Source organism: Trachinotus anak, unplaced genomic scaffold, assembly GCF_046630095.1.
Source record: "Trachinotus anak isolate AG129_WGS33_773 ecotype Australia unplaced genomic scaffold, CSIRO_AGI_Tana_v1 ptg000021l, whole genome shotgun sequence".
Lineage (NCBI taxonomy): Eukaryota > Metazoa > Chordata > Actinopteri > Carangiformes > Carangidae > Trachinotus > Trachinotus anak.
Window position 1 is genome coordinate 29,101,331 of NW_027273872.1, and position 142,124 is coordinate 29,243,454.

A 142,124-nucleotide genomic window follows, 5' to 3' on the forward strand; every position below is an offset into this window, starting at 1 on the left:
AGAGATTGAGGGAGGGGCGGGTGTCGAACAGCCGCATCGCCTCATGGATGATGGCACTACAAGGTTATGACATTGAAGTCAGATATGTCAAAAACAACAAGATGGTTCTGGGCCAGGACCTGGCCAAATGTCAGCATGGTAATTGTGAGGAACAACCAAGCTTGTCACCTCTTCCTGCCATCACTCCATCACTTCCCTCAAATCATGGATACCATGATGAGAATGTCTGCCAAAATCTTACAAAGATCTTTAGGGATGGGGGGTCATTCCACCACGCAAGCCAACCCCAGGCAGGAGTTGGTATTGTGTGTGTTGACCGCAGTGTTTATCAGCCCAACCATTATCAATCAGGCCCCAAGACTAGTCAATACACAGAGGTTGCTGCTGTCCTTATTGCTCCCCAGCAAGCTGCAAGGGTAGCTATAGTACAGTTAGCAATCTGCTCTGACTGTAACTACGCCCACGACTCACCTGTTGACGGTTACCATGGCTACAAAGCCATCCTCCAAACACTTCAGCAGGTTGCATGCTGGCCATCGAAGACCAGCGACACTAAACCTAATGTCCAAATGTGCCTTACCTGCTGTCAATTTCAGCCGACCCAACCCTTAAACCAAGCTCCACCTCAGTTTAGACTCCCTGCTCTGTGTCACACCACGCTCCAACACAAAACAAACACACTGATCCAAACCACTCCTTTCTCTCTCCTTTCCTGTCCACAATATTTGTTTTCATTTTTGTTTGGAATTATGATTTTAATGTGTTGTGTAAAACTATGTACTAGAATCAGCTAGTCTGTTATTTCTATTTAGATGTCTCTGCCCAGATTTTACCTCGGCTCTGCCCAGACATGATAGCCTCTATAAACTCTGAACTTGAACTGTTTAATCCACATTTGTCCACCAGACAGGACCAGTAGAACACTATAAGGATTCAATCACATGGACTATTCGACCCTAGAGTTGCTCTAAAGACTGTGGCCATCACCCCATTCTTCAGACCAAAGGGGGGGATGTTGGAATCTCAAGCCATGGGTTCTGAAAAAGAACAATGAATAGGCCTACGTGTCCCTCCAAAAGCCTGAGCCAGAGTTGGTCGACCGTTTGAACAACGGAGCCACAACCCCCCCACGATTCGCACCTAGGTGTGAATCAGAGTTTGAATGTAAACTCAGCATCAGCATTGGCCGAGGCCAGGCACTCTCAGAAGGGATCCCCGGCGATGTCACTCAGGTGATAAAAACCCTCCACCGTTGTTTATTTCCCGTGTACCAGTTACAGTAGAGAGCTACTCCAAGCTCTCTCCGCGACTCGGCTGCTGAAAGGGAACAATCTGCAAACATTTGACCTTTTTCCACAACTTCTTAAAGCCCAGGTCACAGTCTTCAACTCGCGGGCCGAGCACATAGACTGCTGTTGTTTGTTTTCCTTTTTCGTTTTTTTTCATCTTTCGGATCCGACGTAGATCGCTGTGTAATCAGCTGATTTTATGTTCTGTGAGGACGAGCACGCCGACTTTGTTAAGGACAAAACAAAGTTCACCATCCCTCATCTGTGATCTTCCCACTGCCGCCGAGGAACTCATCACATCGTCATCGCCAGTAGAGCGAGACATGAACCGCCAAGCTCCCAGCCAAGGACCGAGCTGTGGATAATCAGAGCAGACTTTCTTTTTCTAACTCTGAAGGATCAGAGCAAAGCAAAGTAAGAGGCTGATGTCTGGGCAGAGACACAGTTACTGTAGCGTGTTGTATTTTGCTATTTGACTTATAAGTGCTGCATATCTTGTTGTTTTAGATCGTTCACTATGATCAGCTTAATAAGCCAAATATCACTAGTTAAAGGACCAATAGCTGACTAGACGAACTCCGTTCGCTGGCTCTGTTATTGGGTAGTGATACTGTGGTGATTATTAACTGTGGTGACGATCTCTTGTGGACTCTTTCCTCTCTTCACCTCTATTCTTCCTCTTTTCTCCCAATCACACACCTCATCTACATCTCACTCACATTCAGGCTGCCCTAGGGTGTGATCGCGTCATACACGTAAAGCTCAAGGGCCCCTCCCTTTGTTCTCGTTGTTCACGCCATTCCATGGATGTATTATGAGACCTGGATACGGCGCCGCCGCTCAGCCTTGCAGCCAATTTTTTCCAGTGGCCACTAGTGGTATTGCAGCAAAAAATCCCCCTGTGGCCCAAGAAGCATTTTCCCCATAGACCGCAATAGTAAAAGAGAAGCCTGTAAAACTTTTAACAGGACACCTCCAGCTGTGCACACAGCCAAATATCAATCTTTCTATTCTACATTTTTAAGCCATGGGGTTGTGACGTCACCACTGTGTACGTGCACTCTATCCGCGGTCGTGCTGTGTCTCGGGAATGAGAATGGTTGCTAGGTTACTGCTAGCGTCATCAGGATGAGAACAAGTTAGTATGAAAAGTGAATAAACGGCACACAGGCGAGTTTTCTTCAACACAAACCAAGGTTCATTGATTTTGTGATTTTTTTGTCACATTTATTCATCACTTCTTACACTTTTTTTCAGGAATGTAATTGTTTTTAATTGATATATTAGCCGCATAACTGGATTCACTAAGACGATGATTTTTCTTAACTTCCTCCGTAACAGTTTTCTTCAGGGTATTTTAATTTCGTGAGTCATTGAGCTTCTATCTGATAGTTTCTGTGATCTGTGTGCCAGCAGTGTCTCATCCTGACTGCAGTTCACCAGCCTGTCATCCGATCACAACAACCACGTTATTAATTTAGATTATTTAATGACCTCCACTGTGTCAGCGGGTTAAAATGATAACTGACTCCGGCCTAGATGCAGCGTCCTCTGGGTCAGCAGCTGTGGCCTGAGGTGCTGCAGCCTGCTCCCCTTCTCCCTTCTGTCCCTGAGAACCATCCTGGACGTCCTCATCATCGTCTCTCTAACTCCCCACATCCTCAGTGTGTGCTCAGTATACAGTTTGCTAAATGTTCAGTGGCATTCATCATTTAAATTAAATCTTTATAAAAAATAATTTTGATATATTTTTCATTTTTAAACCTGTGCACAACAAGAGATGTGAGCTTGTTTCCTAGTTCCTGTCAGGATTTGTGCTGCTACATTTTGGATCAGTTGGAGGCTTTTCACTGAGTTACTGGGACATCCTGATAATAAAGAATTACAGTAGTCCAGTCTAGAAGTAACAGATACATGAACTAGTTCTTCAGCTTCCTTTAGAGACAGGATGGCTCTGATTCTCAGAACAATGGTCAGATGGAAGACAGCTGTCCTGGAGACTTGCTATATATGGGAAGTAAAGGACATGTCCTGGTCAAAACTGACCCCAAGGTTTCTGACAATAGCACTGGAGACCAAGGTGATGTCATCTAGAGTAAGTATATTATCAGATAATGCATTTCTGAGGTGTTTGGGGCCAAGTACAATAACTTCAGTTTGTCTGAATTTAAGATTAAAATTTATGCCCTTAAGATTCACTTGAAATTTGGCCACCTGGTAAGTCTCACCTGGCTTCATCGATAAGTACAGCTGGGTGTCATCTGCATAACACTGAAAATGTATCTGGTGCTTTCTGATAATATTTCCTAGAGTAAGCATATATAGAGTGAAAAGTATCGGTCCTAGCACAGAACTCCATGGCTGACTTTAGTGTTGATAGAAGAGTCATTATTAACATGAACAAACTGGAGTCTATCTGACAAATATGACTTAAACCAGCTTTGTGCGGTTCCTTTAATGCCAACCATATGCTCTAGTCTCTATAATAAAATCTTATGATCGAGGGTGTCAAATGCAGCACTAAGATCTAGTGGGGCAAGTATAGAGACAAGTCCATTGTCTGAGGCTATGAGGAGATCATTGGTGACCTCAACCAGAGCTGTTTCTGTGATGGATCTAAAACCTGACTGAAAATCTTCAAACAAACCATTCCTATGCAAATAATCACATAACTGATTTGCAACAACCTTCTCAAGGATTTTGGAAATAAAGGGGAGGTTGGATATAGATCTATAATTGGCTAAAACATCTGGATCAAGAGTAGGATTTTTAAGTAGAGGTTTAATTAATGCATCTCTAAAAGCCTGCAGTACATAACCTGTTTATAAAGATAAGTTAATCAGACTTAATATAGAGGTGTTGATTAAAGGAAAAACATCTTTGAACAGCCTTGTTGGAACAGGGTCTAGAAGACAAATCAATGGTTTAGATTAAGATACTTTCGAAGTGAGCTCAGAGACATCTACAGGAGAGATGCAGTCAAAATATAAACCAGTGACAGTGGATTCTGAGGCTGCTGAACTGGACAGTACATCTGAGTCGGCAGTGGGGAGGAGATGGTGAATTTTTTCTCTAATAGATATGATTTTATTTGTGAAGAAGCTCATGAAGTCATTACTACTGAGGGCTAAAGGAATCGATGGTTCAATAGAGTTATGGCTGTCTGTCAGCCTGGCTACAGTACTGAACAGAAACCTGGGATTATTCTTGTTTTATTCTATTAATGATGAGTAGGAGATTCTGGCTTTACAGAGGCTTTTTTATTTGTCGATAGACTGTCTTTCCAAGCCTTTAGAAATTCTTCCAGGTTAGTAGAGCTCCACTTCCTTTCTCGCCCCTTGAACTTTGCTGTAAAGCTCGTGTTTCTGAGTTGTACCATGGAGCTAGCCTCCTCTGACTCACTACCTTCTTTCTCAGAGGGGCCACAGTATCTAGTGTTGCACACAGTGAGGCTACAGTAGTATCAACAAGATCATCAACTTGTGTGGCTGTGAAGTTGAGACAGCTGTCCTCTATTATATTGATACATGGCACTGGACTAAATACCAATGGGATTCTTTCTTTAATTTTTGCTAACAGTATTGTCAGAAAGACATCTGTTGTGATGGATTTTTTTCCAAACGCTGAGTAGTCCATGACTGAAAACTGAATGTTAATAGAAAAAAACAGCTGACCCTTGAGTAGTGGACTCCTTTCCTGTCAGTTTATTTTGCAGATTCGATTCCCCCCCCCCCCCCCCCCCCCCCCCCCCCCCCCCCCCCCCCCCCACACACACACACACACACACACACACACACACACACACACACACACACACACACATTAGCTGAGGACGTGGTCTGGAACAGAGCCCCCGTGGCCGTGGAAGATGGGCCGACCTTGCTGTCCAAAAGTGGGCGGGGTCCAGGTGTTGCGGCGGGGCACAGTGGCGTCAGTGTCCGCTCGAACACAGCGATGGTGGAGCTGATGGAGAATAAGAAGAGCCAGGTAAGGTCTTCAAGTCCGACTGTGGTCTGGCTAGAGACACTAAAACCTGGTCTGGTTAGAAGCAGTAAAACCTGGTCTGGTTAGAAGCAGTAAAACCTGGTCTGGGTCAGTTCGGCACCAGCTGTGAAGCGCTAGGCTTTGCCCAACCGGATAGTTTGTATCGAGCGGTTTATAAACACACGCGGCTGCATCGGGTAAAAAGTCCTCGTTCTGTTTTTCAAGGTGACTTTGTCGCGCGGGCTTTTCAACTTTGTTTAGCTGTTATTTTTTCTTTGTTTTCCTGTGTCAGGTTTGGTTGAGCCCCACCTGCCGCTCATTTCGCTGATAAAACTCCCGCCACAGGGTTTGAAAAATGACATAGCCTGTAGCCGAACACACCTGAGCAGGTCAGAGGTGTAGAAAAAGTGTAAACCACATCAACAAACACCACAGTTAAACTCTGTGGGATTCTTTGTTAAACAGCAGATTGTTCCAATTGTAAACTGTGAAAATCAGTGAGTGAACACCTGCTGATGACGAAATGTACAGGTGTTTATCACCTGAGTTCTGCTGATACCTCTGCATGAAATGACAAAGCAAGCTATAAGCTGATGTGAGGAGATGATCACTGTCGTTGACTCAGGTTAAACTCAGTAAAACATGGATGATAGAGTCTCTTCATTTAAAGAAAAACCTCCATGTTGAAGCCTTAGTACTGAATAAGTTGCCTCTTAACCCGTTTAACTCAACAGTGGAACATGTAGCCAATTAGCAGCTAACGCTACACTATCATCCAGAAACCTGTTCTTCTTCTCTGCTAAGAACAGTAACAATACCTGTCAGTGGCTGCACAGCAACACTTCACATGCAGGTGACACAGTAAAGTTAATTAATAAACTGCATGGTATCAGATCCTTGCATAGACTCTGAGTTTACACAGTATCGCAGGTTTTTCTGACACATAATGATGTTTGAGGGAGAAGATGATAAAAAGAAAAACCAGGACACATCATCACTGGTTCACAGAGTGAGAAGAAAATATCTAATTAAAAATGGTAACTTTCTAATTACTGCTGTAACTGCTGATGATGTAATGTGGAGATATTCTGATACTATTTTTAATTTCCTAACCATTAAGTCAACATAATGAAATTAATCTGCAGCTTTTTGATAATTTATTAATCATTTCAGGAATGTCATAGATTTGATGTTTGCATATCCTCAAATGTTTTTTTCTTTTACAGTGAATTATATATACATACATTAAATGTGATGTGATGATGTCACTGTGTGCTCTAGGATATCGTTAAGGATCCTTGAGTTTTGTTTTATAGACCAACAATTAAATTTATCAGCAGATTGATTAGTGATTAGCAGCAGCCCTGTGTGCAGCTCATCTACAGAGTCTGGTAAATGTCCTCAAGTGATTTCACTTGAGTCAGCATCAGAAAGCTCAGAGCTCTGCAGGCCTCTCCTCATCTCTGCTGCAGGTTACGACAGTGTCCAGCACTAACATAAGACACCCTTACCCTGACTGAACTGGGTAGTCGAGTTGCATTGTGGGTAATGTAGGCAACAAATTTTAACTTCAGAGAAGAATGTGTGGGATAAAAAACATGATATCTGTAGTTCGGCTGTGTCAATTTGATCTTTTTTTCCACTGTCCATTATGATTCCAGCAGTGTTAAAGGAGTACAGTGTCATACTGAGGTCGATTTTATATATATTTATATCTGTCCTGTTAGTTGCAGAGCTGCTGTCACTGACGAATTACTCCACTTTGTTTTCCCGTCAGGTGCTGAACCTTGAGCGTGTACAGGCACTGGAAACCTGGCTGAAAACAACGAATATAAAACTGACTCAAGTGAATGGCCAGAGGAAATATGGAGGACCACCTGAAGGTGAGAGAGGCCGCACAGCTCCGACACACTGGGTCAGGATGAAGTTAGATCCTTAGAGAAACTCAGATACAGAAATTAGGACTGAGACTGAAGAGGAGTTTTTTCAGCTGTGAGTTGTATCAAAGGACCAGTGAGCAGGACTCAGAAGGATCTATCAGCAGACATGGGATATGATTTATCATTATGTTTTCATTAGTGCATAATCAGCTGAAACAAGAAGTGTTGTATTTTCATCAGCTCAGTATGACCCTCTCTAATCTTCAGAGTCATGTTGCACCTTCATCTAGCCAAACTAGTCGTACAGACCACTGAACCTTTTAACCTGAAGGTCACATAGCCTCTGCTACACATTGATTTTTTTGCTATTTAAATCAGGCAAAATGTCACTTTACTGTAGAGCTGCACATTGATTTAGGCTAATACACACTAATGTGACTAACACACCTGATACTAATAACCATTCATACACTGGAAATCCATGTGCCGGCGTAAAGAACTAATACTCTGCATTACTACAAACGAGAATCAGCAAAAACAGTCGGAGCATTAAAATGTAACTGAACAACAGCTGCGAGCAAAGACAACAGGACAACGAGGTCAGCAACAACCATTTTGTTCAAGCAGCAGCTGAAACTCATCAAATGAAATTTACAAGGACACAAAGTAAAGAGGAGCTGAGAACTGATCTCAGTCCTGCTAAGGGAAAATGGAATAAAACCAGTGAATTGCTGATCTCAGTGGTGATCATCCAAAACTACTTTTGACTCAGAGACTGTTTCCCTCCTTTAAAACATGACTCAATCCTCACCACACCCTAACCTCTCAGCTGAAAAGGTGGAGGCCATCAGCCTCCAAGCCTCTGAAGCTCTCAGAGACAACCAGTCTCAGTCTTTAGGACGCATCAGTCTCTCTGGGACCAGATAACAACCCTTCTCATGTCCTTCTCTGGTCCTGACCTCACCACCCCCCTCCCTCAGCCCTCCACCTGAGTGCAGGACTCTCCAGTCCTAGTCCTACCAGAGGTCCATCCTGGTCTCCTCAGACTGATGCTGCCTTCAGAGAGACTTCTGGGTCTGAACTCTAATCGAGCCGGATGCTGCAGATGCCACTGGGTTCCTCTAATGAATGTGGTCTGTCATCACCATCCCTGCACACAGTCTCACTCCAGACTGTTCTGGTCTGTGGTTCCCTGATGACAGAACCAGCTCCTGAAGCCTATCAGAGCAGGGGTGTCCCTCTCTATCTTCCAGTTCCTGTTGAAAACTCATCCATGAGCACCTCCTCTCCTAACACCTCTAACACCCTAACATGTCTAACTAGCTCTAACTCTGATTTTCAGTTCACTTCTTTACCTGATCTCCTTCACTTATTAAACATATCTAGAACTGAGTCCTGACACCAAGGTCTCTACTGACCTGAAGCTTCATTGATCAACCTCACTGAGAGTCTGAGGAGAAACAGTCTGAGTCAGTGTAAATGACTAAAACCTCCCGGTCTGTGGAACAACAGTGGCGTCTGCAGGCTTTGTGCCAACCAATACTTTCAAATAAAGAATCAAATAACAAACTATATATTAAATTCCTTTCATCACAGGGAACAAGAAAACCAACAGCACACAGTGCTGACGCAAAAAGCTCAACTGACTTATTTAAAGTTTCCATCTACAACTCCATTTCCAAAAAAGTTTGGAGACTGTGTAAAATGTAAATAAAAACAGAATGCGATGGTTTGCAAATCATGTAAACCCATTTTAACTGAAAATAAAACAAAGACAACATATCAAATGTTAAAACTTAGAAATGTTATTGCTTTTTTTAAAATATTTGCTCAATTTGAATTTGATGCCAGCAACATGTTTAAAAAAAGTTGGGACAGGGGCAACAAAGACTGGAAAAAAACACCTGGTTGAATATCTCACAACTAATGAGGTTAATTGGCAGCAGGTCAGTAAGATGACTGGGTATTAAAAGGAGGCTCCAGAGAGGCAGGGTGTCTGTGCAGTGAAGATGGGTAGAGGTTCACCACTCTGTGAAAGACTGCGTGGGCAAATAGTGCAACAGTTGAAGAATGTAAATGTAAAATTACAAAAAAATTGTAAATTTCAGTATGTATGGTTCATAATAGCATTGAAAGATTCAGAGAATCCAGAGAGATCTCTGTTGGCAAAGGGATAAGGCTGAAAACCAATATTGGATGGCTGTGATCTTCAGGTCCTCAGACAGCAATGCATTAAAAACAGACACAATTCTATAGTGGAAATCACTGCATGGGCTCAGGAACACTTCTGAAAACCATTGTCTGTGAACACAGTTCATCGCTTCATCCACAAATGCAGGTTGAAACTCTACCATGCAAAGAATATCTAAACATGATCCGGAAACGTCACCGACTTCTCTGGGCCTGAGCTCATTTAAGATGGTCTGAGGTGAAATAGAAAACTGTCCTGTGGCCTGACGAATCAAAATTTCAAATTGTTTTTGGAAATCATGGAAACCGCATCCTCAGCGCTACAGAGGAGAGGGACCATCCAGCTTGTTATCAGCGCACAGTTCAAAAGCCAGCATCCATGATGGTGTGTGTGTGTCGGGGGGGGGGGGGGGTAGCACATTGGGAAGGCTCAATTAATGCTGAATGGTATATACAAGTTTTGGAGCAACATATGCTGCCATCCAGACGTCTTTTTCAGAGAAGGCCTTGCATATTTCAGCAAGACAAAGCCAAACCACATTCTGAGCATATTACAACAGCATGGCCCCGTAGTAGAAGAGTCCGGACATTAAACTGGCCTGCCTGCAATCCAGACCTGTCACCCACTGAAAGAATTTGGCACAATTTGAGCTTATATTTTTCATAAAACAATAAAATTTCTCAGTTTCGACATTTGATATGTTGTCTTTCTTCTATTTTCAGTTAAATATGGGTTCACATGATTTACACATCATTGGATTCTGCTTTTATTTACATTTTACAGTGTCCCAACTTTTTTGGAAACTGGGTTGTAAATGATGTTGAAATATCACAAAATTATAAAAATACAAAATGAACACACAAAAAATAACATGACTATCGAAAAATGATTCAAAATATTTATAATAGAATTAACATCAACAATAATAATAATAATAATATCAAAATAAGAGCAGAAAATGTGAGAATGTGATGTGTATAAGTGTAAATCCAGTAGTAATAATACATGTACATTAATACATGGGGGGGAAAAAACATAATCAGCAGCTCAATGGTCTTTGAAGCATCTTTCATAACATTTTATAGAAGAGCAGTTCTTTGCTAAATGGAGACAGCTGTTCCATAATTCAATAACCTCTGAGTTTACTTTAAAACAAGTCTTGAAATGTTTGGTAATATTCCCTTAGATTGAAAATAACTTAAAAATAAAAACTCTTGAGGTCATAAATAGTGAGAATCTGTAGTTTCTGACACGGAGGAGCAGGTGATATGTGTGAATCTGATTGGGTTACAGTCCCAGAGGACAAAAAGTTCTCATCCAAACTACATTACAATGTGAAGGATAGGATAAATTAGACTATAATGAAGAGTACAGAGACAGTGTGTGGTCAGGAGTTGACGAAACCTCATATCAACTGATTTATTTGTTCCTTTGTTCTCATCAACACTAATTCTCAGAAATCTTTCAGTTGACACTTGAAGCATCTTATAATTTTGCATAAATCCTTAGAGTGTGATTGAAAATGTGATTTGAACATTTTTTTTATATTCACAGATAATTTATTCACTCTGAACCAGTTAGTTAAACCAACATTATCATCCTTAATGAGAGAGAGGACCAGAGTTGTGTCATCTGCAAACATTACTCTGAGACACAGGTCCAAGAACAAACCCTGAGGAACCCACAGAGTAACATTAGAACATCAACTCTGAACAAACTGTTTTCTGTCATAATTCTTTAACCATCTATACGTTGTATCATGAAAACTATATTTATACAGCTGTTCTAATTAAATATGATGATTAACTGTATCAGAAGCTTTTGAAAAGCTTTTGAAAAGTTACTGAAGACAATATAACTGCAGAGGAAACTTTGTTAATATATTAAACAGAGTCAGAAACATCAGTGATGTTTGTAAAGAATGATGATCATGATGATGAAGAATCCTTCTGTTCCTGATTTATCTAATATTTTATAAAAACATGGTCAAATAGATAAAGGACTGTAATTATTGAACAACATGAATCCTCAGCTTTAACCAGAGGAATGAATAGAGGACAGTGTTAGTGGTGTTGACCAGAGCTGTTCTCACTTTTGTTAGATTGTGTGTATCAGTGGGTTCACACCTGCTTGATGCAGGTAGATCATTCACTGATTCACCTTCTGTCTCTGGTCCTGTTCAGACCAGGTATCAACGTCCGTCCTCAGTGATCCCATCACAGGGGTTAACCCCTTATTTCAGGTTCTGAGGTGGTCTGAACCACACTGAAGGACACATTAAGACCCGGCCTGAACAGGGCCTGTGACTCTTTAATTCAGCTGCTGATTCTCCAGGTGTAACATAAATGTGATCACAGTCACACTGAGACACTGAGTAAACAAGTGTGTGATGTTACCACAGTGACAGACCTCAATATGATATATGTCTATAGAACTGAACCACGTAGATTTCCACTGACTGTGAGTAACAATCAGTGGCAGATAAACAATGCAAGTACATTCAAGGTAATCATCCTCAACACTATCTGTGGTTATTTGTTACGATATAGTAAACAACACCTTTCCTGATCAGGCCGACATGATAATTAAACTTTAACGGGGCAGGGCTAGTACCATTTATGAGACGAAACTTGAACACAAGGATGAAAGACTGATGGTCAAGGTCGTGATTGTTTTTGATTGGTCAGTGAACCACAGGCCTTTAACCCTGGCAGTTCTCAGTGATTGATAATAATTTTACCTCCATCAAACTTATCATTATTATTAATTAGCTGCAGCTCTTTGTGTGTTGACACCTGTGAGAAGAGATTAAAGATCAGTAACGAGAGTTTTCATGAGACGAACTGATCGTTAAATATTAAATACTGAGTAAACCGTCACCTGATTGGTCCTCACTGTACACCTCATATTAACTCAAGTCTCAGAGGTCATTACTGAAGCAAACAGATGTTTGTAATGTTTGCATTTCTTCTTCCTCTGACATAAACAACACAACTGGTGATAACTTCAATATCACTGCATTAAATTTCACATGTAAAAAAACTGTGTTTAAGAATGACACTAATGACACTCCAGTCAGGTTACTGGATTTTAGATGGTTGAACTTACACATGATTGAAATCCATCAGGTCATTGTCATCGTTGTGTCTTGTATGATCCAGATTCACTGTTGACTGTTTATGATTCACAGTAATTAAAAATTAACCTCATTCAAAATATGAACAGAACATTTTCAGAAGGTGTTTTTAGTCTTCATCATTTAAAATCTAATGTCTGTTCATTTTGTCTCATGTTGTGCAGTGTGAGTAGTGATGTAAATCAGTATCTGATTTTATCTCTAGTACAAAGATTTTTACTGATTGATCTGGTGACTTAAGAGATCTGTTAAAGTACTGGATGGATAAGAAGACCTCTCTGATTGATCCGGTGTTTTAACGAACTCTTCTCTGTACTTTTTGTTATTTTGTAAGATACAAACACAACAGGTACAACGAAGGATGACATACAACCAGACGCCTGATTGTGATGTTTCCACAGTTCAGTGTTTTTGCTGTTACTTGAAAACACTGAACCACACCTTTAATCTCTTCTCTCCACCAGCATCACAGAGAGCAGTGTCTGTGTGTTTGTGAGAGGGAGCTCAGTTTTTCCATCACTGAGAGCAGAACTAAAGATGTCTGACCTTTATAAGCTTTAATAAGTTTGAGATTTACAGTAGATAATTTGTTTTGAAAATGCACCAAAGTAGATGAAGAACTATTTTTGATAAAGAAAGTCAGTGGCACAGAGACAGATGCTCTCTCAGTGGTTGTTGGATTGATGTCAAGAATAAAAAGCAGCTGCTGTCTGATCCGTTCATGAGGATGTTTGACAACATAGCATAGCAAAGATTTTAAAGTTTTACCTGAGCTGATGAACCATGTGATCATAAGGTGACATTTCCTGTCTGTTCTGTTGTCAGTGTGGGACAGTCCCACCCCAGGAGCCCGCTGTGAGGTCTTCATCAGCCAGATCCCACGGGATGCCTACGAGGACCTGCTGATCCCCCTGTTCAGCTCCGTTGGTCCACTCTGGGAGTTTCGGCTCATGATGAACTTCAGCGGGCAGAATCGCGGCTTCGCATATGCCAAATACAGCTCGTCAAGTGTAGCTGCTGACGCAATCCGCCTGCTGCACGGCCACATGCTTGAGCCTGGCTTCCGCCTCAGTGTCCGCCACAGCACAGAGAAGAGACACCTGTGTGTTGGAGACCTGCCGGCTGCCACCAGGCCAGAGGACCTACTGCAGGTACAGTGGCACTATGACTGTGGCTGTGACAGACACACTGAACAGACAGATACCAATCAGGTGTAACACAACAGTCCTGCAATAACAAGGGAAGTAGTAATGTTCTAACTGAGGTCACAAAGAACCCCTGCTCTGATAGACTTCAGGAGCTGTTTCCACCATCAGTGAACCACAGACCAGAACAGTCTGGACTGAGACTATCTGTGTTCAGGGATCGGATGACAGACCACGTTAATTACAGGAACACAGTGGAGGAGAAGGAGCATCAGGCTGAATGGCTGAGTTCAGACCCAGATGTCTTTCTGAAGGCAGCATCAGATACTGGATCTGGTTCAGGATCAAGGGGAGTTAGTGGATTTGGATGAGGAGCAGAGTGATGTAGACCAGACTGGCTGCTGCTTCTGGACCATCTGTAAGGGGTTCACTGTGAGTGAAGGGAGGTCTGTCAGAAGAGAGAACCAGGACCTGGACCAGGATCTGGGTGGAGGACTGAGTCAGGTCAGACCTGATGTTTCTGATGTTGTACAGAACAAAGAGTCAGGACCTGGAGACAGAGACAACCGGGTCTGGGTAGGAGAGTTGGTCCTCAAACATGCCTCCAGGTTTCTCTGGACCTTGGCTGGGTCAGAGATGAAGAGGAGATGATGATGTTGATATGATGATGAAGAGACTGATGATGATGAAGGTCTTAGAGAGGTTCAGTTCCTTCATCCATGAGGACACGTCAGAGAGACAGACTGAGGTCCACAGGGACTGACTGAGGTTCAGTGGTGGGGGTTCGGTTCAGGTTGGTAGGAGGGGATTATTGTGAAAGACCACTGAACCCACCACCGGCACATGCACACAACACACTGTGATGTTCAGTGTGATTGACAGAAGTACAGAAAGGACCGGTGTTATAATGAGTTCTATCTGTCGGGACTGTAAAACATGCCTCAACTGGTTGAGAGGAGAGAGAAGAAAGAAAGGTTTGAAGGTTAAATTTGGTTTTAACATCAGTGCTGTCAGACTCTATCTTCAAACCCTTACTCCCCCTCCCCAATCACAAACCTCTCAGCTGAAAAGGTGGCAGCCATCAGGTCCGGTTCTCTGAACCTCTCAGGCAACCAGTCACCTCTCCTCATTGCTCTCATGTCCTCCTCTGCCTCCTCTGGTCAGGACCTCCCTCACTCAGCCCTCTAAGCCTCCAAAAGGTGTAACATGTGGTACAGACAGGTCTGGTCCTGATTCCACCAGGAGACCTGGTACAGGTCGTTGGTGACGAAGACCTGTAGGACCCTCTGAGGTCTACGAGCTGCTCCAGCCTCTGCTCACATATTCAGCCTTCAGAAAAACATCTGCTTCTCCTGTCTGAAACTTTGTTGTTGTGCAAAATAAGACGGACCAGTGGTAAAGGTCTCATCTCTCTTGGCCTCCACAAAGATTTTCTTTGCTCCACAGCTCTGGTCTGAAGCTCAGGGAAAGACAAGGCATGATTGTCTTTAAGTTCATGTTCAGTGTTTCTGTTTGAGGTGTCCTTACCTCAAACAGAAACACTGAATATGAACTTAAAGACAATCATGTCTTGTTTTTCTGTCTTCTGACCTATGATAACACCTGTTACTGCTTTGTGGATAAAGGTTGTGTGTGTCTGATGTTTGTTTCCAGGTCCTGCGTGCGCTGACGGAGGGGGTGGAGAGAGTGTCTCTGAAGGCAGGGGCTGGTATTGAGGGGGCGTCGGCTATAGTCACCTTCTCATCCCACCACTCTGCTTCTATGGCCAAGAAGATGCTGGTGGAAGGTGAGTGAGCTCCTGTTGATGCTGATGCCCTGATACATTAGTGTAATACTGTGAATATGGTCCCAACCTTTGACAAAAATGATAAAACATCAATTTCACATACCACTGTTGTGTAATTCTTACTGGACAATGGTAGTTGTAGTCAACAGTATAACACATCCTTGTGTTGACCAAAGAGGAGCTACAACAACTCAACAACCAACAACAGACACTAAGAAACAACAACACATGTAGCAGGAAGGCAAATGATGTTTTAAACCAACAGAGTAAATGTTCTTTGTTTTCAGAAGGAAATAAAATAATGTATTTTATTTCAAACTGAATTCATGTAAAGGAAAGAATTAATTGTAGAGACACAAATTACTCAAACTCAGACTTAAATATTAACTGATAAATTAATGAGCTATAGGACAATCTGAACTTCTCCAAGGTTCAGATATTGATGTAGGTTCAGACACTGATGTGGGTTCAGGTACTGGTGCAGGTTCAGATACTGTAGGTTCAGGTGCTGACATAGGTTCAGGTTTTGATGTAGGTTCAGACACTGATGTAGGTTTACACACTGACATAGGTTCAGGTTTTGTTGTGGGTTCAGACACTGATGTAGGTTCAGGTACTAACAGATTCAGATATTGATGTAGGTTCAGTTACTGACATAGGTTTAGATAATGTAGGTTCAGACACTGATGTAGGTTCAGACACAATAGGTTCAGACACTGATGTAGGTTCAGATACTGATGTAGGTTCAGAACAAAGACGAGTTAACCTTTGTCTGTGGGGATGAAATCATCTTCTTCATGTCAGGGATATTCTGTAACTCTGAATCTTTTCTTTTTATGTCTAGCATTCAAGAAGCAGTTTGCTCTGAGTGTCTCAATCAAGTGGCAGTCATCAGTAAACCCAAGTGCTGCTGAGCTGCCACCACAGAAACCTTCAAAGAGCCTCCCAACATCACTCCTGAAGCCACCGCACCTGAACTCTCCTCAGCCCTCAGCCCAGCCTCCTCGTCTCGCCCCTCGTCCACCCATCCCTCCGGATTTCTGCAGAGCAGTGGGAGGACCCGCTGTACCCCACCACCCCTCCTCCTCTTCCTCCTCTCAGAGGCCTTCGGATTCTGCAGTGTCCCCAGTGATGCTCCTACAGAAGGTGTGTGAGGTGGCAGGCGTTGGCCAGCCGCTCTATGAGATGCACTACAGCCATGCTGGACCAGATGGCTTCCTCTACTTCACCTACATGGTGTGTATCCCCGGGACAACTGGGCCCCTCAAAGGCCTGGTCATGATCTTGCCAAGACCCACTGCCACCACCACGCTGGAGGAAGCTCAGCAGGCTGCAGCCCAGCAGGTCCTGCAGAGGGTCTATAGGAACCAGATCACCCACTGACGACCTCACCTTGCAGCACTGTTGTGTCATTAATGATGTAATATCCAAAGAAGTGTTTGATCTTAACATGGTTATTTCTGCATGTTTTTACTACAGTTGACTTGTTTGTCTTGTTTGATCGTTGTGGTTTGTTTTATGCATGCTTTGTGTTGCTGTTGATCGGTTCCTCATTTTAATTAAATGAGAAATGAGAAATGAGAAATGCTGTGTGTGATAATGTATCTGGACTGAACCATTTCCACCACTAGAGGGGGTAAATGTGTCTTAGCATGACAAACAGAACATAAAGGTGAAAGTTGACTGTACACAACTGTGGTTACAGCATGTCCCCATTTACTAAACCACCAATTGTACCAGTTTGTGAAGACACAGAAATCCAGTTGCTGACAGGTGACAGGTGTTGATCACCTTGTCATGGAGGGTGTTTCTGATAATCTGAGCTGAAGTCATTAGAGACAAATATGGCATCTCCTCGGATCACGTGACCCGTCCTTCAGTTACCTGCACAAAACTACAGGTCAACCTTCTCTGACTTCATCAGTCAGGACCTCACTGCTGTGGGAGGAGTTTGGTGACATAATTGGCGAGCAGAGGAGTTGAGTCAGTGTTTGATGTGTTGAGTTAAGACTTTAAATCAACAATTATCACCTGAACATGTGGGGGAAAAATCATCTCACATCTCACCAGGTTATCAACAAACCATCAGTGACCTGTCAGTGGTAACATGGACACGCCCCCTGCAACACTTCTAAGACAACACCTAGCATGCACACAAACTCACATCACAGTGAACACATGAACCATGATGACATGAATGTGTTTATTTCAGACAGTGGACAGAAGAAACTTGTTTGATGAAGTCATGAGTCTTTAGTTTAAAGTCAGAAGCTGAAGTGCAGTTGCTCACCTGATGGTTCAGGTACAAAGGTGAAACACTTCAGGAACTGCATTCGAATTGACCTGATTAACTGACCTGCAGCAGCTGTGAGGAAATTAACTAACATCATTGATCTGAACTCAAACATTCACTGTAAACATCCGTGTCCTGATGACTTCCCTTTAAGAACCTGCTCTGTTACAGTGCCACCTGCTGCCTGTGAGAAATGAGACTGATGTGTTTCAGGGATCCAACATGCTCTAGAAGACAAGTTGACAAGTTTGTGATTGAACCAATCAGCTGATGGAGGCAGAGTCATAGACAGGAAGTCAGGCCTCAGAGGTCCTCCTCCTGATCTCACCCAGCAGGTCAGCTCTGTGGATGTCGAACTGAGGAGAGAGAACATGAAGAGTCTGTGACATTCTGATCTGGAACTCACACAAAGAACCTCTGTAGAACCTGACAAGGTGTAGGAGTGGCCATCAGGTGTTATGGATCAGTACTGATCTGGTTCGTGGTGGAACAGATTGAAACAGAAGTTTCTTTTGGTCCAATGAGCTCAAGGCTGTGGACTGATGTGTTCAGGGACCAGACTGAACAGTCTGTTACTGTCACTGCACAGTTTCTGTACTGTAAGTTATTGTCATCAGCACGTCACTGTGTGTTTTGTGTCTGTTGTGTGTCTGTGTGTACCTCCTCTCTGGTGGACACCACTCGTAGTTTGACCACTCCATCTTTCAGCTCCTGCTCTCCCAGTATGGCCACCAGGGGGATCCCCGCCTCCTCACAGTGCTGCAGCTGACTCAGCAGTTTGGGGTTTTTCTTGTACATCACCTCTGCCTGGACACACACAGACACACACACTGTAAACAAACCTACACTAGCAGAAAAATCACATTTAATGATTTTCAAGATCTCAAGATCTCATTTAAACTGTTAAAACCACGTCTGTCATAATTTTATAAAGTTGTTCTACTCTATCAACCTGTTTGGCTGGTATCAGACCTGATCTTGTTATTTGTTATGTACAGTGTTTGTTTACACGTGTTCTTGCCATGGTGACGCTGTAGTCTACTGTTAGGTCCATAGAGAAGAGGCAGGTGATTCATATGACTACAAAGTTTTTTTTTTGTTTTTTTTTAAATCACCATGGAAACATCAAGCTAATGCTGCCTTGCTACACACACAAAGCTAATGGGCTAGCTATAAGCTACCTAATGCTATAGCTAACTTCTAGAGAACTTCATGAGCAATTCATGATCTGCTGTCTGTAACAATGTTCTGGCATCTGTAACAATGTTCTAACAATGTTCAGCTGTCTGTAACAATGTTCTAATAATGTTCTATTGTCTGTAACAGTGTTCTGACAATGTTCTATTGTCTGTAACAATGCTCTGGTGTCTGTAATGATGTTCTGACAATCTTCTGTTGTCTATAACAATGTTCTAACAATGTTCTATTGTCTAATGATGTTTGTCTGTTATGATGTTCTGCTGTCTATAATGATGTTGTGGTTTCTGTAACGCTGCTCTGCTGTCTATTTCGATGTTCTGTTGTCAGTAACGCTGGTCTGGTGTCTGTAACAATGTTCTAACAATGCTCTCTTGTCTGTAACAATGTTCTGTTGTCTGTAACAATGTTCCGTTGTCTGTAACAACGTTCTGCTGTCTGTAACAATGTTTTAATGATGTTCTGCTGTCTGTAACAACGTTCTGCTGTCTGTAATGGTGCTCTAACGATGTTCTGCTGTCTGTAATTGTGCTCTAACGATGTTCTGCTGTATATAACGAAGTTCTGCTGTATGTAACAAAGTTCTAACGCTGTTCTGCTGTCTGTCATGATGTTCTGTAACAATGTTCTGCTGTCTAAAACGATATTCTGCTGTCTGTAATGATGTTCTGTTATCTGTAACGTTCTGTCTGTAATGATGTTCTGTTGTCAGTAACCATGTTCTGCTGTCTGTAACAACATTCTGTTGTCTGTAAAAATGTTCTAAAGATGTTCTGCTGTCTGTAACGATGTTCTAAGCATGTTCTGCTGTCTGTAACAATGTTCTAACAATGTTCTGCTGTTTGTAAGGACATTTTGTTGTCTGTCATGATGTTCTGTAACAATTTTCTGCTGTCTGTAACGGAGTTCTGTTGTCCATAACAATGCTCTGTAACAATGTTCTGCTGTCTGAAAGGATGTTCTGTTGTGTATAACAATGTTCTGCTGTCTGTAGAAAATGTTCTGTTGTCTGTAACAATGTTGAAATGATGTTCAGTTGTCTGTGACGAAGTTCTGCTGTCTGTCACGATGTTCTCTAAGACGTGTTGTCAGTGACCTGAGGTGTGTGTGGTGTTTTATTAATGTTGTGTTCATGTGTTTTCTGTTTGATCTCTTAATGGGGCTGATGTCTGTTTCTAATGCATACTGTCACTTTAATGTGATGTAAAGTGACAGTATGTTAACAGCATGTTGAGATGAGCAGCACCCGGGTCACCTGGAGATGAACATGTGACTAATGATGAGGAAGAATAAGATCATTTAAAAACAGAACTGTTAGCATGAAAACACTAGCTCAGACAATACTCAGAGAAGTTAGAACTGATGAGGGAATCGCATTTATTTCGACTGCTCTGAACACAGGTATTTTTCCAGGCCCAGAGAAGCATTGATCAGAGGTCAGTGGTCAGAGGAGAATGGACAGACTGGTTGGAGCTACAGTCATTCAGAAGACCACTCTTTACAACTGTGCTGAGCAGAAAAGCTTCTGAGTGAACAACAAGTTGACCTGGAGGTCAATGGACTACAACAGCAGAGACCACTTCAGGGTGTGTTCAGAACTTTGTGTGAACCAGGACCGAGTTTAACAAACAGAAGAGACGACACCTGACACTGTCAGTACACAACAGAAAACACTCACACACCTTGATCCCAGCATTCCAGAGCTCAGTGACCAGTTTGAGTCTCTCCTCCAGCAGGTTCTTCTGAGCCGACGCCACCATCACCTGAACCTCTGTGGTCCGGACCTTCTCCGCTGAAGCCTGAAAAACACACAAGTGTTCCAGTCTGACACATTTATTATCGACACCCTAACCCTAACCCTGAGACAAACACGAGTCAAACTGGCAGACAAAGATGATGATGTTACATCACCTCAGCCTTCTGCTCCATGATGGAGAAGATCCTCTCGATGCCGATGCTGACGCCCACACACGGCACTTTCCTGCCCTTTGGGTCAAACATGCCCACCAGGCCGTCATAGCGTCCCCCTCCAGCCACGCTGCCCACACTGACACTTTCCTCCGCAGGAGCCCCCCGTTGGGCTTCAGTGGCAACCGGGGCCACACCTGCCTGTGTCAGCACCGCCTCATAAATGACCCCTGTGTAGTAGTCCAGACCACGAGCCAGACTGAGGTCAAACACCACCTCGAGATAAAAGGTACCAGAGTGGAGCAGTCAGTTAGCAGCAGCACAGTACAGAGAGGAGGAAAGGGAGGGTATGATGGTGGAACAGCATTTCTCACCTTGTCTGTGACCTGGAAGAGCTGCAGGTAGCTGAAGAGCAGCTTGATGTCAGAGAGGCCAGCACAGGCCTGCTTACTCTGAGACATCTTCTGGTCCTGGAGGAGGCGTTCTGCCAAGTCCATCCCACCTACAACACCAACAGGTGCCTCTTTTCACATTCAGCAGGTGGAGTTGTGTTTGTGTTCACCTGATTACCAGATCTGTGTTGAACTCTTGTTTTATGTTTCTGACAAGTATCTTTATCTGCTAATTGCTCCGCTATGTTCATTAGCTTAATTTGCTAACTGTTCATTAGTTTTATCTGCTGAGTGTTCATCAAGTTCATCTACTAACTGCTCTGCTATTTCCATTAGCTTCATCTTCTAACTGCTCCTCTATGTTCATTAGCTTCATCTGCTAACTGCTCCTCTATGTTCATTAGCTTCATCTGCTAACTGCTCCGCTACTTCCATTAGCTTCATCTGCTAACTGCTCCTCTATTTCCATTAGCTTCATCTGCTAACTGCTCCACAATGTTCATTAGCTTCATCTGCTGTGGATAAGTAAAATGCACTCAGTGTCCAAATTAATAGGTAAACCTGTACAACCTAATGCACTACCGCAGCTCTGCCATGAAGTCAACTTTTATGATGTCTATAATGTCCAGCTGTTGACACAGAGGTCTTAATGACATCATGAGGTCACACTTAGTGATGTTGTACAGGACTGAATTATAGTCACAATGTGTTCCTAATATTCTAAGACCCTTAAACACCTCTCAGTATAATGTGGTCCAGTACAACACACTTGTACCAAATAAAGTGACCACTGAGCTCATTGTATCTACTGTATATAGTGTTATCCAAAGTGTTGTATTTTATTAACTGTTCATGTATTCTGTATGTTAAATCTTACAACAGCACAGTAACTGTAGCTGTCAGATTAAAAAGGTATTTCCCTCTGAGATGTAGAGGAACGGGTCTGACCAGAGCTGCTGAGAGAACCAACAGCTGGTGTCAGAGGTGGTATAACTAGAGATGGGAGTTGGTGTGAATTAAACAGGAACCACTAGCCTCTGACGTCTGTATCTGGTTTGAATCAGAGGGAGGTCTCACCCTGCATACTGACATACTCCCCAATCTGGTCAGCAGCCTCCTCCGACAGGCCCTTCTCATTCACCATCTCCTTCTTCACGTCCTCCCAGGCCATCTACAGGAGAACGGACACGGTCAACACGTTGACAGAGTATCATCTACGCATCCACAGAGACCTGTCTCTATAAATGAAGAAGTGCTCTGAAAGCTCAGTAAGTGTCTCCACACCTTGTCCAGTTTATCGACTGTGGAACAGATGGTACGGAACTTGTCATCTGGGACGCCACACACAGCAAACATCCCGTCAAGAATGCGTCTGTCATTGACCTGAAGATGAGGACGAGGTCACAGAGGTCACACCTACGGTCACAGTCTGTTCCTCTGAACATTCACCTGAGGTCACGTGACAAACCTTGATCCGGAAGTCTCCGAGGTCCAACTCACTGAGGATCTCATGGACGATCTTCAGACACTCAGCGTCAGGGATCATGGCGTCATACTGCCCAGCTATGTCAAAATCCTGACACACACACACACAGTTAATTAAACCAGGTGAGATTCCTTAACACCTGACTCATCAGTCAGTGACTCCACTCAAAGAGCTGACTATCACTCACACATTGGTAAAACTCTCGATAGCGTCCACGGGTCATAGCTGGGTTGTCACGGCGATAGACCTTAGCAATGTGGTAGCGCTTGATGTTGGTTATCTTGTTCATCGCCAGGTAACGGGCAAAGGGCACCTGAGAGACGGTAGGTCAAGGACAACACAGCAGAGCTTACTGCTCTGGAGGGATTAACATGGCAGAATTAATTTATATTAATTATATCAAAAACATTCACTGACAAGTTTTATTCAAAATTAACCTAAATAAAAAGTGAGTTTGATCATGGGAACTGTGATGAAACTGTAACATTTTTCATCAGAGATTCAAAACTAAATGATAAAGGACAAATTAAATAATTAGTGATAGTGAAAAGACTTATTGAACCACTGCATTTACTGACAGAATCACACTGCAGCTCCTGAACAGTAGAAAACTTTCCCCCACCACCCAAAGTCTCTCAGACTACCTCAAAGTATCTGAAACTACCTCAAAGTATCTCAAAGTTTCTTAAACCATCTGTTCAGACATTGATTTATATGTTTGACCTGTTTACATGGCCATGAAGAAGAAGCATCTCTATTTAGTAAGGTTGTGTCTCCAACACTGATGTTTTCTAACAGAAGCAGATTTATGAACTAAATTCATCTCTGATTCACTGAGAATTAGACAAGAGGCAACATGCAAACAGCGCGCTGACATTTATAAGAAGGTGGGCTAATTATCAACATTACAGGTATTTTCAGTTGGACATCTTTCATGTTGTTACAGAAGAATACAGTACAATTACATTTATGATTGATGTCACATTAGGTTCATCTGAAATGAAACCTGATCAGGATGTACAGTTATCTTTTGGAGTCTGGAGGACCTTTTATAAGGACCTACGTTATGATGGAGGTGGATTTGATGATGAACCAAAGTTCTTTTCCACAGTTTTGTGAGATTTATTTGTTTTCTTATGATATTTACTAATATACTGATGCTGACTTTTCATCACATGTATTACCACCTAAAGGCTGATGTACATATGTAACCAGGAACACGTGGGAATGGATCTTTGTGTGAATATTTATGATGTATGATGTAAGGTCACATTGAAGACTGTATGCCTGAAGTGTTCATTATTTATTAACCTAAGAATTTAATGGTGAACCTGTTAGTCGCTGATGGATTTTCTAATCTTCTAACTTTATATATGAAATCATAAACTGTTGATGGTCTGTTAATTGTTATTTTCTACTTCCTGTGGGGTGAGGCTCACAGCCACTCCTTGTTCAGGTGACTCCTCATTGTTGAAGACTGTTGGCCTGATGAAGGTCCAGTGCTACCACTTTCTGTACTGAACGAGTAGAAAGCTCAGAGACGTTACAGTGTGGCTGAAACATGAGGTGACAGGCTGATACAGGAGGTGAGTGTGGGACGATACATCAGTAACAACTGTGACTGTGTAAAAATAGAAAACATAACAATAATTTTTAGCCAATAAACCACGTGACAGAAAAATATGACATCTACCAGAACTATATCTCTGTGAAACAACGTGTTGATGATGAAGGATACAGTGAGGTCATATCTGAGGGAAAGCAGCTCTCCACCTTGGTCTTTGAGATCGTAGATGAGCTTGGAGTCTTCCCCGTACTTCCCCGTCAGTGTTTCCTGCAGACCAACAGGAAGATAATGAAACAGGCACAGGAGACACATCTACCTGACAATGGAGCTCAAACTGTACCTTTAGTTCAAACACAGGTGTGTCGATGGTCTCTGCTCCATGGCGTTTGAAGCACCTGATGATGGTGTTGAAGACCTTCTCTCTGATGGCCATCTGTTTGGGGTTGTAGTCCCTGGTTCCCTGACAGAGAAAGACATCAGCTGTGTTTTCATCTGTCCATTCATTTTACCCCCCAGGCACCACTTCCTCCTCTGGTCAACTGAAGGTGAAACTGTGACAGGTGAGGTGGGGGACTTGCATGTAGCCAGGGTTGACATGCTATTGCTTCCGCTGCAGGCTAATGGCTAGTATGTTAACACAGTATCTGTTGTTGTTCCCTCAGACATTTTGAACATAGGTGGTGGTAACTGTGTTATTGCAAGTTCACATTGAAGTCTTTATTTTGTGTGTCTCTAAGAATGAACTTTCAATGTGTAAAATGTTTGTGTTGTTAAATGAAGGACGAAGTTCTGCTGTATCAGAACTAACCAGAGACACAGCTCCGTGTCTTTAAAGGAGACAGATCAGCTGACCTCAGGCTTCACTTAGTCTGTTGAGGTGAGTGACAACAGGTTCAGAGGTAACATGTCACCTGCATGAAGACATCACAGTACATAGTCTGAGCCTTAACCATGATGCACCTGTGCTACTGTCCAGGAGATAACAGGAAGTGAAGTGAGATGAGATGACGTGTCAACATGCTGAGGGGACAGACACAGCTGATCACTGAGTTCTGTAGTGCACCTGTGTTTACCTGTTTCTCCTCATCCAGGTAAAATACTCAAACTCAGATCTCGCTTTAACAGATTCCTCTATTCAAACACTACCCTGTCTGTGCATATGTGCATCCGTGTGTGCGTACATACAGCAGCCTCACCTTTGCTGTCTTAAGGACAAACTGATGTTTGCCATCATCCCCTCCTAACTGAGCCTTCAGCTCCAGCAGTTTGGCCACTTCTTCATCAATCTGGAACAAACAAAAAAAACATACACACACACACAAACACAGCAGAGGATAAGAACACCTGCTGTAAACTAAAGTGATGTTTTATTACAGGACACCCTGTCCCATTCACTTGACTGGTACTGCACATGCTCCAGCAGCAGAGGCCTACCTGAGTCACAGTGATGCCAAGAAAGGAGTGCAGTGATTGGACACGTGTTGCAGTCCGAAGGCCCACGAGACCAGCAAAAGCACGAACACAGAGTGTGCCCAGCATGTTTGTCCCACAGCAGAGGGTCCCAAAAATATAACAGTGAAACAAGTCCAGAGATTGAACGAGAAAAAGTTCAGGAGGGCATCATGGGTACAGCATTATCCAATGGTATTGTCCCAGGCCGGACACAGCAGCCAATCACAGTAAGTAGAAGAAGAGTTGTGCAGTATCATCCAGGAGGGGGGGGGGGGTTCCAAGACAGAGGCGAAGGTGATGATGAGGAGCAGGTCATCCAAAGTCAGGCAGGAAGAACAGGAGAAAATTGGTAAGCAACCCTAGCACTAGGGGAGGGCGGGGCATGACGCATCATCATCATCACAGCATGGAGGATAGAACATGAGATGCACCAAGTCAATCAAAGCAGTAAGCCCAATACAGCCCTCTCACACACGCGCACGCACACACACACACACACACACACACACACACAGATGAAGCTGGACTGAGACAGAGACAGAGACAGCTGACTGTGGACAAGTCACTGACAAACAATGACCACAAGAGTAACTTCAGTTATTACATCATCATCTCATAAAACAACTTCACTTTTAATCATTCTCACAGTGTGGGCCTCCTCAATCCTCCACCTGCCTCCACCTGCAGTAACTTATTCTATGGTTTCTGACAGAAGCTCCACATCACACTACCTAATCCAAAACTCTACGCTGCATCTCAGTGCTGAGATAAAGACTGACACAGACCACTGGTCTCAGTGATACACTGTGAGCCTGCTGATGACTGAGCTGTCGGATATATTTAGGACATCCTGTCCCTATGAGACCTCAGATGTTGTGTAATAAAAGGGGGACACCTGAGGAAACCCGGTTAGCTTCGTACTGTCAGACACTGTGTGTGTTAATGAGCAGAGTTATTGCATCATCTGTCTGTTCACGTTTGACTGACAGGTTTAAGTTCAGTGTTCAGACAAATCGTGTCAGACTCCACCTTTACAGTCTGTTTGCTAACATCCGGTCACTTCTGTTCCACCGGGTTAGCATTAGCTAGCTAAGGCCGGTTAGCTTAGCTGTGCTGTACCATGGATGTATTATAAGACTGGGGTACCGGAGCTAAGTAGCTAGCTGTCCCTGTGTCAGATGAACATACTGTTCAAGCTGAGGACTCGTCTCATCATTAAAACCGGAATCAAGACTGACCTGGTCTTTGCTCGCCTTCTCTGACTTCAACTTCCGGACCACTTCACCCTGGATTTTAATGGCTTCTTGTATCTGTGTCTTGTCCTCCATGGTTTTACTATAACGTGTATTCCGCAGGTATGCCGATGTTCACACCTCCATCAACTCTGTGGCAATGATGTTCTGAAGAGAAAGGAAGGTGGCTGTCAAGAGGAGCGGAACCGGAAATATGTAACACTTCTTCTTCTTCTTCTTCTTCTTCTTCTTCTTCTTCTTCTTCTTCTTCTTCTTCTTTACTGCCATCTTCCGGAATCAGTCAGCTCCTACATTGTTCCGGCCACCAAACCGTTTCCGTTGGTCCTGTCGATGACCACCCACTGTTTACATACAGCCCGCTGCAGTGTGTGTCATTGCCTCCGTCTCTGAGGTGTATCTACTGCAGTGTCCTGCAGATATCTTCCTCCATCATGGCTTCCGTCTCTGTATTACAGTTACAGTTATTACAGTTGATTAAATATTCTACAGTTTCTGACAATCACAGAGACCCGTTATAAACTTCATGTCCTCATCATATGAAGAAAGCTGGCTGCTTGCCTCAGTCCGGACATGATTACCTCCTCTCTCCTCCTCTGTATCTTACGGTACACTTTATTTTGAATTCAATGCAAATGTCTCCTGATCCCACTGCTGCTGCCATACTTTGTTCCATATTTTCACAGTAAAAAACTTCCTGTCTGTTGACCTGGTCAAGGTGTAGAACTATTTTCAGTCACTGGATAAGCAGAGGAACTCTGAGTCTTAGGATGGAGTCTGTGTGTGTGTGTGTGTCTTATTTTCTTTAGTGTTTCAGTTGTGGGGACTGCAGATGACAATTAGCTTAAAACTAACTTTCATATAATAATTAAATGGTGACATCTAATTTTAGTATTAATGTTTAATATTGTTTGTGTTTTTGTACTAATTAATTAATGATCAAATAAAGATACGTGTACCTTTATGACCATGTGTACACAGTGACTCTTTACCAAACATTTACAGCACTGTTAAAAGTCAAACTGATGAAAATACTAACACTAAAGAATACGAAGGATACTTTGTCTTTTGTGTGCCACAAATGGTGGCAGCAATGAGACAATGTGACACAATGAGACAGTATGACATAATGTGACACAGTGGCACAATTAGAAGCAGTGTGATACAAAGACACACAATTAGACACAGTGAGATAATTTTAACAGTATCTGTGGAAGATTTGACTGAAACCTTTTATAGTAAAAACAGATGTTTAAAGACATCAAACTGCCAACATGGAGCCTCTGGAGCTTAAACAGTCTCAGATGAACAGGATGTACATGTACAGGACTTTAAACTCATCACCACACAAACAAACATCCTGTTCAAACAGTGAGACCAGAACCAAAGTCCACTTCAGTGCAGGGAGCAGAGAGCCATCATCAGCACGTCTCTGAGTGTCACTGTGTTACTGTTGTTAACAGTGAAGAATACAACATGATGTTGTCTGGAGGAAACAGTGTGAGGTGTTGACAGACTGTTGGATCTTCAGAGCAGTTTCTTCAGTGTGCTGTGGCAGGTAAAGACCGGTCATCATTTTATTTCAATTTATTTCAGCTTAAATCAGTTTCATTCAGTTTCATTTAGTTTAAATCAGTTTATTTCAGCTTAAATCAGCTTCATGTCTGGGGGCTCCTGACACTCGTCTGTCATCATGGAGACTGACCTCCATAAATCCACATCATACAGACTCTTTTTGTCCACAGGCCTCAGTCAGTATGGAGGTGTCCCCCCCTCCCTCAGGCCTGGAAGCAGAGTATGAGTCCCTTTTCACTGCTGACTCCCTCCTCTTCCTCCATGAGCTGATCTCTACCTTTGCTGAAGAAGTGGATGAGGTAAGACAGGTGAGAAAGCTCTTCCTCTGAACCAAGAACATTTTTAACTCAGGATGAGGCGTCCGCTCTCCTCTCATCCTCAGGTCCTGTGGCTGCGAGTGTCTAGAAAAGCCCACCTGGACCTTTCAGGTGGTTTGCCGAGCTTCTTGGAGCACACTGCACATATTAGGAGAGACGCAGCCTGGAGGGTGATGCCTGTCCCCCCAAGGCTCCAGAGGAGGCACGTGGATATTGGGGACCTGGCCCCCTGTAACACCCAGCACTTCATCAAAGCTCTCCAGTCCCCAGCACAAGGAATACAGGTACCGTTCACCTGTGACCATACCTGACTAGTAACTGTAGGATGTGTCACACACCTCAGCCGAGGTCATATTAATGTTAACTATGATATCCTTTAGTGAAGCATTAAGATAAATAATCTGAACCTGTCAGTATAATGAATTTAATTAATAACACACTGAAGAGCACAATGATAACAATATAATAATAATATAATAAAAAATTGTAGTTTGAGTCAACCCCCCTCAGAAATACACACTGATGCACCAGATGTGTGTTTATCCACAGCTGAGTGTGTGTTTTGGTCTTTTCATGAGATGTAAATATATAATGACACCAGCCTGATCCTTTAATCATCAACTCAGACTTTGAACCCTGTCTGTGTCTCCACAGGTCGACTTTGATGATGGAAACTGTCCCACATTTTACAACCAGGTCAAAGGGATTCACAATGTCCTGAGGGCAGTGTACAACCAGCTCCACAGTGAGTGGGTCTCTTTAGGTGACTAACAGCTACATTACACAGACAGAGGATTTATGTGGATCCAGATGGGTTAGTGTTCCAGATGTGGGTCAGTCACAGTGCAGTCTCCCTCTGTGTGTTAACAGATGTTCCTCACATATCTCAGGCTCCGGTGCTGATGCTGCGTCCCCGTGCGTGGAACATGGTGGAGCACAATATGATGGTAGTACCTTCAGTTCAGTTATAAGTCAGTGGTGACCACAGAACTCACTGTGTGTTATCAAGACTTTAAATCCAGATGTGATAAAAAACTCATCATCTCATTTCTCTACAAACACAAACTTTTACTTTGAAAGATGCTGTAATCAGTAAAAGGTCATGTTTAAATTCTATCATTAGATTACTCCTGGGCAGCACAATGATGCATTGTTTACCACTGTTGCCACACACAGGTCTGGGGCCTTTCTCTGTGTGGAGTTTGCATGTTCTCCCCGTGTCCGTGTGGAAGAACATGCACATTAGGTTGGTTAGCAACTCTAAACTGCCTGTAGGTGTTAGCGTGAATGGTTGTTTGTCTCTGTATGTCAGCCCTGTGATATACTGTCCTCTTGTCCAGGATGTACCCTGCCCTCACCCAATGATTGGCTCCAGCCCCCTCCCAAATAAAGGCTTCAACAGTTCTACCCCAGGAGCCACTGAAACAATGTTGATAGAATAAAATTAATTCTAGACGGAATAAAACACTTTCTGTTTATGAAAAATGAAAATATAAAACATTTTTTTGTCTTCCTGGAGGTTTGACCTGATGACCTGTTAGAGGTGACCTCAGCCCTGACCTCAGGCTGAAGAGAGAGATCACAGACATGTTCTTCAACAACTGATAAATAATCAATGACAATTCTAATTCATCATTAGTTTGATTAACATGAACATTTACTGGTTCTAGCTGCTCAGATGTTTCACTGCTGTTATTTTTCATATGACTGTAATTGAATTCCCTCTGATAAAATAACAGTTTTCCAGTAGGAGTTTGGTGCTTTGGTGACATGTCAAGTGACTATCTGTTGTTCAGGTGGAGGGAAGGGAGGCTCCTGGTCCTCTCTTTGACTTTGGACTCCTAATGTTTCACTGTGGAAGAACTTTGTTTGAAAACAAGAGTGGACCCTTCCTCTACCTGTCCAAGGTAACACACACACACACACACACACACACACACACACACACACAAACACACACACTCAGATGATGTGTGTAATGTATTGTTGTTCCTTAGGTGGAGAGCTTCATGGAGGCTAGACTGTGGAACAAGATATTTGTCTGGACTCAACAGAAGGTCGACATCAGTCCTTATCTGACAAAACCTGATGATTTTCATTTTAATTGAAATGCAGTTTTTATTTTGATTTTTATTTTGAAGTTTTAATATGTTGTCAAAATATTATCTTTAAAAAATTTTAATAGTACAGATGACAACAGATGAAGACAGGTGATGACAGGTGATGACATGTAATGACAGGTGACAGCAGATGAAGACATGTAATGACAGGAGACGACAGGTGAAGACAGCTGATGACTGGTGAGGACAGGTGACATCAGGTGATGACAGGTGACAAAAGGTAACGACAGGTGACGACTTGTAATGACAGGCAATGAAGGGTGATGACGGGTGACAACATGTAATGACAGGTGACTAATGAACCTCAGTCAGAAACACAAAGACATACAACACGTGGCATGAACATGTGATAAAACACATGTGACATGAACATGATAAAACACATGTACCTCTTATCTGTTCTTCGGCTCAGTCACAGCAGAGACATAGACTCAGACTCCACCTGCTATTTGTAACACCTACACAACAACCTTGAGGCCTCACCTGTACATTTACCCACACTTGGAGAATCAGAGCCAGTGGAAGTTTCCGCTTCTCTCACTTTGAGCAGTAATTTCATTTTAAATGGTCATTTCATGAAATCAGTTTCATAATTATTCTGTTTATATGAAATAATGTGGGATGTGTGAGCTCTCCCTCATGTAGTTGTGTGTAAGTGAATTAATGTGTCTGTGTTTGTGTGTGTGTAGCTCGGTCTGCCTCTGGGCAGCATTAAGGCGAGCGTGCTGATTGAAAACGTATTAACAGCCTTTGAGATGGAGGAGATCCTGTACGAGCTGCGGCACCATTCAGCTGGACTCAACTGTGGCCTGTGGGATTATTCAGCCTCCTTCGTCAGTAAATTTGGTGAGTGATGTGTTCTCCTCTGAGCCAGATCCAGAGTCACGTACTGTCAGAACCAATAAGAATCAGTGTGATGGACTGTGTGTCTCCTCCAGGACACCGTCAGGCCTTCCTGCTGCCTGACCGCAGGAAATATGTCAACATGGAGAAACGTTTCCTGCGCAGCTACATGGACCTGCTGGTTCAGACCTGTCATCGGAGGGGGGCTCTGGCCACAGGAGGGATGGCTGCTTTGCTGCTCCCCCAGGACCAGCTTCATGAATCCTACAAGACAGTGTTGGCTGCTGTCACCAGGCAGGAAGTGTTCACATGTGTTCATGAGAACTCATGTTCACAGCAGTGAATAAAACATGATCCTGATCTGAAGCCTCAAACAGTCCTGAAGAGCTCGACGAGGCACTAAGACAATAGAATTAAAAACCTCATTACCACTCATTACAGGCCACAATTAAAATACACACACACAAATACAAAATACACACACGCAGAAATACAAAATACACACACACAAATACAAAATACATACACACAAATACAAATATAAAATACATACACACACACACAATACAAAGTACATATACACAAATACAAAATACAAACATACAAATACAAAATACACACACACAAATACAAAAAACATACACACATATACAAATTACACACACACTGATCATTTCAATATTTCTGAAGTAAGCACAGTCGGGTTGAAAAAGAAGTTCAGTCTGCTGCTGAACAGAGACAGAAACAGAGACAGTATTCACTTCATACATTCTACTCCACTTAATTAATAAACACATTTATAAGTGTAACCTGTTGGTCAAGGTGAGGTCAGGTGGGTGAAAGATTAAAAAAAACTGGGTAGATAAGATTATTTTTATTCTTTTGAGGATATTCTTCTTTTCTCTGTAATTATGAAGGAATAATTCAGAAAATTATTCAGATAAAGCATTAACCTCTGCTGCTCTAAAATTACTCATTTATTGTGTAATTTAACTTGTTCTGCAAAATTATAGTTTCACTTTAAAGGAAGTACAAATTAAAAAATGTAGGAATATTTAACTTCTAATGGATCAAAGTGTTTCAAGGGAAAAAGTTTAATGAAAGGTGGAGGTGGTCACCAAAGAACACAAAACCTATAATTTCATATAAATAATGTCTATTCATTTTACTGATGATACTTCAGGTACTGATGATACTTCTTTACTTTTATTGAAGTGGGATTGTAAATGCGACATCTGCAGTAGTACTGCAGTATTTTTACATTGTTGTATTGGTAGCTTTAGTTAAGCTGGGGATCTGAATATTCACTGCACAGAGAAACATTAAATTCAACAGCAGAGGGCAGGAGTGTCTCTGTGTTGATGTCTGTCACACTGAGCTGGTGATGGGATGTCAAACTACAGTCACAATAACACTTATTACACCATGTTAATTAACCACATAGTACAGGGTATCATCAGCGTACATTCACACTGGTGTGGTCTACTCTCAAACATGTTCACAGTGTGTTTAACCTGAAGTGTGTTCACCTGTGACTCTGTCCTCTCCCTCCTCTCAGACTGAAGCTGCTGGAGATCAAGGCAGGTGTGGATGGTTTCATGGTGTACGACCTGGGCCTGATTGAGCCCATGCAGAAGGTGAGTAGTTTATTACACAACTGTGTTCCCAAAAAGAAGAACAAAGAAAACATATCAAATGTTGAAAGTGAGAAATTTTATTGTTTTATGAAAAATATTTGCCCAATTTCAATTTGATGCCAGCAACATGTTTCAAAAAAGTTGGGCAAGGGTCATGTTTTCCACTGTGTTCATCACCTCTTTTTCTAACAACACTCTGTAAATGTTTGGGAGCTGAGGAGATCAGTTGCTGGAGTTTGAAAGTGAAATGTTGTCCCATTCTTGCCTGGTATAGGATTTCAACTGCTCAACAGTTTAGGGTCTCCTTTGTCATATTTTTCGTTTCATGATGCACCAAATGTTTTCAGTGGGCGACAGGTCTGGGCTCCAGACAGGCCAGTTTAGGGTCTGGACTCTTCTACTACAGAGCCATGCTGCTGTAATATGCTCAGAATGGGGTTTGGCATTGTCTTGCTGAAATATACAAGGCCTTCTCTGAAAAAGACGTCTGGATGGCAGCATATGTTGCTCCAAAACCTGCATATGCCATTCAGCATTAATGGAACCTTCCCAGATGTGCAAGCTATCCAAGCCATGGGCACTAATGCACCCCCACACCATCACGGATGCTGGCTTTTGAACTGTGCGCTGATAACAAGCTGGATGGTCCCTCTCCTCTGGAGCCTGGAGGGCACGGCATCCATGATTTCCAAAAACAATTTGAAATTTTGATTCGTCACACCACAGGACAGATTTCCATTTCACCTCAGACCATTTTAAATGAGCTTAAATGAGGTCTAATGAGATATTCAACCAGGCATTATTTTTAGCATTAAACAACTTTTCCAGTCTTTCGTTGACCCTGTCCCAAGTTTTTTGAAAGGTGTTTCAAGAATCAAATTCAAATTGAACAAATATTTCTCATAAAACAATAAAATTTCTCAGTTTCAACATTTGTTTTATTTTCAGTTGAATATGGGTTTAGATGATTTACACGTCATCATATTCTGGTTATATTTACATTTTACACAGTGTCCCAACTTTTCTGGGAACAGGGTTGTAAATACAGAGCAGCCAGTGGTGACTAATGTTCTCTGATTAATTCTTTACCGCCTCCAGCTCTTCCAGCTCCACACTGATGGAGATAATCAACTTCACTGCCTTCGAAATGATGTCACTGTGACCCCTGAGGACCTCCTGTCCATGCCTTCGGTCAGTCAATCACCGGTCTCATAGCGGAGGTCTGAGTCAGTTTTAGTTCATGTCATGAAAGGAAATGAAAAAACCCCTCACACGTCATCCAGGTGGATGACATGTGAACCACCACAGATGATCCTGGTCCTGGTTTGTCCACCATGAGTCTCTGGTCCAGCGTCACTGCTCCTTGTCACAGGTTCAAGTCTCGGAACTGGACTGAAGGATTCACTCTGATGGTGGTGGAAAGAAAATATTCCATGGGGGTTAAATTGGGTTGAAAACTGGATTCAGGTTTTCACAGAGGAGAGGCTGTTTTGATAATAATGAAGTATAATTTGATGTGCTGTTTTCTCTCAGGGGGGGGTCACCCTCTACGGCTTAAAGTACAACATCACAGTTGGTGTCCTCTTCATTAATGCTTGGCTCTCAGGTAAGGCTCACAGGCACATATTGTTGTTCTCCCTGTCTTTGGTTGGGGACAGGATAAAGTGAGACAGGGCAGTACAGATGTGTCACTGACTGTTAAACCATGTCCTGTTTCCAAGGTAACGGCCTCTTCTTCTACAGAGGTCAGGTGGAAGATTCAGCCACAGCTGAGATCTCCAGGTCACAGGTGGGTTCAGTATCAAAAGATCCAAAAGTAGCATCACTCAAGTCTACACCACAGAGATTTACTTGTACATGTATCCAGATGTTAAAGATTACCTTAATGACATTGTTCTCTAACGAAAGAAAATTTCCATCATCAATCCTCTAAAGATCAGCTTTATTATAAATGTTCGAAATGATTTTATCTGCCTCTGGATCCACATATATGTCAGTTTACATGTGGTGAAGTGATTCTTATACATGGTGAAAAATAACATCACATCTCTTCTTCATTGAACTTTTTGTAGCCAGTGGTGGGCAGGGCCTGTTCACGTGGTCTTTGAACCTTTCACCCAGTGTTTGACTCTGCAGGGAGGTTGTGTTTTCATTGTGTTTGTTTGTCAGTAGGATTAAAAGTCCTGAACCCATCTGTACCAAACCTGCTGGAGTGATGGAAGAACCCATTAAAGTCAGGGTCAGATCCAGATCATTTCTCTGAGGTCTGGTCTCCGTTGTTGACACTGGTCTTGGTGGAGGTCTGTCCTGTCTGCTGTGGTTGCGGTAGTGAAGTCCTGGACTCACCTGTTCTGGGTCAGATGTGCCCTGTTAAACAAGGTCTACAGGAACCTTGAACTGTGTTACAAACTGAACTCAGAGCTGTGTGACAATGTTAACGTCAAGCATGTGTGTTCGCTGCTGAGACTGAGGATGTATTACACCAGTTAGTTTCTGATGGCACTGAGGCCACTCAGTACAACACACCTGCTGCAGCTTTACCTGCACTTCCTGTACATGTTGACCTACATCCTGTCTGTTGAGGAACAGAGAGGAGGGTTCTCCAGAGTCTTTCCAGCTCCACAGTCACAGTAGACTCAGGTCTGATCTTATTTGACCCTTTGCTCCAACAGGAGCATGTATCAGCAGTTTTTTTCAAACTCAGGTAAACTCTCTATAATTGACCTATTCACAGACAAATTTGTCATTCTGTTCACACTGAGGACACAGACACACAACTGCAGGGAGCGATGTCATCACTCGGCTGCAGCTCATTCTCAGGTGAGGGTGTAGCCATTGCAATTGTGGACAGGTGACAGGTGTGTTTACAGTGTTTGTGCTCTGAAAGACCTCACAGCACAGAGATGAGGTGAAAATGAGTGTGTTTACCTGGTTTCATGTTTACATCACTGCTGATTGGAGCAGTTAAATACCTGTGAATACTGCAGAGTCATATGACCAGGGAGTGAGTGCTGATTATACCCTTTCACACTGAACACAAAAGCCAGATGTTAACAGTTATTCGCAGGCGTTAGCAGATGTTAACAGGTATTAGCAGGTGTTAGCAGGTCATGGCACAACATACATACAAGCTACAATAATACACATGTAGTATCAAGTTAGTTCACAGTGAGTCATTAAAGACAACTCCACACCTGGATCACGTCAGAGTGTCCTGCCCCCCTCAAAGAAATACTGGTTCCATGTAGCAGTCCAGACCAGGGTTCACTGAGCAACATGGCCATGAAACTCACGTTCCAGATGAAGAATAACCTTCAAGTATGACATAATACTGTGCATGTGTATGTGTATGTGCATGTGTGTGTGTGTATATGTGTGCATGCATGCGTGTGGCAGGTGTGGCAGTGGATCCGTCATCAGATCCAACTGGAGGATGACAGCAGGGTGGTGAGCAGGCGGCTGGTGGCTGAGCTCACTGAGGAGGTGAAGGTGGAGCTCAGCTCTGTGTGTCCTTCTGTCAGGTAAGCAGACTCCACCTGCACCAACAGACACACCTGAGGAGTGATGGTGAAAAACTCAGAGAAGCAACATGAGGGTCAGAGGATGGTTTTTGGTGGCTGGTCCTGATCATCAGTAGATGTTGTTCTTAAATAATAATAATAATAATAACAATAATAATAATAATATAATCACTGATGAAGGTGAAGGAAAAATCTTATTTTGCTCACACACATTAAATCTGTCTGATCACTTCAGAACTCTGGGATAAATCAATAGTTGATGAGATCTGTTAGATCTTAGATGATTTGGCGGAGGACTCTCTCTTCACCTCCGCTGGACCTGTCCCCCCTCCTCCTAATAATCTGTCGTACCTTCTCTGTTGCTCAGGTGTTCAGGTCTTCAGTCTGTACTTCTGTCTTTCTCAGGGATAAACGGAACTTACCCACAGCAGCAGACATGTTCCTGGAGGTGGTCCTGAAGAGAGATTTCCCAGAGTTCATCACCACCTACCTGAATCAGGACCACACCTTTCTCAGCTCCCAGAGCACGGGACAGGTGGAGGCTCTGGACATACACATCCACCATCCCAAACTGTAAATGGACTGGTAAATGGACTGCTTATAGCGCTGTTCTAGTCTTATTGACCACTCAAAGCGCTTTACAGCATGAGCCGCGTTCACCCATTCACACACACAGACATACAGCACTTACATCTATAGTGGAGTGCTTTTAACATTCACACACACACTCATACGCTGATGGGACAGCCATCAGAGGGTTCAGTGCCTTGCCCAAGGCATGAAGCAGTGCAGGACACTTTGACATGTGGACCCGAGGAGCCGGGGATCGAACCACCGACCTTCTGATAAGCGGATGACTTCATGACTCTGTAGATGAAGACAGACTCTAAACACATCACAAACAGTGTGGTGAGGATGATGTCCATCTGCAGACCAAAGATATTTTATTCCATTCTCTGTTCAACTTTGGAGCAAACAAACTTGTGTTCTGTTTAAACAAATAAATACATGCCGTCCTGCCTGGTTTTCAGTTTGATTCCACTTAAATCCATTGATAGATTTACTGATCCCATGAGGGGATTGTTGTGTTACAGTAGACTCGGGAAAACACTTCAGTCAGACAATACAGTTCAACCAACAGTATCTGAGGTTCAGCACTCTGATGCATTTAAAGGCAGACTCTCTAGACACCTGTCTGCCCTGTAGATGAATACCAACCATACTCACCCACATGTTTGACTCTCTACAGCACCAGTTGGCACTGCTTCATGTCCATTGGACTGGACCTGACCAGCCTCTCAAATGAGCCTGGTCAGGTCTGCAAAGTTGGGAATGAACAGCCAGTAACTGCCTGCCAGCCCCATGACACCTCACCTCTTGTTTGGACTTGGCTCCCCCTCTTCCCTGGTCTTGAAGTCTCTGGGTGTTTTGAATGTGTTTTTGTTGATGACTGAAATAAGGCCTGTGGTTAACACAAGCTCAAGCCTTTTTTTAATCATTTCAATCATTTTACAGTACCCTCTTTTAGCCTGTTGGGAGGTACCGCAAGCAACTACTGGGTCCTGGCCATTTGAGCTTGGTGGCAGGCAGGTGAGGGGACCCCTTGATTTTCTCCAAGAGTCCTGGGTCAGCAATAAGGGCAGAAAAACAATCAGTGTTCTCACCTATGCCCTAAGGATGAGGGAGAAGATGGAGCAAACAATGAAGATGGTGAGGAAGCAGAAGGAGACAGGCCAGTTTGACCAACAAACCTGGTATGAAAAGGCTCCCAGACAGAGGTCTTTTGAACCAGGTCAGCAGGTACTTTTACATCTGCCAACAACTGAAAAAAAGGTTGCTGCAAAATGGCAGGGTCCTTACACCATTGTCAGGAAGTTCAGCTCCACCTGAGAGAAGAAACTCAAATCAGACATTTCACATCAATCAGCTGAAGGAGTGGAGGACCTAGGCATCCTCAGGCATCTCCACCCTGTCAGCAGTTTTTTTTGTCAGAGTTGAGAAAGAGGAAGATGTGGAGGGTGAGATTACACCTACTAGTCACTCTTCTTCCTCACTCAATCTCTTTCATCTGTCTCTCACTCAGCAGCAGGAGTTGGAGGCCACTTTCCCACCTGACCTTTTTCCAGGAGAAACCAGGGACAACTGATCTGGTGGACCATGACAGCCACTGAAAAGACAGCACCCCCATCCGGCAGGAGATCCTACTGGACCAGAGAGGATGGTACCTGTGCTGATTGCGGTCATACTGGAGCCTGGCATGATAGAGCCAGCCACCAGTGAATTGAGCAACCCGGTGGTCCTGGTAATCAAGAAGGATGGACACATTTGTTTATGCATTGACTTCAGAAAAATGCAAAATCTGAGCAAGTTGGCCAAGCATAGTTTATCAGCATACTGGATCAATGTAAAGAATACTGGCAGGTCCCCCTTTCTGATGCTTCTCACTGCCTTCAGGAAATTCCAAGGACTGTGGCAGTTAACTATTATGCCTTTTGGACTCCATGGTGCTCCACCCATATTTCAGAGGCTGATGAACAAGGTTTTCTCAGGTACTCTTGAACCAATCACAATGGCTGGAGTCAATGACAGACACGAACAGTCACATGACAAGATGCTTCCTACAGGTTCTCTATTCACTATGTTCCTGAGAAGCAGAACACGGTGGCTGACTTCCTGTACCGCAGTGTGAAAGGCAAACCTTCTGAAAGGGAGGGAAACGTATGGGAGCTGCAATCATCCTCTAACTAAACAGGTACACAGTTCCTACACCTACATTCCCAAACACAGTCTCACTCAGACATGTAAGTAAATATTAGTTTAGTAATTCTTTTTCATGTATTAATTGGTTGAAGATGGATCCTATGCAGTTGTAAATGTATTCTGTTCATTTCCAGAGGGTGTTTTTGTTTGCTGTTTTCTAGCTTTGTTTCTGATCACTCTCTCTCTCACTCTGAGATGATATCCAGGGATCAGTACTGTCATGGAGGCATAACCATGAGAAAGCTGTTGAACTGGGCACACTGTTCAAATACATTTGATAGTAAGACATTTAATCACCTTCACTCAGGAAAGAAATATAAAAGAATTCATCAACTGTCTTTCTACACATCATCTATATCGTGAAATGTACATGTGGTCTAATGTATGTCGACCAAACAATCTCAAACTGAGAGTCACTAAGCATAGATCTACAAAGATAAAAACATGGGTCAGCCACACAATTCAGTGGTGCTAAAAGAATATGCACCAATCAAAGAGTGGTTAATCTGATTAATCAGCTCTTAAGAAGGGAAGTTTTAGATTTATGAATGATGAACACAGATGAACTCTATGGACTTAATGAAACACAGGATTTAAGTTTTTCTCTGTGATGTGAATATACTCACTGATGTTTCTTTCCACAGGTCATTTGGACCCTTAGGGAGAGATGAGCTATTAAGGCCCCTGACATTCACCCTTATCATGTAATTATCAGGTAGTGATGCAGAGGGACAACTGTAGGACCCACAGTTTACCTCTATAAAGACATTTGACTTTTCTCATGCAGGCAGTTGTGTATATAGTATAGTTCCCTTATTCTTGTTAATACTGTTGTAACTCTAATATAAGTAATGCTGTGACTCTTGATGTGTAATTGTCATGTTTTTTGGAAAATGTTTACTTTTTGAAAGTGAAGTGGTCAGGTTTGATTTACATTTATATTAATATATATCGATCTGTTGGATTAGACTGCAGGAGTTTTAACTTGATGTTCCTGAAGTCTAGGGGCTCCCTTCACTGTGTGTGTGTGTGTGTGAACACTGAGTACAGATACTGACTCAGGTGTTCAGCTCCATCTTCCTCAGGGCTGAACATTGACACTCAGCAGCAGACATGTTCCTGGAGGTGGAGTTCATCACCACCTAGGTGAATCAGGACCACACCTTTTCTCAGGTGTAGGCTCTAGACACACACCCGCACCATCAAGCTGAAGACAGCTGGGGACCTTCACTGACTGACAACTGACGAGTTGGTCTAACAGCATCATGTTGTCAGGTCTGAGCACCTTCATGTGTATCTCAGTGGAGTCATCTCCTGCAGAAAAGCAGTTTCACTCCTTGGGTCTGATGAACATCTCAGGTTGACACTGACATAAATATGACAGTGATACACCTGAGGACCTGCAGACAAACAAACCTGCATCACAGAGCTGCAGCTCCCTCAGCCCTGAAGGTCCCTCACTGTCTTCCATTGTCTTCCCTCATGTGGCAGAGCAGAGAATAACAGGAGAACAGTGACATCACCACTGGCAAAGTTTTCATTGTTTTATTCATCTGTCAGTTTGTAAGATATAAATTACTTTAAAAATGTGAGCAGATGCACCTACAACAAACATGGCAGCATGGAAACACAGGAGTTATAGAAAACGTAGTCTGTGTTTACTGAAGCCATCTCAGCCGTGTCCACGTTTCCCAGAATCCTCTTCTGCCTCTCACACCATCTGTTTTCCCCGTCACAGAACAGGGCCTTTTCATTGGTTAAAAAAGTTAAATGGGCATCATCATGGTGTCGGTTCCCTCTCTTGTGGTGCCCAGTCCACATCAGTGCAGCGTAGGGGCGACTCACAGCAACCATGGCCCAGGTACTGAAGGGGATAGGGGGTGGACTAAGGCGTCTGGCGGTGCATTCGCACCTCCTCCTTGTTCTCCTCCTCTCCTCTTGTCCGAGCTCACATTTCGTTTGCCATGTCGTCATGCTCGCCAGCCGACAGGTCGCCATTGGCACTGATTGTGGTGCTGTTATCTTGGTAACCAGGAGGCATGAAGGCGAGGCAGTAGGGGTAGAACTTATGACAGGCGGCTCTGTAAGCCTCTGCAGCCTTCTGCTGACCCTCACCCAGCTGTCCGTCACGCAGAGCCTCAAGCACCTCAGTACAGATCTGCAGCGCGCACGCACACGCACACGCACACGCACACGCACACGCACAGTTTATTTATTGTTCTCTGTTACAGCGATTAGACATTTAATTCAGATTCTGCTCATCGGCTCTAAAACAAACTTCACTCGCACTAGTTTCAGTTTCAGTAACAGGACGTGGCTACAGGTGCGGCAGGTGACACAGGTACACCAACCACCAATCAAACCAACAGAAGAAGAAGAAACTCCTCCACTGCTGCTCTGTCTGGACTCTGCATGGTGAGACATCTTGTCTTTGTGTGTCAGAACCATTCACCATCAGGGACCTGAGCAGGTTAGTGCTACACCTGACAACAGGACAACACCTGAGGCAGACAATATCTGACGAGGACTACACCTGAGGAGGATAATACCTGAGGAGGACAAAACCTGAGAAGGACTACACCTGAGTAGGACAACACCTGAGGAGGATAATACTTGAAGTGGACAACACCTAAGGAGGATAACACCTGAAAGGACCACACCTGAGAAGGAGAATACCTGTGGAGGAAAACACCTGAGGAGGATAACACCTGAGAGGACAACACCTGAGAGGACAACACCTGAGAGGACAACACCTGAGGAAGACAACACCTGTCCACAGTGTATGAATCAAGAGTGTTTGGGGTTTGACGTGTTGTGGTGGTGTCCCTCTCCCTCACAGGCTGCGCCCTCCTCGGTGAGAATCTCGTCACAGCTGGAGAAGTGACAATTAAACATCATCTGTTGTGTTAACAGTGAGACAGGAAATGAGCTACACCTGATAAAATTAAATATTAAAATATGCAGGGTCAGGGTTTTAAATATGTTTTTTTCTGTGTGAACTGTTCTGACCCCGCCCCTCAAAGAGTCGAAGCCAAAACTCAACGAGAACCAGAACTGATGAGCAGAATCGGAATCCAAACGATCACCAAACCTAATCTGATGGTGCATCACCATGGTAACCATGGTAACCTATGCAGCATAGCTAACCTGCTTCAGAGAATCAGATTTGATGACCACTCAGACACATAATCATCAGAAAGACTCTGACATTATTTCATCTATATCACATGTTCTACATTTGCAGATAACAACTCCTGCACTTATTTAGATCCTGAGCTTTTTATTCTGTGCTGTTTTAGCTGATTATGTTCTCACTTCACCTTGTTGAACATCACTGTTTAATGTCACTACCAGGTGATAACCAGCTTCATGATACAGGTTATCCAGGACACCAATGTTCACCTCCAGAAGAGTCGGACTGAGCTGGACCTGCTTCACGACACAGGCCCCAGGTGTGTGATCACCAACCTGGATGCTTCTCCCGGACAATGACTCATCCAGGGACGTAGCTATCTCACAGGCCATCTTATTAGAGGAAGTCTCCAGATAGACCATCATCTTCGCAGCTGGGAACACACAAGAGACACTCAGACTAATGATGAGCTATTTCAACACAAAACCCACAATTGTGTAAATCTGATGGTAACTGTACGTGTTGGTCTCATGTCTGGCTTTGTGTACCTGCTGTATGCTAACATTAAAGGAGATTCTACCTCATATGTTACTTTTGGCTTATTGCACATTTTTCTTCTTCCTGGTTAAAAGCAATAGATGGGTACAGTGATTCAGGCGCATTATCCTAGTAGCTGCTGATCCTGGAGACTAACCACATCTCTGTTTCTGGAGAATCGGGATCCAGATATACCACTACTTATCATTACTATTTACCACTGTTATCTATCATTATTATTGATAACCCAATTACCTATACAGCTGTTCCTAGTCTCTCTCTCTTTTCTCCTTTCTCTTCCCCCCACCCCCTCTTTCTCCACTTAAACCCAACCGGTCGAGGCAGACGGCCGCCCACCCTGAGCCTGGTTCTGTTGGAGGTTTCTTCCTGTTAAAAGGGAGTTTTTCCTCCCCCTGTCACCAAGCGGTGATGACAAACCACATTCATTACAAGGGAGGTCTGTCAGAAGAGAGAACCAGGACCTGGACCAGGATCTGGGTGGGGGACTGAGTCAGGTCACACCTGATGTTTCTCATGTTGTACAGACCAGGACCTGGAGAAAAAGACAACCTGGTCTGAGAAGGAGATCTGGTCCTCAAACATGACTCCAGGTTTCTCTGGACCTTTGCTGGGGTCAGAGATGAAGAGGAGATGATGATGTTAATATGATGATGAAGAGACTGATGATGATGATGAGTACATTCTTTAGTACTGATCCCTTGTGGGGAGGGGGTGGGATATGACACACTGAGGCACTACTCAGTGAGACAGGATTCAAACCAAGATTTCTTTGGATTCAATTTCTTGAGGAAATTATCTGGGTACCACACTGCTCAGCTGCCTGGGGAGAGCCCATGTAAGGGTGCTGAGAAGGAGGCTCCAATCAACGAACCTTGTCTTCAAGAGGAGGAACAGTGGACCAACTGTTTACCCTGGCTAGCTGACTTTAAGGGGTCATGATAGTTTGATGTGGTTCTGCTGTCCTTGTCAGACTGAGACCTGCAGCATGCATAGGGGCGGTTTGCAACTAAGCATGAAGCAGTTGGAATGAGGGTCAGCGCCTCCAAGTCTGAGGCCTGGTTCTCTGCTGGAATACCTTGGACTGCTCTCCTTTTCAGGTTGGGATGGAGTTTCTGCCCCAAGTGAAGCAGTTTAAGTATCTTGGGGTCTTGTTCACCAGTGAGAATGAGAATGGAGCAGGACACAGACAGGTGGATTAGTGCCGCGTCACCAATAAGGAGGACGTTGTACTGGACTGCTGTGGTGAAGAGGGAGCTGAGCTGGAAGGCAAAGCTCTTGATTTAACCAGTCGATCTTTGTTCTGTCCTTCTCTTATGGTCATGAGCTCTGGGTAGTGACCGAAAGAATGAATAGTGGATACTGCAGCTGAAAGAAGTTACCCTTAGAGATGGGAGCCCTGACATCCAGAAGGAGCTCAGAGTAGATCTGCCTACTCCTTCATGTCAAAAGGAGCCAGTTGACATGGTTCAGGCATCTGGTTAAGATGCCTCCTGGGCACCTTCCAGTGGAGGTTTTCCAGTCATATCCAACAGGTAGGAGGCCTCAGGGTGGACCTAGAACGCACTGGAGAGATTATATATCTAATCTGGCCTGGGAACCCCCTGGAAGACCGCAGGAGGAGCTGGAATATGTTGCTTGGGAGAGGGACATCTGGACTACTTTGCTTTACCTGCTGCTACTGAGACCCAACCTCAAATAAGCAGAGGAAAATGGATGGATGGGTGGATCACCTCATAAAAGGTCTTTAAATGACAGCTCCTCCTTCTCCTTTAATACAAACTGAATCTATGAACAAGCAAATATTGTTTTACCACTGGACACAAGACACCTCCTCTGCACTGAGAAGTTTATTCACAGCTTTTGTCAAATGGAGGCTTCAAGTTTCTACATCATAGATGAGTCAGTTTCATTCTAGACCCTGACTGGCTTCAAACTCTGCAGGTAGGTCCCGTTGTTAGACTGAGGTTTAAAATGAATGTGAAATCAAACTGCTCAGAGAGGAGGGTGTGTATGCTGCATACCAGCCAGTCGGTGGGGGATGGAGTTGGAGTGTTGGCTGAGGTAGTTCTTGTTGAAGCTCTGAGGGTTACTCTCCCCAAACAATCTGGAGATCTCCTGCTTCAAGACCATCCTCACTGCCTCCGCCAGGTCCACACCATCACTCACTGCACACAGCAGAAACAGAACAAGTGAAGCTTTAAAAACTCAAACAGAGGCTGATAAACCTGCTGGAGGACGCCTACAGACTTATTAGTCAAAATCAGATGGACACTTGTGAAACAAGCAGCTTCACACTTCAATCACACAAGTAGAAGGTGTTTCATGATTCACAGTTACAGGTAGAACACCTGTCACTCTGAAGCTTCTCCTCAGTAACATGCAGCAGACGTCACCATGAAACATCAGTGTAGCTCATGTTCACCTCCTTTGAAGAAGCGCACTAGACACTGGTGCAGCCATGGGTTGGAGGGCTCTATGGCTACAGCTCTCTTTATTGACTGCAGCATCAAGAGGTACTTCTCTGGAGGAATGAGGGGGAACAAATACAACATTAGTTTGAATAAGGCTGCAAACATAATGTCTACCCATGAGCTACTGATATGAGAGGCAGTAAGTTGTACTACTGGCAGGATCTGTCTCACCTTTTCTGAAGTAGATCTCAAAGGCCAGGAGATGAGTCTCTATCTTGTTGCGCACCAGGTTCTTTAGAGGGATCAAAAACTTCACCGCCTCTTCAAGGGGACTCTCCGGCTGGTAAGAGAAGTTAACCATGTCCCATTAGCCATCTGTAATAAATGTACCAACCAGGCCAGATACTTAACCTTCTGTTGCGCTGATGTCAGAATCTGTTGAACTTTGTTGATGGCTGCTCTGCCTCCACCAATCACACATCACCACACATCACATTCACATGGAGGCTCCATTCACAGAGTCAAGTATCTGTCACTGTGAACCTCAGATCATTCATATTTGACTGACAATAAATTTTACATAAATACATACAGTTTGCCATAGTCTGACATGATTACTGCATTAGACTGAAGGTAACTACTGCTCTGTTTAGCAGAACTATGGGTCAAAGGTCATATCTGATCACCTGAGTCACTTTAAATATCTGTGATTAACTTCTGGTGATCTAAACTACTGTTCAAGACCATGAAATTGATTTTAGTACAGCTGAGCAGTGGACTTCATGTCCTCTCTGACCTGTGTTCAGAGGTTATCAGAGGAACATTTAAGACAACACTGTGAGCTCTTTGTCCACGAGACAGTTCTGACAGGCAGTAGGAGAAGAATCTGCTCAACTGTTCCTTTACTGACAAGTTTCCACATACTGATCCATTCCTGACGTGAACTCTCACTTCACGATCCTCCTCACCTCGGGAACATGCTTCAACATTAAGGTTTTTTTGATATTAATCAGCCAATCTTAATTGATAATAACTAATCATTCATTTAAATCAGCCATTGGCTCCAAGCTGTCTTTATTATATCAGCCTTTAAAAAGATCAGCTTCTATGGGGGAGGTGAGCCCACCTTGGCCAGTTTTTCTGGTATTAGCTCCTCCTTAGGCCCTCCTATCTCCTCATCATCATCCTCCTTCTTCTTCTTCTGGTTCTTTAGCTGCTTCTCCTTCTCTGCGTTCTTCTTCTCCTCCTCGAGCTGTGCCTTCTTCTGGGCTCGTCGCTGCTTGTTGCGAAGTTTCTTCAGCTCCTTGTCTGTCAGATTCTCTACAGAGAGAAAAACGGTGAATGGTATCTTCACTTCTAACAGTAGTTAGTGATGTTTTTACAATACTGTCACCAAACTGGTTATGTTTCTACAGTACTGTCACAAACCGGTTCTATTTCTACAGTACTGTCACCAAACCGGCTCTATTTCTACAGTACTGTCACCAAACCGGTTCTGTTTCTGCAGTACTGTCACAAACTAGTTCTGTTTCTACAGTACTGTCACAAGACCGGTTCTGTTTTTACAGTACTGTCATGAGCTGGTTCTGTTTCTACAGTACTGTCACAAACTGGTTCTATTTCTACAGTACTGTCACCGAACCAGTTCTATTTCTACAGTACTGTCACCGAACCAGTTCTGTTTCTACAGTACTGTCACTGAACCAGTTCTGTTACTACAGTACTGTCACAAACCGGTTCTGTTTCTACAGTACTGTCACCAAACCGGTTCTGTTTTTACAGTACTGTCCCAAACCGGTTCTGTTTCGACAGTACTGTCACTGAACCGGTTCTGTTACTACGGTACTGTCACAAACCGGTTCTGTTTCTACAGTACTGTCACCAAACCAGATCTGTTTTCACAGTACTGTCACCTAATTGGTTCTGTTTCTACAGTATTGTCACCAAACTGGTTCTGTTTTTGCAGTACTGTCACCAAACTGGTTCTGTTTTTACAGTATTGTCACCAAACTGCTTACAACTGGTCTGCTCCTTGAACTGTATGAATGAAGCTGAACCTGATCCACCACAGAATACAGAGTTTCTGAAATGTCAGTAAAACATAGTTTTTATAGTTTAATGTTTTATGTTGAAGGGTTTGTCTGCGGCAGGTTCATAGGTCTGTCCCCGTATGTGGTTTGAGGCCTGTCCCTGTACCTGGATGAGCACAGGTCAGTGTAACACCTGGCTGATCTGAATCTAAAGAAGACCATCACCAGCTGTTCTGAGCATAACTGGAACATTTAATGTATCGTTTGGCTGAAAACCAAACAATACATTAAATGTGACACACACAGACACACACACAGTCTGACCAGTGTCTGTGTGGCTCTCCTTGTTGTCGTCAGTCAGAGGTTTGTCGTGCAGGGCCAAGTAGATCTGGATCGCTGTTCGTGCTGCTTTGTAGTAGAAGGGATGCTGCCGCAGGACATCCTCCAGCTTCAGCAGGTCCACATAGGAATGCAGCGTCATCTTTCTCATGCAGTAGGTGTGGAAGTCAAACTGGTCATCTGTGATCTCCACAAAATGCTGATGAAGAGAAGGAAGAGGAGAGAAAGGAGTGAGAGGAAGGACTCTGTATTGAGATCTGCATGGGTTAGAAGAATTAATGGTAAAAAAAAAGGTAAAAAAAACACTTCTAAGGCTCTGAGTGTTCCCAGGAGAACACTGGAACCAGGACTCTTTTAGAGCCGATGTTCAGACTAACTGAGGGACCAGTAAGAAGGAGCTGGGTCAGGGAGGGGGTCCCTGTAACAGAGCTTCAGAGTCCTCTGCAGAGGTGGAGAACCTGCTGGAAGGACGAACATCTCAGCAGGACTCCATCAGTCAGGTTTTCATGGTGAGAGACTGGACAGAGACACTGAGTGAAAGACATGAGACAGTCCGGAGTCTGGAGTTTGGATACTGGATTCAGGGTCTGAGGACTAATTTTATCAATTTAAAATCACATCTACAACACAAAGTGACAGAGTCCGAATAGACACACACACACACACACACACACACACACACACACGTGTATATATACACACACACAGCTGTAGACACACACACACACACACACACACACACACACACACACACACACACACACTCGTACTTCTATCTTTGTGAAGGACACTCATTGACATAATGCATTCCCTAGCCCCTTACCGTAACCTTAACCATCACAACTGAATGCCTAACCCTAACGCTAACCTAAATCTAATTCTAACCATAACATAAAATACTTTTTTTGGTCCTTACTATGTAGCAAGTACATGTACACACATTTATACACACACACACAGCTGTGGACACACACACACACACGCACACGCACACGCACACACACACACACACAGCTGTAGACACTCACCCTCTCGATCTCATGGCACTTCTTCAGGGCTTCTCCAAAGCTGTTCATAGCCTTGTAGGCCAAAGCACATTCTGTCTGGAACCACATACACTGCATCTCATTCAGGTTCTCCACTGCAGACGTCCCCTCCTGAAATACACACACCCACCCACACACACCCACACCCACACACACACACACACAGTCACGTTGGGTCCAGTGTGTTTTCATGCAGTCTGACACACTGGTACATTACCTCATATTTTTACATTCTCATCGAACCGAACAGTTAGAGCCCATACCACATAGACTGACAGGCCCTGAGTGGCAAGTCCCTGGTTCAACTCCTGGCCGGCTGGACCATCTGCTGCATGTCTTTCTGCTACTCTGTCCCTGTACTTCCCGTCTGTCTCCACTTCATCTAATAAAGGCTGAAAAAAATCTGCTGATTTCAACCTGTGAACATCAGGCTCAGCCACATGATGTCACTGATGAGCAGGAGGTTTGTTTGAGGATTTTCAGTCAGGTTTTAGAGTCTATCATAGCACAGAAACAGCTCTGGTTAAGGTTACCAATGATGTCCTCATAGCCTCAGACAATGGACTTGTCTCTATAGTTGATCTACTGTCTCTCCTAGATCTTAGTGCTGCATTTGACACCATCGATAATAAGATTTTATTATACAGAGACCACAGAGACTACGGCATATGGTTGGCATTAAAGGAACTGCACTAAACTGGTTTATGTCATATTTGTCAGATAGATTCCAGTTTGTTCATGTTAATAATGACTCTTCAATCAACACTAAAGTCAGTCATGGAGTTCCACAAGGTTCTGTGCTAGGACCGATACTTTTCACTCTATATATGCTTCCTCTAGGAAATATTATTAGGAAGCACTAGATAAATTTCCATTGTTATACAGATGACACCTAGCTGTACTTATCCATGAAGCCAGGTGGGACTAACCAGGTAGCCAAGCTTCAGGTCTGTCTTAAGGACATAAAAACCTGGATGACCGGTCATTTTTTACTCTTAAATTCAGACAAAACTGAAGTTATTGTACTTTGCCCAAAACACCTCAGAGATACACTATGTGATACTATACTGACTCTGTATGACATCAACTTGGCCTCCAGACAGAAAGCTTTGTGTCATTTTTGACCAGGACTTATCCTTTACTTCACATATGAATCAAGTCTCTGGGACAGCCTTCTTCCACCTGCACAACATTGCAAAAATCAGACCCATCCTGTGTCGAGAGGATACTGAGAAGCTAGTTCATGCATTCGTTACCTCAAGACTGGACTACTGTAATTCTTTACTGTCAGGATGTCCCAAAAATTCAGTAAAAAGCCTCCAATTGATCCAAAATGCTGCAGCACAAGTAGTGACAGGAACTAGGACACTAGATCACATCTCTCCTGTGTTAGCATCTCTGCATTGGCTCCCCGTAAAAAAATCCAGAATAGAATTTAAAATCCTTCTCCTCACCTACAAAGCCATAAATGGTCAGGCACCATCGTACCTTAAAGAGCTTAGAGTTCCCTATTTTCCCAATAGGACACTTCGCTCTCTAAATGCAGGTCTACTTGTGGTTCCCAGGTTTCTAAGAGCAGAATGGGGGCAGAGCCTTAAGCTATCAGGCTCCTCTCCTCTGGAACCAGCTCCCAGTGTGGGTTCAGGAGGCAGACACCCTCTCTACATTTAAGATCAGGCTTAAACCTGTCCTCTTCAATAAAGCTTATAGTTAGAGCTGGCTCGGGTAGAGCTAGACTGCTGGGGGATTCCCGTGATGCATTGGGCTCTCTCTTTCTCTCTCTCTCAATACTTTATGCCAATAACGTTTTTTTTTCTCTCCCCCGTAGTTTGTGCTTCTCCTCTCTCTCCCTCTCTCTGTCCTCATTCTGCGGGTTTCTGTGTTTCTGGAGCAGCAGGATCCAGATTTACCACATCTCATCATTACTATTAACCACTGTTATCATGTCATTATTATTGATAACACAATTACCTATCCAGCTGTTCCTAGTCTCTCTCTCTTTTCTCCTTTCTCCTCCCCTCACCCCCTCTTTCTCCACTTAAACCCAACCGGTCGAGGCAGAGGGCCGCCCACCCTGAGCCCGGTTCTGTTGGAGGTTTCTTCCTGTTAAAAGGGAGTTTTTCCTCCCCCTGTCACCAAGCGCTTGTTCTTTGTGGGAACTGTTGGATTTTTCTCTCTAACAAAGTAAGGTCTCGGCCTTACCCTGTAAAGTGCCTTGAGATAATGTATATTATGATTTGGCGCTATACAAATAAAATTGAATTGAATTGAATTGAATTGAATTGAATTGAATTGAATTGAATTGAATTGAGAGGAGCCATTCACTAAACTCAACGTTTAGTTCATGTCACGGTTTCTGGTTTGGTTTGTTTCAGGGCGTTAACAAGTGTTTGACTCAACAAAGTTCTATCTGAGAACATGAGGAACATTCACACTTCTTCACTGTCAGATCTTAATTAAAAGAACAGGTTTTATAGTTCGTGCTAAGCAAAATTGTTAATTTGGTCTAAAGCAGTCACATGCTAGACTGACATCATCACCATAAACCAATCACTGCTGCAGACTCTCTCCTGTCAACAGACTGATGTCTTTGTGAGTGGTTCATCATACTGCAAGTTTGCTGCTACCATAAACCACACACATGACAGAGACCATCACACAATCACCATCAAATCCACGACTTGTTGTCATGGTAACAGTAAGTCTGAGACCATGCTAGTTGATCAGACTGGATCAGACTGACTGACAGCTGCAGCCCTCACTTCATCCCTGTTACTGAGTTTCAATGAGTTATTAGTACCACAATTACTTTATCTGAAGTTTTTTAAAAAGTTTTTTCAAATGAACATCACACACACGTGCTGAACAGTGAACCAAACAGTTTCAACCTGAACTCAAGAGGAAACAGAGCTAGAGGTCCAGTGTTTGAAAATCTAACACATTATTAGACTTACTCATTAGGGACTGAAGAGCTTTTAGTGCTGGTTCATCATGTATGAGGACAGAAATGAAAAGGACAAGTTTGATGTGAAGGTGGAAACATCTGGATGAAGGTTCCAGTGAATGGGACACACACAAACTGAAGAGAGTGTGTGTGCTGTCAATACTAAAATCACACACATCGGCCTCTCACCCGTGTGAATTTGGAGCACATCTCCTCTGCTTCTTTGATGAGGCCAGCCTTCAGCATGTACTTGGCACACTTGGAGTTGATGAAGCGGTCAGCGGTGTCCAGGGCCTGAGCCTCGTCCATCCATCGAGCAGCTTCCTTCATGTTTCCTGCGTGCTGCATGTGAGAGGACAGGGACGGGGTCAACACCTCAAACAGAGAGTGAATGCACGTCTCCATGTGGTGTGGAATTCATACTAAACCTTGTAGATCTTGGCCTTGATGAGGAAGAGTTCAATTAGTGTGGGCGTGCTGTCAATGGCCGTATTGATGTAGTCCAGAGCGAGGCCGGGCTGGCAGACGAAGTCAAAGTGCTGTGCCAGAAAATACTGCACCCACAACAGGGTGGTGGGGGGCTCCTCCCTCCCATTATCTGAACACATTTAACACAGGTCACAGTGACATGTACAACATGAATCCTCCCCTCATCTGTGACTCAGGAGTTTGGAGCAGCACTCACCGTTTTTACTAAACATTCGACAGCTTTTTAAACAGGTTTCATATCCAACCACTAACTCTTCAATGACTCTGACCTGCAGGAGAACACAACCAGTTAAACTGCTGCTGGAGTTAAGACCAGGACCAGACCAGGACTCATCATCCTGCTCACCTTTTCTATGTCAGTATAGAGGGACTTGAGGGTGGTGAAGACGGGGGGGCAGCCTTTACTGAAGTTCATCCTCAGGTAACTGTCCAGACATTCACGAAACTTCTCCCCTGGCCAGCACAACACAGAGTACAGCTGAAGTAAAGTGAGGTGGTTTGATCCAGTTAGAATAAAACACACCCATTCACTGCGACTTCACTGGGCCCAGTATAAAACATCAGACAGCTTTAATCAGCTATCGTCAGTTCAAGCCCAAACTTCACACAAGAGTCAGAACAATGACTGTGTTGTTGTCACAAAGTCCTGACAGCTCGTTATACAGTTTCTGTGTGTATTTATACAGAACCCAGATCTGCGGTGTAATAAACAAAGTGTGTGAGAGAGTAATGTAGCTATGGTGGTGAAGCTAAATGTGAGCTCTGATATCACAGAGGCTTCCTGTGGAGGATCCTGCCTTCTAGGTGTGAATTCAATTTGAAGTCAGTTGGACTCACGGTGAGGCAGGGGCAGCCATTCAAACTTTTTGCTATGTCATTATAGCGCCACCATGAGGCCGATTGAGATCATATTTTCATGAAGCATTTACATATCATTTCTAGTCATGTATTTGGCTCGTTCCAGCTCACTGGTCATTGAGCACAGGCTTAAGATGACAGGTATTGATTAAAGGCCACACCCACTTTCATCAATCAATGTGGGACTTCAGATTTTGGTTAATACTCACCCCCAGAACACGTTCACCAAATTCAGTGAAGTTCTGACACCAGGTTTAGAGGTTGACTCCCTCTCACAACCTGAAGACATCTACCAGGATCTATGATGATTTAACAAATCCTTAATGACTTGTGGCCAATTTTATCTAAGCCCCGCCTTTTGTGAAGATATTTTGGTTGATGGCAGCTGTGTTGTATTAGTTAAATCCTGGAGAAACTGATGAGTAACTGCTGTTTTTAGATTTAATGTGATTTAAAATTGAATTATGGTTCAGTGTTTATGTCCCTTTGGATAAATGTAACATTTTAAAATCAAAAACATCAAATGTTTGATATGAGAGTCACTGCTGGTCATCTGATGATGAAGATGATGATGATGATGTCACCTCGGGGCGCGGATGTTGTGACCAGCAGTTTTCATAGTCTTATGATGTTTTTATTGACGAGAAGATTCATGAAGAAAATAAAGTAAATTAGTTGGAGGTTAATCAGGTCAGAGGTCACCGCTATGGTTCAGCTTCCACATTTTCAACCTTGGACATAGAAGTTTGACACAAGAATATTAACCCAGGTTTTTCAGCTGTATGTCATTGACTGTAGTGCAGTGGTGTAAAGACATGTTCACTGAGGAAGCTCCGACTGCTGATGAAGACCACGAGGAAGACTGTGCAGCTGTAGGTTGTTTTACCTGTGAGGAAATTCAGAGGCAGCCGTCTGGGAACCAGACCTTTAGGAAACTTCACCCAGGAGTCCTCGTAAATCTTCTGACGCTCTTCTATACTGGCTGCGCACGTGCGCGCGCACACACACACACACACACGCACACGCACGCACGCACACACACACACACACACACACACACACACACACACACACAGTGTGAGGAGAAAACAGATGATCCCTCTGTAGTCCTGTAGGACTTTGAACAACCAGCACCAGAACTGAGTGATGAGTGGGTTGTTGGTGTTTTGGTGGAAACTGGATCCTGGACTCAGATCTCAGAACCCGGCCAGTTTCTGGACCAGAGTCCAAAGGTTTCATCAACAAACCAAATACAAATGTGCAGCAGGAACAGAATAAAGTTTAAACTGTAAATTAATTATTTCATTAATACAATAGTGATATAATTAAATTATCATCAAAAATGATGTTTAAAGTGTTTGAAGTATTTATCTAAATATCAATACGATTGATTCTATCTGGATTTATCTATATCTCAATACAATTGATTACATCTGTATTTATCTGCAGTGCTGTGTATTTAGCTAACTAAGTATTTGCCTCCCTACAGATACGTATTTTTTTGCACATTTGTCACACTTAACCACATTTTTTGGAAAGCTGAGTGCAATTTCACTAGCCCCACCCATGCCTGATTACTGTCAGACCTGTAGAATCAAGAAATCACTTAAATAGAACCTGTCTGACAACGTGAAGTAGGCTAAAAGAGCTCAAAAAGCAATACACCATGCCCCGATCTAAAGAAATTCAAGAACAGATGAGAAATAAAGTCATTGACATCTATCAGTCTGGAAAGGGTTACAAAGCCATTTCTAGGGCTTTGGGACTCCAGCGAACCACAGTGAGAGCCATAATCCACAAATGGAGAAAACATGGGACAGTGGTGAACCTTCCCAGGAGTGGCCGGCCTACCAAAATTACATCAAGAGCGCACCGACGACTCATCCAGGAGGTCACAAAAGAACCCAGAGCAACATCTAAAGCACTGCAGGCCTCACTTGCCTCAGTTAAGGTCAGTGTTCATGATTCAACAATAAGAAAGAGACTGGGCAAAAATGGCATCCATGGGAGAGTTCCAAGGCGAAAATCCCCGGCTGACCAAAAAGAACACAAAGGCCTGTCTCACATTTGCCAAAAAAACATCTTGATGATCCCCACGATTTTTGGGAAAATATTCTGTGGACTGACGAGATAAAAGTGGAACTTTTTGGAGGTGTGCGTCCCGTTACATCTGGCATAAAACTAACACAGCATTTCAGAAAAGGAACATCATACCGACAGTCAAACATGGTGGTGGTAGTGTGATGGTCTGGGGCTGCTTTGCTGCTTCAGGACCTGGATGACTTGCCGTAATTGATGGAACCATGAATTCTGCTCTCTACCAGAAAATCCTGAAGGAGAATGTCCAGCCATCAGTTCGTGACCTTAAGCTCAAGCGCACCTGGGTTATGCAGTAGGACAATGATCCGATGCACACCAGCAAGTCTACCTCTGAATGGCTCAAAAAAAACAAAATGAAGGTTTTGGAGTGGCCTAGTCAAAGTCCGGACTTAAATCCAATTGAGATGCTGTGGCATGACCTCAAACAGGCCGTTCATGCTCGAAAACCCTCCAATGTGGCTGAATTAAAACAATTCTGCAAAGAAGAGTTGGCCAAAATTCCTCCACAGCGATGTGAAAGACTCATTGCCAGTTATCGCAAATGGTTTGCGGTTTAGGGGGTAATTACTTTTTCACATAGGGCCAGGTTGGTTTGGATAGCTTTTTTCCCTTAATAAATGAAAACATTATTTAAAATCTGCATTTTGTATTTACTCAGGTTATCTTTGTCTGATACTAAAATTTGTTTGATGATCTGAAACATGTAAGTGTGACAAAAAAGCAAAAACAGAAGAAATCTGTAAGGGGGCAAATACTTTTTCACAGCACTGTATGTATCAATACAATTAATTCTATCTGTATTTATCTTTATATCAATACGATTGATTCTATCTGTATTTATCTATGTATCAATATGATGCATTATATCTGTATTTATCTATGTAGGAGCCATATTTAAGTGGGCATGATTTGTTGGTGTTTGTGTGTTTATTTTTGTGTTTAAGTGTGCACCCCCCACAGGTGGTGAGGGCACTATAAGTAGGCACAGGGCATGGGAAAGAGGGGGGGACAGCAACACAGTCATCGACCTCAGCCTTGGCCTCAGTTTGAATTACTTCTATCAGATGTAATTTATACTTCACAATATTGACAATAGAAGGCTGTGAGTAGGACAACTGCACCCCTCAAATAACAATGGCAAAAACTAGGAAGTGAGGGAGTTAGTGGAAAAACTCAGACCATGGATCTTTTGCCATGTATTTATTTCTATATCAATACGATTGATTATATCTGTATTTATCTACATATCAATATGATTGATTATATCTGTATTTATCTACATATCAATATGATTGATGATGTAACTATGTGCTATGTGATTTAAACCTGCAGGTGTTCATGTTTTATTCTGTTATCATATGATGTGAGCTTTAATAAAATATAAAATACAGTGGGATTATGACTGAAACAGTATTTGACTGATGTGATCATATTAACTGTTAATTAACCATAATTAATCACTCTCTGTCTCTGGCTGCAGATTTGTGATGTGTTGGGTTCACATTGTGCTGCTCTGCATTATCCACACAACATCATAATTTCTGTCCATGTCCCAAACAGCTGAAGACCTGCAGCTTTTCACTGTGTGTGTGTGTGTGTGTGTGCGCAAAGGTCAGCTGATCAATCATCAGCTCACTTCAGTTCTTCAGTCACTTCTGATGTTTTCACATCACTGATGATGAACCAGGTCTAAAGATGTTAGAGTAAAACCAGGGCAGAGCTGTGAGTCATGAATTGTATAAAAAAACAATTAATGATGTAGAGTATTTAAAATATATCAACAGAAAACAGTCAGTGAAACTGTAGAGGAAGCTAAGAGCTGTGGTCTGAGGAGAGACCTCACCTGGATTTAAGGCCTTTTCCAGACCCTGGTAGTAGGCCCAGTTCTCAGGGTTTCTCTCCTGGAGTCTCCTGTAGACCTCCAAAGCCTCCTCTGGTCTCTCCAGCCTCAGCAGCAGCTCTCCTACACACACACACACACACACACACACACACACACACACACACACACACACACACACACACACACACACACACACACACACACACACACACCCATAACTTCAGATGTTCTAGATGTACTGAATGTTGTAGATGTTCTGAATGTTCTGATTGCTCTGGATGTTCTGGATGGTGTGAATGTTCTGGATGCTCTGAATGTTCTCAGCGTTTGCGATGTTCTGTTCAGACAGAGCTGATGGAACACTCTTCAGATCTCCACACACACTGACTGAGCAGTGTCTCTGTTGGACAGCAGCAGCTCACCTCTCGTCTCCTCCACAGCCAGTTTGTCACAGATCTGTTTCTCATAGTTATTCAGGTGATCCAGAGCCTCCTTGTGCAGACTGGCCTCCCTCAGAACCTGGTTCTGATACAGCAACAGTTCACTGTACTCATAGTCCACCTTGTCTGGAGATGTCTGCACACACACAGACACACACACAGAACAGAGAGTTATGAAATAAAGTGTAATAGAGCAGGCTGCTGTGGACACGTAACGAGTTAGTGACACTGGCTGACTTATTGGCCCTGTTCAGTCCTGTTCAGACCTGGTATTAACATCAATCTCAGGTGATCCAGTCACAAGTGGACAGTTCTAAGTTCAGATGTGAACACACCAAAGACACATTCAGGACACATTTGAGATCTGATCACTCAGACCTTACAGATCTCTCTCACTCTCTCTCTCATGCACACACACAGAAGGACACTGACAACTGACTCATCAGTCTCAACACCAAATACCTGTGTGATCAGATTTAAGAGGATGCATGTTAATACCAGGTCTGAACAAGGTCTGTGTTACCTGTACGAGGTGTGAGTCATTGTGTTACGTGCAGGAGGTGTGAGCCTTGACTATGGATCAGTACCTCACACGAGAGAGCAGTGAGACAGACCCACAGAGAGCAGTGAGATAGACAGTGAGACACACAGTGAGACAGACCCACAGAGAGCAGTGAGACAGACTGACAGAGAGCAGTGAGAGAGATTCACAGAGTGCAGAGAGACAGACAGTGACAGAGAGCAGAGAGACAGACCCATAGTAAGCAGAGAGACAGACCCAAAGTGAGCAGTGAGACAGACCCGGTGAGCAGTGAGACAGACCATCAGAGAGCAGTGAGACAGACTCATAGTAAGGAGAGACAGACCCAAAATGAGCAGAGACAGACCCACAGAGAGCAGTGAGACAGACCCACAGTGAACAGTGAGACAGACCCACAGAGAGCAGTGAGACAGACAGTGAATCAGACCCACAGAAAGCAGTGAGACAGACAGTATACAAAACAGACAGTGAGACAGACTGAGCAGTTAGACATACAGATCCACAGTGAGCAGTGAGACAGACAGATCCACAGTGAGCAGTAAGACAGATAGTGAGCAGTGAGACAGACAGTGAGAGAGACAGTGAACAGTTGCTCTATCGTCTTCACCTGTTGCGTCTTGCGGAACTCCTCGACGATCTTGGCAGCCATCTCAAAGTCCTCTAACAGGTGATAGGCCACAGCGTATCCAATCCAGGAGGCACGCTGGGCTGGACGGAGCTGCAGGAGCTGGTACCGAGTCTCCTGGAGAGAGACAACCATCACAACACATGGCTGTCAGCAATTACTGATGTTTTATTATCTATTTGTCAGTCTCCGTCTTCACCCTCTCACCATGAGGTCTGACCCAGACAGTCATACACCCCCACCCCTCCACCCATTCTGAATACTGCCTCTCCTCTCTCTGTGTGACCCTCACCCTGTATCCCTCCAGGTCCCTCATCTGGATCTGGAGCAGGGAGAGGTCTCTGAGGATCTGCAGGTTGTCCCTGTCCCACTTCAGAGCATTACGGTAACACTTTATGGCCTCATCATACTTCTTGTCCGAGCGCTGTAGCAGGCCGTACACATGCCAGCCTGGGAGGGTACATGAGTTCAGGAAGAAACACAACACAACACACACACACACACACACTTTCCAGGAGAGATGAAGGAGTGATGGCATGATAAGGGACAGATGGAGAGATGAAGCAGTGATGAAGGAGAGATGATGGAGTGATGGTGTGATAAGGCACACATGGAGAGATGAAGGAGAGATGAAGGAGTGATGAAAGAGAGATGAAGGAGAGATGGAGAGATGAAGGAGTGATGAAGGAGGGATGTAGGAGTGATGGAGTGATGAAGGACAGATGAATGACAGATGGAAAGATGAGGAAGTGATGAAAGAGAGATGAAAGGATGAAGGAGTGATGGAGTGATGAAGGAGTGATAAAGGATACAGACATGGCTCCTGAGGTCGTTGCGCAGGCCTCGTCTCACCAGCTCATAGGCCTCCTCCTTCTTACCCAGACAATTGAGGGTTAACCCCTTCATGGCCAGTGTCTCTGCAAAGAGGGGAGTGAGAGTTACTGATGGTGGCTTTAGCTACAAACCAAGTCTAAACATCTTATCTGAAGGAATCACCTCTGTCCTGAAACAACAGTCACTATGTTCACATGAACCAGATTACAGTTTTTGTCCTTATTCCAAACAGACAATATTTCCACTGAGTTGTTTACATGGCTAATTAAAATTATTATTAATATAAGATAATATCCCTGCAGACTGTGATTATTATTTTTATTATTTATTATTTTATTATTATTATTGTGTGCACAGTCTCTACTCCAGACTTCAAACTCAGAGCTGACCATAAACAGGTGAGAGGCTGTGTGTCACAAACTGACTCCAACCGAAAAACTCAAACTAAATGTCAACACTTGTCCACAGAATGCTCCTAAAACATGGATCACAGCCAGACTTGTATCACAGTCAGACCTGGGTCACAATCAGTTCTCCAGTTCATTCCCAAAGATTGTAACATGAGGACACCCAGGTCCTTATGGACAGCTGTAGACACACACACACACACATACACACACACATACACACAGACAGACAGACAGACAGACAGACAGACAGACACACACACACACACACACACACACACAAGACCGATAGACACACAAACTCAGACAGACACACACACACAGACTAACAGACACACACACAAACACACACAGGCAGACACACACACACACACACACACACACACACACACACACACACACACACACACACACAGAAATACAGACAGACACACACACAGACTCCTGCCAAAGTACTCAAAACCACCTCTGTGTGATTAACTTCACACGTACAGTGGCCCTGAGAGCTCAACACTTCCAGAGGACACTAAAAAGTCATGAACTCACTATTGTTCAGTAACTTCAGAGTCACAAAGCATTAAACAACCAGTTTAGTCACAGTATTTGGCCTTCAGGGCCACCATACATCGCTCAACTACAGCAGCAACAACATGACAGTGGAGCCTGAGTCTCTGGACCAGTTTTATGTGAGGAAGCTGGTCAAGCAGCTGAACTCTTACCTCCATGCTCCGCAAACTTTGGGTTTCCCAGGATCTGTTTGCAGAACTTCAGGCCGTTCCTGTACTGCTTGTGCTCATAGCATCTCTGCAACAGAAGACAGAGCAGATCTGACACAGAGCGTCTGCAGCCATGTCTGTCCTTTATTCTCAGAGTTGGGTTACAAGACATCACTGAAGGTGTGCTGACTACAAACACTGCTCCAATGACCTCCACAGAAAACTGTCCATAAACGGCACACACAGGGAGGAGTGTGGCACTGACATAATGAAGGAGACAGCACCAGAGAAGAGCCTGTTAGGGCTGTTGAGGAGATGTAATCAACCACAGTATACTTTGAATTAGTCTTAAACATTTGACTGTCACGGTGTTTGTGTATTTGATGTTTAACGAATTTAAACGGGGCTTTTATAAACTGCTTTCAGACCATGTTGTGAAGAACCAGTTAGTTAACCGTTAGATTAGTGAAATGAATAACTACTGTGGTGGGATATACGTGACACATTAATTTAACTGACAGAGCAGCCGAGCTCTACCTGTTACCTGACTGTCCACCTGAGTTGTGTGTAGCTGTCATGTGTCACAGAGACTGGATGTGCTGTCAGGCCACAGATCAGGTAGGACGACACATGACAGTTTATCAAACAACTCCTGTTTTCTTCATAGCCTCGTCACCTGTGCTCATTAATTACACAGACATGATAATCACTGTGTGTTTGGTGTACTGAATATTTTCGATTAACTCATGAGCTACTTTCTCTGACTGACACAACTTGCTGTTTAGCTGACAAACTAGCATTAGCTCAGAAGCTAACGTTATCTCACGCATGTAGCCTACCAAAATCCTCTTAAAGAGCGCATTCTCCTTAGGCGGCAGAGTGATTGTGGGCATTGTGCTGGTTTCCTATGCCTCTGTCGGTTCACACATGGATGATATCCTCCTGGAGTCAGAGATCCCGGGCTGTTTCAGGCTCTTCAGGCTCCTCTCTCTCACGTGTTAAAGCCGAGGTCCCCTCTCGAGCAAAATGGCTGCTGTGTTTCGCCACCGGATCGGGCTGCTCTGAGACTGCGTGTCAGGGACTAAATCATATTTTTACAAGAATAACATGCCACAGTGTTTTATCAACGATACACCAAATAAAATAACACAACCTGTTTTATGTTAACATGTAGCGTGTCAGAGCGCTGCTGTGTCCACTGGTTGTATCGGTCTTGATCGCTCCTAACCAAAGTCCATTTACATTTCTATAAATTTAACCCTGCTTTGCTTTTCGGCAAATTATGGCACTTAGTGGAGTATGAGATATTTTATTAATTATTGGAAAATAAGTTGGTAAAACGGATGACTAACCAAGCAGCACTATACTTCGCAAAACCCTTTTTTTAAAGGTGGGATTCAATTCTTAATAAGGATACTGTGGTGTAGTCAGCCGTCAGTCACGTTATGGGGACATGAGATGGATAGAATTGTTTTAACAACAGACCGGATTTAAGAGTCCCTCATTGGGATTTAAAATGTTCTTACTACATGTGCTAATACGTGTGTATGTCTGCCGACAAGGTCTGGGTACGAACCGTCACGAACATACACTGAGCGGTCGTTCGACTTATCGGTGATCTTTGAACTATATAGTTAGTCCTGCCAGGAAGTTTAATCAACCGCGGATCGGCAGGATCGAAAATCGGACGTAGGGATCTGTTCTTTGGCTAAAATGATTTTCAACCGGGTTTTATTCAGAGCTGTTCTCCACAGCAAAGGTAAGATGACAGAAAAGTAATTCATTCATGCCTACGATTTTCAAGGGTATGTGTTTTATCTTGATTTTCACATCATGAACGCAGTGTTTATTTTGTAGCCTGACCTTAGCTTAGCATTCTCGTAGCACTGCAGTCACACTGGAGATTTTCTCCTCGTGAAGTTGTGGATTTTATGGCAGTTCTGCCCAACTGGGTGTTTTTGGGCAATGTTAACCCCTGTTAACACATTCTTATACTGTTTATTTAGTTTACTGTTTTTGCCCCCACCTAATACCACTCTGGAGCGTGGAGGGGTATTTATGGCTGCTCAGCTTGCTGGAAGACCCACGTTTGACTGAGGACTTGAAATAAATTGCTTTTGTTCTTCGGTCCCATGAACTCTAAATAAATACTCTGAGATACAGTATTGTTGACTTGGGACACGGCCGGTGACACGGGTTTGTAAACAGCCATCTTCTACAGGTTTACAATGACTGATCCTTCTCAGGTCATACTGATGTTATTTCCCTTCATGACTGTTTCTTGTACTGACTGTCAATGTACATCTCTCAGTAAAAACTGTGTGTGTCTTCATACTGGTGTTTCCTTAGTTGGATCCAGGTCTGTATTCACCAGCTCCAAACCTGACACTGTCAACCCCAACTGGTTTCGAGTTGGCCTCGCCTTTGGAACATCTGCTTTCCTCTGGGGCCTGGTAAATGACCTCATCATTTCATGCAGATCATTTTCAAATATCATTGATAGATTTGATCATTTGTTTAAGTTCAGTGTCTTATGTCCAGGTTTCTGTTTATACATCAGGCATGACATTTATATCATTACCACTTGTCCAACAACGTGTTCATGTCTTTTAACAAGACTCAAACCTTCTTTTCTGAACAATGAAATATTCAGGTTTGAGTGTAAAGTATCTGATCACCATGCAGCACAACAGTACCTCAGTGTGTCTGCCTTTGTCTCACCCAGGAGAGGGCAGCAGTGAGCAGCAAGAAATCCTCATTTCAAAAATATATATTAACTTTGTGATTTCAGTGACTTTCAGTGAAGGTCGGTGGATTATGCTGAATATTAAGCAGAACAACAAATGATCATATAGATGTTTGAATGGCTTTGGTCTGAGATTCTAGTCATTACAGTTCTAGGGTTTAGGGTCCCAGGTTTTCTTAGTTTTGTTTTAAAGGTTAGTCTTTAGGTACCAAGAAGAACATGGAACAATAAGAAGCTATAAAAAACAACAGAAAACTAAATTCTTAATTATTCTCACAAACTAAATTACCTAAATGAATCCTTCAGAAAGTCAAACACTCAATTATTGTAGCTGTGGAAGTCAGTTAATAATGTCAGATTTTGATGGGTGTAGTTTAATATGAGGAGTGTTCTAATTGAACCAGTGGGTACGTTTGAATGACCTGTGTTGTTGTTGTGCATCTGCAGCTCTTCAGGCAGCACAGCACAGATGTACATGAGTACAAAGTGAGGAATGGTTTGGAATAACCCACCATGCTGGTACGTTACTGCCTTTTCATTTTGATGATACTGAAATCTACTGCATATAGATCTGAAGTATTTTATACTATTTGTATTCTGTGATCTGATACTATGATACAGTCTGAACTAATGAAACATGACTCTTTCGTTCTCCTCCTGTGCAGGAGTCCTCAGGTTCTGTCTATGGGAAGCAACTGTTCCTCCACTTGTTTCTGTTCCACTGCTCCTGATTCCTCTCTGTGTGTAAAGTAAAATAAATCATGTGAAATAAACATGCGTCATGATCATTTCACAGCTGCTGTTACAGTAGGATTGACATGTTTGAGCTTTTCTGTAACTACAATACATTAATGAGGGTTAAATCTCATAATTTATGTTTTGAAAATCACAGAGCAGGAGAATCACCTTATCAAATTACTTCAGTGTCACAGTTAATTTGTTTATTTTTGTTAATTGTTGTACATAATGTGTTTTAAACACTTGCAGAACACACAAACAGACATGTCCTAACTGTAACCCAGTGCATACACAGAGAGAACATTGACAGAATTAAATGTTAAACTATGTGTGGAAAATGAATCTTAAAATCCTCAGGTTATGTTTCTGTTCATTTTAGTTGATGGACGTCTGTGATAGAAAAGAACACGACTGCTTCGTGACACCAAACAGTCACTGCTGTGTTTGTAGCGTCTGAATGTGGAGTGAGATTTTCAAAGAGCTGAAGAGAACTGTGAGGACAGACATTTTTCTAATTTATATAAATGAAAAGAGTATAAAAGTAACATAGTGGTCACATGTTGACCTTGACACCTGTGCTTGACATGACATTTCTGGTGAAACAGGTGGGGTGGGGGCTCAAAGTCAATTACCCTTCATATTTGTATGGGGGGTTATTAATGCCACCAAAAGAAGGAGTGGGAGAAAAAAATTTCATAAGCTGGCAACAAGGTAAGTGAAGTTGTAACTAGATTAAGCAGCTGGTGTAAAATTAAAAGGGTTTAAGAGGCCAGTTCACTCAGTGTTGCTGTATTTTTTTTTTAAATAAGTCAAAATGTCATATTTTATTTAGAACACATCTGTGAATATATCTGTTCAAGTGCCTTTATTCTTTTTCTCAAATAATGTATGTTTAAAAACAATACTGCCCATTAACAGAAAGTTGTGAGTGTGGGGTCAGGTAGAGCAGGGTGGATATGAAGGACAAAAAATGACAAGTATACGTAAATGAATAAATGTGGAAATGAATAATTTCAAAAAAAAATAGAATAAATACATTTTGGTATTGAAAAATACAATTTCTGTACTTTTTGATTTATTCATTTATAAGTTTATTCACTTAGTTATTTCTGCATTCATTTAATGGTTTACTTAAGTATTACTTTATTAATTTATTGTTTTTGCTTTTCAAGATTTATTTCTGTTTGTCTACATGTATATACATTTATTTATTTCTACATGCATTTATTTATTGTGTCCATATGTTAATTAGGTAGGTGGTGCTACCTCAGTCTAAAGCCTAATTGGTTATAGCAGTGTGATAGACTGGATGGATCATAGGTGATTTATCTTTCCAGTGTTAGCGACTTTGACACTAGAGTTTGTGACTCTTCTGACTCTTTAGTGACAGAACCAAACAACTAATGTAGAGGCTTTTAGGCCAAACCTTAGCTACACAGTGACAGTTCAGCCCAGTGAGAAGCACTGCTCTGCAACACTGACTAACCTTCTCTCTCAGTGATCATTTACATGTACATTTAGCCAGTAAACATGCGTTGCCGGGGTGTTAACCACTCCTCTGACATGTCTCCTTCCTGTTCCTTCCTGGCCTGTTGTCTTGGGGCATTAACCACCCCTCATACAAGGACAGCACGACAGTCTTGTGTAAGAGGGGGCGGGTCCGTCCTCCGCCTCCTCTCACGTTTCTGTGACCGGACCGGGGCCGCCATTCATCCAGTGTTTGCTGAAGCTGCAGCATTTCCATCGGAGCAGACGGAGAGCAGCGATGTTTTCCTGCAGAGCGGCCTGGCAGCGGTGTGGGCCTGTAGTGCGGAGAGCAGCCTACAGCTTTCCTCCGGAGGGTGAGTTTCCTCATCCAGGCTAAAGCGTTAAAACAGAACACATATGAACCTTTGTGCTTGAATGTACCTCTGTGGTCTGTGCCCCCCGTCCCTTCCTGATGAACCGCTGCAGCAGTACACCGTGTCCTCGTTCATCTCTCCACAACCGCATCATGGAGGATGGCAGAGTCTGTGCGTGTTACACGAAGGTCACGATGAATTTTTGGCTCAAGTTTGGCTGAAAGGATTTGTAGAGTATTTCTGTCCCTCATGTGGAAGTTGTGTAATTTGTTGGACCGCACACGTTAGTATTTGTCACAGAGCTGTAGTTTGACTCGGTGTTCATCACGACACTGAACACAGCAGCAGACTGGTCACATAACCAGTGTGACCACAACCAAACCACTGATACCAACGACACACACGTTCCTTGTCTCCTCTGTGGCGTCATGTATATAATATATAATGTGCATGTAAATGTCCCTGATGGTTTCAACAGTAAGGACCTGGTTTGTGTGTAAGTGACCTTCATTAGTCTGCAGCGAGCCTGGAAACGTGGTTGACCCTGTGAGTCACGTGGTGTTCGCGTGTGACGGTAGTCAAATGTAAAGAGAACAGAGTCTCGAGCCGTACCTCCACAGTTGTAAGTTGCGCCACGAGCCAGTCGGTGGAGCTGTTGTCTGCTGACGTCACATAACCACGAATGATTAGGGTCAATAATAGAAGCAATCACTGCTCTGACGATAAATCATCACCCGAGCTGTCTTTCAGTGTAGGGCATCTGTCAAGGTCTGTGTCCTCATCAGGATCCGTGACCCTGTTCACATCAGGGTCTGTGTCCTCACCAGGGTTTGGGGCTCTGTGCACATCAGGGTCTGGGACTCTGTTCACATCAGAGTCTGTGTAGTGTACTGTAGTCCACCATGTCCAGACTGCCTTAGGGAACACCTTTTGGCTCCCATGTCCTGGCAAACAGTTAGGTCCTGAAACGGACAGGGGCCCTCGGGGGGCTTTTTCCGTTGTCATGTTGCCAGGCTCTACTGGGCACCTCTGAAGAGATGACATCACAGGAATGACCACTCTTAGACCCAGAGTCCAAAGTCCATGACTTCCCCTCCCCAGTCCCACTTAACCAGAGGAGGGTAGCATGGTCTAATCCTGTGACATCCTGACCCCCCCCCCCCCCCCCCCACCCCCCTTTCGGAACCTGACTCCGCTTCAGGTTCATGTCCATGATGTGACAGAATCTGTTTCTGCTGCTGTTGGAGTTTTCACATGGTGTCCAGTCATGTAGTCGTAAGCAGAGTAAAACTGACTCGTTAGTGTTGTGTCTCACTGATCTGTCTCCTGCAGTTTTTGGCTCATACTTGATTTAGTTGCCAACCAAGTTATCTGTATGGAACAGGAGTGAACTATGTTGAGCTACGGTCTGTGTGTTTTTGGTGTTTAAAGCTGATGTCAGGTATCTTTTATTCAGAGGTGTTGACTCATGATTCAAAACTAAAACAAAGGTTCAAACAGAACTTCGTGTCTGCTCCAGGATGCGTTGACTATCACTTTCAGCATTAAATCGGCTTAACCTCACTTTGGTATTTCAAGGTCCTCACAACACAGGTTTTAGAACAGAAACCAGTACCCTGTACCCTTCTGTCTAAGGATGTGGGGTAAGAAGCATCACCTCGCAGATGTCAGACAAGTGTTGACAGGCTTATTTTTGGTGATCTAAATCTGCTGTGTTAAATCCAATCAGAGTGAGAGGCATTGTGAGCCTCGGGTTTCTTTCACACCTTCACACAGAGAGCTTCATATTATAAACTTGTGTAGCACATTCACCCTCCTGCAGGGTATCTTCAAAGCCAAGAGGATCTGCACACGGTTACTGATACATGGAGGCAGAACACTATATGAATGAAAGTTGCTCTGATTTAGTGCTCAAATCATCTACAATCTTCATTCTGTTCTCAGAAAATCCTCCAATACTTCAGGAGGTCAAAGTGAGAACTCTTACATGAGTCATCCAATAATCAATCAAAAATCACTAATCACAGGTTTGAGCAGAATCTAACATGTGACTTTAAACCACTTCCAGTTGTGCAGCGGCGGCAGATGTCCTCAGTTCCTGGTGGTTCAGGGGAGAATATAGTCTACGCCCTGCTTTGTGGTGGAGCCTTTGTTGGTGCTGTGTCATATGTAAGTTGATCTGTTTCACTTAATCATTTCACCTTCACAAATCACACACACAAGACCAACATACACTGACTAAATAAATAATACACTGAATAAATAAATTAAATACACCAAATAGATAATACACTGAATAAATAATTAATAATACAATGAATATATAATAGAATGAATAAATAAAACACTGAATAAATAACTAATAGTGCAGGGTATTATAAATGTATATTATAATATTAATACATAACTGATTATTATATATATATATATATATATATATATATATATATATATATATATATATATATATATATATATATATATATATATATATATATATATATATATATATATATATAGTATTATAGCTGTTATACATAATACAATAAATATCACTGAATGTCTTGATGTGAAATAACCAGAAATATTGTCCCTCTCCACAGGCATACATCACTGTGTCCACAGACAACGCCAGGTACAATGAGCATGTTGCACAAATCAAGGCCAGACCCAGGACAGAGTGGGTACCTAAACCATGGCCACCTAAGAGTAAGTATTCCTCACCTGCTACAACCTCTCTACCATGAGACTGATGCTGGTCAAAGACCAGATCCCTTCACTGATTGTAAAACATGACAGCATGAGCAGAGTAATCCTGGTTATGGTTTGGTTCGGATAGCCAGTTGTATTTTAGATCTGGTTCCAGGTTGGTCAAATATCCTAATCTGGATCTGCAGGGCTAACAAATCCCTCAGGAAACTTTCTTTCCTCGTTTTTGTTATGTTAAAGGTTGCAGACTGTTTTTTTAGTCGACCCTGACACACCACACAGACTGACATCAGCTGTAACTGGTGTAACTAAATTTACTAAAATGAAGTCAGTGTCTCTTCAGGGCCAAATATTACTATTCTATACTATATATTCAGTACTATACTATACATTCTATACTATACTATACATTCAGTACTATAGTCAAAGTCAGCTTTATTGTCAATTATGCTACACATACAGGACATACAGCACAATTGAAACTACGGTCCTCTCGGACCCACGGTGCAAATAAAAATATAAAATATAATGTAAACAAAAACTTTTACAAAAAGACAGTGCCATGATAGTGCAGTGATTCAGTGCAGGGGCAGGGGAGGGTTATGTGTGCAGTGGGGGGAGTTGAGTCTCCTGACAGCCTGGTGAATGAAGCTGTCCTTTAGCCTGCTGGTTTTGGCCTGGAGACTCCGCAGTCGTCTTCCTGATGTAAGCAGGCTGAAGAGGCAGTGGGATGGGTGGGTGGGGTCACCTGCAATCCGGAGGGCTTTGCAGGTGAGGCAGGTGTTGTAAATGTTGAGAATGGAGGGGAGTGAGGCACTGATGATCTTCTCAGGTGCTCTCACTATGCGCTGCAGGGTCTTGCCACAGGACACAGTGCAGGCACCTTACCACACAGTGATGCAGCTGACTCAATGGTGCCTCTGTAGAAGGTGTGCATTGATGGGGGCTGGGGCACCGGCTCTTTTTAGTTTGCGGAGGAAGTACAGGTGCTGTTGGGCTTTTTTGGCCAGTGATGCGGTGTTCTTGCTCCAAGTCAGATCTTCAGAGATGTGCACACCCAGGAACTTTTTGCTGCTCGTTCTCTCCACTGCAGCACTGTCGATAGATAGAAGAGCATGCTGGGTGTGCACAGTCTCCTGAAGTCCACAACAATCTCCTTTGTCTTCTCCACGTTCAGACAGAGATTGTTGTCCTTGCACCACGCGGCCAGTTGGCTCACCTCCTCCCTGTAGGTGGTCTCGTCATCGTTGCTGATGAGACCTACCACAGTTGCAAACTTGATGAAGATGTTGGAGCTCTCTTTCGGTGTGCAATCGTGGGTCAGCAGGGTGAAGAGTAGGGGGCTCAGCACACATCCTTGGGGGGGCCCCCCGTGTTCATAGTGATGGTGCTGGAGGTGTTGCTGCCAGCCCGTACAGACTGTGGTCTCCCTGTCAGGAAGTCCAGCAGCCAGTTGCACATCGAAGTATTCAGCCCCAGCTGGTCCAGTTTGTGAATGAGCTTTTCGGGGATGATTGTGTTGAATGCTGAGCTGAAGTCGATAACCAGCATTCTAATGTAAGAGTCTTTCGTCGCCAGGTGTGTGAGGCTGAGTGAAGGGCAGTGGAGATGGCATCATCGGTTCAGCAGTTGGACCGATATGCAAACTGGAAAGGGTCCAGGGAGGAGGGGAGGGCAGACTTGATGTGCTGCATGACTAGCTGCTCGAAGCACTTCATAAGGATGGGAGTGAGTGCGACCGGGCGGTAGTCATTGAAGCAGGAGGGAGACGACTTCTTCGGGACTGGGATGATGTTCGTGGCTTTGAGGCATGTGGGGACAACAGCCTGGCTCAGTGAGGTGTTAAGGACATGTCCAGGAATGTTGTCAGGACCCGGGGCTTTACTTGCATTGGTCCTTCTGAGGGATCTCGTCACACTGGCTGGGGAAAACGTGAACACCTGGTCGCCGGGAGGAGGTGGAGTCTTCTGTGCCGGGGTGCTGTTGTCTGCCTCAAAGTGAGCAAAGAAGTCCTTCAGCTGGTTTAGCAGGGAGGTGGAGTTGACACAGGTCTGCGGCGGGGGCTTGTAGTCCATGATGGTCTGAATACCCCGCCACAGGTTCCTAGTGTCTCTGCTGTCACTGAATTGGGTGGCTATCCTCATGGAGAACTGTCTCTTGGCCTTTCTGATGCGTCGTGACAGGTTGGCCCTTGCTGTCCTTAGGCCCACCTCGTCCCGTGCTCTAAAGGCGGCATTTCAAGCCCTCAGGAGGCTGAGAACCTCCCCAGTCAGCCATGGCTTCTGGTTGGCCCGAACAATGAAGGTTCTGGTGACCATGACGTCATCCATGCACTTCCTCATGTAGGCAGTTGACGGTCTCTGTGTACTCATGGAGGTTAGTGGTGTTGTTAGAGGTAGCTGCCTGTCTGAAAATGTTCCAGTCTGTGGTGGAGAAACAGTCCTGGAGTGCCTCAGTGGACCTCTCTGGCCACACACATACCTGCTTCCTTACTGGTTTGGTGAACCAGTGGTCTGACAGTGGAGTGGTCTGAGGCACCGAGGTGGGGGAGGGGGATGGCTTTGTAGGCACCTCTCTGTGTGGTGTAAACATTGTCTAGTATGTTGTTACCTTGTGTGGGAAGGTTGATGTGTCCGTGAAGTTTGGGAAATGCGCTCTTTGGGTTTGCATGGTTAAAGTCCCTGGCCAGGATAAGGAAAGTATCTGGGTGGGCTGTCAGCTGCTCACTGATGAGTTTGTAAAGTTCATTCAGTGCCTCACTCCTGTTGTTGGAGCCGGGAGGGATGTACATGGCTACCAGCAGTATGGCCGTAAATTCCCTCGGCATATAAAAAGGCCTGCACTTAACAACCATAAACTCCGCCAGTTTTGAGCAGTGTTTGCAGACCACAACAGCGTCGCGGCACCAAGCATTACTAATGTAAACACAGAGTCCACCGCCGCAAGTCTTACCTCCCTCGACGAGAGCTCTATCTGCCCAGTGGCATGTTAGCCGGTTGAGCTGAATGGCGCAGTCCGGAACGCTGTCGTTGAGCCATGTTTCCACAAACACAGCACTCTCTCACAATAACTAATACTAATACATTCAGTCCTATACTATACTATACATTCAGTACTATACTACAGTCACTCCTATACTATACTAAACATTCAGCCCTATACTATACTGTACTGTACCACACTACACTAAACTATACTATAAAGTACTATACTATTCATTCATAACTATACTATACTACACTTTAGTATACATTCAATCCAAAGACCACATATTTGAATGGCTGTTACAGGTACAGGTAAACGGAATCATCAGGTGTGGAGTCACTGCCTGATGCTCTGATGTCTTCACCTATTATCCCCAACACTGGTGGTAATAGTGGAATCTTATTTCTCCAGTGTAGTTTACTCTTCACACAGACAGTTGTAGACTGACTCACCTGAGGTTGTCAGTGTTAAAGTCGTTGATGAGACAGTAATTGTTGGTTTGATCACTGAGGATGAAACAGTTTGTTAGCTGATCTTTCCTTCAGCTGAGCTTCAGGAAAACTAAAGAAATTATTTTGATTTCAGAGTGCACCAGCATGTAGCTGTTAAAGGTGACTGTATTCAAGATGTAAATGAATATTAATATGTACGGACAGTAATTCAAGCATGTGCTATTTACAGGAAAGTTTGACAATGCTTAGACTTGCTTCTGCCCTACTTTCTGCTTCAATGTCTGTAGTTGATAAGAACAAACTCAGTAAAATCATTAATATCCAGAAAGATTGTGGGTTCCCATCAGGACGGAGCTATAGGGTCACTCCCTCATGGGCTTCCTGTGCCCAGACATCTTTTATACCAGCATAACCCCGTTAAACCAGTGCTCAAGGTCAGAGGGTCTTGCTTGTTCCCAGTTCCTGATGGTTAATGCTGCTGTGGAGCAGTTTATTGTGAAAGGTCTGTCTTCACTTGATGTCTTTTCTGTAGTGATTGTGTTAATCTGACAGTGTCCACAGACACAAACAGAGAGGATAATAAACTAAATTAATTGATCTAATCATATTCATCCTCCCCAGGGGATAAACCCTGTGTGATTTAAGGCAGATATTGTGACCAACCATATCCACACAGTGTTAAAAGGAAACATATTGGTTCAAATATGTATCAGATTGTTTTTAAGCTGTAACACAATGTAAACTGTAAACAACAAACAACAACTGATTGTAGATAATTGATTGATGTGAGGAAACTGTGATTCCTGTGACTAAACAGTGCACCACAACTTTTCCCACATATAATAAGTACATATATTTGAGTTCAATAGACCATAACTTAATGCTCATTGGCTGAGTGGGCTGTGACTCATTGTGGCTTCTGTCTCTGTGAAACTGACACACACTGTTTCTGTTTGTTTACAGGTAAAGATGATGAGGAGGGTAAGTTCTGTCATCAGACTTTATTGATCATCACTGCCTGACAACTGATCACTGATGCATGTTCCTCAGTGAGACTCATCATCACACTCACCGCTGTATGACTTCATCATAGTTCAGAGCTTTGACACAAACAGTGGGAAGGAGAAAAAAACAAAACACACACACACACACACACACACACACACACAGAAACCCAGAGACTGATAGTGGATTTTTAAAGGCTGATACAATAACCGTAGTTTGTAGCAGTAAAAAGCAGATAGCTGATTAATCAGCTGATATGATCAATATGGTCCTCCAGCTGCCAAAGTAATGTAATAAACAAGATAAAAACACATTGTCTTTTAATTCAGTATAATTTATAACTAAAAATTAGGGCTGTCAATCGATTAAAATATTTAATCGCGATTAATCGCATGAGTGATCATAGTTAATCATGATTAATCGCATATTTTTAATCTGTTCTAAATGTACCTTAAACTGATTGTAATACTCTTTTCAACATGAGAATAGACAAATGCTTGCTTTATGCAAAAAAATCATGTTTATTTATTGCTACAATGAGAAATACTCTCAGCTCAAGTAACTAACATGTGCAAACTGCATTGTAAAACAAGATGCTGAAATAAATATGGTTTGCTTCATGCGAGGAGGGGGCGCCGGGCTCTCTGCATCCGCTGTGTGCTTGGCCGACAGGTGGTATTTGAGACTAGACGTACTCCGGTGGTACGTAAATTCACCGCGACAATAAATACAAATTACTTTTGTCCTGTCAAGAGAGCCATCTGGCAAGACTTTGAAGCTGAACTTGCCATTCAAAATATCTTTTTTATCCATTACTGCTCACAACGGCATCGACCTCGGTGCATTGCTTCCTGATTTCCCGAGCTACGGAGTGGCCCGAGGTTCAAATGTCACAAGCGTTAATCACGTTAAAAAAAATTAATCCCGTTAAAGGCATGTTGCGTTAACACGTTAACTTTGACAGCCTTACTAAAAATATATGAAATATATAAAAATATAGTTATTGACCATATTTTAAATCTTGTGTATCGGTATCTATTAAGAAAAAAAGTTGTTTATCACTGTGTTGTCAGTTTGTCAGTTTGTGTATATTCCAGAGAAATAAACTGAACACAGTTCAGACTCTCAGACTATGATGACAAAGCTGGATTATATAAAGTTAACTGTCAGTTAAATATGAATGAATTAAATGTCCCTGTGTGATTGGTGGAGGCAGAGCAGCCATCAAAGTTCAGCAGATTGTGATTGTAAAGCATCACATCAGCACCGATTAATTTATTGACCTTTAATTTACCAAAAAACTACAGTTGGAGGCTGACAGATTCAGAATCAACAGCTCTGATGTGGAGTGATGAGGAGCCAAGAACACCTCTGAATAAGGCTTTAAACTGGTTGTTGTGTGCAGGCTCAGGCAAACACATGATGATGAGCACAGATTACAAATTGATAAAGCAGAAATCCAGAAGAAGAGCAGAGGTGTATAAAGGACAGCTTTATCCAGATGTGGTCCCAGACACTGCCAACAGTTTCCTCTGGCTTCTGTCTGGGTCTGTTGGGTAGGAGGGTGAGGGATTTCCTCAGTCCTGATCAGGGTTGAGTTCTGACCAGTGTTAGCAGAGCCTTGGAGATACTGGATTCTAATGTGCGTCATTACAAAGCTACATAAATAAAATCACACTCTAAATTAAGATCAAACTCCCTCTTCACTTGAACATGAAGTGCTGCAGCGTGATGTCTGTTTAGCTGTGCTCAGTGAGACACTGGATGATTTGTGTCTGACTCTGTGCATCAGTTTGAAGGAGGCCAAACGGTCATAAGAGCACAGGAGAAGTGTGGATTATTGTAATTGCTCCTCATCAGGCTGAGAGAGTCAAAAGTTCAAACACTCAAACATTAGACTGCGAGATGTCTGCAGCATCTTGTCTCTGTTCTCTGACATGAACAAGTCATTTGTATTGTGATTGTGACATTTTAAATGACAGTGAAGGTTTATTTAAAAAAAAAACTCATTTCAAAACATCAGCTTTGAGCTCATCATTTTTGGGGATTTGTTGCTCTTGGATGCTAAAATCAAAGCTGTCTAACTTATAATTGAGGTAGGAAGAGAAATACATAGATTCAACAATAACATATAAACACTGTGCAAATAATGAATTGACAGGATGCTGTAAATGACATCGGTCAGTCACTGGTCTGTTGCTCATATCAGTGACTGACCAGTAAAAGTTCAGAACTTCTTTAAATCTGCTCCGAAGTGTGACTTCATGTAGCAGGCTAACGTTGGTTAATGCGAGTTAGCCATGTAGCTAGCTGCATTTAGCTGAACAGCTCCAGTACCCTCTGAGCCTGTTTAAAGTTTAGTCGTTAACATAAAAACTGAAAATACATGAACATAACTAGTCCCTGCAGCCGTGTTGCTGTGTGACTCACTGCTCAGTGACTGTTCTGAGCTTATGCTAACACAGGCTAACATCACTTTTACTGTAGCTTTCTGATGTGGAGTGCTGTGGTTTTAACAGGCCATCGTTTCCTGCACAAAACTAAGAACAGACAAAATATTGTAAGTCCTGATGTTTCATAGTGTTGAGTTTTATTTAAACAGCTGCATTTCATCCTTGTCTAAATGTACAGATCTTCTCTATGTACAAACATGACTTGATCAGGCTTCAGTCTCTCCTGAATTTATCCCAAATCCTGTCATCAAACCATCAAACCTGTGTTGGTCCCTCTTTTCTCTCCCTCCCACTCTCCACTGTGTCCCTCAGACCTCCTGTCAGCTGAAGTGGATCAGTTCTGAGGCCTAAAATAAAAACTAAATCTTATATTTTCTTCCATATTTGATTCATCTGAAGATGTCTGTACCCTGAGACAAATATCATCTAAAGGCCAGTTTGTGGTTTCCACTCCCCTCAAAACAGTCCCACACGGCTGCAGCAGAAACCATGACGACCTCCGGACACTAAGAGGAAGACGCTGCTCACACAGACCTCCCTCACACCAACCTCCATCACACAGCCCTACATCACACAGACCTACATCACACAGACTTTACATCACACAGACCTACAGTGTGTGGATGTGGAAACCATGAATTGGCCTAAAAGCTTCCTCACCATTGACATCCATTGCATCTTACTAGCAGCCTGTATCTATGTTTAATGCTTAGCCTTTGTGGTTGACTTCAGATTGACAGTGACGTGCAAACTGAACGAAGCTTTTTGAAAAGTTTCTTCTTCCCGTTTCTCTAACTCTCTGTCTTTACTCTTTTCAGTGTAATGGTAAAGCTAAGGTCCTCTGTGGCCGCGTGGATATTCATCCTAGAACTGGACTCTTTGGATCTGAACAAGAAAACCAAAACCTTCCCTCCTCCTTCCCTCCTCTCCTGTACTCCTGAGACAGACTCCTCGTCTCGGCCTAGAACCAGTGGGCATTACTGTGAAGGACATTGATTCTCTTCTTCTGTGTTTTGCCTTGTGCTGCTAAATGTTAATGTAATAAAGGGACATTGTGAACACGGTTCTGGTCCTGAATGTCACAAAACTGACTTTGTTTTTGTCTGACATTTGCCAGTTGATGAGCAAGGCGAGCCAGGCTGAAATGTTACAGTGACTCTACTGTGGCTTTACTGTTATTTCGTTCAGCTCGGTTGACTCAACTGTGGCTCTACTGTGACTCTACTGTGACTGTACTGTTATTTAGTTCAGCTCAGTTGACTCTACTGTGACTCTGTTATTTAGTTCAGCCCAGTTGATTCTACTGTGGCTCTAATGTGACTCTACTGTGTTAGCACTGTTATTTAATTCAGCTCAGTTGACTCTACTGTGACTCTACTGTGACTCTTCTGTGGCTCTACTGTGATTGTACTGTTATTTAGTTCAGCCCAGTTAATTCAACTGTGGCTCTACTGTGACTCGACTGTTATTTAGTTCAGCTCAGTTGATTATACTGTGGCTCTATTGTGGCTCTACTGTTATTTAGTTCAGCTCAGTTGATTCTACTGTGACTCTACTGTGGCTTGACTGTGACTCTACTGTTATTTAGTTCAGCTCAGTTGGCCTTACTGTGGCTCTACTGTGACTCAACTATTATTTAGTTCAGCTCAGTTGGCCTTACTGTGGCTCTACTGTGACTCAACTATTATTTAGTTCAGCTCAGTTGATTATACTGTGGCTCTATTGTGGCTCTACTGTTATTTAGTTCGGCTCAGTTGATTCTACTGTGACTATTGTTATTTAGTTTAGCTCAGGTAATTCTTCTCTTGAGGATCACTGTTGAACTGTGGTTCAGTCACAGCTGGTTTCTGGTTGCAGTCTGTTGTTAATGATGGTTAAATGGGGACGAATGGTGGTGGGCTCTCAGGTAAAACCCCCCCCCCTCCCCCCAAGGCTGTTTAAGTGTCAGTGTCATTGCAGAGCTCCTGATAACTCATAGCTTGATAATTGGATGGTAAGAACCAAGATTTAACTCCCCCCCACCCTCCCACCACCACCACCACCTACCCAACCCCACCCCCCATCCCCCACCCCCCCACCCCCCAAGTCTTTGTCTTTCAGTTTGCATGCACTTTGTGTTGTGACTGTGTTGCCTCTGAGGGTGTTCAGATGAGGCAGTGGTATGCTTTAGAGAGGCATGCTATAAAAATACTAGTGAAGATACAGTGCTGTTTGAAGCTTTGTTTCCATCCAACTGTTTGTCTGGACACAGTTTGATCAGAGGTGATGTCCTAGCAGAGACCTGCACATCTCTAATGATGTACGATGATAAATAACAGTCAAACACAACAGCATCTACATTTTAGGGCTTAATAATGGGTTTAATTTGTTAATGAAGAGAACAACTGTTTTAATTGCTCATTAATAACACAACACAGACAGTACATCTTACCAATTGTACTTACATCACTTTGGTTGGTCGACGTTCAGTAGTTGATTTAATGACCAAATCAACTGACCAGTGTGTGAGTTTTATTTAAATGGTCAAATATTAAACTGTCCTCATGTTGTAATGTTTTAAATTTAGAATAAAATGTGACAGCCCAGTCTACGTTAAAAGATCATTTAGTAGGGATCAAACGCTTTGGATGGAAACTCAGCTACTGATAATATAATAATAAAAACCTAATGTTGCTTTTTGAATAATGATCATAATATATCACATTAGATGTTTATCTGTTTCCATGCAGTGTTTCACTGTATGAGCCTGTAGAAGGCTGCTCCAGTGTTAGTGATGAGGGTGGGGTTCAGGGGGGCTCTGTGGTTCAAAGTCTAAAACTCTCCTCCTTGTGTTCCAGGTGGAGAGGAGGAGGCAGTGGCTGAGGCTGATGGTGGGGAAGAGGAGGTTGCTGCCAGTGAGGCAGAGACGGTGGTGGAGGCGGTCGCCGAGGTAGTGAGTGAGGCTGCTGAGGTCGTTGCCCAGGCAGCAGAGGGTGTCGCTGAGGCTGCACAGGAGTTGGAGGAAGTTGCAGAAGAAATCGCCCAAGTGGCCGAAACTGTCGAGGAGGCTACCCAAGCTGTCGCAGAACCAGCAGTTGTTACTGCCGAGGACCCCGAATGCAATGGTACGACTTCTTCATCTGACGAGGAGGCAGCTGCCTCTGAGGCCTGAGGGTCTGCACATGCACCACAGGGAGAGACACACACTACCAGACACACACTTGACTATCTCTCACCACCATTGTTAAAAAGCCCTTTTCCTCTCTCAACACTGGGAACAGTTGAACTGGTAACTTACAGTCACTGGCTTTAGAACCACTAGAGGTTAGCTGCATCTCCTCAGGTGCTTAGGTTCACCTCGTATTTAACTTTGTCTTCCTAAAATGTTTTCTTTTGTATTTATTGGTGTGGGTACAAAGGGCAGAACTGTGTGCAAACTAAGCTTTGAGATGCTGTTGATGTGCAGCGTAGATCACAATGTGTGATGTCTACATTTGTTCCAGTTGTTCTGCAGCCTAGAGATGCTAAACCAGCAAGGCCACCTCCTCAGCAGGTTGATGATTGACAGCTGACAGCTAGACATTTCCAAAGTGGCAGTGAGGTCTTAATGCGACACTCATTTGCAGTTATGGGTGAAATAAATGTGATCACTCTGATTTTGCTCAGGTAACATGACTAAATACCTGCTTGTTATATCTGAAAATACCACAAGCTTTGTCTCAGGTTAAACCAAACACATGCAACTAAAACAAGCAGGAACAGTGTGAGATCATTGAATCTTTGTTCTGAAGTTCCTGATGCTATTTTCTGAAATTTGACATAACACTGTATTTCTTTGGTATAAACATCTGTAATGTTGTTCTACTTTGCCAGGTACCACAGAGCAGGTACACACCTGTTTGACATGAGATGCTCTGAGAATGTGTACAAACTCTGTAACTGCTGCAGTGTGTTCTTTTCCATAAGTGTAATGTGAACCTGTCAGAGGAATCAGACACTGTTAAAAACTCATTAGGATAAAAGTGATTCAAACAACCATATGTGATCATATCTTTACTTTGCTTATAACTGGATAATGAGCACTGTAAACAGTTTACGGTAATCCATAGAGCCAAACAATAAAGCTGTTATCAAACTGGAAAGGTTTACTCCGTCTTCAATTTGTCTGACTTCATCTTTTTACCAGTTTTTATTTGGACCTTTGAGGAAAGACAATACAACCCAGTCATCCCAGTTAAACACTTTAATTCCTCACAGATTTACTAATTCAGTGTCTAAAGATAATAGGAACAATTTGCTTTACCATCTCAGACCATATGTATGCGTATGTGAATATATTTTAATGAGGTCTGCGTCTGACTCGGCTGCACTGGGACTTCTTCAAGGCGGTGACCTGGGGTAACTGGATAGCTTTTTAAGTCTCAAACAGGACCTGACTGATAAATCTGTTTTGCTGGTGTATTGACCGATTGCCTCTCACAGATGATCTATATCGGTGCTGCTGTATATTTTGGCCACTGGTGCTGAAATACCAAAGATGATCTAGACTAGAGAATGAGGAGGTTTTTTCAACGATAAAATGTCTAAACCAGTACACACTGGGTCTTGACATCTTTGACTGTAAAGGTTTAAATCTTTTAAATTTGACATTAGAGTTCAGTCCAAACACCTCCCAAAATTACCTATTAATAGGTTTGTTTGTGTGTGGAACCTGAGATTTTTTCTGTACTTGTATGACAGTAATCTGATTGGTTTGCAGCAAAGTATCGTTAAACCTGCTGAATAACACACTTTCCTGGTAATCCTCTTGTTTCGTTTCAATTTCTTCAACCTCTATGGGTGGACCTTTCTGGCACTAAATCCTTTTTCACTAGAGGGATTTCACAAATGCCTAACAAGTTGCCTTGGTTAACCAACTCAAGTTGTGTGAGCTAAATGTGGGAAATATAACTTGAGCATCAGTGATGTTTGGATGGGATTTTGTGTTGCAGTGCTGCTGGCAGCTGCCTCTACCCTAGAGGTACCGAAGGAAGAGTTTGCACCCGCCAACATTAAAGTTGCCCCTAAGGAAGAGTCCCCAGCACCAGAAGAAGCAATGCCTGTGGAAGAAAATGCTCCAGAGGCTACTAACACACAAGAAGAGGCCCCTGCACCAGTTGAGGTTGCATCAGTTGTTCAGGAGGCTGCCCAAGTGATTGAAGAGGCCCCTGCACCAAAGGAGACTGCCCCAGTAATTGAAGAGGCCCCTGCACCAAAGGAGGCTGCAGCTGTGGTTGAAGAGGCCCCCACAGCAGTGGTTGAGGAGGCTGCCCCAGTCATTGAAGAGGCCCCTGCACCAGAGGAGGCTGACCCAGTGATTGAAGAGGCCACCGCAGCAGTGGTTGAGGAGGCTGCCCCAGTCATTGAAGAGGCCCCTGCACCAGAGGAGGCTGACCCAGTGATTGAAGAGGCCACTGCAGGAGTGGTTGAGGAGGCTGCCCCAGTGATTGAAGAGGCCCCCGCACCAGAGGAGGCTGACCCAGTGATTGAAGAGGCCTCTGCAGCAGTGGTTGAGGAGGCTGCCCCAGTGATTGAAGAGGCCCCCGTAGCAGTGGTTGAGGAGGCTGCCCCAGTGACTGAAGATGCCCCCGCACCAGAGGAGGCTGACCCAGTGATTGAAGAGGCCCCCGTAGCAGTGGTTGAGGAGACTGCCCTAGTGACTGAAGAGGCCCTCACACCAGTGATTGAGGAGGCTGCACCAGAGGTTGAAGAGGCCCCCGCACAAGTGGTTGAGGAGGCCACTGTACCACTAGAAGAGACACCTGCACCAGTTGTTGAGGCCTCAACACCAGTAGATGTTGCACAGGTGGTGGAAAAAGCAGGTGCAGCCACAGCGGAGTCCTTGGAGGAAGTTCCCAAGAGAGAGTACATCGTTGTTGTTCTGGAAGGAACACCTAAAGCAGAGAAGAAGCCTAAGGTTCTGGGAGTGGGGCCAATTACTGGTAGAATCATTCCCTCTCCAGATGAGGACAATGCTTCTGAGGTACCACATAACTTTTATTAGACTTACCAGTTGGGCTGATTAAATAATTCAAGTCCAGATGTTGTTGAATATAATATTTATTTCCCAGCCTTAGTTGTACAGTGTAACAAAGATGAAATGACTAGTTTTCATTATCAGGATGCTTCAGAATAACCACATATGAAATGAAATGCCCACTCAACCCACAGTCCACCCCAGTCTGAAAATTAACTCTAACATGATTTTTTATATTTTGCTACTCAGGGTAGGCGACGTCTTCTTAGGATGCAAATGCAGTAGTTCCAACTCAGGTACTGAGCCTCTGACTGTTTCTACAATGGCAGAGTAGACATGATTAAAATGAACAGTCCTACCCATCACATCTACATTGTTATACTTCAGGTTCTAATACACACTAGGGATGTAAAACAAACTGGGATGTATTCATGGAGACACATTGAACAGTCCTATTGACCTTTGTTTTTCTGTCCTCAACACAGTAAACAGCTCCTGAATGATGACTCTATATCCCAAGAAAGAAGAGGATGTGCCTTTCTCCAACACTTTTCCTTCCTTCGTTCACCCGAAACGCAACGGACTGATATGTAGTTTCACTGTGAAGACACTCATACAATAAAACTGTCATTAACTGTGTTAGCAGTGGCCCATATGGCCCATTCCTATGACACTCTGCACTGACTTACATGTCTGGACTCTGTAGACCCCGATGACCCTGGTCAGTGGATCTCTGCTTTATCTTTCAGTAGCTTCTGCTGTTGTAACTTCTGTGAATTATAATCTGTTTACACCTGTGAACAAAACTGAGCCATTCAGTCACCTGTTTTTACCTGTTACAGTTTACTCCCTCAAACATCTCTCCAGTGGAACAGTTAAACACTCACCATCACATCCCGTAAATCACTGCCCAGCCACTTGTGATGTGAACCTACAGTGTTATCTCTTGAAGTAGGGGTGTTAAATCACCAGCATTCTTTATATTACCCGACTTCAGGTCTTTCTTCTGTTTCTGTTGGTGTGAAAATGAACATCTGGAAACGCCTGCCCTAGAGCATGTGCTACCTCAGTTTTCCTCATGTTTCCAGTTTTTGACACTGCAACCTCTTTTTGGTGTGATTACAATCCGAAACAAACAGCACACGTTCTCAGCTTCTGTCTTCATCAAGCACATTCTTAATTTTCAGAAACAAATCATGTAAAACTAACCGCAGCCGCACAGCTCTCATTGGGTTAAAACACAGTTGTGACATCAGTAATTAAACACACTTTGAAGATTTCAGCCCATAAGAACATCACATACTTTTTGTAGATAATCTGATGAATACACAGTAAATATGTGGGAACAACCACCTCCCATTATGTAGAGAATGGCAGCATCATGTTTTGGCAGTCCTTGTTAATCTGCCCTTTCTAAGAACTTTTCTTGTGTTGTTCTAGCAGTCAGACCTGTGTGGATGTGTAATTTAGGGGCTTGCAGCAAGTATGAAAAGTCTTGTTGGTATGTCATGAAATCTGTGTGTGTTGGAATTGCAGTATGTCTAAAGAAAGACTCCAGTGTGAAGTGCTTTGACAGCTGTGTTGTAGTTCTTTGGTTTCCCATTTCACATTTTCTCACCCCGCTATTGAATTTCTAATTCTTAGTTTGACGTACAATGTTTGAAAGAGATCTGAGATCATTGAAGTAAGCATTGAACTTTAGTGTTGGTATGCTGCATATTAAGAAAATTGTAATTAGATATAGAAAGTTACACTTTGTCTATTTCTTCTACAGCTGGACGTGAGTAGATCCCTTTCACTGAGCGTGGGGAAGCAAACTGTGATTGAGACATTACTGTTTTTCTTGTTTTGCAAAATAAAGAGGGATTAAAGATTTGATTTTGTCTGTTTGTCTGTCATTTATCCCAGGAAAACTTGACCACTGGATTTAACCTAATGTGACATACTGCAATATTTACATTTACATATGCTACAGGCAAGGGTATACACCAGGCAGGACAAACCAGGACTAGCTGGTTAGCAGTGACTGAACTTTGAAATCAAGCTATCACTTCATATATCACTTCATTAATAAATGACAGCTCTATCCAAGCAAATACTCAATATAAAGTAAGTAAAAAGTGTGATTGGTTGAGTCATGATTGTGGGTAAAGAGCTGAGAGGGGTCTCCCTTCAGACTGTAACTAGGGGGTGTAACTAAGTTCTGCAACCTGCAGACAGATCTAGTTTTTCTGATTCCAAGAACATGTGGACAAACTGGCAAACAACTGCTATATCTTCCAGAAAGCAACAACAACTACACATTTTTTCACCTACATACTTAAATTCCCACGAGCTACAGTTCCTACATTACAGCAGTGCTCTCTGGTGGACTAACTTTTAATACACTCCATTCCACATTAATATATCCCTCACCCCTTAAGCGGGGTCCAACAGAAACATTACAATAGTTATTTTTTTTCTTTTTGATGTTACCAACACTATTACCTTAGTTTAGTTGAAAGTCTGTAAGGTAATGGGGTGACTTAGTTACTCTTTTTGACTGTCACCTTAGTATCATGATGTCTCATTTGTCTTTTCCTGCACTTTCCTGCTAAGATCTCAGTACATTAAATCCAATGTGCAGCGTAGATTCCTCCCTAAAAGCAGTTCAGCTGTTGTGATATTTTCCTTATTTGTACACTATTGTGTATTCACAGTCTCTCAAATTTAACAGCCCATCTCTGGATCCTCAGAGATGCTATTTCTGGTACTGCTCACATCTCACTTAAAAGTGAATACAAAAGTGAATGCCTTTGGTCTGGGGGGGCGCTGTTACTGCAGCCCCCACATGAATTACCCACCACATCCAATGACAAATCGCTACACACTTGCATACACACATGAACACATACACATACATACACACACACCTACCTAGCCCTTCCCTCCAACACACACACAGACAGATTCACACACACACACACACACACATATACATATATACACAAATACACATACGGAGCATCTAATGGTAAAGAACTATAGAGTGACCATAAATGTGGATATTATTAGCTATTGTTATTGTTACTGTGGTTGTTTCTCTGTTGTTGTGTTATCGTTGTTGTTTTTCCCCGTCTCCCCACTCCCATTTTCCTTTTCCCCATATATTCTCTCTGTTTTCCTCTTCCTGTCCACTCTCATTCCTGATGCGGTCCGGTTGTCTTAATAAAGTTAAAATATGCGATAGGAGGAGTATCCCACACTGCTCCTTCGCAGAGTAAATCTGCCCCAACAACACAAGGCATCCAGACCACTCATACTGCTTGCCAATGATATTGGGACAGGACAATAAATAAATAAATAAATAAAAATAAAAGTGAATACAAGGTGATCTGTCACTATGGTGAACTTACATACATAAATGTACTTGTGATAATTTGTGTCATAGTTTGTTCTGATGGACACTTTATGTTTGAATTTAAGGGCTCTGCATGTGGTTTTGCCCTCCTGGTCTAAGTCTATTCTATGATGTCTGTTTTGTTGTTGCCTCCTATGGGTGACTGAGGGTTAAATGTTCCCTGTGTACAAACTGAAAACATCCTGTCTGAGGAGATGTGAATGTTGGACAGGAAACTGTACTTGAACTGTCGGCCAACAGCACTGAGTTTGTCACTGTACTGATCATCCATGTGTTATTAATAAAGTTAGTTTAAAAAAAATCCTAGTGTAAGTGCAGCACAGTTGTCTTTTCCTAAGTCCTTATGACCTCTCCTTCACATCTGCCTTGACCTCCTAATGTTTTCCATCGAGGTCGAGGAGTTGTGGTTATTTTAACTTTTTGTCTGCTGTCACTGCCAAGGGACTACAGATGAAAATTAGCTTTAAACTCTGATACATCAAATGGTGACATTTATATTTAATTACTGAACACAGATTAAACATATACATTTTTAGAGCTCTAAGCAAATTAAACCAAAGCTACCTGTGTGGTTAAGAATATCACATTTTTGTAGTTAAGTGACTTGACCCTGTACAATTCATTAGTGTGATGTGAGGCTTAATCTTTGTTTTAGCTTGTGTATGGACATTTTTATGTCCGTCTTGATTTAGACCTCAAATATGGTTTGAACAGTCAGACTTATCCCCATGAAGAAAAAATTATTTTCAGAAAACTGTTCACCCATGACCCATATCATGTAATGGACAACACAGTCATGTCCTTTAATAAAAAGCCTTCGTTGTGATTTGCTTGGTGTTACTATAACTCACTTCCTCTTCTTCTTCTTTTGTGTAAAATCAGGTCATTAAAATCAATTATTATTTCTGAGCAAAAAGTAAAACCCATTGCAAACAATATTCTTTGGTAAAAATGTTAATTTTTCATAAACTTTCATGCTTAACTAATATGACAATAAACTTATTTTCTTATGTTCTGAAAATATTTGATTTGCCAGTCGACCAACTCTCTGTTCATTGTATACAGTCTTCCTGTGCTGGATTACTACCTGTGACCAGGTTTGCTGTGTGGTTATTTGATGTAACACATTAATTTAGTAATATGCACCTTAATAAGTAGGCCTAAATACAGTATCAGTTGAAAATATTGTTTGAAAAAACGGATTTCGACTCAGGAACTCGTATGAAGATGAGGCCCAGATCAGACCAGACAGCTGAAGCCTCACAAGGACTTCAGATAAACTGTGTTGCAGGTATTTTGTCTGGCCTGTGTTGTAATGAGGGGACCTCTTAATGACCAGTATGAACAGGAGGAATGATCACAGCAGAGCTCAGTGAGACTTGATAAACAGATTTACTGTGATCAGAGAAGTAAAACTGTATTGACTAAATTCATATTCATATATGTGTCTGTTCGTTGGTTCGGCTGTTGATGGGTTAATCTGTGATTTAGACATGAGAGTAGTTACGAGTTTACATCGTACTAGAAAGTACATATGAGGTTATTTGTTGTTGACGGGGCGGGGGGGGTTGGGGGGGGTTGGGGGGGGTTGGCCTCGTGACGTCACGGCGGTCTGTGCTTTGACCCGCTGGATCAGTTGTAGCGAAGAGGCGGCGCGCCGGAAAGCTACAGGATAGCAAGAAACTAGCAGTTATCAAAACACGAGTTCAGGACCTGCACCCGTGTTCACCCTTCACACTTCAACGCAGGACGTCGATAGGTGTCTGTAGAGTGATTCCCGGGGGGCGTAGCGGTTGCAAACACTTGTTTGTGCGAGAGAATTAAGCGTTTTGGCCTCGTCAACTTGGCTAACATTAGCTAACATTAGGCCCAGCTAGTGTTAGCCGTGGAGCTTACCTTTCGCTATCAAAAGCAAAACAAGGTAAGGGGAGGAAACTCGGTGCATCGACACATCAGCAGGCTCTGATAGAGCACAATTCCCAGTGCAGATGTCAGAATTAGCTCCATTCATGCCAGTGTCAGTGTATTCCTTCATTTAAGACGGCGTATATGTTTGCTACCCGCCTGCTAACCGATTGGAGCTCAATAACTAACCTTAACGATAGCCATTGCCAAGTTATTGGGCTGTGGGAGATTTCCCCATTAAGGGAGAAGGTAGTGTTTATTTATTTTTATCGTACTGAATATGCGACAGTACTTAACAAAGACAGTGTAATAACTAAGTTGATGAAGTCTTGTTAACTAAGTAGGAGAAACATTAGCTAACTAGTTAGCAGTAGAGTTTGGAGCTGCAGACTGAGCACAGAGACGCTCAGAAAGTAAACATTAGCCTATGGAGAGACAGGTCGATGTTTGACATCTCTGAACAGATTGGTGTTGTCTCACATCATGGACACCGCCGGTCACTCTTCCCTGTTTTAATAAGAGGACCTGGCATGTAGCCAACGGCTCGGTTTCCCTCTATGTATCCGGAGCTCTGTCCAGGATTGTTGCTGTGTTTACGGATGAACTGTCAGAAGAAGTCCCTCCTAATACTACTGTACTCTTAGCCGTGTAGTTTCTGTATAGGAACAATATGACAGTGTTTACTAAGCCTACCACACATACTTGGAGCAGTGTTCATATCATATACTCGTGAGTTCAGTGTCGATGAACTATAAGGCTCAGTCTATTACAGTATATCACAGAAGACAACTGTGAAGCATCTTCATAAAATTTATTCTCACTGAAACATAAGTGTTAACCAATGAACACCAGGTAGACAGGTGTGTAGGAAAATCTGCAATCATGCAAACATGTCATTAACTCTCACACACTGTCAGCCCTATGGGAATCCACCACACATCTTTATCAGGCATCAAATTCAGATCATCTTCATACAGAAGACAGTTATTGTTGTTGATGGTTTGGTTGTTTCAGGTGTCAGTGCTTTAGCTACTTTGTTGGTTGCTGTAGTCTATGGCTCTTGTATAAAGATGTGGTTGTTTCTTAACGTGAATTTGATGCTTGATGAATAATAAGTTGCATTCTCAGTAATTTTAGTTACAGTGTTCTTGAAATAAAATGCCTGTTGTTAGATCGCTTAGTAGCTGAATTTAACATAAGACTGAAAGTACCAGAAGATGTTTTTGACTGGATCTTTCCTCACAACAAAGACCACAATATTACTGGGACTAAGTCATGAGGGACGCTGGTGCCCATGGGGCTTTCACATGACCCCACCTCTTGCTCACATACACACAAACATACTACAAAACTGTATTTAAATTATATTATAAAATCATACTGTAAATCCTTAAGATGTGTTATGTTAGCATACTCTCTCAATCCCAACCTGCTTTTATTTTTTACTTTGATAGGAATGAGTGATGACTTCTGTGGTAGTGTCAGACGGTGGAGGGAACATAGTGGAGTATGTCACCGTGGTGGAGGAACCCCAGCAGGTAAGCCTTTATAACCCTGAGAGGCATTTGGGTCTTGTCAGTACTAAGCCTCTCATATAGGCATTAGAAACATCAGGTTATTTTCCACAGAATAGTCTCTTAGTCTGTTAATGAAGATGATTTTAAACTTTCTGTTCCTTCCTTAAATGTAACATGAAACCTTTTATATTTATATAAACCTGGAGGCAGAGTGACAGTCAACAGCTTACTGGAAAGATTTGAAGACAAAATGTTAGAAGACAAAATGCTACAACCATGACTTTCCAAAATACCTGCAGCTAACAGTTGATTGATCTGCCCATTATTTTCCAAGTGATTATTTTGTCAGTGAAACATCATAAAGTTGTAAAAACTGCCTGTTAATATTAATGTATTCAAACTTCTTGTTTTATGTGACTTGTGCTCTAAAACCCTCAGATGTTTAGTTTGTTATATGTGAAAAACATCAAATCCTCACATTTGAGTTTTAAGCATTTTTGTTTGATAAATTACAGAAACAATGAATTAATTATGTAAATAGTTTCCAATTAGTTTTCTGTTGATTGATTAATACACTAATTGATTAATGTTTCAGCTCTAGTTATTAAGTCAGGACAAGTATCTGCATCTGCATCATAGCAGCATAGGTGCATTAAACTGAGGACAGGTATTCAATACATACTACCTCTACACACTACATCCTCCCTCCACACACTATGTCCTACCTCCATACATCCTAGCTCCACACACTCCATCCTATCTCTACACACTACATCCTACCTCTTACATTACAACCTGTAAAACCTTCATGAAGGAGGATTTATAACAGGACTGTTGTATTAGACGACATCACAACTAATAAACTGACAGCTGAGTCTATATCAGTTGTATCACAGGCAGCAAAGAGTCTGAACTGAATTAACTGGCTGCTGTTCTCACCTTATTGTTATTATCACCATATAAGTAGTTTGACCCCTCCCCCTCCTATTTTAAAATGTAACGCAGTAACATGTTCATTTAGAGACAGTTTAACTTTGTACCTTTACCTGAGAACACGTTTACTCAGTAATTTTACTTTACATTTAGTAATTTGACTTGCACTGTAGTAAAGTGTGTTTTCAATAACAGCAGAGAGGTTGTTGCCCTGATGTCAGAGGTCAGTGTCTCCATTTTGTTCAACATTCATGATTTCAAGCTATTAGAAAACTATCAGAAACAGAAGAGAGGGATAAACTTGGTTCTTTGTAAGACCAGAACCAGGTCCAGAACCATGTCTCGATATAGAGTGAAATGTTTCATTGTGTCCATCATGTCTGACTGTTGTGACACTGTTCAGCATGAGCAGCATCCTGCTGAGGAGGAGGAGGAGGAGGAAGAGGTGGTTCAGCAGGAGGTGGAGGCGGTGATCATGGAGGGCGGCGAGGAGATGGAGGAAGATGTGGAAGAAGAGGAGGGTATGGTGCTGCAGGAGGAGGGCTGTCCAGCTGTAATCGTGGAGGAGGTCCCCAGCACCCAGGTGGAGGAGTGCTATTCAGCCCAGGTCCTGGTGTATGATGACGAGACATATCTGATGCAGGATGTGGCTGAGGAGCAGGAGGTGGTCACAGAGGTGGCTGAGACCGGTGAGGCTGAATATCAGGTCTGTCTTATCAATAGATTTATAGATAACTGTGAAAACAGTCCTGTGTGGGGTTGGAGTGAGATTCATCTTTAATACTACAGATACTTTTCAGTAACTGGTTCAGAGCACAGCTTCAGTTGATTATTCAGAGAACTGTTACTGCTGGTCGAGGTCATTCAGAGTCAACAACCTTGTTATTAAGTCAGGACAAGTATCTGCATCTGCATCACAGCAGCATAGGTGCATTAAACTGAGGACAGGTATTCAATACATACTACCTCTACACACTACATCCTCCCTCCACACACTATGTCCTATCTCTACACACTACATCCTACCTCTTACATTACAACCTGAATATAAAACCTTCAATCAACATCAATCTGATGCTGAGCTGTAGAGCCACACTCCTCTGTCTGTTCACCTTTAAATCCAGATCAGTCTTAATTGTCACAGAATCGTCTGACCTTCAGTTAGTGGGGTCAAGCACTGGATCCATGACATCATCAACACTCCGATTATTGATTGATTGAATTATTTTATTAAATGGTTCAGTCAGAGTGCGTGTAAACATGACTTTATTGATAACAGAGGATGTAAACACAACTTAATTGAAAATAGGATGTAAACATAACTTAATTGATAACTGGATGTAAACATTACTTTTTTGATTACTGGATGTAAGCATGACTTTATTGATAACAGGATGTAAACATGACTTTATCGATGACAGGGTGTAAATATGACTTTATTGATAACAGAATGTAAACCAACCTTATTTGATGACAGAGGATGTAAACATGACTGTATCGATAACAGAGGATGTAAACATAACTTAATTGATAACTTTTTTAAATTTATTATTTATTACTACTTAATAATCAAAGTTTTCATGAGCCCAGATCAGTGTTAAATTCCATATAACTTGGTGTCATTACACTGGTCTACACTTTTTTCAGCGGTACAGTTAGAGAGAAATGCTGTGTATGATTACAGCAGACTGTCCCCTGCTGGCAGGAACAGTGTTTAACTGTTAGACCAGATTACAGGAAACAGGAAGGGAGGACCGGACCGCCTCTACAAACCTCAAACAAGGAAGTTAACATTTCAAAACAGCTGAGGTTACAGCACTGTCTTGGTGTGAGTGTTGGTTGTCTCTTTGTGTTGTCATCGTGTCCTCTGTGACATGTATGCTGACAGAGTTTTGTCTGTTACTCTTCTCAGTCGAGATGTCGGGTCATGACATGGTGTGTTTTGACAAAACGTTTGAAGCAGCTGAAGCTCTTCTGCACATGGAGTCCCCTGGAGGACTGCACAGTGAACGCAGCACAGGTAAACACACTTCCTCCTCTGTATGATAGATTCAGTGAGTCGTACGGACAGCTGTGTTTCAGGTGGTGGTTACAGCAGTCAGCTGCTGCTTTTATTGTTGATGAGGTTTAGATATCAGGTGAAGTCCAGGCTCTGATTTGATTTGATTACATCAGTTAGTGAGGTTGAAGCTGCTCAGGTCCTGAAGCCTTCAATGAATAGATAATAGTGATGAAATTGTCTGTGTGGAACAGTCAGTTTGCCTGGAGGTCAATGTAATGTTCTGATTTTTCTGATGATACTGTAAGAATAAATATTTCTTTGGTTCTTCTGAGGAATACCTGGTCCTGCGGTGATTCTGATCAGATTACTTGTAAATATTCATTAATATAATGCTGCAGGTAAAAGTGTAACTATGTTGGGACATTTGAGCAACACACACACACACACACACACTGTTATAGAATTGTGTAGTGAAACTGATAACTGTGACCATTAATGAGTTTAATCTATTACATATTAATACAACACAGACTGAATATTAGTGTGTTCATCTGAGTGTGGCTCAGTTTTGTTACTTTGTGTGTCTCTGTGGGTCTGCACAGACCAACACTCATGATGTGCGGACACCTCCGTGTCTGTGTGGTGGAGTAGATCTGGACCTGGTCTCTTCAGTCCATCAGAGACTAGAGTCCAGGTGACTGTGGTCCAGCAGGAGAACAGTGTGAACGTTGTTGTGTTTGACTCCAGCAGAAGATGTGATGATGGAGACAGTGGTGGAGGTGTCTACAGAGTGTGGGCCCATAGAGGAGGAGTCCTTCCCCATCCCTCCAGACTGTGAACCTGCAGTCAAGAAGAAGAGAGGAGGTCAGTATCTACACTGACACTAGGGGGCTCTGTGGAGCTCAGTGTGGAACCTGCTTCATTTAGAGAGAACACACACAGGTGTGTATCTCAACTGTAGACTGAGCACATCCTCCATTAACACATCCAACCACAGAAGAGTCAGTGAAGAGGAAATCACTACAAGGCCAAGAAGAAGAACATGGAGCATGTTTGAAAATAATACTGAGACAATGCAGGGAGTATCTGCTGGTTATTCAACCGGTTGAGAATTCTTAGTGTGACGAGCGGCACTGACCTGACACATTCATCCGTCAGAGATTTGACCTGCTCTCTGTGTGTGTGTGTGTGTGTTTATTTCAGGAGGACGAAAGCCCAAGTCACACCAGCCTGCTTCCAACGGATCCTTTGACCTGGGGATCAAGAAGAGGCAGAGGGAGGGGAAAGGTTTGTATCAGAGTTTTATCATGAGCTCTGATTTCACCTCTGATCAGAGTCTGCTCTGAAAAACTAAAGAAATAAACGAATGTGTGAGGGGATCTGAATATCACTAACATGATTTATAGAGTCTGAATATCACTAATGTGATTTATAGAGTCTGAATGTTACTAACACATTATTTATAGAGTCTGAATATCACTGCGCACATGATGTATAGAGCCTGAATATCACTAACACATGATTTATAGAGTCTGAATATCACTGCACATATGATTTATAGAGACTGAATATCACTAACATGATGATTTATAGAGTCTGAATATCACTGCGTACATGAGGCTGAATATCACTAAATATCACTAACATGATGATTTATAGAGTCTGAATATCACTAACATGATGATTTAAATTTTCCTCTGGTCCAGCGTCAGCTGGATTAGCTCCCTGTGACATGTGATAGATGGCAAGTGATAGCTGATGGATGACAGGTGACAGATGACAGGTGACGGATGACAGGTGACAGGTGATGGATGACAGGTGACAAATGATGTATGATAGATGACAGGTGATGTATGATAGATGACAGGTGATGGATGCCTGGTGACAGGTCACAGCTGAGTCACTGCTCTCTGATGTTTCCTCATTGCGACTGGCCCAAGCTGATTTGTACTATTGATATTGGTAACTAACTGTTTGGACAATCGAGGTATTGATCCATCATTGTAAAGATAACTATATAACCTGCTGTGCTGCTGTGCGTCCTCCAGGTAACACCACCTACCTGTGGGAGTTCCTGCTAGAGCTGCTGCAGGACAAGAACACCTGTCCCCGTTACATCAAGTGGATGCAGAGAGAGAAGGGCATCTTCAAGCTGGTCGACTCCAAGGCCGTGTCCAAACTGTGGGGAAAACACAAGAACAAGCCCGATATGAACTATGAGACCATGGGCCGAGCACTGAGGTCAGCCCATCCTCCCCACTCTGATAGTCCAGACCGGCTTGTCTTTGTCACAACACAGTTCTGACGATCCTCTTTGTGTGCAGGTATTACTACCAGCGTGGGATCCTGGCCAAGGTGGAGGGTCAGCGACTGGCCTACCAATTTAAAGACATGCCCAAGAACATTCGCGTCATTGATGAGGATGAGGAGGGCGTGGAGGTGGAAGACACTGAGTGCGTGGTGTCCAGCCAACACCCGGTTCACCAGCAGGGCCCCGCCAGCCTGGGCACCAACCCCTCTTCTGCCACCCAGCCTCAGCAGACTTATGTCACCGTCATCCCCAGCAACGCCGCCACCAGGTCTGAGTCTGCTTTGATATTTATATGTGATAATGAACGGGTCTTCAGAGGTGGCTTCAGGGATCTGGTCTGATCTGATCTAACATGGTCTAATATGGTCTGATCTGGTCCAACATGATGTGAATCAACATCCTCTCCTCCTGTCTTCTCCAGGCCCATCAGAGCCATGCCAGTGGTCATGACCAACTCTCTAGGTCAGGTGACGTTAAATTCCTCGCCCATCCTCACCACCACCGCAGGGGTGCCAGTAACGGTAGCTAACGCCTCTGCCGGTGCCCCCCCCAAACTGGTGATCCAGGCTCTGCCCACTGTGCTGCCCACTGGTTCCAAAGCAGGAGAGAAAATCACCATCATTACCATCCCAGCCAACCAGCTGGCCACGCTCATGCAGGCCAACCCGACAGGCCAGGTGACGCAGCTCATCCAGGCCAAACCTGTTGCTACACAGCTGACTGCTGCTAAACCTGCAGCCGGCAATGCGCCCACAGCCCAGCTTACAGGGGGCCGGTCGGCGCCGCAGCTCATCTTGGCGAAACCGGCAGCGGTGGCTCAGCCACTGCCTCAGTTCCAGGTGAGCCAGCCTCACCCCACCCTGCCCAAAATCCCCACCCAGTCCCCAAAGCCCTCCAGCTTTCAGCCTGAGGCAACACAGTCAGAAGTAGCAGCAGAGGCTCCACCCCCCTCCAGCCCACTAGCAGCATCAGCAGAAACCCCATCATCCTGAGAGCCCTGCCATGAACCAGGGCCACCGAGGGGAGGGAAGGGGGGGTGGGGGGTACAGGAAGTGACTGTGGACACTGCTGCAGAAGTGCAGGACACCCCCACCCCCCAACCCAGAGCAAAGCTCCTCTCTCATTGGCTCAGACTGTCAGCCTAATGTTAGTCTCCAGGGTCACTGAAGCCCTACAAAGGATTAAAGGGACTGTTGCGCGCGCGCGCACACAAACACACACACACACACACACACACACACACACACACACACAAATCCTTCAGAGCTCAGTCTTAGATTGTACATGGAAAACTCCTTTTTCTAATCAAACCTAATATAAAGACTGAGAAAACTTTGTTGTAAGCAGCTGTACAAATGTTTTTGATACTCAGCGGGTGTGTCTCCATACAGAGGTGTGTGTCCATACAGGTGTGTGTGTCCATACAGATGTGTGTTCATACAGATGTAGTGCGGTTCCCTCCTCTGTTTCAGTCTTTACTCCACAGCTCCATCACCTTCCATCTTTTTCTACCGTTCATAAAAAGGGAGTAAAAGGATGTCTGCGTCGAGATAAAGGCCCGAATGCTCCACATTTGAACTATGATATACTATTTTTTCTTGTACTATCAGTGTATTGAAGTAGATTTTACGGAAATATGTATTATAAAAAAGACAAATGTGAATTAAAACTGTCTAAAGTTGTTTTATTCACCTGTCTGAAAAATGAAATGTTAAACAAGTATTAAGTGACATGCTTTGTGCCTTTTAAAGATGTTATGTTAACACAGAGTAGAGAGTGCTGGTCTGGCCACAGAGGAGCCCTGTGCTGCTGCTAATGAGCCTCATTTCACTTCTTTGCAAGCTCAGTGTCAGAGTCCAGTATTTCAGACTTATTCATTGGGAGATGATAATGACTGTTCACATCACTGTTATATCGTTGTAACTTTGCAAAAGCAGATACAAGCAAAAGTCACCTCAAATATTTAAATACATTTACTATCAACTCCACGGCATCAGACTATGTCACCTCCCCAAACCCGGTCCCCAGGTCCCTATGCCTTTTTATGTCAAAGATTAATGTGTTGAGCAACTGTTATTTTCCATGAAAGTGGGATATGAATTTTTTATTGTGATAAAACTGCAACGAAATTGCAACAGAAGCTTTTGGCTGAGATTCATGAAGATTTATTTTATTGGTGAAATGTCTGATTCGCACAAAGTGGTTAGATGGTGTTCCATATTTGGCTTTGAGTTGATCAAATGATTCCTGAGCCCCTTCCTCTAAAGCAGTCATACCGCCTTCGAGTACAAGGTGAACATACAGAAGAACAGAAGGACCACAAGAAAGTGAAGAAACCATCAATATTAAAAGAACTCACGCTCACTGGGTGAGTCTATAGTGCCCTAATGGTAAGAGTACTGAATGCTGGCCAATGACTGTAACTGCTTCTCTGGTCTGAAGGATGTTGTGGAGAGGATGGTTGGTTTTGTCCAACATGGCTGCATCTTACAGAGCATGTGTCTCTCCACAACAGTCTTGAGTGAGTCCAGACTCCTTCAGTCACAGACCCAGCTTTTTGAACCAGCTCATCCAGTCTCCTTGTGTTCTGGTCTGACCGGCTGCTGCCCCAGCAGACCACAGCAGAGAAGAGAACACGCTGATAAAATGTGCAGCATTCACTGCAAAGCACGTCAAAGCACCTGAGGAAGAATAGCTGCCCCCCCCTTCCTGTAGATGGCATCTGTGTTCAGGGACCAGTCCAGTTTACTGTCCAGGTGCACACCTAGGTATTTATAGGTGATAGATCCACCCCATCCCTTCTAGCTTGTTTTTGAGAATGGGGGGGGGGGGGGGTCAGATGGTGTTAAATGCACTTGAAAAATCAAAGAACAAAATCATCACACAACTACCTTGCTCATTCAAGTAAGAATGAGTCTGATGGAACACATAGAGGACAGATCATCTACTCCACCATGTTCCTGTTACAAACTGTAGGGGATCTAGTGCTGTTCAACCTGTGACCTCAGAAGGTGGAGAAGCAGCTACTTCTTCAGGGTCTTCATGATTTGTCATGTGAGGCCCTCACAGTGGCCCACTGCTCTATAGTCATTTATCTCAGCTGGGCGTTATACTTTAGGTACCGAAACAAGACATGATGTTTTCTACAGGACCAGGACCCTCCCTTGACTTGACCCCAGTGTGGAGAAACTTGCAGCTGCAGTGTCAGGGTTGCAGCAGTGTGAAGGAGATGTTGTAGGAGAAGCAGCTGAAGTGGTGGGAGAGAGAACAGGTGAGGCTGTGTCACACCTGAACTCATTGGCTGTTCTTCTCTTTATAGCCAGTTATGGTTCTGTAATCTGTGGTTGAGTCAATCATCTGTCAAAATCAGTGTCCTTGCTGTTTTCATTTTCCTGTGACTCCAACAGTACATTCAGATCTGTGAACTCAAAACAGTCCCCTACAGACTCTCTGGTCTCTGGGATCCAGGTTCTGAATGAGCTGGTGGTTGCAGCCTGCCTCACTACACAGGATTAGTAGGAAGACTGAAAACCAGAGAAAACCACATTATGGTCTGACCTGTGGTGGTAGAGCTGAAGCAGTGTGAGCCTCTGTGACTCACACAACAGATCAAACAGATCAAGAGTCTTATTTTCTCATAATGTACATGATCTCAAGGATCTTTACAGGGTCAGGTCAGACCCTGATTTTCAGAATAATGGTCACATGGAAGACAGCTGTCCTAGAGACATGCTTTATATGTGAAGTAAAGGACATGTCCTGGTCAAAAAAAGACACCAAGGTTTCTGACTGTAGCACTGGAGGCCAAGGTGATGTCATCCAGAGTCAGTATATCATCAGATCATGTCTCTCTGAAGTGTTTAGGGCCAAGTACAATAACTTCAGTTTGTCTGAATTTAAGAGTAAAAAATTGCTGCTCTTCCAGGTTTTTTATGTACTTAAGACTCACCTGAAGTTTGACCACCTGACTTCATAGCTAAGTATAGCTGGTTGTCATCTGTGTAACAATGGCCATTTATCTGGTGCTTCCTGATGTTTCCTAAAAGAGCATATATAGGGTGAAAAGTATTGGATTAAATATCAGGAACTGTGAATAACTGTGTTTAAACGTCTTTGGCTAAGGTGTATGTGAAATTCTGACTTCAACTGTAGATGTTATTTGCATTTAACCAATTCCAGTGAAACGGTTCAAGTCAGACATGTTTGCTCAGAAATGTGTAATGCCACCAGTGAAACCTAAATCAGGAGATATGATGAATTTACTCTTTTGGAAAACAACTAAGCAAACATTGCTAAGAGCAGTGTTACTTGGGAATAGGAACATCATTACCTGTCATCGTCTGCCTTGAAGGGACTTTCCTTTGGACTTTGGTTTGGAGTTGAATTAAATAATGTACACAATTTACAATCGACCGTAACAAAAACGAATAAAAACAAAATACATGTGTGGATCAAGGTGAAGGTGAACTTCACTGTCACAAGTTTGTATAATAAAAAGAGGTAGCTGAATCTCCAGTGAAACATAATTTTTAGTAATAAATTCAATTAAAAAATAAAAATAAAACAGTAGATGTCAGACATGAGAAACAGCAATATAAAAATAATACTTCATATCATATGGTGGGCGGCCTGATGATGCAGTGATTAGCGCTGTCACCTCACGGCAAGAAGGTTCTGGGGCCTTTCCGTGTGGAGTTTGCATGTTCTCCCCCGTGTCTGCACATTTATGGAAAATGTTGAGAAGCATAATTAGAAAGTTACAGAGGTATGCTTGTCTGAGTTTCAAAGAGTGTGTGCGTGTATGTGTGCGCAGCGTGTGTGGGTGTATGCCAGCGAGTATGAGAAAAATAAATGTTTACGAATAAAAATATTAAATGAAATGATTAAATGTGCTGTACTTGCTCTGTTCAATGTTTTAAAGCTGTATGTGTGAGTGTGTGTGTCAGCTGTCACTGATGCAGTGATGCAGAGAAGAGGGCATACACAAATAAGCTCACACAATATTTTATTAGTGAGGGTAACAGTAGAGTGGGTAAGTCTATTATTTTAGGAAAATACTTTAACAGATTTGTTGTTGTCACTGACAGCTGATATCAATGTTCTGTGCACTTTAAACCTTAATATTGCTGAAATCCTGTGCCTTTTTTGGAAAGGTTACATAGAACACTAAAAACAGTTGCAACTGCTTTTATAAATTAATTTGTTCTTGCAATATTCTAGAAAAAACAGCCTCAAAACATCACAACTTTCACCGCAACTTTTTGAAAAGTCTGCCGCAAAATCAGGCATTTGAGGCCGCAACAATCACAAAAAAGCCAGCAAAATCCTGGAGGGACTTTGTATAAAAGTAAAAGAATTTTACAATCAATTCTAAAAGACACAGGAAGCCAAGTACAGGAATAATGTGTAATGTGTTCTCTTGTCCTTGTTTTTGTTAAAAGTCTAGCGGCAGAGTTCTGAATTAGCTGTAATTTCTCAATCAACTGTTTTGGAAGACCAGTGAGAAGTGCATTACAGTAGTCCAATCTACTTGAGATAAAAGCATGAATGCGCTTCTCAGCGTCTTGTTGAGTTAAAAACAGGCAAGCTCTGGCAATATTTCTGAGGTGGAAGAAAGCTGTTTTGGTTACCTTACTTATGTGGGATTTGAAAGAGTCCAAAATTACACCCAGACTTGTTACTTCTATTTTGTTGTATTGTTTGAGGTTTCCAAGCCTGGTAGAAAAATTATCTCTTTTGGCTTTGGGGCCAACCAACTGTATTTCTATCCTCGTTTAGCTTTAAGAAATTACTGCTTATCCACTGAGTGGCCAGCATAGCCAGGGAGTGTAGTGCCATATCATTTGGACTGAGGGAAATATATAGTTGTGTATCATCAGCGTAGCTATGAAAGTTAATATTGTGCTCCCTGATGATCTTAACCAATGGTAGCATATATAGTGAAAAAAGGTGGGGCCAAGACAGCTTCCTTGTGCAACCCCAAAGGGGTTCTTAGATACATGATCTCCAATACTAACAAAGAATTGTCTCTCTTTAATGTATGTTTGGAACCAGTTAAGAGCATACTCAGAGAGATCAACCCAGTTTTCTAGACGATTGATGAGAATGTTGTGGTCAATTGTATCAAATACAATAATGCTTGAGTCTAGTAGAATAAGGATTGAGACCTTTTTTGCAGCAGCGCTAAATCTGAGACCATTAACTATTTTATAAAACAGTTTCTGTATTGTGATTAGATCTAAAACCTGACTGAATCTTCTCTAGAATACTGTTTGCATTTAGAAACTTGTTTAACTGTTTAAAAACTACTTTCTCAAGTATTTTGCTTATGAAGGGGAAGCTGGATATAGGTCTGTAGTTGCTTAGCACATTGTAAATGTGTTTAGCTTACACACAGTAACTTCAGATACAATAACATAAATTCTTATATATGTGACATTTTCAAGTCTCTAGGACAGCCTTCTTTCAGCTGCGTAACATTGCAAAAATCAGACCCATCCTGTGTCTAAAGGATGTTGAAAAACTGGTTCATGGAATTGTTACCTCAAGACTAGACTACTGTAATTCTTTATTGTCAGGATGTCCCAATAATTCAGTGAAAAGCCTCCAATTGATCCAAAATGCCACAGCATGTGAACATATATGTAATTAGCTTCAAATATTAGTTTAACACTTAGCTATAAAGTTTACCTTGAGTTATGAAGCTAACTGTGTTAGCAGCGTCTTTGTATGGTGCATCCAGGAGCCTGTTGCGGTCAGGTAGCCAGTCTACCTGAAAAGGTCAGTGGTCACAGGTCAGACTCCACCATTGAGGTTTCAGAAAGGAATTCACAAACCAAACACTGCAGAGCAGCCATCGACAGATCACTCCCCTTAAAGTCAACTGGACCTGCTACACAGGTGACAACATCCAGAGTGTCCAGTGCCAACATGAAACTGAACCAGTCTCTAGGCTGAAAGGAAGAAACAGCTTATACTCAATCTACTGACACTGTTCTGTCTTGGACGTTCATAATAACCTGCTTTAACAGTGAACTGTCTTTGTACATCTTTATTAGTCTCAGTGTGGACTGACAGAAGACAGTTAACTGTACTAGTAAGGAAGTCAAACAGGAAACAATATGAGTAAAATTAATTTCTTTATTTAGATTTTATATATTAACATTTCTCCTCATGTTCATTGTAGTCAAAGCAACAACACGTCATAATGACCAATGTCAAACTGAAGAACCACCTTGGATTGCTTCAGTGAAAAAATAATTAACTTAGAGACACCATAGGAAAACTTATTATGGTAAAAACAACTGATAAAAAGTATAAAGAATAATTTAATAAAATCAAGTTACAACAGTCTTATATGTGTACAGGAAATAATAAAGTTCAGTTAAAGGTCTCAGAAACACTGAAAGGTCCAGTGTGACTCCAAAAACACCAACTTGTCCCAAAATCTCTTTGTCACTATCTAGTCATAGTGTGAAATTTAATGTCTGAACTGTTTTAAGTTCTTTGTTATGACAATCTTTAAAATAAAAATTACAGAATGTGACACATGGGTGTGTGTGTGTGTGTGTGTGTGTGTGTGTGTGTGTGCGTGTGTGTGCGTGTCAATCTGAAATCTGGTTCCACCTGCTCCACCATGACTCCACCTCAAAATCAGCCAACGCGCTTCAAACTCTCCTCACTGTGACGTACAGAATAAGTTCTCCTCATTCAGTCCTCCTATTGGTCCAGAGCTCCTGTGATTGAAGCCTACATTAACCTATGAGGTTCCTCCCTGAAACTGATGTCACAGAGCAGTGATAAATGGTCAGAGGGGTAGTGGTAGGAGGGGAGGCGGTCTGGACCTATCTGCTCTTCAGTGGGAATGTCCAAAAGACAGTCCACACTCAAAGCATCATGGGTATACCAGATATAGTCCAGCGTGCTGCAGCTCTCCCCAGAGGGGCGGATCTTCCACGTAGTGTAGGCTGGCTCCGTCTGTCCGTCAGAGCTCAACAACTTGTACGCAGAGTTCAGGCCAAGGGGGGAGGAGCTGAAGCGTCTGTAAACGTCCTCCGAGGGCTCTGCGTTAAAGTCCCCACAAACTACTAAAGGAACGATGGCTGACACCACCTCGCTCTGACTGCCACCCCGGGATGTTATGCTGCGTAATCTCTGCAGCAGGTCAGCACCCTGCGCGCTCCGTAGCCTCTCCCAGCCATTACGAGCTTTCAGATGGGTAACAGCCATGCACAGTTGCCGGCCTGTTACCCGACAGTTCAGCATCTGTACAATGGCTACCTGGTTGGTGGGCAGCATCATGGCTGACAGCCGCAGATGAGCTGTGGCCTGGAGGGAGAAGCGTGAGTGGCGATAAAACAGAGCGCAGCCATCAGGACCATTATTCTGCTCTACATCCAGACAGGGAGACCAGGGTTTTGGCAGGAAGCTGCCATGGTAACCCAGGCTGGCCATGATTGGCTGAAAAGTGTCGTAGTAGTGGTCCACTTCCTGTAGACACAGGATATCGGGCTGGTAGGTGAGGATCTCCTCCAGGATCAAGTACTTCCTTTCCTGCCATTTAAGAGCATCCAGTGGACAGCGGACAAACCCGTCCTTCCCCTCACCGAGAGCTAGTTATAGAGACAGAGAGACACATTAACTTTCATACCAAAACTAAAGAGTCTACAGACACAGAGGTGCCTTGAGCTAAATACTAATACATCTTTGCTTAATGATTTAGCATTTGTTAGCATGCTAACATTTGCTAACTAGCACTTAAGACAGCATACAGCTGAGGCGGATGGGTAGGATTCATTTTCTGAACAAAATCATCTTAATATATATCCAGTACAGAGATTTCAGTCTGGACTAAAGTGTTGGGCTGATGCTGACAGACATTAGCTGCTAGTGAGGCTAAAAATCTCCCATTGAATTTGAATATAATTTCCAATTTTCTATATTTCACTGTAGTCCACATAAATCTACAGTTGTACGGTTCATCCACAATTCTCTACCTTGGGCCAGAATATTCCACTGCATGACCCGTATGGAGGGGTTGTGCTTATGGTGACAGGGTGCTGTGCCACTGGGATAGACCAGATCCCGGTGTGGCCGCGCTGGTCGCCTCTGCAGGGCATCCTCACACTCTCTAAGCAGCTGGTCTGGGTCTACCTCGACCAGGTCCTGGTCTGGGCTCTCCTCCAGGTAGGGGTCTGGTTGGGCCACGGAGGAGCTGTTCAGCGACTGGGCCAACGAACCAAACACTCTGCTGCTGCTGCCACCCATTGGACAAACTGATGAAAGGAAACAAGGGAGAGAAATGTGTGGTCATTGAAGATGTTTTGTGCCTTGTAATTTTTGCTAACATTAGCCACCATAAGCTACTGGTCAAACCAAGACCAAGGCCAGACCAAGAAAGTATTAGCAATACCCCCCTAGTGTACTCACTCTTAACAACATGTTTTTGTGTCTTTAGCTTCACCACATGAACCTCATGAGAGTAAAGAATGACCTTTGACAGTTTAAGGTAGCATGGCTTTCTTCTGCTGTGCCTACCACCCAATGAACTGACAGACTGTATCCTCACTGCCAACGTAAACATAGGCATACACTACTGTAGACAGGAACAGGTTTTGATGCTCTTTTGGTTGTTTTGGCCTTTACAAGTTTCTGAATACACTGACTAAACATTTGCTTATGTCAAATGAGAAAACAAACAGTGCAACATCTGTAAACTGTCCGATGTTTGTACATAGACTGCTGTACCTGTATCTGTACTGATCTACTGAAACATATCATTACATCAGTTTAGGAAAGGTAGTTTCAGTGCTAATGTCCTGGTAAAACTGCTTGAAATTCCTGAATGGTAGGACAACAGTCATGCTTTTTGTTCTTCTGTTGTACCAATTTGTGGTTTGAGTCTTGTCCTCCAGTCTGCTGACAGGGTCCATATAGATTTACTGAGACAGAGATATAGAGACTCACTCAGACTAAACAAATTAACCACCCACATCATTCCTGCACAAATCAACCTAAACCAAACCACGTCCAAGCAATCATTAATAATTTCTTTAAGTCCAGCCTTCCTATCACACTCAGCCCCCGCTAGTTTGCTTAGTGCCCCAATGAGTCCCCTTGGGGACATCTGGTCTGGACTCACTAGTCAGTCCAGCTACAACTCCAGCTACAACTCCAGCACCCCCAAATTGAGTACCTGTATTCTCCAGGGCTGTGTAGTCCACCAATATACTGCATCTTTCAGCTCCAGCCACACATCTTGTGCTGATGACTCAACAGTAATGATGAAACAGCTTACAGATACGAGGTGGACCTACTAGCAGTGTGGTGTAAGACCAACAACCTTTTTCTAAACACCAGGGAAACAAAAGGTTATCATCAACATGTGCTGATCACACAACGCTGACCTTTGACACATGAGAGCACAAAGTTCCTTAGAGAGAAGATCACAGAAGTCCTCTCATGGACCTCACATGTGACAGAACCCTCCTCAAGACTTCCTGTGTCACCTGAAAAAGATGAGCCTCCCTCCACCTGTTCTCCACTCATTCTACAGAGGCTCTGAGCTCTGCAGAACCTCTCTGAACTCTGACCTTATGACTTGTGAGGATCCTCAACAGTTGAAGGACCCAGGCCAACATCCTCACCCACTACAACCCCCTGGCCGATCAGCCCTCCCTACACACTCTATAGGTGTCTGTGGTACAGATGTGTTGTATATGTAGAAGTGTATGAATGGGTGAGTGTGACTCGTAGCTTTGATGGTTGCTCAGGAGATATTGACATTAACCATCTGTGCCTACACCGTATGGACTCATAAACTTGAGTTGTCATGTATTTACAGTAATGTTTACATCTTCTGCACCTCATTTACAAGTAAATAGTTGTTGCTCACTCTTTCTGTTAAGATTGTGTGGTGTTTGTACCTGTTCTGTTACTTGTGTTTTTTCACATACTGTCTTTAAATGTCTCTTCTAACTCACCTTGTGGTCCATGATGAACAACATTACACACATATGAACTACACAACTATAATACTTCAACAAAACCATTTCTAATTTTTTTTTGGTCAAGCTAATATTTACATTGATTCAGAAACTCAGCACTGAGGTTTGACATGCAGCACAGTTGATGATGGGAGATTTTAATTCTTTTTAAAAGGTATTCTTCATTTGAATTTAATAAACCAGATGTGTAATTATGGTCCAGTAAAAGAAAATGACCATGTCAGCTCAAAGGACGTCCTGTCTATTCTCCCTACAGCCCAGCAGCCCACCTCCTCTGCCTTTGTTGTCACCTCTCATCCTCTTCCATTAATCTCTGTCTGTCTGTGACTCATCCTTTATCTGTTTCATCCTCCATCTCACCCCCTCTCTTTGAATCATCAGTTCCCGCCCCTCCCTCATCCTCTCACTGGGTGACAGAATGACCTCTATAGAAGGGGGGGGGGTGAGGGTGAGACAGAAAGAGAGAGAGAGACAGACATAGAGAGACACAGAGAGAGAAAGACAGAGAGACAGAGAAAGAGAGAGAGACCTATGTTGACTGAAGAACAGGAAGCATCTTTAGAGGTGGAGGGAGAAACAAAGAGACAGGAAGTAGTAAGTGGGTGGGGTTTTGATAAGAATGGGCATGTTGTCTGACAGGTGGGGATGGCAGGACTCAAACACAGACTCTCTCTCTCACTCTCACTCTCTCACTCTCACTCTCTCACTCTCACTCTCTCACACACACACACACACACACACACACACACACACACACACACACACACACACACACACACACACACACACACACACACACACACACACACACACACACACACACACACAGGACATGTGTTCTCTGATTAACTGAGGACAGAAGAGGGAAGAGGAAGAGTGTGTGGGTTGTTCTCTGTCATGTCACCATGGCGCTAACATGGAGCTAATTCACTAATCTGATTTTGACTCATTATTTCCTGAGTCTGGGACAAAAACATATGCTGACATGCTAAAATGCAAACATGCTCATGACAGTGCTAATGTCTTGATACAGTTCTCCTTGTTTAGCTTCTTAGTTTAGTGTGCTAAAATGCTAACATATTAAGTTTTGGTAATTCGCACTAAACACAGCTCAGATAAACATCACAGGTGTGGTACAGGTTTGTGGTAAATTATTCTTAAAATCAAGTTTGGGGTCAAGTTTTTGAACCGTATGTTCATAATAAAACAGTCTCTCTCTCTCTCTCTCTGAATAATAATAATTATTGATTACTGGTGTGAGTTGCAGCAGTAGTTCAGCAGGTCATGCTGGTTCTGGCTTTTTGTCGTTCCTTAGTTTGGCCTTTTACAAACTATGAACTTTGTGTCTTCCTCACACTGATGGCAGGTTGTGTCTGTGTGTAGCTGTGTCTGTGCTGTTATGGGTGTGATGTAAACCATTGTGTCTGTGACCAGCACAGAATCAGATATCTGACACTGAACACCAGCTGATCGATCGGTGCATCTCTACTGATGATGGTCCTGGATGAAAAGTTTTTAGATTACATGAACCACAAATGTCTGTATGAAACTGCAGCCTCCAATCAGCTGATGAAATTAAAATGTCATCTTAAAAGCCACACCACCAGCATGAGTAAAAACCACTCAATAGAAATGACATTAAAATCAACGCAACCACGAACTTCAGCCTCTGTGAGGACATGGCTCCATCACTGTACTGTGCAAGTGAAGACTGAAGGACGAGCTGCAGAGTCAATAGAAGAAGAGTCTGAAGCAGACTGAAGTCTACTCACTACCCTGTCACACAAACATAAACATTTATACTCACATGGAACAAAATGATGAAGGAAACTCACACATGAACACACAGTCTGAGGTTCATCCACCTACACTCTCCAGTCCTTCAGTAGGAGGGACAGAGTCTCAGAGGCTAACTGACCCATTTAAAAAGGCCCACCCCACCCCACCCCCACCCCCACCCCCTGCTCGCTCTCTCTCTGTCTCTCTCTCTCACACACACACACACAATAACAAAATGAGAACTGTGACGCGTAGACAATCCATAGAGGAACCTCAGTGAAGTGGAATGTCAGTCAGGGGGCGGTGTTTAGCTCAGTTGGTGGAGCACCCGCCCCATGTGTTGAGGCTATAGTCCTCACTGCAGGCGGCCCCGGTTTGAATCCCGTGCCGGGCGGCCCTCTCCTGCGTGTCATTCCCCCTCTCTCTGCCTCCACATTTCCTGTCTCTCTCAACTGCCCTATCCAATAAAGGCATGAAAAAGCCAAAAAAGTGTGTGTCTGCAGTCACTATATTAACCATTTGTCCCAGGACGTTCATCCAGCAGCAGGTAAGAAGACACAATATCAGAAGGGTTACGGTTAACCCTAAGGCTAACCCTAACACTGTCCATAACAAAGGAAAACACAGCGATGACTAATTAAGATTATTTTCAATATCTTTAGCAGCATCTCCAAAATCTTAAAGTTGTCAACAGATTTATAATCAGGGGTAAGTATTAATACAAAGAAGCTGTTTTTAATTTTATCTCCACGTTCGTGAAACATCATCTCCTCATACAAATTAATCACACACAAACCAGTCCAATCATTCATGGTCTGTCTCAGTCTGTTGTTAGTTACAACAACTTCTCCATGTAATGACTCTGATCTACCCCCTCAGCCCCTTTAATGACTCAGTTTTACCCCTTCAACCCCTTTAATGACTCAGTTTTACCCCTTCAGCCTCTTTAAAGACTCAGTTTTACCTCTTCAGCCCCTTTGATGACTCAGTTCATGGTTTGCGTTCAGTGTCAGTTACCTGGTTGCTTCTTGTATTTCACAGTGAGAACAAACAGATCAGAAACCAGTGACGATGTCTCTTGTTCATCAGTGGTAATGAGAACAGAAAGCAGATGTGTGGTACTGACAGTGACACTACAGGAGGAGTCCTGTGGTACGGTACATGGTGACATTAATTACCTTAATGGTGGATAAACTCCTGCTGCTGGTGAACTGAGGCTGATAAAAGCTGCTTTATGTCAGTATTTTAGTTTCAAACATTTAACAATGAACTAAATTATCAACACAATCAAGACTTTGATGTTATGCATATATGAAGTTAGCGTGCTAACCAACCAGCCAGCCCCACCCCTTCGTGTAATACCACTGTGTACCTGAAGAGGAAACAGTGAGTCACTGTAGTCTGAGGGGATGAAGAAGCAGCTGCCCAGAGGGCAAGAGACCATATTGGGCTGCACAGACTGAGCTAAAGCAAGACTTAACACTGGCATCTACTTCCAGGAAGTTTGAGGCTGAACTTGCAACGTTTCTTCTACACTGGTCAGTAAAATACTTTCACATAGCACCTTTAATGTTTTTAGTTCCACCTGTGCTCTAAAGGCCTGCTGGTAAAGCCTAGTTTGTCATTTTCTGGACTGAAGGTCCTCCTTAAGTCTGCACTGTCTGAGGGGTAACATAATAACAGAAGGATGCAGTACTGAAGGTTCCCTCTGGGTCCACAGTGTGTTTGGTGTCATCGCTCTTAAACACACCTGTTCTACACATGTTCTGTTTACTGTACACTGTAAACTGTAAACTGTAAGTTTAACTGAATCTAATGTCATCCAACACATGGTGTTCATTTTCATGCCTATGTATTTATACCTTTTTATTGAAGTGTGGTGAAACCTGCAGATATTAGTAGCAGCATTATCTGCTCAATGAAATATGAACCACACCTGTACCATTAGACAAACTAACGTGGCCGTTTATCTTTCTTATGTTTAAAACAATAAAACCTGCCTTGATATGTGGAAGATGGTTGACCAGGTAAGGTAAGACCTGTTAGTCCCTGATTAAGTGACAGCTCAGCAGTGGCACACAGTCATTTCCAACACAGGACAAAATTTCTACATCTTCACTCAAGCAGTTTTTTGTGCCAAAGAAAATAGCTTGTTGTCCAGGTCCAGGTCTAGGTCCAGTGAAGCTGCTGGCTACAGACAGATCTGATTCCAGTTCATCTCCTCTGCTGTGGGGAACCACAAGCCAATGAAGTGAGTTACTTGTGTGACAGATGAGGTGGAGCAGGGTGAAGTGAATGAAATGTTGTTGTGTATGAATGTGATGTTTATTAGTGAGACTCAGACACTGAGAACCACCGTGTGACCTGAACCTCCACCAGCCTCTAAAATAACAAAGATCAACCATTTATAATTTTTGCTTACAAATGTAACTGACCTGAATTTATAATTGTACAACTTCCTCACAACCGTTGTAGCTTTAAGTGGAAGCTAACACAGTCCTGACAGACTGATTTAACTGGTGTGGACTCTCTCTTGACCCAGGTCGTCTTTAGTTTGTGGTTATGTAACTCAGCCTGACCAATCCCATTACAGACGGAGGCCAGTAAAGATCTGGATAAAGAGTTTTAGCCTCCAGAGGACTCAAACACAGACACCATCACAGCTGCTGATTTAAGGCGCTGTTACAAAGCGGACCCAGGCCTGACCTGTTTCCTCTGACAATACTTAAAATAGACAAACATTCAACCTGCTTCAAGACTTTGACCCACAAGCTGGTTCTTGACTGGCTCACGTTGAACCAGTTTGAGTTTCTGAAGTTTCTGACATTTCTTTACAATCCAGACAGAGGAATTAAAGTACTGTATTCCAATAAAGTCAACAGAATACTGGCATAATTATGGTTGGGTTTCTGAGCTTCACAACCTAATAGATCTGAGACAGGAGCTCTGATCACTATTCACTCCAAACACTATTTCCTCACAAAGGGACAAAGTACTTGTATATATATTTCAACATTTATATGTTTTTTAAAAGCTCATGGCCCAGGAGCTGGGGTGAGCTGGGGTTCTTCCTTGATTTGGCCTCACACGTCAGCAACATAACCCTACTGCTGCAGCCTAACAGTGCAGATGAGGGCTGATCTAAACACAGAAAAGATCCATTATTGAGAATCATTCATCAATTTATCATTGTTGTTGTTCAGAGTTCAGTTTTATCCTCATAACTTGAGTTACTTGCAAAAGTCAGTTGGATTGAATAAAACCCTGTGAAACCAGTCTATCAGTTACCTTGTGTTATCCAGGTGCACTGACCTGCAGGAGTCTTTTCTTACATTTAAAGTCACCAGGTAAATCCTGTTCAACATCTCAGCACCAAGTTCAGCTCTTTGTCCACACAGACCTATCACCCATTCAGGTGTTTAGCATTAATGCTGCAAGACTGGAAGTGTCATGGTTCAGTGACAAGAAGGAAACGGAGGCTGGAACAGATTACCAGAGAGAAGCACCTACTTAAAGGGATAGTTCAGGTTATTTGACCTGGTTGTGTAAAGTCATCATTAACAGTCAGTGATTTACCTGCAGTGGATTTGGATCAGCATGCTGCCAGTTATTAACCTGAACTATCACTTTAAGACCTACAGGAGAGAACATCAAGAACACCAAGACCATCAAGATATCAACAACACCAAGAACATCGGGAACACCAAGAACATCTAGAACATCAAGAACATCAGGAACACCAAGAACATCAGGAACACCAAGAACATCAGGAACACCAAGAACATCTAGAACACCAAGAACATCATGTTCCACAGTTTTAGAGACAGAATAAATAGAACTGGTTCCTTGGTAGTGTTAGCCTCCATGGTTGAGCAGATAAAGAACTGATAATTGATGTAATAATTGATTAATTGATATAATTAGTAAATACATTCACAACTTCAACCACTTTCTATACACCAAATACACCAAAAGGTTTTGGACTGTTTCAGACCTAAACAAAGGCAAATCAAAGAAATACAGTTATTAAAATGCCAAACAACTGTCCTTTACTGTATGATTTTAATTTTATTATTACAGTGGGTCCTACTGTCCAAGGCGGCCTCAGACTTTAGGATCAAGGTCACAAAGTCCCATTTTGGGAGAGTGGTTTGTTTTGTTCAGTCATTAACGTTTAAAGTTTAATGTTTAGTAATTTCAAATATATTCTACAGATGTAAACCTCCTCACTTTCTATAAACTGAACATTAGACTGGAAAAAAAAAGTTGCAGCCCCATGGTGCAAGTGAAATACCAGGTGGCTTGTGGTTCGAGGGAAGCTTCCCCTGCTGAAAAAACTTCTATCATGTGTTTGATTCAACATCCTAGGCAGAAATGCAGATTTGAGTTCATACTAACGTTGAGTAGAGGACAAATATTCTCATGTGACCTGGAAGGAGCTGTCTGCGAACATGTCCTGGTTGTTTCAGGGCTTGATATAACACATCATTTTAAAGCTCACCACATTTCTTCTACCTGGCAGTCTTTTAGTCGACCCCATGTGTATGAGGTAGGCCTGTTACACCATCCGGTTGACATTGACCATAAGCACTTGTGTGTCTGCCCTGTATAGTATTTAGTATACAGATAGTATTTAGTGTATAGACAATTTTGCATCTAAGGTGAAAACCTCTGAATGGAAATCTTTAGCGACTTTTCTGATTATAAAAAATCTTGAATGAAAATATTGTCTCTGTCAAAAAACGTGACAGAAATTATTATGGTTCATTAGTATGTGTGGTCAAACAGACTACTAGTAGGGACAGTCTACTGGAGACAGTCTACAGTCTATTGGGGACAGTCTACTGGAGACAGTTTAATACCATCCATTCAAACCAGTTTGGTTTTAACACGTCACACACTGATGAGTTAGCGCGTTTTAAATGTCCACATGTTTTGAAAGGACACCGGTAGAGAGACAGGTTAACAGTGGGCCTACCTGATGCTGCCCCGGTGGTGGAGGTTCCACTTGGCTTCAGCTGGGAACAAGTCCAGGTGACTCCTCTTCCTCCCCCGCCGGAGTCGCGTGGTCCCGCCAGGGTTACGACTGTTCGCCTGGCCATCGGTCCATTCCGTGAGGACACGCACAGCTGGTTCAATAAAGTCGAACAGCGACGGCCCGGATTCATCATTTCCTGTCCCGACTCCAACCGAAAGAAGCTCTAAGTTACAGCGTCTCTGTCACTTCACCTAAACCACCCACTCCGAGACACGGACTCAACATAAGCCGGAGAATGTTCCTCCAACACAGGTCATCAGGAAACTGTGAGCCGGCAACAGTTGCATCATTTTCCTGGTGAGTCACGGAACACCGGCTACCCAGGGGTGGGCCAAAGATGGGCTGGTCCGTGACTTTTTTTTAGGAGGAAGCCAAACACTTTGTAGTCGACTATATAATATACAAAGTTTAGATCATTAAAAGTGTACGTGACTGTTTTATTTTCCTACGCAAATGGATAAAAGTGTAAATCTAAAAAAGCTACGTTCATCACACCCCTGGTGTCAACAGTGGCTCGAGCCATACGGCACCGCCGCTAAAGAAGCGAGAAGAGGGCGTTAACTTTTCATAAACAAGCCAATCAGCGTTCAGTACGTTTATGACACAGGTATGACGGCTCTTACGTAAACAGAACGCCCCTCCACTCAGCTTCCTACGCGATTTACATAGTGTTTTCTTAAATTATATAACAGCCTCAGTACCGCCAACCTCTAAGAGCAAAGTTTAACGAGAGCAAGATCAATTCATCATTTTTCTTTCTTTCTTTCTTTCTTTCTGCACAGAGGTTTTCTTTGTTTTTCGTGAGAGATGTCAGTTTTGACAGTCATGGACTTGCTTTTTGAATCATTATCAAAAATCAAACTTACAATATTTCAGAGAAATCAGAAACTTTTTACCACAAAATCAGTAAGTAAGTTTTTTGACAAATGAAAAAAGGTGAGTTACAGAACATCTGAGAGTGTGGAGGCCACAGTGTTTGGCCAACCTTTTCCTGGTATAAGAACTGAATAATACATACACTGTCAGGTGAACCTAAAATTGTCTAAAATTTGCATTGTTTAGTAGCTGCAGAAAAATAAAACTTCTGGCCCAACATGTGCCTGAGTCTGGTCCATATACCTCCACATCTGGGCAGATTACTGTTGTTACTGGCTGACTGCCGGAAAAAAATTGTACCAGAATTGGTTAAAATCTTGAAATAGCATCTGACAATCATGCTGTATATGGGCCAGATTCAGACCAGGTGTATACTGGGCCAGAAATACTAAATAGTCTTTTCTTTTTTTTTCTGTTCTGATCTGTATCAGTGGAGTTAAACTAACGTTCAGACATGACATAACTGGAGGAAGGTTAAGTTTGTCTGTCAATGATTCATTAACTTAAGCACAAAACAATGCTCTCAGGGTTGTGTGGGTTGTTCCAGGGTTGTTTTCAAAGACTGTGTTATCTAAAGTCATTGCTACATGTATGGTTTTAAGACGTCATAACACTGAAAAACAGAAGCAAAGAAAACAAACTAAGCAGTGTGAAACAACAAGTTGTAAGACTCACCAGGCTGAAGATGTTGGGCCAAAAGAAGCAAGACCACTATTGATGGTGTGATAGGAAAAGAAATTGCATCCATGGTGCATAAGCTTCTGAAATACATCATGTATTCAGAATGGACAATTATAATAATAATTTATTTTATATAAAGAATTCTTATACAGTATTTAATTGTCATGCCTGACAAATGAAAGCAGTGACGGATAACTTTTTTCTTTTCCTGTATTTTGTGTCACATATTTATTATGTATCAGTAACACCATGCTGGAGAGGACAGGACACAGTGTTTTTCTGACATTGATAACTAATCCAGTCTTTATAGAATAAATAACAAATGATTTTACCATCAGGCTGTCTAACACCACAGCCCTGTTATTTGAGTTTGTGCTCCTCCACATATTTTTTCCTCTGACAGTTTATTAACTCCTCACATCTGTTCAGTTAAGAAATCTGTTTGGATGGGATTCTACACTGTATTTGACTATCTACCAAAGTATTTTACAGTGCAGTGGTTAATATACATTTACCATGCGTAACATATTTGTTCAAACACAAGTACCTGCTTCAGTAGTTTAATAATAAACTGTTTACACAGCAGTGTCTAGTTTGTGACCATCAGGGATTTAACAGTGTCTTATTATGCCAATTCATAGCATCTGCATCCCCGTGTTCACAGGAGTACACAAGGGTCCCTGTTACGTAAATGTTGATTTCTGCCCAAGTCCATGAGGGTCACTTTGGATGCCCATTTGTACATCGCTGTGCAGCCCAAAATTTGTGACTGCAGACTGTATGGATAGCAATTTAAGTCAAGTCAGTTTTTATTTTAAAAAACTCAGCCAAATCACAGCAAAAGTTATCTCAAGGCTGACTGCAGAAACAAATTGTGTTGTTTTGAAGAGATTTGTGTGAGGAGACCTGGCCACACATTTATGTGAAATCTCTTGAAACATTGCAAACACAGCCAAATGTCCTGGATCTATTCTGCTATTCTCATTAAGCATATGAACATTAAATTTTTCTCTTTTTCTGCTGCTTGATTTTTCTAACATGTGAACTACTTAATATTAGATTACTCTGATCTAAATCCCTACAAGTCAATGTAGGGAGGCTGTTGCCTCAAATTTATTAAAAATAAAAAACAAAAATATAACATGTACATAAGTATTCACAGCCTTTGCTCAATGCTTTGTTGAAGCACCTTTGGCAGCAATTATAGCCTCAAGTCTTTTTGAGTATGATGCTACAACCTTGGCACACCTATTTTTGTGCAGTTTCTCCCATTCTTCTTTGCAGAACCTCTCAAGCTCCATCAGGTTGGATGGGGAGCGTCGGTGCACAGTCATTTTCAGATCTCTCCAGAGATGTTAAATCGGGTTCAAGTCTGGGCTCTGGCTGGGCCACTCCAGGACATTCACAGAGTTGTCCTGAAGCCACTCCTTTGTTATCATGGCTGTGTGCTTGGGGTCGTTGTCCTGTTGGAAGATGAACCTTTGCCCCAGTCTGAGGTCCAGAGCGCTCTGGAGCAGGTTATCATCAAGGATGTCTCTGTACATTGCTGCATTCATCCTTCCCTCAACCCTGACTAGTCTCCCAGTTCCTGCTGCCGTAAAACATCCCCACAGCATGATGCTGCCGCCACCATGCTTCACTGTAGGGATGGTATTGGCCAGGTGATGAGTGGTGCCTGGTTTCCTCCGGACATGATGCTTGGCATTCAGGCCAAAGAGTTCAAGCTTTGTTTCATCAGACCAGAAAATTTTGTTTCTCATGGTCTGAGAGTCCTTCAGGTGCCTTTTGGCAAACTCCAGATAGGCTGTCATGTGCCTTTTACTGAGTGGCTTCCGTCTGGCCACTCTAAAATATTGGTGGACTTCTGCAGAAATGGTTGTCCTTCTGGAAGGTTCTCCTCTCTCCACAGAGCAATGCTGGAGCACTGTCAGAGTGACCATTGGGTTCTTGGTCACCTGCCGGACTAAGGCCCTTCTGCCTCGATTGCTCAGATTGGCCGGGCAGCCAGCTCTGGGAAGAGTCCTGGTGGTTCCAAACTTCTTCCATTTACGGATAACTGAGGCCACTGTGCTCATTGGGACCTTCAATACTGCAGAAATTTTTCTGTACCCTTCCCCAGATCTGTGCCTCGATACAATCCTGTCTCAGAGGTCTACAGACAATTCCTTGGACTTCATGGCTTGGTTTGTGCTCTGACATGCACTGTCAACTATGGGACCTTATATAGAAAGGTGTGTGCCTTCCCAAATCATGTCCAATCAACTGAATTTACCACAGGTGGACTCCAATCAAGTTGTAGAAACATCTGAAGGATTATCAGTGGAAACAGGATGCATATGAGCTCAATTTTGAGTGTCATGGCAAAGGCTGTGAAAAGCTTATGTACATGTGATTTTTTTTGTTTTTTATTTTTAATATATTTGCAAAAATTTCAAGCAAACTTTTTTCACTTTGTCATTATGGGATATTGTGTGTAGAATTTTGAAGTAAAAAAATGTATTTAATCCACTTTGGAATAAGGCTGTAACATAACAAAATGTGGAAAAAGTGAAGCCCTGAGAATACTTTCTGGATGCACTGTATGTCACATAGCCTAACGTTAGTTTGGCCCATTCCTCGGATCACCGATTGCGTGGCAAGTCAACTGACCTTTGAACAATAATTGAAAATGTAATACATAACTGTTACAGTCAGCTTCACGGCTTCAAATTTTTACAACTAAATGGTTTATGTAAAAAGTTACAGCCGCTTGTTTTCAGTCATACCCACTAGACAAATTAGCTATCTAGCTTTTTCTAGATACTGCTGGAGGTACTTAGCCTACATCTGGGCTATAGCTGATGTTACAGTGATGTTTATGGTACTTGAATTTACTTTGATACCACAGAACTAGCTATTGGTAACTTAACTGATGAAGTAGGCCAACTAGCAACTATTGCATCAGCTGTTAACGTTATAAATTAAGTGTTACACATTGGCCATAACGTTAGCAGTGGGACCGTATGGGACACAGACAGCAAGCCTAACCTTAGCCAATGTACCTACTAACAAGAACAAATTTCGAATTAACATAAAGTTAACAACTCACCATTCAGAAACATTCCGATGAGGCCTTAACTCTGGAACTTGTTTAGGAGCCTCTTCATTTTCAGGGTCTGACTCTGGCTCAAAATGCCAAAGTTGCTATGACAATGTAAGGCAGTGCCACACTTGTTGCAAAAAATAAATAGATTAAAAAAAATTGGCACCACCCTGTGGAAAAGGGGGTGGGGTAAACAGTGGCTCATTAGCATTTCTACATCAACCCTTAAACTGGCCCTCAAACAGACCACTGTGAACAGGGCTCCCTAGACAGGGTTGAAATACAGCTGTAGTTTTTTATCTGTTTGGTATTTTGGCCAAAATATGTCACATATACTTTACTGAAACATCAAGGAACTCTGTCAAATTGTGCAAAAATGGGCATGCAAAAATATATGCTGCTTTAAAGGCTAAGCAGCATATATTTATATGAATATATGGAAGCCCTTCATTAATTATGGTAAAGACTTAGATTTAACAAAAGATCAAGTAAGTTTCTTTCTTTCTTCTTCTAAACACTTGCTGTATTTTCTATCAGTATAACTAATATGCCCTTTTTGTGTAGATTGCCAATTGTTACAACAAGAAGAGCATTTTTTTGTTTTTTATTTATTTTTTTCATTCCTCCTTATGTTCTGAGTGAATGCAGGTATTATATGCTGAAGTATACAATATATTATCAAATGCTGGATGCTGTTTTTTTATGATGTTAAAATTTGAATTAAAAATATTGTGAAAAAAATCCAAATACTAACATGCTAGTTAGATAGCTTGACAGTAGTGATTACCAGCAATAGTCATGTTTGTCGTGTACATTCATTGTGGTAGTCTTAGTTGTTTTTTTTAACCTGTGAATGGGCCATTCCATATTTGGATATCACAATGAGGGTGAGGTTTCTCCCCTAAGCTCACTTGCTCGTCAGCTCCAGCAGTGCATATTTGTGTATTTTGGGGGAGTGGTTTTTGAAGGATGCCTGAAGGGAAGGGTTGGGTTTCATCAGTGGGATAGTTTAAAATTTTAGCTAACTCATGCCAGCATCTCCAGGATTACATACATCATTTTAAGTGTTGTTTCTGTAATGTGTGATGTTTAGTTTGTTGCATACTTCATATGTTAGGTTCTGAAACAAACAGAAAAACTTTTTTACTATTTTCAGTGAAATAAAAAACTGGAGAAAAAAATTTGAAGTGTTTTATTGTGCAAGGGTCCCAATAATTTCATCTACAAATGTATGTGGATATATTGAAATATTTGTGAGGTGAAAACATTTGTGTAATGAACTTTTACACAGATTACAACAGCTGAAACATCACTTTTAACTACTGAGGAGGATCTTGCTAGATTGTCAGTTAGACAGTAAATTCATCCCTTCATCTGGATTACTGCTAATATGATAATCATTCATATGACCATCAATCAAATATCAGTTTATCTTTCTGTATTATATGAATATATGATTTTATACTTTAAGCAGTTCATGTGTCAAATTAAAGAGGTCAAAAAGGTCACTACAAGGTGACAGATCACCATCTTAATGGATGATTCAAGTTTACTGATCTTGTATTTGGCCCAGAACATGCAAAGAAACAAACACTAAATATATCCCATTACATCAGATTTCATTTATCCAAGTAAAGGCATGCAAGTGTGTGTTTGTTTTCTCTTTCCACTACTGGCCTCATTTCATCACAGCAGTACTGCTATTAGTTACCTTAACGCATCTCATGAATCTCATAACATGAAAAAAATTCTATGATGCAGTAACAACATAACAAACAAACTACATCACACCAATCAGTAGTAACCATCATCTAAACTCTTCTTGGTGTCAGCCAGTTCTTTCAGTTTATTGTGGTTCATCCTCATGTCCCACATCAGGCTCTTGATGCCTTCTGTGTGCAGCAGCTCATCTCCAGTGATGTTGCCAAGTGCTGCTGTCATTTCCTCCATCACCTTCACAACAGGCCCCAGTTGGATCATTTGTCGGGTGTGCAGCTCTGCTGCCCTCCCCCTCCCATACAGCAGCCCCAACTGATGGACAGCTCGTCTCATTTTATCCTGAACATCAGCAACATCCCTTCGCTTCACAGACATATCCCATAGTTTGGCCTGTGTCTGGCTAATCTTTTTGTCAACCTTCCGGATGTCATGCTTAGCTTGATGGATCAAAGACTTGTAGTCAGACACTTTGTTAGAGTATGATCTCACCTGAGATTCACAGCTCTCTATCTCCTGCTTAGCTCTGTCTACAGCATCGGAGGCCTGGTCCATCTCCACTTCACCAACAATAGCCATAGCTGCCCCTGAGATTAATGTAGATAAATAAAGGCAAAACATGTTGGTAATGTGAACTGTCAAAGAGAAATCTTAATTTCTTCAGTGATCAGCAGTCCCTTGTTTACTTTAGTCGGCTATATAATCACTTGATTACATAATTATGTTTAAAATAACAAGTATGGTTATAACCTGCAGCGTTACTTACCAGGAATCCATCCCACAATTGGGATAAACATGAGACCAATTCCAACATTCCTCACTGTCTCTGCATTGTCTCTCCTCTGCCTCATGTTGCTCAGAGTGTCCTCAGCTGAACTCAGGTTTCTCCTCTCTGTCTTCAGAGCATCACGGTAACTCTTTAAAGAGGATCTGTGTGAGTCCAGCTGTGTTTTTAAGTCATTTAACTCACACTCTTTCTTCTTTTTCTGCTCTGCTAAATTGCTCTGTTCTGCAGTGAGACGCTCAGTCTCCTCATCCAGGTGTTGAAGCTCTTCTCTGGCAATCTGCTCTGACTTCTCCATCTGCTTCTTCATGTTCATAATCTGTAGTCTGACATCATGAAAGGTCTGGCATCCAGGATAGACAATGTCTGTATTTATTCTGAGGAGCATCTCTGAGACATTGTTGAAGGACTGGAGTCCACTCTTCAATGGACCAATCACAGCCTGAACCAGTTTCCTCAACTCCAGATGCTTCTGCCCCACAGATCTGTGAGTGCAGAGAGGAAAGGGTTAAAGCCTAGAAGCTGAGCAGACAGACCTCAGATGACCTCAAGCGGCGACTCATTGGTTTGTGACCTGCTGTTTTGATGCCTCGAGTTTGTAATTTGTCTTTTGCTATCTTGTTTTTTTTAAACCAGAGGAAACCATATTTGGAGGAGAAAGTGGAGCTGAGGAGGAACGAGGGTGGATCCAACCTGCTCTGTACTCTATTCTGATTGGCAGGTACAGTCTGGCAATCACATGGTTGCCCTGCCCTAATGCATCCCCTCCTTTATGGTCTATTTTCCTCTAAATAATAATTTAGATATATAAATAATAATAATCTAAAAAATGAACATCATGTTGTATTAAAGAAGACTTGGAACTAGAGACTTAGACCATAAACTAATCAGGAAAATGTTTACTGAGGTAATAACTCAAGTGAGAAGTACAGACATTTTCACATAGATTTCAATTCAATCAGACTTATTTTTACAATCAGTGGAGTCGCCCCCTGATGGTCATTAGATAGAACTTGGCTTTAAGGCTCTTCAGCATTGGCTTCGGTGTGTGGATGATCTGATCAGTGCCAAATATCACTTATATTCAGTAGGCTTTAATCAATAGAGACGAATCCTGATAGTAATACAAAGCGTATAATCAAACTCTAATTGAACATATGTCAGCATGCAGTTTCAATACAACTGCTCTAATACGTACCGAGAAGACACGGCCCAAGCCATGATCTCTGCAAAGTGAAAGTTGGACACTTGATCACTGCAAGATGAAAATAGATCAAACGTTATAGTTATCAAGTTTGATTATAAAATTACAAATTCCTTTCCCCACCTTTTTACCCACGATGGTTTATTTGATCCATGTTTAGTGCTCCAGGCAATTACAGAATAAAATATCATATGGACTTTGCATCCTTAGTGGGACTTAAACAACTGGAAAATATGTTGAGATTAGATTAATAAACATAACACTTTAAATAGCATGGGCCATAATAATAATAATAATAATAATCCCTATAAAAACAATAGGTTCCTTGCACCTTCAGTGTGGGGCCATGATTAAATGAACTGTAAAAAGAATGAACCAAAAGAGCTCACCCAACCATACATTATTAGTTTTAGTGTAGACTACACTGATTTACTGGTCACAATAACATAGATCAGATATGTTAGATTTGTCCAAACCTACCTGTGTAAGAACCTCTTTGCTGTCCTCTCTGTCCTGGTGTCACAGTTACACACAGCTCCGCTATTTTAGCTCAGAGGGTGTGGGGGTTTGAGGGCTGTCCAAGCACAGCACCGTTGAGCACTGTTGTGTGTGTGTGTGTGTGTGATCATGTGATTTCAGAGAAACTATGTGCTTTCCAACCACTGGTGGAGCAAAGTGAAAGAGAAAGTTAAGTCATAAGGGCAAAGTTTGCCTCATATCTGTATCTAAACAGGTCATCTAACAGAATATGTTGACTCAGTGTAACAGTGTAGCCAACATATCTAATATATATTATATTATATATATAATATATATCTTATATATATATATTTTTTTTATTCTTATATATCTTCCCACTGTCTGATAGCAAACAAAGGTCCTTCTGTCACAAACAGACCAGCACGTCAGAGAGATGTACAACCAGACCATGGCTCGTCTTCTCCAGAGGATGGACACAAGGCAAATTTTGAGTAAGCAACAAAAATATCCCTTTTATAACAATATGAATTATGCTTGTAATTTGTTGCTCATGTTGCTTTCACAACTGGTAGTCGAGGCTGATTAGACCCAATCAGGGATTCTCAGTTTTTATCCGTTCACACTGAAGTTTTCAAACTAAGCAGTGTTTCTAAAAGTCTATGTTTTCAGTGCTCGAAAACAGAAACTTAATAGTAGTATGGACAGGAGGCAATAACGTAGCAAAACAGATCAGTGATCAAACCTCCACATTAAGCTTCTGTCCTCTCCAGCTGAAGCTCCAGTCTTTGTCAACAGCACACACGGTCACACCCGTGAAAATGACAGAAACAATAAATACAACAGCTGAAAGTGAAACTAGCTTCAGAGACAATACTCTGCTGCCACCACCAGAGTGAAGTAAATTACATGATGAATGCAAACAGGCATCAGATCCTTTATGGGACAGAAAGCTGTTCTGAGATCAGATGTAAGGAAAAATATCACTTCACTTCAGTATCGTTCTGACTGATGTCTATTTTTAGCTTTAACTGTCTAAACACTGCTTGTCTTGCTTGCTCTGACTGCATGCTACTGTTATGAGGTGATAGCTGAGTTGAACTTAGAGAATACTTAGCAGTGACTTTATGAGCAACACAGTGGCTGGTCTTTCCCTGTAGGCAGAGCTGAGTGTGTTGTGTGGCAGAGAAGATGGTCGTCTATTTATCCAGTAGTTAGCATGAATGAGGCAGAGACAACAGACCAGTGCACACACTATAGAACTGGACTGCAGCAGCCAGTTTCCTGGCTGATATATAATATTCAGACCATAGGATATTCACAAACATGTTATGCCCCGTGTTAATAATAATTTTATCTCATCTTAAAGATTTAACAATGGCTCCCTTGTTGCACAACACAAACAATAAAATGCTTGTTTGGAGCCTGCTATCTCTGATTAGTTGTTAAGGAAATTATTTTGATATAATGATGAAGTAATTAGGGACAAGTCAGTAACAACTCAGTTTGATGATGGATTTCACTTTAGTTTACAGCACAGTTCTGTTTTAATGTGTCACAAAATCTTCACAGATTATGTCGAAGCTGTAGAACTGTTTCAAAGAAATACTGTTCACTTGACATCCAAGGTGAAGGTAAATTTCTTGATGCTGCCATGTCATCCTCTATCATAAGGAAATTATCTGTATGTTCACGTTACTCTTTACAGGCCATCAGAAAGTAATTACAGCTGAAGTACTTATTTCAAACAACACACACTACACTTTACAGGCATTGAAAAAGTAATTATGGGTTAACTACGTTGACATTTCCAGCAGTTACGACATTTACCATTCACTTCTGGCAAACAACTTTTGCAGTGACTACAACTCTTCTTCCTTTTAAAAGGTAAGACTGTGGAAATTTTAAATACATTAGTTTCATGACACTGACAGAACTAGGCTCTGTGGAGGAAACTGGCTGCTGCATTTTATTTTGGGCAACAACAATGTTGACATGCCGATGGGTAATGTAGGAGATTTAGTTTTACCTGCTACCAGACTGTCTTAAGATGCAGTAAGGGATATTAATGCTATAGATGTTAATGGTAGCCTATAGAGAGAGGAGCTTCCTGTCTTACCCTGTATGTGAGCTATACTTTACATTACAATGAATTCCCATATAATTGCCGACCAACCCTCTTTATTCTGCTTCAGTATCTCTCTGTAATTACCCAATATTTTACAGTAATTTTTACTAAATGGCCTGTGAATTAAAGGGTCAGCAAATGTATTTTAATTGGCAAAGGTTTTCTGCTAGTAATGCTTTAGGAAGTCAGGTGAGATAGTATATTGAGCAACAAAGTCCACATGAGATAAGATGTGATGGAGGAATGGATCACATGAAGGACTTTCACCGTAGAGGCTAGGGTTGGAATCTTATGTTTATTGATTTACTTAACTGTTGTTTTTAGTTTTTCTTTTCTTTCTTTTCTATTCTGTTTTCATCCATGAAAACAATCCCTGAAGCAAGTAGAAAAAATTTTCTATTTGTTTTCTTTCTTCTCAGGAAAAAAAGAATCTTACCTCTCTGGGGTTGTTTATATAGATGGGAAGAAAAACTTGTTATAAAATTATCCTGGCCAAAACAAAAAAAAATCTCTTGCCTCTCAGGGATTGTTTTTACAAATGAAAAAAACTAAAATTTAGGAAAAATGATCCTGGCAAAAAAAATTTATTTTGTCTCTCATGGCTTCCATACAAAGGACTGCTATGTAATCCACATTTATTTATCTTAAGCTTTAAGAAACATTTATTATGTTCTGTGATCAATTAATGACTTGTATTATACTTAAATTAAGATTTTGTAGGATGTAATATGAAATCACATTTGTATTGTTCCTTTCTGCCATTATTAGTGTTAGGATACAGGGATACAGGACATTGTTATCATTGAATAACTTTTGATAGGAAGGTGGTGAGGACTTGAAACCAAGTTGTATCATATAAAATTGGGGTACAGGCTTCCCAGTGGTAGCAGGCTCATCCTTTAAGGATATGGGTAAGGGGCACAATACTTAAAAAGGTCAATTGCTCACTTGGTTTTTGGTATACAACTTTTTTCCCAAATGTGGTGGACACTTGAAAGCATATATGTGCGGGGTATTTTGGGGTATTTTGCATCCAATGGTACCAGGTATGAACCTGTAGGAGGTGGGGAAGTGGTAGAAGGGGGCAGTGGGAAAATTTTATTGTTAAATGCCTCTTGAGGGTCGTGTATGCGGGTGTACCCTTTGGTGTGGGCTGGCACGAGCAACCCATACAATATTTTTTTGTGGAAGAATGAAACAAACAAAAATTTGCATTAAAAAAATCAATTAATATCCACTTATGCTTATCATCAGGGGTTTGTGGCATTTCAAGAGCAGGGACTGAGCACAAACTGTCTCTGTATGCAGACAATTTACTTATTTACATAACAGATCCTCACAAAACTCTCCCTATTGTCAATCTTTGATCAATTTGGTAATCTTTCTGGATATAAGATTAATTTCTCAAAAAGCGAAATCTTTCCCATCAATTTAGCAGCACAACAGATATCATTTGACCCACATCCCTTTAAGGTGACTATAGACAGTTTTTCTTAATTATGCATAATAATAACAAATGGACTTTAACAAATGCTCAGTGTTACCACTTGCATTGGCAGGAAGGATAAACATAATTAAGTTGATTACTCTTCCTAAATTCCTATATTCCTGAAGTCCTTCTTCAAAAAACTCAACAGATTGATATCAGAGGTAAAGATTGAGGCCTCCTCCGATATCTGGAATAAAAAACCTCCATGGATACAAAGAGAGTTCTTACAGGAAACTAAATCAATAGGAGGAATGGCGCTTCAAAATTTTCCATATTATCACTGGGCAAGCAACTTGAGAGCGCTGACATATTGGATTGAAACAAGCACTCCTGATGCTGTCCCATCCTGGGTGCAGATGGAGGCCTCCTCCTGTAGGCTGACTTCCTTGTCTGCTTTACTTTATTCAGAGATACCTTTGAACCTACAAGGTACTTCGACACTTCCTATAGTTTAACAGTCTTTGTGGGTGTGGGCTCAGTTGCGAAGGCTGGCAAGGGGTCATGCTCTAGTTGCAGTAAATAACCAATTTCCACCCTCTACTGAGGATAATACCTTTCAATTGTGGAAAAGTAAGGGAATTTACACATTTAAGGATGTATACATAAACAATAAATTTGCTTCATTTTAACAACTTGTAGCCAAATTTGACATATCCAGAAAACAAGCACTTTTTTAGATATTTGCAGGCCAGGGACTGTGCTCACAAGAAAACTAAATCATTCCACCTTTTACCTAAACAACAACCTATTGATACAATACTTTTGATAGTCATTGCCCATAAAAGCATAGTTTTTAGGTTGCATGAGAAACTGTTATGTCTAGAGACCCTTTCTCTAGATAGAGTCAAAGAGGCATGACAAAAAGCATTGAGGGTAAATTTTTCAGAAGAACAATTTGTACTCTAATTTGTACAATTAATTTGTAACATAAAGAATAGCCCCTAACAAAAAAACAGTCAAAATGTATGGTATAGTCTGCTGGCAAGAAGATTAATACAGCTAAATTGGAAGGATCACCCCCCACCCCCAACATTCAAATACTGGCTCAGGGACACTCTGAGGTTCCTGAATTTAGTGTAGATAAGATTTGCTATTCAGGAGTCTGATGTCTGATTCCAGTATGGCAGCCGTTTATCACATACTTAGTTAACTATTTGTAAATGGCTCTATCTCCTGTCAAAACAGCTCAAAATTCGTCTGTGTAACTGTAACCTTTCTTTGTGTTGTCTGTCTTAGCCTTTAGTTGTTGTCTTGTATTATGCTGTGTTATGTATCTATTGCTGATCATTGTTTGTTCATCATGTGTAGTAAAATTCAAATAAAGAAAGTGGTCTAGAAAAAACAACTACTCAAATCTTGAATGATACAAAGTAAGCATCAGAAACAATACGAACCTTTTATTTCTCATTTTCCACAGGCCATTCATCAAAATAAATCAAAGCCATATTAAACATATCTCCAAGGCTTGCTTAAGTACTGATCAGACTTTTGTTTCAAATTTTTTGATCCAAAGACCCTCTTGTTTCTTTTCTGGACCCTCCTCCACATTGTAGCCTACACACTTGAAAGGTTCTGACTCTAAAGGGTGGATCTATCCATAACTGGAGTACCTACTCCCCCCATGTGCACTAAATGGAAATTACTCCTGTTTGAAGGCCCAGCAATTTTCACTCTGTTTTCCAACCAGTTGTATACAAAATTTAGATCTGACTAAATAGATCTTTTTGACCATTGTTTTTTCAAAATGCTTTTTTAATTGATCTATTAGAGACAAATAATATTTTCAGACAGTTGTGACCAGAGGGACCAAGTTTTTCTGGGCTCATGGTGTTCGGGTTAGGGCATTAGGGTTACGTGAGAGGGACAGGTGGCACCCTAAGTGTCAGAAAGTTCACAGGCAACATGTTTGTCCTACTGTCTATTCTATAGATTCTATTGTGACCTAAGGGTATACCAGATATTTAAAAAAGAAGAGAATGGGGAGAAGATATCCTCAAATGTATTTTCAACCATCTATGGAATTGGCCGAGAAGCTAAGGAAGGTGAGCAATCTCAGGACAGGGAGTGGTCCATATTCGTATTTAAGATACATTCACTCATTCATTTTTATGTATGATAGAGGGAGGGGACCAATGTTACCATTAGGCTGGATTGTTGAATTCGAAACACATCTTGCTCTGGTGGCCGTTCAAACCTGCATCTTTTCAAAATGAAATACAGAAGTAAATAGAAAAGATTAACTCCTCAAAGGTGTTTACCCCATGCGGCCACACTCCAATGATGTCATCCAAAAACCTGAGGTAGAAACAAGGCTTAAGAGGACATTTTTCTAATGCTTCCCACTCCCACTGGCTCATGTAGAGGTTGGCATCGGAGGGTGCATATCTATGTCCCATGGCTGTCCCCTCCACCTGTAAGTACTGATTATCATCAAATTCAAAATCATTAAATATAAGGCAAATTTCTGTGTCTGGCCTCTTTTTGTCTGGATACATACAGAAGATGTTTCTCATGGTATTCAGCCCAGTTTCGGTGTTGATATTTGTGTACAGGCTGTCGATGTTGATTGTGAACAGGAGAGTGGTGGATGACAGAACCATTGGCTGGACTGTATCCAGGATGTGGTAAGTATCTTTCAGATAGCTTGGGTGTCTGCTGGAGAGGAAATGATCAATATACAGGGAAATGCTGTAGGTGATGCTGTTGCAGTCTGACACTATGGGTCTACTGCAGGGGACTACGTGAGGAACGGTCCAGGTATGGGGTTCCTTGTGGATTTTGGGGAGAAGATAAAATTGCCACTGTCTGGGATTGTATTTTTTATTGTATAAGTTTTGAATAATGGTCAGGATTTGACTGAAATGTTATTTATTTTTGGTTTATAATATTTAGTGTTGGCAAATTGTTTGTTGGCTTTCATAGCATATTTCTATCTGTCCATAATGACAATTCTGGAACTTTTATCCTCTGGTTTATTTGTGATATTTTTATTTCCCTACAATTCTTTAATTATTTTGAATTCCTCCACCTGGAGGTGATGAAGTCTCCCCGAGGGGGGGTTGGGCAAAAGGATTAAGACTCATGTAATGTAGTGTATTGTATACAACAAGTGAAAAATTGCCAAAGTGTTGAGTTGGTTGGAGTTGGGCCTATCACACATGTCAGAACCATCCAGGTGTCACCCTTCTGGACCAAACTCTGCAACAGAAGTAGCTAGAGACATGGGGTCAAGTGTTCCCAAAAGGTATTTAGATGGTCAACCACATATGTCAGTCCCACCCACCTACTTACATTCTTTGGGATCAAGGTTTCCTCAAACATATGTCAGTCCTGCCCATCCATCACCATCTTTGGGCCCAAATTTCGCTAAAATACTTAACAAGTCATACCATATTGTAGCTCTTAATTTACTGAATGCAAGAGTACCCTCGGTGTCCGCATAATTCAAGTAGTTTAGCTGTTAGAAGGAGAAAACCCCCTTCCAGATGTCCATCTATCCACTTCCAAATGGATTTCCTTCATAAGATGGGGCTGCAAGAGAGCTTTCAGACACATGTGGTACCATATTTCTAGATCTTTCCGTTAAGTAGAGATCTAGGCACAAAGTGCTTCCAAATGTCAATCTACACAATGGCTACTCCAGGGCATATTCAAGTTTTGATAAAATGGGACTCAACGGGCACAGAGACAATGCATTTTGATTGTCAGGCATTGCCGTCTGAGAGCTTTAAAACTATTATTGTCCAATCACTTATCTAGAGTGATTGGACAATAATAGTTTTAAAGCTCGTTGAGGAGTTATTGAGTGACAAAGTACTTCCAAATTCTCATCTATGTTCAATCTCATAGATATGAATTTGGAAGCACTTTGAATGCTCATATTTATTGCATGGTCTTTATCCTATAGACCCTTTTACAGACATCATCCAAAGCTGCGTGTACATTTAGGCAATGGAAGTGGTGTTGTTCGCAGCCATTTTGACCGGGACAGACAAGGTAGCAAGTCTTTATACCAGAATAAAAACGGTTACCAGCATCAAAATGTCTGGTTGTTGTGTACACGGTTGTCAGAATTGATATTCCACCAGCAGACTCAAGTTTTATAGGATTCTGACAGGTTCAAGACCGTTTCAGAGCAACCGGCAGCATCTGTGGCTGTAAGCAATTAAACATGTAGACTGGAGTGAGGACACAATCAAAAATGCTCACATCTGCAGCACCCACTTTATATCAGGTAAGGTTATCTACCTACTCTTTGTTTTCACTTGAAAGCCTGGTTTACAAGCAACATAAACTTAGAACATTACATCACAAAGACATCACAGACACTCTTACATTATAGTTACAGAAACATTACAGCTTGAATTAAAATATTTGGCCTCCAATAAATACACACCCCAATGGGCTCATTCACTAGTAATAATTGAATGCAGCTAAAGTTTGATAACTAGCATTAGCTGGTGATAGATTTGGCTAATAAACAAATGTGTTTCTTTTATTTGCAGGTGAGGCATCATTGGACTCGAGTAGTCCTGATTTTGTGCCTCTGTGTTTGTGCACACAAAACAAACCCAAAACCCCAAGGCAAAGATGGAAAGCTGAGAAATAGAAGAAATGCCCCCTTTCAGTTGTTTTTTTAGTGTTTAGTGATACGGATCAGTCTAACTGTAAATTTCTGTTGTTTTTACTCTAGGTACCATAGGAAAAAGAAGACAGATGACAGACCTAACCCTCCATCTAATCAACTTGCCCCCTCTGAAACTCCAGAACAAGAATGCAGCATGGATTGTTGTCCTGGTATGAATATATTTTGTCTTACAATTAACTGATTGATTGTCAAGGTTCCTACTGAAATTCCAGGAAAAGTTATGAAATAAGGAAAGCAGTTTTCCAGGCCTTGAAGTGGTTTTGGAATTAACTGAATGTTTCTGAAAAGTTTTTAATATACACTGCTTTTGGCTATTGTTTGTCCCCCTCTTTTCCTCCACCTCCTCCCTTATTTTTCCCCTCTTATTCCTCCTCTTTTCCTCTCCTCCTACTCTCTTTGTTATCATACTACAATATAGGCCTATGTATTTTAAACAATGGATTGTGAACTTGTTTGCCTTGGTTGCAGCACATGCTAATTTTTCACTTATCTATATTAAAGCTGAAGAGGGTATTCCAATTCTAAGGAGAGAGTATGTTGATCTGAACCTGAGACAAAGTCAAATTCAAGAGGAATATGTCAACCTGCAGCAGGAGCTTGACAAACTACGAGCTGAAAATGTAAAGCTGAAAGAGAGCTACAAAAATATACATTTACCTCCACCACCAACATTGGGCAACTGATTTTTCTCACAGGACTTACCTCCATGATGTTTGAGTGGCTGCCTACAAAAATAATCTGCAGCGTAGAATGAATTAGCCAAAAACTTACAGTAGAGGACCATCTATTGGTTATATTGATGAAATTAAAGTTGGTCTTAAGTAATACTGGCCTGGCATATGGATTTAAGGTATCAAAAACCACCATATAAAATATTTTGTGGAGCTGGGTCTCTGCTATGGCTGTGGTCCACAAGCCGCTCATTAAATGGCCAAGTAAGGTGGCAATACCTAATAATATGCCAAAAATATTCAAGCGCAACTTTAAAAGATGCCGGTGCATAATAAATTGCACTGAAATTTTCATAGCTAGACCCAGTAATGTGACTGCCAGGGCCCAGACATGGTCAAATTATACATACAGCATTAACACCATTAAATATTTGATTGGCATCACTCCACCTGGTGCAATTTCATTTCTGTCTCCTGGGTGGGGTGGACAGGTTTCATACAAGCAGAACAAGAAATAGTCAGGTTTCTTCAAACTTTTGGAGCCTAAGGATGAGGTTTTAGCAGATAGAAGATTTCTAATCTGAGACGAGCTTGCAACTCATGGTGCAACCCTTCATTTCCCTCATTCCACAAAAGGAAAAAAGCAGCTATCTGCCCAGGAAGTGGACACATTCAGAAAACTTTCTCGTGTTAGGATCCATGTTGCACAAGTTATTGGTCGGTGGAATGTCAATGGTTAACATACTAGATGATGTTGTGACTGTAGGTGGTGCCCTCTAAAACCTCTGTAAGTGTTGTTCCGAAATGAGTGACCGGGGTGGACAGTAACTAAGTACATTTACTTGATTACTACAATTTTTGAGTATCAAAAAAGTTGATACGCTCATTGTACAGACAAATATTGTACTTTTGACTCCATTTGTATGAAGGTTCCAAGTACTAGTTACTATATTTGTGTACTTACAACTTAATGAACTGTAATAAACCACCCAACATTGGTTGCCACTGATGTGTCTAATGGTCCATTTCCCTCAAATTGTCTCAGACTACAAAACTTTTGAGTGCAGTATCACTTTATCTTTTTTATCATAATTATTCCTCGATAATGTTTGGTAGCAAATTATACAATTATCCACATACAGATAGTGGTTAATAACAACGTCATAAAATTTCAAGAAAAGGTTGCTGATAAATGTATTGTTTCAAATGCCCAGACCAAATCAGAATCAGAATCAGAATCAGAATCAGAATCAGTTTTATTGCCACACCCGAATAAGTAAACCCGAATAAGTTCAGAATACTCAAAACATTTGTGGAAACTGATTACCTCAAAGTTTTTGAGTAAGTAAGTTAGAATATTTAAGTTTAGAGTACTTACATTTTTTACATCATTTATACTCAAATAGTACTTATTACAAAAAAAAATTGAGAGTGTACTGTACTTAAAACATTTGTTTTAATTTGTATATATTTTTTAATTTATTTGTAATGACTTGTTATGATGATATGGTACTTAATTGATCAACATCTTTAAACTCAAAAAATATACTGGTTAGTAACCAAAAAGATAATTTTACACAGCTCATAAACTATTTTTTAAAGTTCAGAATACTCAAATAAACTTCTTCACACAACAAATGTAGAATATTTCAATGTTTTTATTCAGATGTTTTTTCTCCAAACCATTTTGGTAACAGCAACAGAACTGTAAGTATACAAACACCACATACACACATCTGTATGGGTGTGTACATAAATCTTTGCAAACGTGTATTACAGATAAGAACAAGAGCACCAGGATCTTCAGTGGTCAAGATCAAAAATGGCATCTTAAAATAGAGGGCTAACTCTAGAATAATGACTGTGTTTCAAGCGATAGTGCCGGAATAACTGTGCCCGGGTGTCTGCAGACACAGTACACAATTTGCACTTCCACTCCATTACTCAAAAGTTGTCTTCAGTGTCTTTCCAGATCAGTGTTTACCATAGAGGTTCTGTGCCATTCACTGCTCTCAGTGCTCTTCACTGCTCAGGTGTTTGATCCTGTGGGATGACATAAAATAGTACTCTGAAACCGCTCAAACAATGCAGTCCAAATTTCTAATTAGAATATTTTAGTTAAATAAATAAAGTAATTCATAAATTTTAAAACACAGATTTTGAACACTTTCCAATCTTTGTTAAATGCTGTGGACTAAGCTATTTTGCTGACGAAAAAGACTAAAAAACTGTGCAATATAGCCTATAGTTATCTAATCTCTTAACAATTAAGAATGACATTTGCCTTCATAGTTATTTATTTTATCCCTTTAAACATAGAAAACTGCATCATCGGGCTCACCAAAAAATACAGTTAAAAAGCAGAGACAATTATCATCAACATTATATTTAATTGATACATCTTTACATTAAAAATGAACTTAAGCATTACCTTGTTTGCCAAGGACGCCTTGTGCTGGGTACCAACTTCAGCTTACAGGGAAAGACAATTAATTAGTCACCAGTTAGTTCTTTCTCTCTCTCAACCACAGCTACTGGTATGTGAGAAACAAGGAACAGGAATATTGCTTTATACAATATAGTGTACACATTTTGACCACCCCACCCCACACACCACACACACACACACACACACACCCCTTCTTCTTACTTTAAGGGGGAGGCGGCTCTACCGAATCGTACCGACTTATTTTCAACCAAATGTTAACTTTACCAGCAGAAAGACATTTATAAAGAATAGCAATACCGTTGACTGAAAATATTAATTGTCATTATGATTATTGCACTCAGTTCACACCACACGTCCCCGCCAAAGACCGGTACTGTGACTGCGTGTTACGCTGAATGTGTAAAAAAACCTGCAGGCAAACACAAAAGTACGATTTCATTGTGGCATTTATGCAATTAAACATCATGCAGGTGAGTTTTGGAAGACTTTACCCTTATACTTAGAAGTTTTCTTAACTTCAGAAACCGATGCACTCCCCTCGCTTCACGACCGCCATGTTGGTTTGATTTTGCCTCGTTCGGTCTCACCAACGTAATGACGCACTGACGTCATTACGTTGCACGCCTCCGTGCATTCAAAGGTTTTGAGTAAGAGAATGATGATCACTCAGACAATTTAAGTAGCACGAAATTATAACTGCATTCCTCGTTCGGAACACTTAGTAACTTAAAGTTGGGTTGACTTGATAGCGGATTTTGATTGTTGTTTCACAATACTTTTGAGTTAGTGGTAGTGTTCGGGTTTACAGTGCAAGTATGTTTCCACATACAAGGAATTTGTGCTGGTGATTGGTGCAATTGGGGATCGGGGGGATCAGTGACAGTGGGGCTCTCTAGCCTTGTTGATAAGGCTGATAGCAGACGGGAAGAAGCTGTTTTTGTGGCGAGAGGTTTTGGTCCTGAAGGACCGCAGCCTCCTGCCAGAGGGGAGTGACTCAAAGAGTTTGTGTCCAGGGTGGGAGGAGTCAGCTACAATCTTCCCTGCACGCCTCAGAGTCCTTGAGGCGTACAGGTCCTGGAGGGATGGTAGATTGCAGCCAATCACCTTCTCAGCAGAGTGGATGATACGCTGCAGTCTGTTATTGTCCTTCTCCGTGGCAGCAGCGTACCAGATGGTGATGGGGGAGGTGAGGATGGACTCAATGATGGAGGTGTAGAAGTTCACCATCATAGTCCTTGGCAGGTTGAACTTCTTCAACTGCCTCAGGAAATACATCCTCTGCTGAGCTTTCTTGATGATCACTTAATGTCCTGTGTAATGGTGGTTCCCAAGAAGCGGAAATGCTCCACGGTGGCCACGGGGGAGTCACACAGGGTGATGGGGGTGGGTGGGGCTGGGTTTTTCCTGAAGTCCACTATCATCTCCACTGTCTTCAGAGCATTAAGCTCTAGGTTGTTCTTCCTGCACCAAGTCACCAGACGGTCAGTCTCCCACCTGTAGGCAGACTCATCACCATCAGAGATGAGTCCAATGAGAGTGGTGTCGCCTGCAAACTTCAGGAGCTTGACAGACTGATGGCTGGAGGTGCAGGTGTTGGTGTACAGGGAGAAGAGCAGAGGAGAAAGAACGCAGCCTTGCGGGGATCCAGTGCTGATGGTCTGGGAGTCAGACACATGCTTTCCTAGCTTCACGTGCTGCCTCCTGTCAGACAGGAAGTCGGTGATCCACCTGCAGGTGGAGTCAGGCACTCTCAGCTGGGAGAGCTTGTCCTGCAGCAGAGCCGGGATGATGGTGTTGAAGGCAGAACTGAAGTCCACAAACAGGATCCTGGCATAGGTCCCTGAGGAGTCCAGGTGCTGGAGGATGAAGTGGAGAGCCATGTTGACGGCGTTGTCTACAGACCTGTTGGCTCTGTAGGCGAACTGCAGGGGGTCAGTGATGGATTTGAGGCGGGACAGGACAAGGCGCTCAAATGATTTCATGACCACAGAGGTCAAGGCAATGGGTCTGTCGTCATTTAGCCCTGTGGGCCTTGGTTTTTTGGGGACGGGGATGATGGTGGAGGATTTGAAGCAGGCTGGCACGTGGCAGGTCTCCAGTGAGGTGTTGAAGATGTGCACAGTGCTTCAAGGATGATGGAGAGACAGAGTCAGGACCGGCTGCTTTGCGGGGGTTCTGCTTCTTAAAAAGCCTGTTGACATCTCTCTCCAGGATAGAGAGAGACGTTCCTTTGGTAGGGGAGGAGGGTGGTTCTGATGTGGCTAGTTGTTGAGGTGCCAGGCTCCCTGCTAAAGTGGGGGAGGAAAAGCTGGTGGTCTGGAGGTGGTGGCTGGACTTGCGGGGGCTGGTACGTGATGGGATACAGCAGTCCTCACAGAAGCTGATGTATGACGTCACAGCCTCTGTGAACTCATCCAGACTGTTGGAAGCAGTCCTGAACACTTCCCAGTTAGTGCAGATCCTCTATGGCTTCACTGCTCCACTGCTTCGATGTCCTCACAACAGGTTTACACAGTTTTAGTTTCTGCCTGTATGTGGGAATCAGGTGGACCATGACATGGTCAGAGTGGCCCAGTGCAGCCCGGGGGACGGCGTGATAAGCACCATTGATTGTGGTGTAACAGTGGTCCAGAGTGTTCCCCTCTCTGGTCGGGCAATTAACAAACTGTCTGTATTTGGGCAGTTCGTGGTTGAGGTTACCTTTGTTAAAGTCACCAAGGACAATAACTAAGGAGTCCGCTCCACACACAGTATCTGGTCGGCGAGCGCCAGCTGTGCCTCCTGCACGTTGGTCTGTGGTGGGATGTAAACACCGACCAGGATGAATGAAGTGAACTCACGGGGGGAGTAGAAGGGTCTGCAGTTTATGATGAAAGTCTCCAGGTCAGGAGAACAGTGCTGCAGGATCACTGTCACGTCTTTGCACCAGCCACTGTTAGCATAAAAACAGATTCCTTCACCTTTCATTTTGCCGGACAGCTCTGTGGCGCGATCCGCTCTGAAGAGTTGGAAGTCGGCCAGCTCCAGCACAGAGTTCGGAATCGATCCACACAGCCACGTCTCCGTGAAGCACAGAACGGAAGATGAAGAAAAGTCTCTGTTCTTCTGCACCAGTAGCTGAAGTTCATCCAGTTTGTTGGGCAGTGAACGCACATTGGAGAGAAAGATACCTGGGAGCGGTGTGTGAAGTCCGCGCCGGCGGAGACACGCAAGCGTACCGGCACGTTTTCCTCTCCTCCAGTGCTTCACTGCGAGAGTGACGATCAGTGCAGCTTTGACCAAAATGTCCAATAAAATGTTGGTCTGGGTGATATGGACCAAATTCAATCAAATATTTTTGACCAAATACCTAAATATGGATGACTATTGGTGCTTTTACAAAATATTTACACAATGAAATGGTTGATCTATAATAATCAGTACTGTGGAAATAATGACTAACTGGGTAAGAACACTCAGGTAGGGTCACAGCATAACATAATTTAACTAATGCAACTTCTACAACCAGGAAAAGTCAACCCATATCAACCATCTTAGACCATCTCTAGTCTTATATATCACAATATCAATATATTGTACAGTCCTAAATGAAGGCATTCGGGCCTCAATACTTTTCCTACATAACCATGTTGCTGACTTCCTTTTGATATGTACACAGCTGTAGTGAAAGCGGTTGTTTTATTTGACAGAGATTATCATTTTGCCAAAATCTGGCCTTTCACAGTACTGTATGTGCATGCTCTGTGACACCAAGACAGGGTCATCTTTTCTTGTCAGTAGTTCAGGCAACGCATTTGAGATAAAGAAGTCCTGTGCTTTTGGCAAAGCCTCCTGCAGAAACTCTTGATTTCTTAGGATTCATTGCACAATGAACTCCTTCTTTGTCCACAACACAAAGTCACAGTAGCTACCATCACACACAAACATGTGAAGTTGAGTTTGATAGTAGTATAGGTATGAATGTTTCAATATGAATGACTTGTCCAGACAAAACTACTTGTTTTCTGTACATCCTTGAAGGCTATTTGTACGGACACTTCATCTCTACTACGCCTTTGCCAAAGCAGGTACATCTTGCTATTCCATCTGGCAATGATCCATGGTGTGGCTCAGGAGGTTGCACTACTAATCCACATGAGCTGACCTTTAAATCTGGATTGCTTTGCGACATAAATGCAGCGTAGGTTTGCCTTGCTGTTTCCTCCATGTTTTCACCCCAGAGCACAGATGGGACATTTAACTGTGTTTTGTTGCACTGCATTATGTCCCTTAGATATGTTTTGCTGATATTGTCAGATGTGGTCGCATGGTAAAATTTGGTACTTGTGATCCAACCAGCCCTATAAGTATGCCACTCCTTTGACCTTGGCTGTTGACATGTCACAAATTCCAGTTTCTCACATTGATGAGGTTGTAGTGTAGTTTTTATTCTCACATTTCACCTGCAGTTCCTGTGGTGAGAGTTCGCTGAGTGTAGCGTCAAATAAAGCAGTCATACTTAGAAAGGCTCTGTCAAGTATTATGTGCATCGGGGTGTGATATTATTCTTCCTAGCAGATGCTGGAAACTGCCTCCCTAGCCACTTAAGCTTGTGAAAGCTGATTTTCCTCAATGTAGCTGGTCTGACATCTTTCTTGCTGATGTCTTTCCACATGTACGCTCCAGGAGTAACTGCTGCTTTCTCTGACCTTCCCATCCTAACACAGAGCAAAAATTTTTTTTTTTTAATTAACTTTTTTTATTGGAAGTAATTTCACAAGGTACATCCTTCCATTTTTCCCCATCTTTTTTATCCCTCCCTCCTTCCCATCCAATCCCTAGCACACACAACAAACCCATAAACAAGAAAAACTACCAAATATACATTAAAAATAATAATAATAATAATAATAATAATAACAATAATAATAAAATAAAGGAAAAAAGGGGGGACAATTAATAATTAAAATAAAATAAATGGGGGGGGGGATTGTTTGCACCTGTTACAGGAGTCAGTTACATTGGGATAAATTCGAGATAGCCTCAAATTAGTGTAGTGAACTTTGTGCACTACTTTACATTGTAGGAGGCCATGCCTCGCACAAATTGAAGAGGAATGAACCAACCGTAACACTTGTTCCCAGTAATCATCAGGTAGTGTGACTCCAAGCTCTTGCTCCCAAGAATCCTTGGGGCCCGATGCTGGGCTATCAAGAGAAGAGTTGATAAGGCTGTAAATGCTAGAAATTAGTCGCTTTTGTTCGGGATCAAGAGCCAGTAGTGAGTCAATCAGTGTTTCTGGGGGACAACTGGGGAATTTGGGGTTCTGATTTTGAACAAAATGCCTTATCTGAAAAAAACCAAATCGATGGGAATTAGGCAAGTCAAATTTTTTTGATAGCCCTGAAAAGGACATAAAAGTCCCTTGGTGGTAAAGGTCCTTAAATTTGGTAATCCCTTTGTTGAGCCACGCCCGAAAGGTCAAATCAGTGCAAGAGTGCGGAAATAGGTGATTGTTAACAATAGGGGAGAGGTCTGAGCCCCTATGAAGGCCTAGGTTCTTCCTAATTTGAATCCAGATTCTAACAGAGTTAGTTACCACTGGGTTGGAGGTAAAGTTGGAGGCAGTTAGAGGGAGCTGGGAGCAAACCAGGGAATGAAGAGAGAACTTCGAAGATGCAAGTTCCATATGCACCCACACTGGGGCGCTGGTTATTAATCCAGTATAAAAGTTTATGAATATTACAGGACCAGTAATAGTGTAGGAAATTGGGCAAAGCTAAGCCACCAAAAGCCTTTGGGAGCTGTAGCACTGATCTTCTGATACGTGGATTTTTATTGCCCCAGAGGAAAGAACTTATTAGTTGATCGAGTGATCTAAAAAAGGACTTTTTAATAAGGACAGGGATATGTGAAAAAAGATATAAAAACTTGGGTAAAACAACCATCTTAACCAAGTTAATTCGACCCACAAGGGATAGTGGAAGACCAGACCATCTGACAAAATCTAGTTTACATTTCTCAACTAGAGGAGAGAAATTTTTAGAGAAAAGTTGACTCATTGAATTAGTAATATGTACCCCAAATATTTAAATCCATCTGCAGCATATTTGAAAGGGAATAAGGACGGAGGTATATTTTTGGCCGCAGAACTTCACTCTTGTGGAGGTTAAGTTTATAACCTGAATAGGACCTAAATTTGTCAAAAATATCTAAAACCACAGGGAGAGAGGCAGTTGGATTAGACATGTATAAGAGGAGGTCATCAGCATACAACAATAATTTGTGAACTTTCCCATCTCTGATGATGCCCTCAAACCCACCCTCCTGGCGTAGCCAGATGGCTAGAGGCTCAATAGCTAAGGCAAATAGGAGGGGGGAAAGAGGGCAGCCCTGTCTGGTTCCTCTATAAAGGGGAAATGAAACAGACTGTAGTCCGTTTGTGTGGACAGAGGCAACTGGGCTGGCATAAAGCAATTTAATCCAAGGTATAAATTCCAGATTGAAACCAAATTTCTGCAAAACAAAAAAAAGGAAGCTCCACTCCACCCTATTGAAGGCCTTCTCCGCGTCCAGTGAAATAACCACTTCCGGAGCACCTGAACCAGGAGAACCAATGATATTTAAGAGTCTCCTTGTGTTATGAAAAGAGTGCCTTCCAAGCATGAAACCCATTTGATCAGTTGATATTATACTTGACAGGACCCGTTGTAGGCGTTGGGCTAAGATCTTTGACAGGATCTTTAAGTCAACATTCAAGAGGTAAATGGGCCTATAACTACCACACAAAAGAGGGTCCTTATCACTCTTAAGCAGAAGAGAAATAGTGGCCTTTGACAGGGTGGGATATAATGATATAATATAATAATGATATGATATAATCTGCCCACGCATAAACGCCTTAAAGGCCTCCCATAGAGTACGTCTAGATATCTCTAGAGAATCATTAGTATCAAAGAACAAGGAGATCTGACTGTGAAGGAATTCTTTAAAGGAAGCTTGGGCTAGCAGGGAAGAGTTACGTCTCCACTGCCTGGAGGGAGGGGCAAGACTAGGAAAGCTAATATCTACAGATACAGGGGCGTGGTCTGAGATAACAATACTATGGTACTCACATGAGTGGATCTCTGATAAAAAATAATTATCCAAGAGAAAAAAGTCTATCCGAGAATACGAATGATGAACATGTGAGAAAAAGGAATAAGCTTTGTCCGAATGGGAATTAGCTCTCCATGGGTCAAATAAGCCTAAACTGATTTTATGTGTGTCAAGGACTTTAGCTGACTTGGATAGCGCCTGAGGGCTAGAGGAAGACCTGTCCAGGGAGGGGTCCTGAATTAAATTGAAATTGCCTCCAATAATTAAGTAGTGATCATCAATTTTAGGGAGGGAGGAGAAAAAACTTGTAATAAATTTATCATCATCCCATGTAGGTGCATAAACACAGGCCATAACCACAGATGTGCCACATAGTCTACCAGAAATAATTACAAATCAACCATTGCAATCTTCAATGGCGTTTGACAATTCAAATGGTACATTTTTGTTTATAAGGATAGCCACACCTCTTGCCCTTCCTGGGAATTTAGAGTGAAATACATCCACGGCCGCTTGATACTCTTAACATCTGAAGTGCAGAGGTGAGTTTCTTGTAAAAAGAAAATATCACCCCCAAGTTGCTTTAAATGAGTCATTACCTTATTACGTTTAATAGGCTGGTTGGCGCCCTTCAGATTCCAGGAGATAAGGCAAAGCTTCTTACCCTGAGTCAACATGACATAAAAAAATGTGGAGCTATGACTCTCCCAGGCCTGACGCGACTGCTAAGCCAAAGAAAAAGGGGGAAAACAAAACAGAAACACATTACCAGAACAACAAACCTACAACAACAGAAAAAAAACCCTCAAAGGATCCCTCCACAACCCTCCCACCCCACAATCCCTTATACAAACCAGACAAGATAAAAAATCACTTTATCTTACTAGGAACAAGAAGACTTAATGAGGACAGCCAAGAGAGCTGGCTGAACTAAAGATGTTGGGACCTGAAATCCCAATGGTCTCCACCTTGGACCTTGGGAGGCTAATTGAATTTGGTACATTCTTAGTTTTTGTCACATTTGTTTCTCAAAGTGACAGCAATAAAAGGAGTTTAGTAACTATTACTTTGTTTAGCTTCTACTGCACTAGAGCTTGAGTGTTGCCCCTCACTTGTAAGTTGCTTTGGATAAAAGCATTTGCCAAGTGTGTGAATGTAATGTCTATTGTATGATAATAAAGACCCCCCCCCCCCCCCCCCGTTTCTGCAGCCCAGCTCGTTCTGTCACTCCCTCTCTGCGTTATCTCTGAAATCAACTTTACTAGAGGAACTTCAGCCCCTTGAGCTGGAGAATGTGACAGATGAGGAAGATGATACACCAGATTCCTTAAAGAACAGGACTCAAATTTGTTCCAAAAAATGTTTGACACCCATGGAGGTAGCAGATCCTGTCAGTGAGCAAGTATTATGCCACTTGCAGAGCAAACACTGCAAAGCATGCTAAAACAACAGCTGCAGGAAACACCTAATAGGTTTTACACCCATCTTTTGGATCAGTTCAAAAGTGTGCACAAGAAGAAAAGGAGAGATACCTTATATGGTAAATTCTTTCTTTTTTGGCTTCCTTAAACCAAATGAACAAGTGTGTAAGTATTGGTTCTGTCATAACTTTCATTACCAGAAAGGACTTTTCAAAAAGAGTCTCACCCCATGCCTCCAGAGAGGTATTATCTAGGCACAGACTTCCCCCAAATTTCAATCTAATTCCATGTTCTAATCCAAGAAATATTCCGGGACATATTCAAGCCTCAATGACATGGCAAGCAAAGGTGACCCTATGTCACTAACTCCATCCTCTCAGCAGTTATCCTGCCAAAAACACCTTCCAAATTTCCATCTGTCCACTTCCAAATTCTCAGATGCAATAGATACTCTAAGGCACATTGAAGCCTCAATAACACAGATGTAGAAACATTACTTTTTACTTGTTTGACAGGATCTGGTCCTCTTTTTCTAGTTTCTTTTTGTGATGAGTTATCAACACACAAACCTCTTCCAAATTTTTACCTATGCAATAGTTACTCTAAGATATTCAAACATTGATAAAATGGCAACTGATGGATGACACAATGTGTTTTTTAATTGTCAGACAGGGCTGTTCATTGTTTAGATAAAAATGGTCCCATGTCTCTAACTTCTTCCTGTGACGAGTTATCCAGGTACAAACACCTTCTAAATTTCCATCTATCCACTTACAAATTCTCATCTATGCAATAGTTATTGTAAGGCATGCCTATTCCTCACAACAATTATTATAATGTGCACGCTAAAAATGTAAAGATTGTGAAAAATGACAGTGAATTCAACTGTTTAATTGGTCTATCAAATATTTGCATCCGTCCATCCATTTTCTATACCACTTATCCGAACCGGGTCACAGGGGGCCTGGAGCCAATCCCAGCTGACTTTGGGTGAGGGCGGGGTACACAGTCTATCACAGGGCTGACATATAGAGACAAACAACCACTCACTCTCACATTCATACCTATGGGCATTTAGAATCACCAATTAACCTAATGTGCATGTCTGTGGACTGTGGGAAGAAGCTGAAGGTGAAGCACACAGACACGGGGAAAACATGAAAGGATAATGAAACTAATTCTACTGCTTTAATTTATTCCATAGGTGGCCTCTGTACCTCGCAAATAAGGGGTATCCTTCACTTCCATTAAGCTGATGCTTGTTAATGTTGTCATGTTCTTCAAGCATATTGAGAACTGCTTTCAAAAAGCCAGCAAGCTCAGGAAAAATGACCTGTCCAAGATTTTTTTATGAAATCTGAATACACACGTTTGGCTCTCTGTCACCCTCTATTGACTTTTTGCATTCACTGCGCTAAAGCTACTGAATGTATTCAAAAACACAATCAGGGGTTTTTATTCAGTGAGATGACATACTTTATATGACACTTACTGCCGATTAATTAAATACATGTTTGTGTTATGCTTTTAATATAATTAACAAAGCTTGAGTTACTTTTAATT

The 142,124-nt window shown here is 42.4% G+C and overlaps 9 protein-coding genes and 1 long non-coding RNA gene across 24 annotated transcripts; 6 read left to right on the forward strand and 4 right to left on the reverse strand.

Annotated features, from left to right (window-relative positions):
• Nucleotides 1–5,119: 5,119 nt before the first annotated feature.
• Nucleotides 5,120–16,794, forward strand: dnd1 (DND microRNA-mediated repression inhibitor 1). The gene is made up of 5 exons (XM_071458657.1): nt 5,120–5,276; nt 7,051–7,156; nt 13,306–13,631; nt 15,279–15,411; nt 16,256–16,794. Exons 1-5 carry the CDS (start codon nt 5,244–5,246, stop codon nt 16,792–16,794), a joined length of 1,137 nt encoding a protein of 378 aa, XP_071314758.1. The 5' UTR covers nt 5,120–5,243.
• An 806-nt stretch (nt 16,795–17,600) lies between these two features.
• On the reverse strand, nt 17,601–27,146 carry hars (histidyl-tRNA synthetase). Of its 2 annotated transcripts, XM_071458654.1 has the most exons (14): nt 26,945–27,120; nt 25,689–26,071; nt 25,451–25,540; nt 24,595–24,714; nt 24,426–24,521; nt 22,875–23,000; nt 22,670–22,777; nt 22,486–22,584; nt 22,279–22,372; nt 21,184–21,311; nt 20,813–21,085; nt 20,584–20,700; nt 18,365–18,511; nt 17,601–18,060 (listed from the first exon to the last, which is right to left on the reverse strand). In XM_071458654.1, the coding sequence occupies exons 2-14, from the start codon at nt 25,791–25,793 to the stop codon at nt 18,001–18,003; spliced, it is 1,563 nt and encodes a 520-aa protein (XP_071314755.1). In that variant the 5' UTR covers nt 25,794–26,071; nt 26,945–27,120; the 3' UTR covers nt 17,601–18,000. The 2 variants fall into 2 exon arrangements, with proteins under 2 accessions (XP_071314755.1, XP_071314756.1); XM_071458655.1 differs by lacking the exon at nt 25,689–26,071 and having other exon boundaries at nt 26,945–27,146.
• A 1,191-nt stretch (nt 27,147–28,337) lies between these two features.
• ugl (ureidoglycolate lyase) lies at nt 28,338–37,988 on the forward strand. 3 transcript variants are annotated; one of them, XM_071458644.1, is made up of 15 exons: nt 28,338–28,514; nt 28,702–28,830; nt 28,914–29,132; nt 29,503–29,611; nt 29,719–29,795; nt 30,645–30,755; nt 30,846–30,905; nt 31,658–31,814; nt 31,907–32,105; nt 33,370–33,448; nt 34,547–34,639; nt 34,982–35,054; nt 35,170–35,237; nt 36,845–36,969; nt 37,375–37,988. In XM_071458644.1, exons 2-15 carry the CDS (start codon nt 28,714–28,716, stop codon nt 37,544–37,546), a joined length of 1,659 nt encoding a protein of 552 aa, XP_071314745.1. In that variant the 5' UTR covers nt 28,338–28,514; nt 28,702–28,713; the 3' UTR covers nt 37,547–37,988. The 3 variants fall into 3 exon arrangements, with proteins under 3 accessions (XP_071314745.1, XP_071314744.1, XP_071314746.1); XM_071458643.1 differs by having other exon boundaries at nt 29,503–29,593; nt 29,698–29,795; XM_071458645.1 differs by having other exon boundaries at nt 28,339–28,514; nt 29,503–29,593.
• Nucleotides 29,802–30,561, forward strand: LOC139606451 (uncharacterized). Its single transcript, XR_011684623.1, has 2 exons — nt 29,802–30,094; nt 30,189–30,561. It is a non-coding gene; the product is annotated as an uncharacterized lncRNA (long non-coding RNA).
• A 3,271-nt stretch (nt 37,989–41,259) lies between the features above and the next one.
• Nucleotides 41,260–62,607, reverse strand: LOC139606440 (N-alpha-acetyltransferase 15, NatA auxiliary subunit-like). 5 transcript variants are annotated; one of them, XM_071458638.1, is made up of 21 exons: nt 62,461–62,607; nt 61,883–62,104; nt 61,047–61,131; nt 59,899–60,003; nt 59,379–59,536; nt 59,069–59,203; nt 57,903–58,056; nt 57,481–57,600; nt 54,424–54,519; nt 53,026–53,132; nt 52,876–52,948; nt 52,619–52,788; nt 52,380–52,532; nt 49,229–49,357; nt 48,186–48,399; nt 46,958–47,151; nt 46,063–46,171; nt 45,843–45,941; nt 45,442–45,585; nt 43,132–43,295; nt 41,260–41,887 (listed from the first exon to the last, which is right to left on the reverse strand). In XM_071458638.1, exons 2-21 carry the CDS (start codon nt 61,934–61,936, stop codon nt 41,678–41,680), a joined length of 2,673 nt encoding a protein of 890 aa, XP_071314739.1. In that variant the 5' UTR covers nt 61,937–62,104; nt 62,461–62,607; the 3' UTR covers nt 41,260–41,677. The 5 variants fall into 5 exon arrangements, 4 of the variants coding, with proteins under 4 accessions (XP_071314739.1, XP_071314741.1, XP_071314738.1 ...); XR_011684622.1 differs by lacking the exon at nt 62,461–62,607 and having other exon boundaries at nt 43,198–43,295; nt 46,063–46,206; nt 61,883–62,238; XM_071458640.1 differs by lacking the exon at nt 62,461–62,607 and having other exon boundaries at nt 43,050–43,295; nt 61,883–62,238.
• Nucleotides 62,608–62,643: 36 nt separating this feature from the next.
• ndufc1 (NADH:ubiquinone oxidoreductase subunit C1) lies at nt 62,644–64,562 on the forward strand. Its single transcript, XM_071458659.1, has 4 exons — nt 62,644–62,802; nt 63,393–63,496; nt 64,237–64,308; nt 64,455–64,562. The coding sequence occupies exons 1-3, from the start codon at nt 62,757–62,759 to the stop codon at nt 64,294–64,296; spliced, it is 210 nt and encodes a 69-aa protein (XP_071314760.1). The 5' UTR covers nt 62,644–62,756; the 3' UTR covers nt 64,297–64,308; nt 64,455–64,562.
• Nucleotides 64,563–66,129: 1,567 nt separating this feature from the next.
• mgarpa (mitochondria localized glutamic acid rich protein a) lies at nt 66,130–83,845 on the forward strand. 7 transcript variants are annotated; one of them, XM_071458652.1, is made up of 10 exons: nt 66,131–66,368; nt 68,437–68,537; nt 68,972–69,077; nt 73,478–73,495; nt 78,810–79,076; nt 80,943–81,331; nt 81,377–81,445; nt 81,485–81,973; nt 82,217–82,263; nt 82,453–83,845. In XM_071458652.1, the coding sequence occupies exons 1-9, from the start codon at nt 66,293–66,295 to the stop codon at nt 82,250–82,252; spliced, it is 1,551 nt and encodes a 516-aa protein (XP_071314753.1). In that variant the 5' UTR covers nt 66,131–66,292; the 3' UTR covers nt 82,253–82,263; nt 82,453–83,845. The 7 variants fall into 7 exon arrangements, with proteins under 7 accessions (XP_071314749.1, XP_071314752.1, XP_071314750.1 ...); XM_071458648.1 differs by having other exon boundaries at nt 66,130–66,368; nt 80,943–81,445; XM_071458651.1 differs by having other exon boundaries at nt 66,130–66,368; nt 80,943–81,400; nt 81,446–81,973.
• Nucleotides 83,846–86,985: 3,140 nt separating this feature from the next.
• Nucleotides 86,986–95,704, forward strand: elf2a (E74-like factor 2a (ets domain transcription factor)). Of its 2 annotated transcripts, none has more exons than XM_071458641.1 (9): nt 86,986–87,288; nt 88,727–88,810; nt 90,126–90,411; nt 91,635–91,742; nt 92,472–92,588; nt 92,928–93,011; nt 93,773–93,965; nt 94,049–94,303; nt 94,457–95,704. In XM_071458641.1, exons 2-9 carry the CDS (start codon nt 88,736–88,738, stop codon nt 95,025–95,027), a joined length of 1,689 nt encoding a protein of 562 aa, XP_071314742.1. In that variant the 5' UTR covers nt 86,986–87,288; nt 88,727–88,735; the 3' UTR covers nt 95,028–95,704. The 2 variants fall into 2 exon arrangements, with proteins under 2 accessions (XP_071314742.1, XP_071314743.1); XM_071458642.1 differs by having other exon boundaries at nt 92,475–92,588.
• Nucleotides 95,705–101,157: 5,453 nt separating this feature from the next.
• Nucleotides 101,158–112,381, reverse strand: nocta (nocturnin a). The gene is made up of 3 exons (XM_071458656.1): nt 111,799–112,381; nt 103,032–103,310; nt 101,158–102,647 (listed from the first exon to the last, which is right to left on the reverse strand). Exons 1-3 carry the CDS (start codon nt 111,989–111,991, stop codon nt 101,785–101,787), a joined length of 1,335 nt encoding a protein of 444 aa, XP_071314757.1. The 5' UTR covers nt 111,992–112,381; the 3' UTR covers nt 101,158–101,784.
• A 5,293-nt stretch (nt 112,382–117,674) lies between these two features.
• Nucleotides 117,675–120,773, reverse strand: LOC139606448 (myosin-7-like). Its single transcript, XM_071458658.1, has 4 exons — nt 120,682–120,773; nt 120,196–120,252; nt 118,980–119,482; nt 117,675–118,800 (listed from the first exon to the last, which is right to left on the reverse strand). The coding sequence occupies exons 2-4, from the start codon at nt 120,216–120,218 to the stop codon at nt 118,292–118,294; spliced, it is 1,035 nt and encodes a 344-aa protein (XP_071314759.1). The 5' UTR covers nt 120,219–120,252; nt 120,682–120,773; the 3' UTR covers nt 117,675–118,291.
• Between the last annotated feature and the right edge of the window lie 21,351 nt (nt 120,774–142,124).

Coding starts and splice junctions, on each gene's coding strand:
- dnd1 (XM_071458657.1), top strand. CDS start 5,244: ATGGTGGAGCTGATGGAGAATAAGAAGAGCCAG. Junction 7,157..13,305: donor ATATGGAGGACCACCTGAAG/GTGAGAGAGGCC, acceptor TTCTGTTGTCAG/TGTGGGACAGTCCCACCCCA. Junction 13,632..15,278: donor GGCCAGAGGACCTACTGCAG/GTACAGTGGCAC, acceptor GTTTGTTTCCAG/GTCCTGCGTGCGCTGACGGA.
- hars (XM_071458654.1), bottom strand. CDS start 25,793: ATGCTGGGCACACTCTGTGTTCGTGCTTTTGCTGGTCTCGTGGGCCTT. Junction 24,715..25,450: donor TTGTCCTTAAGACAGCAAAG/GTGAGGCTGCTG, acceptor TTTCTCTGTCAG/GGAACCAGGGACTACAACCC. Junction 20,701..20,812: donor TCATGGAGCAGAAGGCTGAG/GTGATGTAACAT, acceptor TGTGTTTTTCAG/GCTTCAGCGGAGAAGGTCCG.
- ugl (XM_071458643.1), top strand. CDS start 28,714: ATGGAGGTGTCCCCCCCTCCCTCAGGCCTGGAAGCAGAGTATGAGTCC. Junction 30,756..30,845: donor CCTTCCTCTACCTGTCCAAG/GTAACACACACA, acceptor GTTGTTCCTTAG/GTGGAGAGCTTCATGGAGGC. Junction 32,106..33,369: donor GTGTTGGCTGCTGTCACCAG/GCAGGAAGTGTT, acceptor CCCTCCTCTCAG/ACTGAAGCTGCTGGAGATCA.
- LOC139606440 (XM_071458638.1), bottom strand. CDS start 61,936: ATGCCCACAATCACTCTGCCGCCTAAGGAGAATGCGCTCTTTAAGAGG. Junction 54,520..57,480: donor GGAAAAGGCCTTAAATCCAG/GTGAGGTCTCTC, acceptor GCACGTGCGCAG/CCAGTATAGAAGAGCGTCAG. Junction 52,949..53,025: donor TCTATACTGACATAGAAAAG/GTGAGCAGGATG, acceptor GTTCTCCTGCAG/GTCAGAGTCATTGAAGAGTT.
- ndufc1 (XM_071458659.1), top strand. CDS start 62,757: ATGATTTTCAACCGGGTTTTATTCAGAGCTGTTCTCCACAGCAAAG. Junction 62,803..63,392: donor AGCTGTTCTCCACAGCAAAG/GTAAGATGACAG, acceptor GTGTTTCCTTAG/TTGGATCCAGGTCTGTATTC. Junction 63,497..64,236: donor CTGCTTTCCTCTGGGGCCTG/GTAAATGACCTC, acceptor GTGCATCTGCAG/CTCTTCAGGCAGCACAGCAC.
- mgarpa (XM_071458646.1), top strand. CDS start 66,293: ATGTTTTCCTGCAGAGCGGCCTGGCAGCGGTGTGGGCCTGTAGTGCGG. Junction 79,077..80,942: donor CGAGGACCCCGAATGCAATG/GTACGACTTCTT, acceptor TTTGTGTTGCAG/TGCTGCTGGCAGCTGCCTCT. Junction 81,974..82,216: donor ATGAGGACAATGCTTCTGAG/GTACCACATAAC, acceptor TTTGCTACTCAG/GGTAGGCGACGTCTTCTTAG.
- elf2a (XM_071458641.1), top strand. CDS start 88,736: ATGACTTCTGTGGTAGTGTCAGACGGTGGAGGGAACATAGTGGAGTAT. Junction 90,412..91,634: donor CACAGAGGTGGCTGAGACCG/GTGAGGCTGAAT, acceptor TACTCTTCTCAG/TCGAGATGTCGGGTCATGAC. Junction 94,304..94,456: donor CCCAGCAACGCCGCCACCAG/GTCTGAGTCTGC, acceptor TGTCTTCTCCAG/GCCCATCAGAGCCATGCCAG.
- nocta (XM_071458656.1), bottom strand. CDS start 111,991: ATGATGAATCCGGGCCGTCGCTGTTCGACTTTATTGAACCAGCTGTGC. Junction 103,311..111,798: donor CACCACCGGGGCAGCATCAG/GTAGGCCCACTG, acceptor TCCTTTCATCAG/TTTGTCCAATGGGTGGCAGC. Junction 102,648..103,031: donor GTGGAATATTCTGGCCCAAG/GTAGAGAATTGT, acceptor CTCTATAACTAG/CTCTCGGTGAGGGGAAGGAC.
- LOC139606448 (XM_071458658.1), bottom strand. CDS start 120,218: ATGGCTTGGGCCGTGTCTTCTCG. Junction 119,483..120,195: donor GCTTGGGCCGTGTCTTCTCG/GTACGTATTAGA, acceptor CTGCACTCACAG/ATCTGTGGGGCAGAAGCATC. Junction 118,801..118,979: donor AATTGTGGGATGGATTCCTG/GTAAGTAACGCT, acceptor CATTAATCTCAG/GGGCAGCTATGGCTATTGTT.